This window comes from Pelodiscus sinensis, chromosome 3 (genome assembly GCF_049634645.1).
Source record: "Pelodiscus sinensis isolate JC-2024 chromosome 3, ASM4963464v1, whole genome shotgun sequence".
Lineage (NCBI taxonomy): Eukaryota > Metazoa > Chordata > Testudines > Trionychidae > Pelodiscus > Pelodiscus sinensis.
Window position 1 is genome coordinate 193,536,754 of NC_134713.1, and position 119,451 is coordinate 193,656,204.

The following is a 119,451-nucleotide window of genomic DNA, read 5'->3' on the forward strand; positions in this document are numbered from 1 at the left end:
AGCTCCAATTCTACCCCCAACCTGCCCCCTCCTGCCCGCTTTCCCCTCCCCCCAGCTCCAACTCTACCCCCAACCTGCCCCCTCCTGCCTGCTTTCCCCTCCCCCCAGCTCCAATTCTACCCCCAACCTGCCCCCTCCTGCCTGCTTTCCCCTCCCCCCAGCTCCAATTCTACCCCCAACCTGCCCCCTCCTGCCCGCTTTCCCCTCCCCCCAGCTCCAACTCTACCCCCAACCTGCCCCCCTCCTGCCCGCTTTCCCCTCCCCCACCAGCTCCAACTCTACCCCCAACCTGCCCCCCTCCTGCCCGCTTTCCCCTCCCCCACCAGCTCCAACTCTACCCCCAACCTGCCCCCCTCCTGCCCGCTTTCCCCTCCCCCACCAGCTCCAACTCTACCCCCAACCTGCCCCCCTCCTGCCCGCTTTCCCCTCCCCCACCAGCTCCAACTCTACCCCCCTCCCGCCTGCTTTCCCCTCCCCCACCAGCTCCACCTCTACCCCCCTCCCGCCTGCTTTCCCCTCCCCCACCAGCTCCACCTCTACCCCCCTCCCGCCTGCTTTCCCCTCCCCCACCAGCTCCACCTCTACCCCCCTCCGCCTGCTTTCCCCTCCCCCCAGCTCCACCTCTACCCCCAACCTGCCTCCCCATCTGCTTACTCCGCCCCCCCCCGCTCCACGTCACGCCCCTTCAGCCACCACCCATCGCCTTGCTGCCTCCGCCTCACCTGGGGCACGTAGCCCCCTCTCAGGGCCCTGCCATTGGCTGGCGGGCACGTGAGCCCACTGGGCAGCGCCCTGTGTGATTGGGCAGTCGCGCGGCCCCGCCCCCCCGGGAGGCGGAAGTCAGTGCGCGGCGCTGAGCCTCCAGCGCTTCTCCCCGCCCACTCCTAGCAACCGCTTCCTACAGGCCCGGCGGCATGACGTAGGCAGCGCTTCCGCACAGCTCGCGCCTCGCTAGCTCCTTCCTGTTCCCGCGCCTCGCCCAGGAGCAGCAGCAGCGAGTGAGACAGCCGCTCCCAGCCCCGGACACCGAGCCCCGCCGAGACCATGGTGAGGATCCGAGCGCCGCCCGGCGGGGGTCCCGGGCTGTGCTGCTCCCCCCCCATCAGCGACGGCACCGCCCGCCGCATCCCGGCCCCTCTATCGCTTCCGCGCCCCCCCCCCCCCATGAGCCGATGGTATCGCCCGATAGACGCTACTGTGCTTGGCCCGGCGACCCCTTCCTCAGGCGATGGTCCCGCCCTCTCCCCGTTTATACGCGCTGGCGCCGGTGCGTCCATCGCGGCTGGGGGGGGGGGGAAGCGTCTTCTCACTGCCGCCCCGCGTGGCTCGTCAGGCTTCCTCCCCTCCCCGCCGCGCAGGGCGAGGCGCCGCGGGTGAGCCGCGCCCCTCCCCCAGCTGGGGGGGGGGGAGAAGCCTGGGGGGCGCTTAGGTGTGTGCGCCCCCCCCCCCGCAGCCGCCTCTCCCGGGCCCGCGCGATGCCTCCCCGGGCGGGGGGGTGAGGTGGGGGGCGGCCTGGCCTAGCCCGGTGACCCCCCCATGGCGGGGTGATGGGGGGGCGCTTAGGTGTGTGCGCCCCCCCCCCGTAGCCGCCTCTCCGGGGCGGGGCCTGCCCACGCAGCACGTGGGGAGGCGGGAGAGGCTGTGACTGGGGGGGGGGCGGCGCTCTGCATCCCAGAGCAGGCTGGGGGGGGGGGGGGGGGCGGTGCTCTGCATCCCAGAGCAGGCTGGGGGGGAGGGGGCGGTGCTCTGCATCCCAGAGCAGGCTGGGGGGGGGGGGGGGCGGCGCTCTGCATCCCAGAGCAGGCTGGGGGGGGGGGCGGCGCTCTGCATCCCAGAGCAGGCTGGGGGGGGGGCGGCGCTCTGCATCCCAGAGCAGGCTGGGGGGGGGGGGCGGCGCTCTGCATCCCAGAGCAGGCTGGGGGGGGGGCGGGGGCGGCGCTCTGCATCCCAGAGCAGGCTGGGGGGGGGGGGGCGGCGCTCTGCATCCCAGAGCAGGCTGGGGGGGGGGGGGCGGCGCTCTGCATCCCAGAGCAGGCTGGGGGGGGGGCGGTGCTCTGCATCCCAGAGCAGGCTGGGGGGGGCTCGCTAGTGCACAGGTTCCCCACAGGTCCCCTCCCTGCATGGCGGTGCCTTGGCAGACCCGGGCCGGCTGCTGGCGAGGGGTGTCAGGGCGTTACCTGGTAGCAGTCGGCTTATCTGCCTGTTCACAAGGGAACTAGTTGCCCCGTCGGCTGGGCGGCGATGGGCCCAGGTGGAGCAGCTCCCCACCCCAGCGGTTAACCGGTTAACTATTTTAGTGCATTTGTACATCCCCAGCGTTGCTCTGGGGGTGTTTGTACATCGAAAGCTGGAACTTCTCCAGTCCCTTTCAAACAGTGGCTGAGGGGGGAAGAATCCAGTGGCTTACTTGCTTTTAGCTATCTACTCTGGTCAAGCTTTCACAACATAAGTTCTTCATTTTTTGGTTTTCCCACGAGGGCAACGTTCATTGCACAATGTTAGCTTGTACAACTTGATCTTGAAATTCTTAAGCTCTGTAGGCCGTCTAATCGTGTAATGGGGTGGGTTAACTAATACCCTACTTGTCAATTAAAAACAAATATTTGCTCCCCTTGTAATTAGCTAAGAGGTTTACAAGGCTATTCTGAAGACCTTTAAAAAGTTCTAGGCTGTGACTTGCCCAACACTAGTAGGCTCATACTGAAAAGGCTAGTGGGAGACATTTGTTAGGATGGTAATTTGAATGGAGAACTCAATTTGCTGTGTCAGCTAAATATAGTTAGTTTACAACTCACTATGAAACTTGATCTCATTGGTCTGATGAAATCTTTTTGTAGTTAGATGCTAGTTTTCTTTTTAAAAATGATTTCTTTGGGGGATGTCTAAATGAATGCTTGCCCACATTTAACCAAGCAGTTTCTAGTCTGTAACTTATTACATCTGTTTAAACAGCATTCATTTTCAAAGCTTGGCTTCTCTTCTCATTTGATATTACAGTGAAGATAGAAATCTGTGTGCATGTTGTGTTGTCATAGAAATGACTGTCTCAAAACCAGAACTATGACTCACCAGAGAATGTTTTCTCATGTCTGTAGCTGACTACTTCTAATACTTAACTCTGTTTTTATGACAATTACTATGTATTCCAGTGTAGTAGGTGAGGATGGTGTGGTCAAGCCTCATTTGTTCTAACGAATCAGTCTTCTTGTGTGAAACAAACTTTTAACTGGTCTAAACTCTCAAACATAAGGTCTTTGAAACTTCACTGGTATGGCAGCCTTAAAGCTGTTAACAGATGTACTTTCTAGACCCTGGTGCCCAACCAGTTGCCACATGTGGCTAGCAAGTTCAACACCATGGTTCTAGGCAAAGATTGTGTTGCCTTACTTTATTGGCCTGTGTTGTGCAACTTTACGATATAGTGCTGAAAATAAAAACTGAAGTAAATATAGGAATGTGCTGAATAAATATTCACTTGCTTCTTTCAGTATGTCTCATCTGTTCTGGGAATAACTTGTAAATCAGGAAGGTTTTTCTGAGTGTGGAACTGGATAGAGTTGGAATTATCATTTGGGCTTAGTTCAGTTTGTTGGCTTCTCTGAGGTTGGCAATTAACTTAACTGCAGTGTTGATAAATACTATCCTAGGCTGAGCCTAGGATAAACCACAAACACTTGTCCTGGAACAAATACTTGAACTGTCTAGAACAGTATTTACAAGTGTTAACTAGTTTGCCAAAAAACAGCTACAAAACCTATAATAGTAGCTTCCCAGACACTTCTGTCTATATAGCAAATAAAATACTCCACTTCTGCACAGAGCAGAAGTGTACTACAGGCAGTCCCCCAGTTATGTACAAGATAGGGACTGTAGGTTTGTTCTTAAGTTGAATTTGTATGTAAGTTGGAACTGGTACATATTGTAGGGGAAACTCTAGCCAAACATTTCTCCAGAGCTCAGTTTTATTCTCCCACACCTCACTTCCCTCAGTCCTTTATTCTCAAGCTGAGGTGTCTGCTGAGAAAAGCCCCTCCGCATCTCCCTGGTCTGCTGGAGGAGGCGGGGGGCGCTAACTTCGCGTCTCCCTGGTCTGCTGGGGGGAAGCAGCTAGTGCGGGGTTGCCTCACCCCGTTTGTAAGTAGGGATCCGATGTAAGTCGGATCCATGTAACCCAGGGACTGCCTGTACTGTTATTTCACTGCCTCTTGTAAGAACTAGTTATGGAATAAATCTTTCTCTAGCAATATCCTGTGTTGTAGAGACTCTTCTAGTGGGAATACTGTAGGAAGGAACTACAATTGGCAGAGTTGCTTTCAGAAACTAAAAAATTTAAACTCTTCAGTCCATTTTAAGAATATGCAGTCATCTCTTCATACAGTCTCATTTGTCTAAACTTGATGTTAAACATTGAGGTTTCCTTAAGGAACTTAAAGTGCAAATCTGTTGGTTCTTGTCCTCTTGTGGAAAATGCTGGAAAGGAACTTGTTCAATCAAGTCTTTATCTGTACTTCATTGTGGGGATGTAAAATCCCATTTCATTGGTTGACTGGCTAAACGTAATGTTTAACCAGTTAACTGATTAAAGGGCATTGGGGCTTCCCCTGCCCCCATCCACTGCAGCTGGGCTGGAGTGTATCCAACCCCTCCATTTCCCCCGAGCTGTCAGCTAGGGCTACTCCAGCCTGGGCCTGCTAAGGACAGGAGCTGCTTCAGGCAGCCAGAGAATCTCCTGCCTGAGAAATTCCTGTGCCTGCCACAGACAACAGCTGCTCCAGCCCTTCGCCAGTTAACCAGAACTGGAACACATCACCCATTAAGAGTGATGCTTACCAGTTAACCTTTCATATCCTACTTCAGCATGGAAATGCCAGTCTAAGATTACTGGATGAAGATCTTGAAATGTATTTTAGTCTCCGTTCAAGCTTCATCTTTGCTTCTAACCTAGCAATGTGTGATTGAGAGTTGTGACAAGGTCCCACTAATTTTCATAATGGGGGCAGCCTCCATGTTGGAGCAAGGTACAGTTTTAAAAATGCCTCTAAGCCCTGCTGTATTCTAGGGCTTTAGTTCAAAATATGCCTCCCCCCCCCTTAGGTCAAATTAATAAGCGGAGCGTCCACATTACCAAACCCATTATTTCAAAATAACAGGCTGCTTATTATGTAATCTCCTTTTGCTTTCCACAAGGAATATTGCTAATTCTGAAATAGTTATTTCAAAATAACTACTTCCCAGAGTAATTCAAACTAATCACTCCCCAGTGCTTCCTGAGACTTTTAAGTCAAGGTAGCGCGTCCACATCAAAGGAGCCTGCCTCGGACTAATTTTGAGGCTTTCCCGTAGTGAGGACACACTACTTCGACTTTGTTATTTTGGGATTTATCAAATTTATTTTAGTTATTTTGAAATAGATTCTAGTGTAGAGATGCCCTAGCAAGACAAACCTGCTTTAAAGGTAGTGGTCATCTTGTATAGCAGTGGTTTCCAACCTTTTTTATACTGGTATTCCTTTATTTGCCTATTCATTATGCAAATAAGAGAATAAAATGTTGTTGGTCTGCCAAAAGCCCAGGCCTCCAGAACCACTACAAACAGCTGGCTTCAGCTCCAGCAGTCACCACGTGATGGGTGGCACCCCAGCCTCCTGAACCCCAAATGCCAGCCCTAATCCACAGAGTGCCCCCCCACTACTCCACCCCCTGGCACCAGCCACTGACCCCAGAGTCCCTGCACCCAACCTCCCCAGTGCCAGCCTTTTAGTCCCCCCCCAGTGCCTGCCCTACCACCCTCACCTAGCCCTGCACTACCTCCCAGCCACCAGCTGAACACTGGTGGAGGTGTCTCAAGGATTCAGAGAGAAGGGGTTTTATTCCTGCTATTCTCTAAACTTCCTCTGCCTGTGTCTAACTAGTAAGGTCTCTTATTGGTAGACAAAAGACTGGATGGAGTTTGGCTCTGGTTTAAAAAAAAAAAAAACTAGGTTAATGCAAAGTGACTTACTCAATAGGCAAATCATGCTAGCTAAGCTAGGATGTGATATGTAGAAAAACTTTGTCCTTCCTACTGGTTTATGGTTTGTAAATAAGGATCTTACACAATTGCAGTAAAGGGCAATTATTTGCATATCACATTTAAGATAAGAATCGATCTTAGGCATTGGTTTGCAGACATTTAGCTTTCAGATGACTGTGCCTACAGTGTAGGAGATACTGGTACCTATTTAAGGTCTTGCCTGTGAAACCAGTTCTGAGAGTTTATAACCAGTTAGTGAAAGAAGTGTGCACACAATATGGTAAGCATTTTCTAATTTTTCAACCTTGTGTCACATCAGACCATTTTATTCCCCAAATCAGCTGATCACATCCAAATTAAGACCTCTCCATCAGCTTGTTTGGTCATAGCTCCTGCCTGCTAGCTTTCAGTGCAAAGGACATCCTCTAGATCAGGATGTTGCACAGAAGCATACTCGAAATAAGTAAATCCAGGACAGCTGCATGGTTCTTCTAACAAGAATGTTCATTTCTGCCACATGGTAACTAAGGAGAATTTGACATTTCTCAGAAAGATGTACTGTGACAAATCAATTACTGGGTCTGAGGTAGGTGCCACACAGCTACAAAAAGACATCTGTTTTTACTGGGGGTGGGTCCCCAGTTTTGTGCAGAAGTAGAGGATGCCAGGTTGAAGCTGAACATTGTTGCTCAAACTGAAAATTAAGTGCATTGTGGTAATCTGACTGGCAATCCTTCTATTAGACTGAAAGAGCACAAAATTCTAGAGTCCCTACTCCTCCCTTCTATATTTGGCTAGGCATGCTTGTGGAATGTAGCTTTCAAGCACTGCATACTGAATTTATGTAAGAGCTGAATCTTTTTTTTTTTTTTCCCCCAAACAGCATATGTTTTTTCTCAGTTAAGTGGATATGGATAGTCCACATTGCTTAGAACACATGCATAGAATTGATGTAGCTCCCAAACACAGCAGAACATTACATCAAGACCCAGTTGTCAAGAATAACCAATTGAATTGATTCCCATATGGAAACTAAACACTGGTATTATGGTTTTTGGTTCCGGACTGTGCTGACCCTGGAGGAAGAGAACCTATATATTACCATGCTTGTTGGGATTACCATCCTTGTTGGGATTCAACCTTCCCCTCCCAAAGCTGTCTTGGAGTTTGTGCATGGAGTAGCTTAAAGGTTTTTTGTTGGCTACTCTGCAGTTGAGGATGGTGAGAGAGAACTTTAGCTTTTTTTAACAGTATAAAAATGAAATACTAAAAAAACCTCTTCAGTTTGGAGCTCAGGGCTTTGTTGGGAAGTGCTAACTTCATTGTTTCCAAAGTTGCAGTGGAATGCAGAACTATGTCCTATAAATCCTGTCTACCAGATGTCGCATGTGCATCCTATCTTGAACTTGCTTTTCAAATGCAAACTTTCTTCCCCAAATGTGATACCTTGCAGAAATTTGTAGATTTTAGTGGCCATTTGCAGAGCCTCTCTCCCTTCAAAACTCTGTACGAAAGGACTAACTCTAGGTTTTGTGTAAGGTTTTAGTGCACTTGTTGAACAGAATTACAGCAGAATGTGGGAAGCTGCCATAGCTCATATACAACCTCTATCTGCAGCCAGAAACATGGGATGTGGGGGATGGAGGGAGACTTTTTAATAGGAAAGGTCTCTTGCTTTCAGTCTAGGGGTATTTAGCTAAAGCATTCCTCTAGAGTCTAGCACAAGGCATCAGAGTGCAAAGTGTGGGAAAAGAGCTGAGAAATTGGCTGTCAATGTCAAGCATTCTTATTGCTATCTTAGCATAATTTGTGCCTGCAGAAGTTTAGACACATGTACAGGCTGGTGTTGCAAGAGTGCAAACTTTCATGTCACACAACTCGCTCTGGGCTCGCTTCTGGAACTCTGTACTAGGGTTGGTTTTGCACAACCGAACACTCAGTTTTAACTGTCTACTTTGAAAACTGTGTAGGGGTAGCCAAGCCTGGATTAACCAGCGTGAGCTTAGCGCACTCGCACAAGGCTCACGTCTGTGGTGGGGCTCTAGACCAAAAAAGGGATGGGCCGCTCCTGGCTTTAGAGCCACATTCGGTTTGTCAATTTCTTAATTTGGTCTGCTCCCCTGGGTGCCGGAAGGGAAGTATTGTCTGTCTCCACCCCCTCCATTTCAGCATGTTGCGCCTGCACCTCCGCTTGTGTGATCTGCTGCTGGCCGTCAAAGGCATGCTTCTGGGAGAGCACTTCTCTTGGGCTGGCAGCAGTTGCTGCCTCCCTGGCCAGCTGTGAGTGCTTTGTTGAGCCAGTAGTAACTGGCTGCAGTGAGAGCTCTTTGCTCTGATGCTTGCTTGCTTTTTCTTCCTCCTCTCATGACCCCCCCCCCCCCCCCCCCGCACTCCAACTTGCAGGCTTAACAGCAGTCCATGAAACATGCATCCCTTCACACGTTCCATTATGTAACATCCCTAGAGTTGCATGGGAAATAGTTTTGGGGATCCATTCTGAACTAATGTAGAACTTTAGCCTTTTTTAATAAACTCTGCTCTTGCTGCATTTTTACCACCTGGCCCCTTCTCTCCTATGTTCTTCTGCCCTCAAAATGGGAGACGGTTTCTTTCCTTTCCTCCTCCTGGTAGTAAGATGGGGAGGGGGAGTTTTAACAGGTGTGTGGGCAATGGGAGGCATGTGCAATAGGCAGGGGAAGGCTGTGCTTCCTAGACAGCCTGGCATGGGTCCACGCACATTCCTCCTCCTCTTGGTCACAGGCAGGCAGCTCCCCAGGGAAGAGGTCTGGGGCTACCCAACATGGCAGGACAGCCACAGGGGCCACACTGCCCAGTGCTCACGGTTGGGATGTTAACTCCAGAGGCAGCCGGCTGTGCTGGGCAGTGGGCCCCTGGGGCAGCAGAGGCAGGTGGCAGGTCTTTAAGTTAAAAGGAGAGGGCTTGGGGGCCACTGGAAGCAGGGGGAGCTGGTGGCTGTGGGAAGGCAAAGCACCAGCAAGGAAAGGGAAGTGGGCTCTTGGGGAAGGGGATAGCCGGGTGTTAGCCTTCCACAGCTGGGAATTCACCAGCCACCCAAGGTGTGGGCTGTTGCAGCGGGCATCTGTAGAAGCAGATCAGGCTGGTCACATGCTTCTTTGTTCTGGGAATCAGTCAGTGTTTGCCTCACTGTATATGCTAAATCGGAACACTTTCCAGCTGTGGCTTGGCTTGCCCCCATAAAGTCAGCACTTTAAATAAGCAGCCATACTTCTAAAGTTTGGCTAACAATGTCGACGCTCAGGATGTAATAAAACGGAATATGCTTCTGTTCTAGTCCTGCAGTGTTAACAGTGGTATTGCTGCATCTTGCTTGCCATGTCAAGCCAGCATGAATAGCAAGGTGAGTATGTGCTCCTCTCCAGTGTTCCACGTGCTGGGCGGGGTTAAGTACCAGTAACTTCATACGAGGAGGTGAAAGTCTTCTCCGAGAAATCCAGTGTCTGGCAACAGTCGGATCTTTGCACATCTTTTAATTACTGAAAAGATGTAACTGAGTTTTCCCAGTCTCTCAAAGCAGTAGTAAAGCCCTACTGAAGCGACCTGTGAAAGCACATGCAGGTTGAACTGTAGTTTCATACTGCAGCTAAAACTGGCCGTTGTCTTGAAAGAGCACTTGCTGGTACAAAGTTTACATCCTCTAGCAGAGATCCTTTCAAGATCCACTGTTAAACAATCAACCTGCGTTCCCAAATTGAACACGCTTGCCCTTTTTTGAATCTTAAATAATATGCCTGCAATGTCAGATTTGTTTGTAAGAAAACAAGCAGTTTCTTGCCTCAAGGTGAATTCCAGCTCTGTGTATAAATGAGAACCTTCTGCTCTTGGCTGTTTTGTTGATAGGCTAATAGCTCTACTATAGCTTTTCTCTGGTCTTCTAAATTTGTGTGCTTTAATCCAGAGTAGTGCAGTAATATCACTAGTAGGTCTGGATTTAGGAAAGTAGATCCATATAGGAGATGGAGCAAAGGTTGAGAGTCCATAAAGCCATATGGCTTTTGCCACTTGCATATGTAATGTAGAAGGTAGAGTACAGTCTGTCTAGTTCAAATTTCATAGGCTGTAAGTTCAAAATATTGTATCGGGTAAAGTTGAAAGATGCAAGTGTCAACTGTAATGTTAACATGGTAGATTCCTGAAACAGATTCTATTGCCCACTTCTTCTAGGTGGCTTATAAATGGTGCTTTCAGAATGGCACTTAGGAGGTATTTCACCTAAGAAATCCTGAAATCCAGCTCTAGACACACTGGCAGGTGTCTCTGGACAAGGGAGTTAACATGCATTGTGAGTAGTCGACTAGATGATTAACTGATAGACCTAGGCCTATCTAGTCGACCACTTGCATTTCTGTATGAGGCAGCAGTGAGGGAAGGGGGGAGGCTGCTGTGAAGGCTTGCCATGGGCAGAGGCTGCTTCATGGCTGCATCCCCTGCTCGCGAGCGGTCCAAGCTCCCCATGGACAGGGGTTAATCACTAAGAAACCTTGTGGTTAGCCAACTATTCTGTTACCCGCTATCTAATGCCCATTGTGTGACTACAGTTTGTAACTGAGTAGCTTGAGTTGTCTTTTTTTTGTGTGTGCCTCTGTCAGGGAGGAGGAGGGGAGAGTAAAGTTATGCCCTTAATAGGGATATAACCAGTTAACCAGGCTTCTCCAGACTGGCTGGGCCCACAGCCCCATGACACAAGACGCAAAATCCTGTTTAATCAGTTAAATATTACGTTTAACTGGTTAATCATTTGAATGGGGTCCTGTGGGTCCCACTGGGCCACTGGTTAGTGTCACCCGATAAGGGTGATGTAAACCACTGATATCCCTAGTCGTGGCACAGGTGGGGGGGGCTGCTCCCTGCCTGCAGTGGGCCTGGCCCAGCCTGAGCAGCCCCTGCCTATGCTTTAATGGGGATCCCGCAGGTGGGAGGCTGCTCCAACCCAGTCTGGCCCACCACACCACAGGTGGAGGGCTGCCCCCCCTCCCCCAGCCTCCCCTTCCCAAAGGATCCCGGTTAACTGATTAAACAGAATTTTACATCCCTAATCCTTAAAGGCCGCTCTGCTCACGGAAGCAGGGCTTTTTTCCATCTCTGTCTTGTGTTTCTCACTGTTAGCTTCTACCTGCATCTGAAAGGCAAACATTCTCATACTTCAGTGCAGCAATAAAAGTTCTGCAGACTTCATCACCAATAGTGCACTTGGTGTCAACTACGCAACTCCACTTCATCAGTAGGCCTGCAGAGGAGCACGCTAACAGATTAGAAGTGCGAACAAATCTTCTTGCACAGGAAGGAGAAGAGCCACGCTGTCTGTGGCTTTGCACGGACGCCTCATGAAATGACTTGACGCACACACCCGACACTGACATGAGTAAGAACGTTCCACTTCAGTCACATCAGACTTTTAAACGGGTACCAAACTGAAATCAGTCTAAGCTGGCAACAGTGGCTTTAAACAACACACCTGGATTGGCCTTGTGACTTCCATAGTGCCACAATCGAACTCTTCTGTCCCTTAAATATTTTCTCTTCCGTGTCTGTGAAAGCCCTGCAGACAATTGACAGTACTGTACAGGGCACTCCCGTGCACACAGACGCCTCTAACATCAGCCTTCAATGTTAATCCCCTGCTATGTAACACTAGCTGCACCTGAGTGGTAACCTCTTAGTCAGGGGTGGGCAGCATGCAGTGCATGGGCCGCATGTGGGGCATTGAGGTTTTACAGGACACGTTTTGCTTATCGGCCGCGGCGTGTCCAGACTGCCCCGCTGTGCCACCAAACAGCTGATCAGCGCAGCATGGCGACCATTTTGATATAAATGAAGCGGCGATTATTTAAATCGCTGCTTCATTTTCCTGTGTCTAGTAAACTCATCTACATGGCTCCATCAATGGAGCCATGTAGTCTAGACATACCCCAGGTGCCCCAGAGGGAATGAACAGAACAGGTAATCATTAACAGGAACACCATCCCTACCCTTTTTGGCTAATAGCCATCGATGGGCCTATCCTCCATAAATTTATCTAGTTCTTTTATGATCTTGGACTTCACAACATCCTCTGTCAAGGAGTTCCACAGGTTGAGTCTGTTGTGTGAAGAAACGCATCCTTTGTTTGTTTTAAATCTCTATCGATTTCATTTGGTGACCCCTAGTTCGGAATGTGTCACTAGTTTAGGCTGCCCATTGCTACCTTATGTTCAAAAATATACAAAGCCAGTAACAGTGTAGCAGATCAAAATTCTATTGGTTAAATGTTTTATCAGGGATGTAGCAGTAAGGAGGGAAGGGTGCTGGAGGGGCTCCCCCATCCCTGGGTTCTCATGTGCTGCCCATCTTTCGGACTCACAGTAACCAGTTCCATCCCTCGCCTGGCAGCCAAGTTTAACAGTTAACAGAAGTATGAGCTTATCCGTTAAACTCTTACATCCCTATTCACAAACCACATGGGGCGCTATTGCAATCTAACTGTGTTTTTGCTCCAGCAGACTGCTTCTGAACCCGAACCCCACACACATGTGTCTATCTCTATAGAGTTTGATAGTGCAGTTTAATTTTCCTGTGTGCTAGATGTGCTTAGTCGAACTAGTGGCAAGTTAAGACTTGTCAGGTAGCTAAAGAATGCTGTCTCAAAATGAGTGACTTGTGGTGTTTCCAAAAGATCAGACTTAGTCATCCACTTCAAGACTGTCAAACAGAGGTCTGGAGCTCCAAGTTCCTGTCCTTGGTGTAAAGCCTTCAGCGCAAGTAGGACCTTCCCATCAGTTGCTTTTAAAAAAATTTAACTTATGTACATTAGGAACTATTACCTTAAAAGATAACTTAAGCCAGAATGGGAGAGACTTTCCTATACAGGCTTTCTGTCACACCAGGAATTTAAAGTAGTTATCTGCCACTCAAACCTCTGATACTCAAGCCAGTATTGCTTGTCCTCCACTCTTGTCAACCGCATGCACTATGGCGAAATTATACAGGAGTTACGTAAAGTACATAGTCCAGGCCTGAAATTAACTTAGAGCTCTTTTTTTTGTCATAGGCATCAGGAGTACAAGTGGCTGATGAAGTATGCCGTATCTTCTATGACATGAAAGTTCGGAGATGTTCCACGCCTGAGGAAATCAAAAAAAGAAAGAAGGCGGTTCTCTTCTGTCTCAGTGACGACAAAAAGTGCATTGTTGTGGAAGAAGGCAAAGAAATCCTAGTGGGAGATATTGGTGTAACAATTTCTGATCCTTTCAAGCACTTTGTGCAGATGCTTCCTGAAAAGGATTGTCGTTATGCCTTGTACGATGCAAGCTTTGAAACAAAGGAATCGAAAAAAGAGGAGTTGATGTTCTTCATGTGGTAAGCTAGAAATGTGGCGCTTGTGTGTGAGACTTGGTCTCTTGGCTTACACCAGTACATGGCTTACACCAGTACATACCTATCTGCCATCCCTGGCCTTTTCTCAGGGACTCCGTTAATGTATAAGAGGTAAAATAACACATACCAGTTAGCTGGCTGAGTAAACCTGCCACTGAAGTGTACAAAATGGTGACACACTCTTCCCAGACCAATACACTGCATGCGTTTGGGAACATTTGACATCTCTTCTAAACAAGCAGGGCTATTGCTTCAGTCACCCAAGTCTGTAGATCTTGTCATTCTGATACATGTTGGATGTTAAACGTCATTGTCTCAACTGTTTTCCTCTTGGTATGTCCAACCAGGGCACCAGACCAGGCACCTCTCAAAAGTAAGATGATCTATGCAAGCTCTAAGGATGCAATCAAAAAGAAGTTTCCAGGTATGTAATACAGGCAGCATGTCCCAACTTGGTCCAATTCAGTCAGTCGTACACCATCGAACTGCTGACACCGGACTTATGTGCTGCTAATTGACTGATGTTTATTAAGAAATGCTGGTAGACGTGGAGTATTTATTTAGCAAGTGAAACTTCATGAGACCCGATTAAAACACAATGGCAAAAAAGTGTTTGAATTGCTCGTGCATTGGAGCGTGAGGCAAGACCCCATTAGGCCATGTCAGAGCAGATCTTTCAAAATATGAAATCTAAGTATAACTACTGTTTTGACAAGTGTCAGTGGCCCAACATGGGAATGGGGGGGAAGGGGTTTTTACTACTAAATTGGATCTGATTGGCAGCTGTCCGTGTGGCTCAGGATATTTCAGTCCTGCACGTTGTGAGATACTGAACCTTCAATATCCTCCCTTAGTATGTTGCTCTTCAAGGGGTCTAAGGTAGCAAGTAAGCAACCAGGATGCATGCCTGGGTTGCTAAAGGAGAGTCAGCAGCTGTACTCGCCAGTGGACCAGGTCTGCATACCCCACTGCTTATTGCTGTCTTATGACCCCTCGACTTTAACCTTCACACTTCCTACATTTTTCAGCTGATGATTACTAAACTCCAATCCATCATAGTGAGTTTAGTATTAAACAGATATTGGCACCTTACGCCTAAACTTGCTCCTGACTGACATTAGTCTGCAGTGGCACAGCAGGGGACAAGGATGCAGCAGTGTAGAACAACCAGTTGCGGTTGGCAGGTGGCCTGCAGAGTAAGGATGTAATAGCTTATAGGTTAATGCTATTTCCCACCCCCGGCAGTAAATGTTTCAAAGCAGGCTGGCCAGCAGCCCGGCTCAGTGCTGGCTTGCACTGGGTCTGGGACCTACCCCACTGCAGCTCTGCATTTAGAGTGAATTAGGAGCCGGGCAGGCAGGCAGCCTGGCTCTGTTCCGGCTCGTGCTGGTTCCAGGAGCTCAGACCCTCCCCTAAACAGGGGCTGTTGCTGCCCCTTTATCAGAGGCAGAAGCACAGGGTGGCAGGCTCCCCAGATGGACCAGCTCCCTCCTGGCACTCCACACTGCTGCCCCATACAGAGACAGCAGCGCAGAGTGGCAGAGGGTCCTCGGGAGGGGGGCCAGAGCGCACTGGCTGCCAGCCCCACCCACGGGGACTATAGAATAGTCGACAACTGATAAGAATTCATGAGGTTGCTCGACTATTCAGTTAACTGATATTTACCATCCCTAGTACAGAGCCCCAAAAGTGAAATGCTCTCAGCCAGGGAGTGGTCCTGTGTGTGTGGTACATGCAGGAGTTCAGGCCTCCCTCCATCAGAAGGGGCAGGTATTGCCTTTTGCAGGCATCCCCTCCCCAAACTACCGGGCCTTGCTGATACGCTGAGGGGACTGACTCTTCTCTTCACTGTACTGGTCTGTGCCTCTCTCTTTTCAATTGGTGTTTTGTTTTAGCTATTTCTTAAGCTTGCTTTTGAGATCCCTGCCCCAGTCCCTCTCCGGGAGCATGGCTTCCCTGTTAACTAGTCCATGCCTCGTCCGCTGCCCACATCCAGAGTCCCCTGCCACTTCCATGGCTCTTTATAATTCTGAAACTCCCAGTTTTGCTCTGACAGAATCTGAAATTGTGAAGTCCAAGTACCCAGTTCCCCAATGTGTCCAGATACTTCAAATATCTCTGCTTGCCCATCACGAAGTACTCCACTCCTGCTGGAATTCAATGGCATCTGAGCACCCAAATCCCTTAGAATTCTAGGCAGGACTGCCATGTGCTCAAATTGCTGGATTATCCACCCGAACACACTTGGCTACATACGCAAGTTTCTAATGAGAATTTCTGATGTATGGAGGAAACTCTTGAATCGCTGAATTTTTTGCCTTTCTTCTAGGCATAAAGCACGAACATCAAGCAAATGGACAAGAGGACCTTAACCGCTCTTGTATTGCCGAGAAGCTAGGAGGCTCCCTAATCGTAGCTTTTGAAGGCTCTCCTGTGTAGATGCCATACAAGTGCCACAACTCGACAAGCATTCCTTGTTTAATATATCAATGAATTATGTAAAGCAAACATGCTAAACCAGGGGTTCATTAATGGTAGGGAAGCTGTCTGTCTTGTAGAATACAGTAGACTTTGGAGATGTAGTTGATATGTACAAATGATCCAAAATAAATCAAGTCGTAAGGATTTCTCTTGGCTGAGCAATCTTGTCACACACAAGTGTAATAGTAAAGGTTTCTAGAAGTCTGGCTTCAACACTGTATAGTGGGATGGGGGGAAGAGTGTGGTTCCCCTTCTTGTTGGTCTACATTGTAGGAAACATCACAATCTCAATTTTCTCTAACCATCAGCCAAGTCACCAAGCTTTATTCTTCCTGCTAGCGTCTTCAGACAAATTCGGGTCTCTGATCAGTGGCTTGGACCAATGGAATAGGGATGGAAACGGCCTCATGTTTCCCAAACTTGAGCCATTTTCTTTCTACTGACTTGAGAGGAGACAACTCTACCCTGCCTAAAAGTCCCTGTTTCCATAGAAATCTGTAGTCAGACATCAAAGCCTATGACTTGCAGCTGCTTTTCAATACATGCACAGACATTCCACCTGAATATGCCATCAGACTTCACCTATTACCACCAGCGAATCAGCTGTGTAAAGGAAGGGTTTTTAACTAGTCTTTCGGCCACTGTTACTTGTGTAGTTCGATGGATATCTGCCAGCTGTCTACACTGGCAGCTTGAATTTCTGCAAGAACGCTGGCGATCTCATGTAAGATTGTCAGTGCTTCTTGCGGAAATGCTATGCTGCTCCCGTTCGGGCAAAAGCCCTCTTGCGCAAATGCTTTTGCGCAAGAGCGCCAGCGTAGACAACGCAGTATTGTTTTGTGCAAAAAAGCCCCGATGGTGAAATTGGCGATCGGGGCTTTCTCGCACAAAACTGCGTCTAGATTGGCACGGACGCTTTCCCGCAAAAATCTAGACGCTCTTTTCCGCAAATGCTTTTAACAGAAAAGTTTTTCTGTTAAAAGCATTTGCAGAAAATTGTCAGTCTAGACGTAGCCTGGGTTATGGGCTGGCAATCCCAGTACTCCCCCACCAGGGAGTCTAGCTTAGTGGCAAGACTCCTCCCAGCATTAGATGTACCTTGTGAGCAGAGCAGTACAAGCCAAAACCCTGCATTACCCATAAGTGTAAACTGGTGGTATGTCCCTTACCCATGAAGTAGAGCATCATATGGATGTAGAATGGGCATTTGGTGGGGGAAGAGGGGTGATGATTAAGTACCCAGTGCTCCTCTCCATCTGTACCCATGGACTCCTCCCAACCAGGATTGAGCTGGGGAAAGAGCTTTGCGTGGAGCTTAGCCCTGAGTGTTGTGGTCTGTGACCTTGTATCAGTCGCCTCCATTTCTGTACAAATAAAAGGACTGCGGGTACCAAAACTTTGACAGGATTCTCATGATCCGTGGAGAGCAAAGTTTGCCACTGTGCCTACCCAGTCCTGCTGCCATACACAGCTCCCTATGGACGCCTGTGTCTGCCGCTTTGTGTTGAGCTCTAAAGCTTTCACTAGGACCTAGCCAGCGGCCCAGAATTGTCTTGGCTAGCACGTACTTTGCCTGCCCCTCAGTTGAACGTGCCAGGAATCTCATGGGTGAGTTTCTAATGAGCTGCAAGTGGGCTTGCTGCTTTCCAAGGTCACGGCAGCACTAAGAAGGAGAGGGATTGCTTTGTTTAGCCGGGGGAAAAAAAGTGAAGGTTGGCTGGTGCTTGGGTGGCCCCACATGCAACTGACTTAATTCCATTTAACTGGAAAAACAGGTCATGTCCCCCTTGCATTTTCTGACTAACGGCAGCTCTTCATGTGACCCTGGCACACCTGCCTTTGTGATTGAAATGGAGGAAGATGTCAGGGGCCAGGTCTCCACACGGCATTAGAAATGTTTCCTTACCTCAAGCAAAGGAAGGCCACTTAAATGTTGCTGAGGGTTTGCCCCAGCTCACTCAGCTAACTGATGTGACTAATGCCAGCTAGGCGGGTCCCCTTTCTTGGGTGCCCAAAGTAAATGTCTGAAGTCTGCTCTCTGATAAGTGCCACTCCTCATTCCTCACGTAGACGCGGCTATAAATCCAGTGGGCTGTGTCTACAGTTACGCTGCGAGACGGGAGAGGTTGCCGTGAGCCGGATGAAAATTTCTAGAGAACGTGCCTGCAAAATTCATGTCAAGGGGGGTTGGCTGGGCCTGGGATTTCACTCCCTGCTAACAGGATTCACTGCTAAAGTGAAATGCAGAGGAAACCAAGTGGAAGGACTTTGCCTGGCAGGTTGGCAGCTCTTGAAAACCTGTCTCTGGGCTGGGAAGGGTAATGCCCATTCTTCCCAGGTCTAGCTGCTAGGAGTGGCTGTAACTGCCTTCTCTGCCCAGATTGACTTCTGGGTGCTGGCAGTCTTCCCTGGCAAGAGAGACTGCAGCTACTCCCAGGCTGGCCAAGGGTCAAACTATGCCAGGCACTAACCGCACCCTCTAGTCCTGGGCTGAGTTCCCTAGCTTCAGCCTTCCCTGTGCAACATCTGCCTCTGCTTGTAGGGTCGTGGGGAGGGGAGCTTAGTGCCAATGGGCTTTCTTCAGGGGTGTGGTAGCTAATCCTCGCCCCCGCTTCCTGGCTTTTCTGGGGGTGCCTCACCCCTGGGCCCTAGACAAAGGAAGAATTTCCCGTGTCTTGCACCAATGTGCTGGTGTCCCGAGGGGAGTGGCTGGAGGTGGAAGAGGAATAATTCTCCATAAATGGCTCTTGCTTTGGCATGGATTGCGGTGGGTTTCTTCCGAAAGGAGGCCGGGTGGGTCATGGCCCAGGCCTCCAGGTGGCACTGCTGAGACATTTGAAAAGCCCAATGGTTCAAACGTCACTTCCAAAGCTGCTGAGGGGGTGCTGTTCCCATGAACTGCAGGGGGTGACGGGCTGCAGGCATCTGAAAACCGGACCCTAAACTAAGCTGCCCCAATTTGAAAAGCTTTGCCTAAGAAACCGAGCTGCTGTCCTAAGCCTGAGATCTTTCCGGGGATGGTGGGGGGAGAGGGGGGGAAGGAGCCGGGGGGGGGGGGGGATTCTCAGGACGGCATGATGCTTCCTGAACAGGCCATGTGGCTGGTGGAAATGCCCCCCCCCCCCTTCCTATCAGCCTGGATGTCCTCTGGTGGTTAAAACAAGCAGCTGCCAGCATTGGGGTCCAGGTCATAGGAACATTCATTCCCTGGCAGCCTGTGTAACCCTAAGCTCATACAGCTCCTGTGCAAGCTGCCCTCTGCTCCGGGCAGGGCGTGGAGAGGGGAAGCGGGTTGGGGACGTGCCTGCCCCTCCCAGGAACGCTGCAGAAAGAGGAGGGGCCAGTGGCTCTGTACAGTGCTGGCTGCAGCCCAGCGCCTGCTGCAGGCCTGGGCCTAGGGCCAGAGATTACCTAACCCTTCTCTGCAGCCCTGCTGTGCGGACAGCAGTGCAGTTGTTTGGTGGGGGGAGGGGGGTCATGGGCTCACACTGCCTGTGCTTGGCGGGGCGGGGGGGGGGGGGGGGGGAGCGAGCTGGCGGGAGGCAAAGCCCCAGCATGGGAAAGTCTGAGTCCCAGGCGCCAGCTGCTGCATTTCCCCCAATGCAGGCCTGCAGGGTAGCCCTGCAGAGCGCACCCGAGGTATGTTACATGGTGACCCTGGGAGCTGAGCTTTCGCCCGCCCCTGGAGGCCTTTGCCCTGCAAGAGCGGCTACACTGGCTGAAGTCCAGCCCATCCCCAAGGGGCCAGTGATGCCGGGAGGCCATAAAGCAGGGGAGCACGTGCTACTGGTGCAAGCAGGGGGGGTGCCTGAACCACACTCACAGCCACGCGAAGCGGGGGAATGGGCGGCCAAGGCCCCGGGAACGCGCGCTGCAGCGAAACGAGGGCTGTTGGGACAGAGGACACCCAGCCAAGGGGTGTGACTGCACCCTCGGGTGTTGCAAGGGGAGCACAGGCGGCACGCAGTTGGGGGGGGGGGGGGGTGGGTTGTGCCAGGCAAATGGGAAGAGCGCGACGTGGGATTGTGTTCCGTAGCACAGAAGGGGGGACTGAGCACAGGGCCATGATACTGGGGGGGGGGGGGGCAGTGAGCACAGGGGACAGGTACCCTGCAGAGTGACCATGGGGGTGGAGGCTGCACCAGGAAGAGAGAGGCCAGCGGGGGCCAGGCTCTCCCCATTGCCGGCCACAGGTACATGCCCCCTCCATCTCCTCCCCCCCCCGGCCCCAAGCCCCGGTGGGACGGGGCTGTGCCCTGCTGGCCAATGACCCCGCTACCACTGCCCCCCAGGGCTGGGCAGCGCGGTTCTCCCCCAGCCGGTGGCACCCCACCCTCCAGAGGCGACCAGGGCCAGGCCCAGGCCGTGCAACCCCCAACCCGCCTCTCCCGGCTGAGCCAGTGGCTGGGGCCTGACCCTGCAGCCCTGCCCCTCCTCCCCCAGGGAGGGCCTGCTGGCCAGGCAGCAAGGCCCTGGGCACCCAAGGGAGAGGCCCTCACCGGAGCAGCACCACCCTCACCACCACTGCCGGCCCCATGAGCAACCGCCTCAGCCCTCACCCCACTACCCTGCCTCCTGCACCCACCTGCCCCCTTCCCGCTGTCCTCCTGCCTCCCCAGCCCCTCCGCCCAAACGCCCTGCCCTAGACACTCAGCACCCACAGCCTGGGCCTTTTGTGTGCCAAAACCAGCCCACCATTACTGCAGTTAAGGCCCCCCCCCCCCCCCCGGGCGATACTGGGCACAGCTGCTCGGTGTTTTTATACTGCAGCAGCTGGGGGCAAATTCTGCTCCCCACGAGGGGGAGGGGAGGGGCGGGGCGCTGACCCCCCCGCATGCCAACAGCTGCTGGCCAACGGGTGTAATTACAAGTACACACCCCAGGGGTTCATCCTCCCAACACCGCCCCCCCCCCCACTGTGTCAGGCCACCCGCTGCTACGGGCTTGGGCACGCATACGCCAGAGGGCACCGGCCTGGCCCCCCCCATTGCCACGCCAGCCGCACCATGCGCTTGGCCCCCTCCCCCACCCGGCTGCCCCAGGTAGCGCCACCCCTGCACAGCAGCCCCTCGCTGTGCTGGTTTCTAGCGCCCCCCCCTCATCCCTCCATGAGCCATGCCCAGGGGACATGGGTTCAGCTAACAGGGCTCAAAAGGGGCTCAACCCCTTAGAGGCGAGTCCAGGCACAGCTGAACATTGGGGGGACTCAGCGGGCTGCCGTGCCGCTGTCTGGGACCCGCGGGGAGGCCGTGGGGTTCAGCCCCCAGGGCGCCTGCCTCTCTGCCCCCTCCCCTTGGGTCCCAAGGGGCAACATCTCCCCCCGGGTGGTTAGAGCCCAGCGGGAGCCAGTTACCCCCAGGGACGTAGCAGCCCCGGCTGTAAGCCCCCATCACACGTCCAGCGACTGGGCTGCACACCTCCCCCACACACTTCTGCTTGTGTCTGGGTAGGAGCGGACAGGGAGGAGGGGGAGAAGCTGTGTCACGTGATGGGGCTGCCCCACACCCCCTTCCCGCCCCCTGCCCCATGGTGAGCCCTCAGGGACGTGGCTGCTTCTGCCCGGAGGACGGGGGGTGAGTAAAGCCCCATCCCCAGGAACCAGGCAGCAGGGACGGTGTTGTGCCGGGGAGGGAGCGTCACAACACACTGCCCCTCAGTACGGGTCGGAGCCTCGCTCCCCCAGCAGGCCCAGAAGACCTGGGCTTCAACCAGGCCCGCAGGGCATGTCTACACTGCACTGTGAGCCCCGGGCTTCAAACCCTCACTCCCTCCTTCTGTCTACACACGCACACGGGGACCCAGGCCCCCACAGGCTGGAAGGGCCGAGCCGAGGTCTAACTGGGAGCCCTGCTCCCTTGCAGTGTAGACAGCCCCACGGACTCGGCCTTGGGGCGGCTGCCAGAAGCGATTCCGCCAGGCCAGGGGCCGATTTTCTTTGTCCTCTCACCAGTCCAGGTTGGGGGAGAAGTTTTCCCCACGTTGGACCCGGAACGAAGGGCGGGAGCAGTCGCATGGCGGGAGGGAAAACAGATCTGGATGGGTGGACGCAGAATAGGGGTGCCAGATGGTCCCCCCCAAAATACCAGACACGGGGTATTTTGGTCAAGCAAAAAAAAAAAAAAAGGAGCCCAGGATAACCCCTGCCCCAAACTTCATGGGCCAAAAAAGCTCCCCCCCAGACCAGATGGAAAACCTGCAGCCATCTCTCCGGAGCAGAGGGACAAGAGCCGACTGGAGCTTCTTCCATCGTCACTGGCTGGTGCTCCCTGTGAGCAGAAGCTGGGTTCTGCTGCCCACGCTCAGTGCAGCCCTTGTCAGCTGGCTAACGGGGACCCCAGGGCCAGGCCCACTGAGCACCGGGCATGGCTCCAGCTCAGCATTAGGTGGGATCAGGTCTCCCCCCCTCGGCACGGCTCTGGGGCAGCACAGCAAAGCGTGGCCCGAGCCGCTGCATGCTGCCGAGCAGTGACGCACCAAGCAGGCTGCTGTAGCACTAGTCCCTGCGTTGCTAGGACGGGAGTTAGGAGCCTGCCACCCACTGAATGGGCCACCCAACCCGCCCTCCGTAAGAGCAGATGCAGCCAGGTCATCAGCGAGTCGGCTGCCTGGGCAGCCTGGGCGGTGCAATGCTGCGTGGGGCCCGGCGGGACGAGCGGCCTGCCAGTGTCCTTTACAGAAGCCAACACGCTGAGCCAGGAGCCGCTGGAACAAACCTACAGGGCAGCGGTTCCCCAGCTTTCCGTCCTGGGCCCACCCCGCCCCGCCCAGGATGACAAATGAGTGGGTGGGGGTGTGAAGGCTGGGTGGGAGGTTGGGGGCAGGAGTTGGTTGAGGGTGGGGGGGACTGGGTGGGAGGGAGATGGGGTCAGGGGAGGAGGGGCACTTTCCTGACTCCGCCCCTCCCGCTGCTCCCATTGGCCTTGATTCCAGCCAATGGGAGCAGCAGGGAAAGCCCCAGGCAGGTAGTTTCCTGCACTGCTATTCCCCCCGAGCTGGGGAGAGAGGGCGCAGTGGCAGGGGGAGCCGCTTCTTTCCCCCGCAAGCCGGATCCAGCCCAAAAGGCTTCCTGCCCCCTCCCAGCCTGCAGTGGGAAGCTGGGGCTGGCGCTCCAGCCTGGGGGGTAGAGCTGGAGCGCCAGCCCAGGCTCCCTGTTGGGGGAGGAGCCCCAACCCCGCGGCCCACCTGCAAGATGACTGCAGACCATTGGTGGTCCACGGACCACACCTTGAGGCCCACTGCCCTAGGGAATGCCAAGGGAGGGAGTGGGGGGGGTACGTGTGACCTAGGCCCTTCCCTCCATTTGGGCTGCACAGCCCTGACCCCCCCCCGCTCCTGTAGTCAGGCCTCTCAGCCAGGCCAGGCCAGGCCAGGCCGACCCGAGAGGGCTCTGCAGGATGCTCCTTCCTTCACCCCGGGAGCAACCGAGGCACCTTCCCGGCAGGCTGCAAGCGCCCCCCATCCTAGCAGGCTGAGGCGGCACCGGCCCCAGCCCGGAAGGAGTGGGAGGGAGGCTGTGGAGGGGCCCGTTTCGGCAGGACGTGAGGCAGCCAGGACTGAATTGCTGCTGGGATTTCCTTGTGCCATGATGGGAGGGGCAGCCTGAGCCGGAGGCAGGAATCTGGTGTAAGCCCAGGAGAAGGGAGGGGACCACAGGAGGCAAATGTGAGAGCTGGGGGCTCTCTGTGCCCCAGTGTGTGAGGCTCCCCCAGGGCCCCTGGAAGCAAAGAGAAGAGTCTCTCTTCCCCCTGCTGACAGACCCAGAGCCTGCCCCTGACTAGCGCCACAGAGAGCCGGGCTCTCCCTCCAGGCCACGCTTTGCACACGAACGCCGGGACAGTGCCAGGCACAGCACTAGTGCTTAGCCAGCAGGGGGCGCTCAAGGACTCGTTTCGCACCAGCACGTCAAAGTAGGTCGAAAGAACCAGAACATGCACCAGTGAACACCGCCCTTCAGCAGAGCAGGCCGGCGCTGCCTTGGCTCCCTCCCCTCCAGCCGCCTACCCGTCCCCACCGCATCACGCTGGCCCCTGTGGTGTGTTTTCCCCTCCTCTCACATGGAATATGTAGGGGGGAGAAACTGGATCCCCCGAAAGCGGGACGCGTCGACCCAACCCAGGGCCTGCCCAACCCACGTCAACAGATGTTTCGCTGCCAGGTCGAACGCCAGCAGAGACGGGCTGGTAGCCAGTGCTTTGACACCCGGAGCGCGGGGCTGCATGCAGAAAAGCTGGCAGGAGACGGACGTCACAGCTTGGCCGGAGTCCTCCACTCGGCTCTTCCCTTCCTGCGGGTCTCCGGGTCCAAGGCTCATGGGGGATGCAGACTGAACGATGCAGCCTACCCACAGCGGGGAAACTTCCCGGGGCCCCGAGATGAGCCGGGCACAGCGGCCTTCCACGCAGCTGCCACGCCTGCTACAAACCCTTCGCGCCGGCTCTCCCATTTACAGCTCCTAGTACGGTCAGACAAGCAGTGATGGGCTTAAATTGCTGCAAGGGGGGTTCAGGTTGGACAGTCTGAAAAACTTCCTGTCAGGGCGCTTCAGCGCTGGAAAAAATTGCCTGAGGAGGTTGTGGAAACGCCCTCTTTGGAGATAGTTACCGGGAGAGTAGCTAGACCTCTGGCAGGGATGGTCCAGAGGGCGCTTGGTCCTGCCGTGAGGGAAGAGGAGGGCGGAGGGCGCGCAGTGTGGCCCTAGGGGAAGATGCACCGGGCTGCCCAGCCTCTCTAGCAGCAGGAGGGTGGGCGCGGGGGGGGGGCAGCAACGTTCCACTCCCAGAATGCCTAGAGCAGAATTCTGGGGGTGGATTGTGGGCGGGGCTATTCCTGGCGATTTGCATCGCCGACTCCCAGGCTCCGCCCACATCACTCCCGGCAGGAGGGGCGCTTTGCTGCAAGCCCCTCAAAATAAGACCGGCACACCCCGTCGTTAGCTACACCATTGGTTTAATTGCATTAACATCCAGAACTTCCCAAGGACACTTGCCAACAGCTGCCTGGCCCGACAAACGGGGGCGCCGGGCACCTTCCGTGCGTCATTCGCTCCAAAAACGATAAAAATTGCACCGATAGATGAACTCGCACAGAGTCTCTTCCCTTTTCACACATTCACAGATTCTGCTGCTACAGAAGGGAAAGGCTGGGGAGCAGCGGCTGACACGGTCAGGCTGTCCCCAAGGGAACACCGTCTTACAAAAACAACAGTATGAAAATTCCTTGACAGACGGACGCTTGCAGGGTGCACTTGTGTCCTTTTCAGTCTCAAACTAGGAGGTTTGGAGTCCCTAATGGCTTGTGTGACTGTATCTACAAAGAATTTGAGCATATATTTTAGGAAGGTGTAAGGCATTTTGGTAAGTGGAACAGTAAATTCTAGAGTCAAACAGAAGTTCCTTCCTTTGACCCATTGTCTTCCCCCTAGGAGAGAGAAAGAACAGAGCAGGTTACCGGACTGTATACAAAATGCGGTAGACGGGATTCAGCGTTGGACTCAAAGAACCCTGATCCAGCGATGACACACCTGCCCTATAGGCCAGATCAGATTAACTGTTGTTGGTGAAAGAGACGAGCTTTTGAGTTCCACAGAGCTCCTCCTCGCGGCTTGGAAAGGAACCGTGGCGCAGCTAAATAACAAGGTGGAATGGATTAAGCGTAAGGATTTAACACGTTGCAAGAAACTGGGAATGTAAAATCCTGTTTAATTAGTTAACCGGTTAAATGATGGGGGGTGGGGTGCTTCTCCTCCCACCCCCACGGGCCAGGGCCGTTCCAGCCAGCTGCTCCCAGCCTGTGCAGGGCCAGAAGTGGAAGCCAGCCACTTTCCCAGCTGGCCTGGACCGAGAGCCGGCAACCCTGCATGGGGGTCCGTTATCATCTATATAGTAGCCCAATGTCTGTGACTCTGACGCCGAAATGCTGGCTGTTCCCTCTGGGCGGCGCTGTTGCCTCAGTCACGTCCTTTGCCTCCCGCCGCTAACTTCTGTGCCGCTCAATCGGGCGGCTGTACGGGGAGCGAGAGGCGCAAGCAGCTGTTTGGACTCCGCGCTCCCCAGGCAGCACGGGGAGCACGGTGCCCAAAAGGCCGCTTGCGTGTGCGCGGAGCCCAACCAGCCATTTGGGCTCCATGGTCCCCCGAATGAGAGACAGGAGGGGGAGGAGAAGAGAAAGAGAAAGTGAGAGGCAGGAGAAGAGAAAGAGAGAGATGGAGAGAGAGGCAGGAGGTGGAGGAGAGCTGAGAGAGAGATGGGGAGGCAGTAGGAGGAAGAAAGAAAGAGAGAGAGAGAGACGGACGTGGAAGAGAGCCCCGAAAATCCCATCTTATGACGGGCTATTGGCTAGTAGTCAAGAATAAGGCTAGAGATAACGAGGTTAATTCAGTCAGGGAGGATGAGGCCCACTTCTAGCAGCTGGTGTGGAGGTGTGAACACCAAGAGAGGAGAAACTGCTTTTGTACTTGGCTAGCCAGCCAGTCACAGTCTTTCTTTAATCCTGAACTGACGGGGTCAAATTTGCAGATGAACGGTAGCTCAGTGGTTTCTCTGAGCCTTATTCTTTCGCCTGTATATTTATGCCTGCCTCTGGAATTTCCACTGCATGCATCTGACGAAGTGGGTCTTTGCCCACAAAAGCTTATGCTCCAATAAACCTGCTAATCTATAAAGTGCCACAGGACCCCTTGTCGCTTTTGCAGATCCAGACTAACACGGCTCCCCCTCTGATCCTTAGCCCTGGAGAGCCGCTCTGTGGAGCTCAGGGGCTCTTCTCGTTCACTCGCCGGAGTCGGTCCAATAAGAGAAGTTACCTCACCCGCGGTCTCTCATCTCCTAGAACCTGCATGGCTACTCCACCACAGCAGACACCACGGTCACCTTGGCCAGCATTGGGCGGACAAAGCTGGGAAGGGGATGTGGGACGTCTCTGCTCTAGGCTCTGCCACAGCTAAGATCAGCTCGGGCAGCGTCTGGGGAGCGCCTCTCGACAAGCTCCCAGTTTTGTACATCACGCGCATGCTTGCAAGACCTCTGCGAGCATCACGGAGGCAGGGCGGACCAATGGTTAAAGCACTGGGGTGGGACTGAGGAAATCTGGGTCACTGCATCTCAGCTCCCCACCTGTTGAGTTGACTATTCAAAGGGAAGGTGTCCGGGGCCAGGACTGTCCCTTCCTTCGTCTATGCAGCGCGTAGCCACTGAGGCAGGGTTTTGGTTACACTTTCTGGCTCTACCTGTGTCACCCACACACCTGCTGGGTGTGGTGTAGTGGCTCTTAGACCTCAGAGAGAGAAAGAGAGAGAGAGAGAGAGATTGCTCTACAACAGGGTTTCCCAACCTATGGGTCGGGACCCAAATATGGGTCACCATTACATTTCAAAAGGGTCGCCAGCTGTCCCCCCCAAGTAGCTCTGCCCCCTCTTCTCCCGTCTTTGAATTGCATAGGTCACCAAGTCTTCCTGAATTGTCAAAATGGATCCCCGTCTGGAAGAGGTTGGGAACTGCTGCTCTACAGCCTTAGCTGAGCTCTAGCTGCCTTTCTAGCTCAAGCTGTAGCAGCTCCTGTACCGAGGTGCCCGGTTCGGTTCTGCCAGGGGGCATTTCACCTCCCCCCTTTCCGTTCCACTGGAAGAGCGAGACGCGATACCGTTTCTTGAAGCTGTCCTTTCAATTTCTTCGCTGCCTCTCTTTCCTTGGCCAGTTGTCCCTGGGTGATCTTCAGTAGCTCTTGCAGTTTGGTAGCGGCCTGTCCCAAGTCCTTCGTTAGCTTCTTCTCCTTTTCGAGCCTTTCCTGCGCACAAGCGAAGTCGACTAGGATTTGCCATCGTTGGATCACAACCGTTTACGGGGCACGTGGGCCACAGCGTTCATAAGCCACTCCCACAGACCCCCCTTCCCACGCCGGTGAGGTGTTTGCAGTGGGATGGTGCCATAGCTTTGCTTTCTCCTCCTTCCTCCCCACCTCATCACAGGCCAGGTGCCCTTCATGACAGTCTCTATGTAGGGACATGGAATCAATCTTACGATCCCTTTGTCTCCCCACCAATTGCCTCGCCACCTTCTGTGATGGGGCGAAAGCATTGGCTGGCCCCGTCCAGCACAGTCAAAGGCCCCGTTCCTTCCCGTGTGAATCTGACTGGTGTGTGAGGAGGACACGCTGGTTGTCAGTCACTAGGATCCGAGGGCTGGAAGAGACCTCAGAAGATCAAGTCCAGCCTCCTGCCCAAAGCAGGACCAACCCCAACTCAATCAACCCAGCCAGGGCTTTGTCAAGCCGAGACTTCAAAACCTCTAGGGATGGAGATTCCACCAGCTCCCTAGGGAACCTCCAGCGCTTCCCACCCTCCTAGGGAAATAGTTTTTCCTAATATCCAACCTAGACCTCCCCCACAGCAACTGGAGCCCATTGCTCCTTGTTCTGCCCTCACTGAGAACAGCCTCTCTCCAGCCTCTCTGGAACCCCCCTTCAGGAAGTTGGAGGCTGCTATCAAATCCCCCCTCACTCTTCTCTTCTGCAGACTAAATAAGCTCAAATCCCTCAGCCTCTCCTCGCATGTCATGTGCTCCAGCCCCCGAATCATTTTGGTTGCCCTCCGCTGGACCCTCTCCAATGCGTCCACATCCTTTCTGTAGGGGGGGCCCAGAACTGGATGCAGTTCTCCAGATGTGGCCTCACCAGCACCGAATAAAGGGGAATAATCACTTCCCTAGAAGTGATTCATCACTAGCCACCAACGGCAAAGCTGCACCTTCCCTGCCGGTTTCCCTTCCCCACTCGTGCCATGGTCCGTTGGCAAGGGGCAAGACGGGGCTGGACTCACCCCCAAACCTGCCACGCCTGTTGCCAGGGTTGAGAGGAAAAGCCGGCCCGGAGTCTGATTCGCTCGCCCCTTCCAGGCCACAGGGCCTGATGCCCCAGCGACTACCCCATGCCTGGCTTCCCTCCCCTAGCGGGGCGAACGTGCCCCCTCCAGGCACAGCGAACGCTGCACGGCTTGGGCCGAGGGCTGGGACCGGCTCTGGGCTGTCTCAGAGGCTGGGGTTGCCATGGGGACCAAGACACCCACTTCGTGGATCCCAGCTGGCCCCGCAGCGGCCTCGTTCACAAGGCCAGGCCCCCAAAGGGCTGCTGGAGAACTCGCGCCCGCCTGCGCTGGCCCCACGCTGCCACCGGCGCCGCAGAGGGACCAGCCCCGAGTCTGGCTTCGAGCGCCCTTCGCCCTCCTGGCCACGGCGGGCGGGGCGGGGCGGGGACTCACCCTCAGCTGCTGAGCCTCCTCCGTGTCCGAGGACGCCGCGTGGCCCGCCGCTCTCAGCGACTCCAGTTCGGCCTGCAGGCTGCACACCGAGGCCTGGGCCTGCGGGTTGGGGAATTGCAGAGGTCAGGTCCCCCCCAGGCTCCGGAAGTTTTAAAGGCCCCTCGGCAGCCATGTTGGGGTGCCGCTCGGAAAGTGGCCGCCTTTCCAGAGAGCCCTCCTTTCACGCCAGCACGGACCGGCGAGCATCGGCTCCCGCCGCAGTCCTGCATCCTGCCCCTCACCCAGCCCACGCGCCGGCCATTGCAGCATCTTCCCCGGTAGCAACGGAGCATGAATCAGCCGGCCTGCCCCAGCTCTCAGCCCATTCACAGGCCCGGCTCCCAGTGGCTACATTCAAGCTGGTTCTGCACTTTTCTGTAGCACTGCTTTAAAATAAATACACACGCCTCTCCTAGGAGAGCCCACCCCCCAGCAGATTGGGGGAGTCCTGTAGGGAACCCCAACAAAAGCAGGCTAGAGGTTAACTGTTACCCAGTAAGTACCCGTTACCTGTGCACAGAGGGAGTCCCAAAGATTTTAGCGAGGAGAAAAAGACCCAACGCACGTGGCGAAACCGGCTAGCAAAACCCTGCGGACAGAGTTCAGTCCTGCGAGGCAGGCCAAGCCGGCTGAAATTTTCGGGAGTGACTTGCGACTCTGGGGCCTAACGTGAAACCGTCCAAAGGGACCCCCAAACTGTCAGAGCGCCAAGCACCCGCCCCTTTAAAATGTCCGGCTTGGGGACCCCAAGATGAAAGGCCTGTCGCTTGGAGAACACCGGCCAGCTCCCACCTGGAGGCAAAAAGGCATCTCCAGAACAAGCACTGGCCAGCACCCCAACATGCCTCAGCGTTTGCTACTGCAGCGCCAGGCCCTTCACGTGTGCCAACCAAGACCACGACTGGCCATTAGCAAGTGGCACCTGCGAGCTCTTTGGCATTGTCACTTTGCTGTCGGGGTGGCAAGAACAGGACACTTGGCAACAAGCGAAGGGAGACGTGTTTGGGAAACGTCGCCTTTTTGCTACAGTTCTAGTCCTGCAGGCGCAAGCCGCTGCGTTTAGGTTCAAAACCAGTGAGCCCTGCTACAGACGCAAAACCCAAAGCGGGCGGGGAGGGGAGAGGAGAGGAGAGGAGAGGAGACAGCACGTCATTATTTAAAGTAACTTTCATTGGGTTGCTCCCAGCATTTGACAACGAGGGTTGCCAGATAGTTTCACAAAAAATACTGATCCTGGTTGAGCCCCCCCACCCTCCAAAAAAAAAGAAAAAAAAAAACCACACTTCTTCCAAAGTTGAGGGAGGAAAAAAACCTGCACACGCACGTGCACACAAGGAAAAAGCACCTTTAAATCCCCCTGGCCCTACCAGGCGCGGCAGAGGAAGAATGTTCCAACTGGCCTTCCAAGAAAAACAGAAAATACCTCACATTTTACATGTCTGCTATTTTCTGGTTTTTTTAACCGGACAGAAGCCGCAAATACCAGACACCTGGCAACCCTATTGACAACAGGCAAAAGGTAATTAAAGGGCCAAGCTTGTGGCTTTCAGTTTTAGTCAATAATAGGGATAGACACAAGGCCAAAAGGGATTATGACCATCTACTTGGCCCTCCTGCAATCCCACCCCTATTCCCAGCTCGGAAGAGGCAGCGTCCTGAATGCCCCTCTGTAGTGATCGCGGCGATCGACGCGCCTTTCCTCCGCCAGGGGTGGAGACACCCAGGCCTCCCGTCTGCAGGGAAGCGAAGCCACCGAGGCCTTGCCGCAGACAGCAGGGCCCCTGCCCGCGCAGATCTGCACTCACTTCTTCGAATTCCAGCGCTAGCTTCTGCCGCCGGGCCTGCTCGCTCTCCAAGTTGGCTTCCGTCTGCTCCAGCTGCGCCTTCAGCTGCCAAAAGCAAAGTGAATCAGTCACGTCGGAAAGGCCAACTGGCCCGGACAAGGACGCTGAAGCCTGCTACACGGAGACAGACCCTAGAGCTTTCCCCAAAGGGAGCCGCCGGGCCCTGCTTCTAGCCTCGAACCCCTTCCAAGATCAAGCCCAAGGAAATCTCTAGCCAGCCGACTGACACTTCCTGTGTCTGCCGGTTGGGCGCTAGATCCCACCCCGGTTCCAGCCCCAGCTATCTGATCTGGAGCCAGAGGCAAAGGCCACGAGTGAAGTGACGCCCCCATCACCCGGCCCCTTGGGGAAAGCTCCACCCGAGAGGGTTAGGGCCCAAAGAGCAGAGAACGCAGCCCGCAGTAAGCGACTGAGCAGAGACACAGGAGGCTGAAAGACGCCTGGTTAATTCCTGGAACCCAACGCAGGTTAGTGATTTAGCAACTCGGTCCTGCCCAAAGTCCTTCCCCCTCCGGGCACACTGAGCCTGAGCCCAACAAGTTCGCTTCTCTCCATCCTCGAAGGCCTCCCGTGCGGACAGCCCTCCCCGCGAGTAGGCAAGGCAGCTCCCCGGGAAGCCGGCCGGGGACAGGCTATGGAAGGCAGCGGGATGGATTCCCTCTCTTCAAGGCCCCAACGCATCGACGCTGCAGGACGTCCTGCCCGTCCAGCTTCTGAGCCCGGATCCCTTCAGGCAGTGGCTCTCCAGCTGTGGGTCGGGCCCCCGAAGTGGGTCACGACCGCATTTTAATGGGGTCACTGGGGCTGGCTTTAGACTTGCAGGGCCTGAGGTCAGAGCCCAAGCCCTAGGCTGATACTGAGGGTTTCAACCCTGGGTAGCGGGGCTCAAGTTACAGGCCCCCAACTAGGCTGGGGCCTTAGGGCCCCACACCCCCAGCTCAGGCTGGCTCAGGCTTCGGCCCCCTCCTGGGGTCGTGCAGGAGTTTGTCATCGCTGGGAGGGGCTGGTGGTGCAGTGATGCCGGAGAACCCCTGGGTGCCAGAAGCAGACCGTGCTGCTGCTCAGCCAGGGGCCAGTCCACTCTCACCTAACAAGGGGGGTCAGGAGCAGACAGCACTAATCCAAGCCAGATCTCACCCCTCCTCGGACCTATCAGGGGATGGTCTCCCAGGGAAGGCACTGGGGGCTTGGACTCCAGAGACCAGGGCTGAACTGCCGGCCCTGCCACAGACTTCCCGTAGGACCTGGGCAAGTCACCTCACCACTCCCCCCGCATCTGCTCACCCTGTGTGGTGTCTCTTACTAGAGGAGTGCTTGGCGAGCCACCCAGGAGAGACTCCAGTGCCGCCCAGCGGATTAGCAGAGCACCCACTGCCGGCGGCACGAGTTTCTCCTGGTGGTACACGTCTGCACACGCATCGGTGCACATCACATTTATTCTGCACATGGATAAAAAAAACGAGGGCAAATGGCTTACTAGGTTTCTGTACAGCACCTAGCGTAACGGGGCCCACTAGAACTCCCAAAAGGAAGTGGGTGTTTTTTTAAGCCTCTCTAACAAATAGGCCATGGTGAAAATATTGGTTACGTGATGCTTGTTCTCCTCCCTCCTCTAGCTCAGGAAATTCCCCCCTGGAGAGAAGCCCGACAGCGACAGCAGAACACACACATCCACAGGCATCAGTGATGCTACAATTATCATGCAGGTGCCAACAGGTGTTAAATCGGTGCCTTAGCATGCAGGGGTCTCACCGCCCTAACCTCGAGGGGCTCGCGCTCGCTTGGGTCAGCCTGCGACCCAGCTGCTTCTCCATCGGGCACTTGGCTCTTCATTTCCCTCAACTGCTGCCTGACCTGAAACAAGGACCAGCAAGCCTGGCTCAGTCACAGGGCGGGAGAAGCATCGAGGCAGAGAGGGAGGCCAATGGAAAACGCTCCTCGCTGCAATCCGACTTGGTCTGCGGCCTGAGCAAGCCAACAGATGTCTCAGAGGGGGCTGAAAAAGCTTTTCACAGTTTTTAAAGTTACAGACTGACACGGCTAATAACCCTCTGAGATTTCTTTTTAACATGCAAGGCACAGCATTTAGCCGTATGAAGCGGGAATCCATCAGCTGGTCTCTTAGTTCCACGCCGATTCATCTGGTGAAGTGGGTTTTACCCACAAAAGCTCATGAGTCTATTTATTTTGATTAGTCTCTAAGCCCTGGTCTATTTTGAAATAAGAAGCAAAGCATCCACACTACTAAGATCGTTACTTTGAAATAACAGGCTGGCTATTTCAAAATAACTACTCCCGGCTTCGTCTACACTCTCCGGTTGTTTTGAAATAAGTGATTTCAAAATAATTCCTCCCAAAAGACCTATTTTGAAATAAGCTTATTCCTCTTTACAAGCAGGAGTGATTATTTTGAAATAAAGGGTTTGGTAGTGGGGACGCTCACCTTGTTATTTCAAAATAGCTCCCCAGTGTAGACATGTCCAACTTCCCTCCAGAGTCATTCGAAGTAATTACTCCCCGGTGTTTCCTGGAGCTCTAAGTCAAGGTAGCACGTCCACATTAACAGAGCCGGCCTCGGACTAATTCCGAGGCTCCCCCGTCGTGGAAACACGCTATTTCAATTTTGTTATTTCGGGAGTTATTATTTCAAGTTCGGTTGTTTCGAAATTGTTTCCTAGTGTAGCCACGCCCTCAGGTGCCACAGGATCACTCGTCGGTTTTTGAAGTCAACAGAAGGGCGACAGAGCGACTGGGGAGAGAGATTCACGGAGCTGCCTCAGGGTGTGAGACCCCAGGTCCACCGTGCTCCTTCGGAAACCCCAGAAGGGATCCACAAAGATCAAACCCAGAACGTCGTCCGGAAACGGCCCAAAAGTAACGGTTCCACGTTCATCTGAGCCGAGTCAGGGACCCAAGAACAGCTGCAGCCTCGCTGGTATGGATGAAGCCGCACCAGGAACCACCAGCAGGGATGTTCACTGCTGCTAACGCAGCCCGCTGGAAGAGTCACATGCACAGAGCCCGACCCTGCAGGGGAATCTCCACATTTCTGTTCCTTCCTGGAGTTCCTCCGACAACACAAGGATCGGAGCTGGGGGAGCCAGCTGGAGGGTTGGGACCCTGGCCCCGTCCATGCTTTTGGAGCACAGCAGGTAGTAAATGGACAGTTGGTAACATTACAGGGAGGGCGCGGGGCTGATAAATTCCATGTTGCCCTCCCAACAAGTCATCTGTGCAACGACCGATTCCCAAGCTCAGCTGATTTTGTAATGGATCGGGAAGACACTAGACTTGGCAGTCAGATCCCACGTAAGGTGTTTACTTCTCCGGGGAGCTGTGACGTTCACAGCACAATAGCAACGGAAGGGCAGAGAAACAGCATCAAACACACTATTAACCGCCTACAAAGCGGGGGATGGGGCACAGCTCCTTGGTTTTCAGTGATGGGAGGGGGGGAAGTGTCCTAAATGGGGTCTTTCTACAACTTTTTTCTAAGCCACGTTGGCCAAAACGTGGATCTGAGCAGGGACGCAGCCCCCTTGCCTGGCTTTGTTTAGCCACGTTCATTTTTTACGTGGTCTCCACTTCTGCGCCGCAGAACAAATTTCCGACGAGTGCTGTGGCTACTACCAGGAGAAGCGGCATGTTTTTCTGCTCACTCTGCGCACGAGTTCCACGGTGGCTCATTTGCAACGTTGCACGGAGGCCTTGTATGGAGACAGGGGTTTGAAGTTTTACAACCAGGCTTGTCCTGGGATAAGAGCCGCACGGTGAGTCGCCAAATACCTGCAACTGCTTCGCTGGTTAATTGGTGTCTGGCATTTTGAAGCCAAATTCATGATTTCTTAACACTTACGTGTGGTAAGACTCGTAAATTCTTAACATTTCCCCCTCTTAGAGGGGAGTCACATCACACTGATCAAATGGGTTCCAAGACAGGCAAGGCAGCCTCTGTAGACATTTAGGACTAATTCCTACCTACAGAAAAACCAGTTCCAAAAAGAACCCAAAGTAAGGTTTCTCCTACCAGTAGATGATCCAGAAGGACAGCTAAGTGACCCCAGATGCCTTCATGATCCCTCCCAGAAGCAAGCCCACTTCAAATCCAATTGGAACCACTAAAGCAGGGGTGGGGAACCCAGCGTGCCTTGATCCAGTCCCTAAGGTTGGGAGTCCGCACCAGGATTGGGAAGCTGGTGTTGGCACTCCAGCCTTGTGCCTCCCCCATGCCACCCAGACCCCCGCACCTCCCACTTTGCTCCTGCACCCACCCCTGAACTAAAGGAACGTGTGAACATAGGTATTCGACAGATGGACACGCTACTTTTAAATAACATTAAGGTTGCAGAATCAAGCACTATTAACCCAGGAAATGCCAGAATTCCGGTTGCAGAACCAAGCACTATTAACCCAGGAAATGCCAGAATTCCAATTGCAGAATCAAGCACTATTAACCCAGGAAAGGCCAGAATTCCGGTTGCAGAATCAAGCACTATTAACCCAGGAAAGGCCAGAATTCCGGTTGCAGAATCAAACACTATTAACCCAGAAAAGGCCAGAATTCCGGTTGCAGAATCAAGCACTATTAACCCAGGAAAGGCCAGAATTCCGGTTGCAGAACCAAGCACTATTAACCCAGGAAATGCCAGAATTCCAATTGCAGAATCAAGCACTCTTAACCCAGGAAATGCCAGAATTCCGGTTGTAGAATCAAACACTATTAACCCAGGAAATGCCAGAATTCCGGTTGTAGAATCAAACACTATTAACCCAGGAAATGCCAGAATTCCGGTTGTAGAATCAAACACTATTAACCCAGGAAATGCCAGAATTCCGGTTGTAGAATCAAGCACTATTAACCCAGGAAATGCCAGAATTCCAGTTGCAGAACCAAGCACTATTAACCCAGGAAATGCCAGAATTCCAGTTGCAGAACCAAGCACTATTAACCCAGGAAATGCCAGAATTCCGGTTGTAGAATCAAGCACCATTAACCCAGGAAATGCCAGAATTCCAGTTGTAGAATCAAGCACTATTAACCCAGGAAATGCCAGAATTCCGGTTGTAGAATCAAACACTATTAACCCAGGAAATGCCAGAATTCCGGTTGCAGAATCAAGCACTATTAACCCAGGAAATGCCAGAATTCCAGTTGCAGAACCAAGCACTATTAACCCAGGAAATGCCAGAATTCCGGTTGCAGAATCAAGCACTATTAACCCAGGAAATGCCAGAATTCCAATTGCAGAATCAAGCACTATTAACCCAGGAAAGGCCAGAATTCCAATTGCAGAATCAAGCACTATTAACCCAGGAAATGCCAGAATTCCGGTTGTAGAATCAAGCACTATTAACCCAGGAAATGCCAGAATTCCGGTTGTAGAATCAAGCACTATTAACCCAGGAAATGCCAGAATTCCAGTTGTAGAATCAAACACTATTAACCCAGGAAATGCCAGAATTCCAATTGCAGAATCAAACACTATTAACCCAGGAAATGCCAGAATTCCGGTTGTAGAATCAAACACTATTAACCCAGGAAATGCCAGAATTCCAATTGCAGAATCAAACACTATTAACCCAGGAAATGCCAGAATTCCGGTTGTAGAATCAAACACTATTAACCCAGGAAATGCCAGAATTCCAATTGCAGAATCAAACACTATTAACCCAGGAAATGCCAGAATTCCGGTTGTAGAATCAAGCACTCTTAACCCAGGAAATGCCAGAATTAAAGCTACCTTGATCAGTTTTACCCAGTAAGTCAATGGGAAGATTACAGCGGCATTTCCTAATTCAAGCACTAGACTTTGCAACCTGAACATTCTTCTAACATTCCTTTGGGTGTGCGCATAATTTTGAACCGTCTGCCCAGAGAATCACTTAGCTGGATGGTAACTCCTTGGCATTGGGATATCTTCACAATGTGTTTTAAGTCCTGTCTGGGCTGTATATATTTAAAGCCGCTTAGAGTCATGCTCCTGCCTGGGAATCATCTGGCACAGCTGGAACCCTGAAAAATCTAGCTAACCATGACAGCATGGTGGGAAACCCTTCGCTATCTTCTCCAGCATTTCCAAAATACAAATCCACCTGTAAGCTAGCTCCATGGACATTAGGGTTGGACATAGGTGAAGTCAGACTCCATGCTGAGTTTAATGGCGATCTGGGAAATTCACCAATGTCACAGAGTCCTATTTCTCCTCTGGCCAACCATAGCATCACAGCTTCCCAGTCTGCTGAACTCTACCTTAGAGCGTCTCTATATTAGGTCTCATCTACACTAGAAAGCTGTGAAGTTAAAGAGGTACTGGTGTATCTGAAGTGCTACCATTCCCTCTCATCCACACTAGAGTGCTTTACATCAGAATAGCGATTCCTGAACACAAAGGAGACCTTAATCCAGTTTATAAACTGAATTCAGATCAGTTTTGAATGTTCCCATGTAGACAACCTCTACAGAGACGTAGGTCCAAGCACCTTTATATTGGTAAAGCTGCATCTACCCTACAGATTGTAGTGGAATATCATTACAAATAACTACACCCCTAGCCAGAATAGTTCTACTGAGACAACTTTTAAGCCTAAACCTGACGTTAGATTAGAGGTTATCTAGCAATTCGCTCTTACCAGTGCAAGCTCCTGGCTTTGCTTCTCTGCTTCTGCTTTTGCTGCATCCAGCCGTTCTTGGGATTCAGAGAGGAGCTGCCTCAACTGGGAAAAAGAAGAGGGGAGTCAGCAGCCGTGTTTGGGTCTAGAGGCAGCTGAGGGTTTGGAGTGGCAGAGTGAAGATGACATGCATTGGTTACATAAGAATGGATGGACTGGGTCAGACTAAAGGCCCATCTAGCCCAGCGTCCTGTCGTCTGACTGCAAGAAGGCCCAGGTACTTCAGAGGGAAGGAATAGAACAGGGCAATTAGCGAGTGATTCTGCCCTACCCCCCACCCCACTTTCCTCGCCCCCAGAGGTTCACCTGGTGGCCACCGAGCAAAGAGGACGCCAGGCAACCCTCCCATTGATTCCTATGGGTTGACCTGCTGTCCCATGAGCAAACTGGCCACCATGTCAACTTCCCATTGGGTTGACCCTGACGTCCAGTCCCAGCTTCTGCTAATAAGAAGTTTAGGGACAACCGGAGCATGGAGCTGCATCACTGCCCACCTTGTCTAACAGCCATTAATGGGCCTGTCCTCCCTGAACTTACCTAATTCTGGCTTGAACCCCGTTCTCCCTTTCACCAACACAACCTCCTCCGGCGAGAGTCCCACAAGCGGCTCAGAGCGGTCGGAGGGCTCTTTTAAACCAGCTGCCTGTTCATTTAATTGGGCAACCGCATTCTTAAGAACACAAGAACGGCCCTACGGGGTCAGACCAAAGGTCCATCTAGCCCAGTATCCTGTCTGCCAACAGTGGTCAATACCAAGGGATCACAACAGGGAATCCTCACATGATCACTCCCCTGTCTCCCACTTCCAGAGAAACAGAGACTAGGGACATCATTCCTACCTATCCTGGCTAAAAGCCATGGATGGACCTAACCACCATGAATCTAGCTAGCTCGCTCTTGAACCCTGTTCAAGTTCTAGCCTTCACCGCATCCTCTGGCAAGGAGTTCCACAGGTTGAGAACTCGTGGCACATCATGGGATAAGTAACACTTCTTGACTCACTTTCTCAACCCCAGTCATGATTTTATAGACCTCTGCCATATCCTGTCCCCGTCGTCTCTTCTCAGTGGTCCCAGACTTTTCATTGTCTCCTCGTGTATAAACAGTCCCATCCCATTTTCACTGCTTCTCTGTGCCTTTCCCCATGCAAATAGGTCTTTTCTGAGATGCAGCAACCAAAACTGCATACCGTGCTCTGGGGGTGGGCCCACCGTGGATTTATGTGGTAGCGTTAGGGTATTTTCTGTTTTATTAACTAGCTTTTTCCTTAATGGTGCTTATCAATCTGTTGACATTTCTGACAGGTGCTGCCCAGAGGAGAGTTCGTCAGAGAATTATCTCGGGTGACTCCCAGATCTTGAGTGGTGACGGCTAATTTAGAGACCCCTAGTTTGTATGACTAACTGGGATTATGGTTTCCAATAAGCATTTGTTTGTATTTATCAACTGATTGCCCCAAGTGAACCCAGCTCCTAACTCAAGGCATCTGAAAGCGAGGCCCAGCACACAGCCCCGGAATAGGCCACATTACAATAATGCCAGAAGAAGTGGGCTGTGCCCACGAAAGCTCATGATCCCATCGACATGCTGTGTTAGTCTGTAAGGGTATGTCTACACTACCCCCCTAGTTCGAACTAGGGGGGGTAATGTAGCCATACGAAGTTGCAAATGAAGCCCGGGATTTGAATTTCCCGGGCTTCATTTGCATGATCCCAGCCGGCGCCATTTTTAAATGCCAGCTAGTTCGGACTGCGTGCCGCGCGGCTACACGTGGCACGAACTAGCTAGTTCGGATTAGGCTTCCTAATCCGACTAGCTATACGCCTCGTTCCACTAGCTGTACAGCTAGTTCGGATTAGGAAGCCTAATCCGAACTAGCTAGTCTGTGCCGCGTGTAGCCGTGCCGCACGCAGTCCGAACTAGCTGGCATTTAAAAATGGCGCCGGCTGGGATCATGCAAATGAAGCCCGGGAAATTCAAATCCCGGGCTTCATTTGCAACTCCGTATGACTACATTAACCCCCCTAGTTCGAACTAGGGGGGTAGTGTAGACATACCCTAAGGTGCTACTAGACTATTGGTTGTTGTTTATGTTTTTCCTGTTACAGACTCACTCGGCTGCCCCTCAAACTTTTGAACATGGATGGAAAAGATTAGCGGGAACATTCGTCTCCTCCCCCCCCCCCCCACACACACACAATCACCACTCACGGCTTCAACTTCTTTTGTGTAGTTCTGGCGTTCTGAACTGGCAGTTACCAAGTGATTTTCCAGCTGGGCTTCCAGGAGAGAGGTATATTCCTTCAGCTGATTAGAACGAGAAAAACACAGCGATTGGATGGGTCTCCGTTTGCATCAGAAGCATCCCTAGAACAGCAAGACCAATTCTCCCAACCTGCCCCGGGCGGGGTTTAGAAGAAATGATAACCGCATCTCTCTTCGCAACATGAAAAGGGGGTTCCAGCAGCGATGGGTCTCCTTTCCTTTTGGGGTACGTGAGGATGTCCATACCTGATCCGTGTTCTGGAGCTCTGCCTTCAGCTGGTCCAACGCCTCTGCAAGAGACTTCACTTGGACTTGTGCCTAAGCCAAGCGTCGACCCCAGAGAGAATGGACATAAAGGAAGTGTTAGCAAGCGCTATTTCCCAGCCGGATTCTCCTCATTACTAACAGCATCCAGAGGAGGATGCTGGGACAGTCCTCTTGCCAACTAAGCCGAGGATCTCAGACACAAGCTGGGTTCCTCCCGCTTAACAAGTCACCGCCGAAGTCAACAGAACGGTTTCTGATGGCCGCAGCGGAAGGAAGAAACGGCTTTCGGAGGACTTTGAAATGTTGGCTGAAGAATCAAAAACTTTGTTTGGTTTGAAAACAGAACGTTTTTGAGGTTCGGGTTTTTCAACGAGCTCCTCAAAGGAAAGTCAACCACAACGCCCTCCCCGTTTGCTTTCTGGCAGGAAAATCATTTCCTGAGCAACTCCAGTGACTAGCCACGACAAAGCTGCTGGCCACACTATGCTCAGCTACATTCACGCAACGCCACTTTCCACACCCAGGCAAGCCAGAGCACCACATGGCCAACAGACTCCCGACTTCCTGCCCAGCCGCCCACGGCCGGGAGCCAGCTTCTCTCTGTTGAGTGAGAAAGAGATGCACCTTGGGTAACCGTAGGGAGGTTACCGCTATCTACAGGACACCGACACGGAACGCCACAACGCTGCCGTCAGGCACCTGGGCCGAGTAAAAGTCACGTTCGAATTTTATAGGGATATTTTAAAGTCCATTATAAATTTAGAGTGTCCAGGCAGAGTCTCTTCGACCGGCTGGCCAGTGGTTTTCAAACGGCAGGTTGCGCCCCAGGACTGGGTGGTGGAATGTTTGGCACTGGGTGTCCTGGCTGCCAGGGGCGAGGGACTTGGTGGACAGTGCGGGGGGCTAAGGCAGACTGTGTTGTGCCTGAGAAGCAGCCAGTACCAGGCCTGGCTCCCAGGTGGCAGCGGTGGGGGCGGGGGAGGACGGGGATGGGGGGGAAACGCACAGGGCTCTGTGCACGGTTCCTGCCCCGGGCACTAGCTCTGCACTCTCATTGGCTGGGAGCCTGCCGCTGACTGCTTCATGTGGTGCCAGGAAGCTGCCTTAGCCCCCCCACTGCCCTACTGAGCGGGAGCCGCTCAAGGTAAACCCTTCCTGCCCCAGCCCTGACACCCCCAAAGCCGGAGCCCCCTCCTCCGCCCCAAAGCTCCTCTCCTCGGCCCCACCCCAGAGCCCACACCCTCATCACCTTATGTGGGGCCGTGGCATCGACAATTTTCCTCAACTGGGTCGGGAGAAAAACAAGTGAAACCTGCCACAGTTCTTCCGACCCACGCTCACTACGGGACATCCTCTCCAGAGGGCGGCCTCTCGCTCGGCCTTCGTGCCCCACCCCGCCCTGTACGGCTCTGGCCTGCAGCGAGGCAGACCGCCGGAGCGCTCTGCACACGTTGTGGCCTGGACGTGGTTACCCGCGCACGCTCCAACCCCGGCACCGAGCCCGACCGGTAGAGGCAGCCAACGTCCTCTAAAGCCGAGCGTCCCAGGAGTAGCCGGGCAAAGAGCGCCGGGTGCGCCCCGCTCCGCCAGCGCCCGCCCCACTCCGCCAGCGCCCGCCCTGCTCCGCCAGTGCCCGCTCCTGGAACGTGCACCAGAAGGCTTTCCAGGTTCCCTGGCCTGCAGTGGAGGGGCTGGGGTTCGGTTCAGAAGCAGGAGGGAGACCGTGCTCGGATGTGCCTGGGGCAAGGTAAGTAATGGAATTCTCTCCCCAGCGCCACGGCAAAACGGGCTTGTCTGGATCTCAGGGAGGCAAGAGGCTTATTCTGAAGATTTCTTCCACTGAATCTAGGACTGGGAGGGACCTCGAGAGGTCATCAGGGCCAGTCCCCTGCCCTCGCGGCAGGACCCAGCACCGTCTAGACCATCCCTGATGTCTGTCCATCTAACCTGCTCTTAAATATCTCCAGGGATGGAGTTTCCACAACCTCCCTGAACAATTTATTCCAGTGTTTAACCACCCTGACAAGTAGGACTTTTTTCCTAATGTCCAACCTAAACTACCCTTGCTGCAATTTAAGCCCATTGCTTCTTATCCTAGCATCAGAGGCCGAGGTGAACTATTTTTCTCCCTCCTCCTTGTAACATCCTTTTAGGTGCTTAAAGCTGCTATCATGTCCCCTCTCAGTCTTCTCTTTTCCCAACTCAACAAGCCCAGTTCTTTCAGCCTTCCCTCAGAGCTCATGTTTTCTAGGCCTTTCAGCATTCTTGTTGCTCTTCTCTGGACCTTCTCCAATTTCTCCACATCTTTCCTGAAATGCGGTGCCCAGAAATGGACACAATCCTCCAACTGAGGCCTAACCAGCTCAGGGTATAGCGTAAGAATGCCTTCTCGTGTCTGGCTCACGACACTCCTGCCAACCCAGAAGCATGTTGGCTTGTTTTGCAACAGCGTCACCCTGTGGACTCGCATTTAGCGTGTGACCTCTGGATCCCTTTCCCTCTCACTGCCCTGTGTGTACACAGGCTCCCCTCACTCCTGCAGAGGGCCAGGGAAGTGGCACCGACCTTAGGCTCATTTCGGAAGATGGGTTTTTACACCACGTTCAACCCTAGAGCCTTTGCAAGATGGGCCCCTCCCTGGCGAGGGACCCCCAGGGCCTTGCGAGTCACAGATCGAGGGCAAAGGGGATCGTTGGGATCCCCTGGGTATTTCAGACGTGGCTTCGGCCCCCGCAGACACCGGTGCCCCAGGGACTCCCGCTCACACACCCCTGAGAATATTTAGGACGCACCTTTTGCAGCTCCTCTTCCGACGTCGTTAGCTTGGCTTTCCACACCAGCTCCTCCTCCTCCACGCTCTTCTGCAGGTCCTTGAGCATCCTTTCCTGCCAAGGGAGAAGGGAAGGGAGGGTGAGGCTGGTGGCAGGAGAAGAGGGGACGGCTCCTGGGGGTGGAGCAAGTCTCCCCCGGCGACCGAGCGCCCAGGCATTCAAGCTGCGTTCAAGGCAGGCTGTTCCAGGCGTGGTGCATCCGCTAGCGAAGCCGCCTCCTGCCCCATTCAGCACTGACCTGTCTCTGCAAAGCTGGGGGAGGACGGGCCCCACCAGCGTGGAGGGACGGCTGGGCGTGTTCTCACGCCGCCTGGCGATGGGGGTGTGAGGAACAGAGGCACAAAAGTGGGGAGAGACTTGCCAAGGTCACAGTAGGTCAGGAACAGAACCCTGCTCCCCCGCCGCTCAGGGCTGGTCTTCCCTACCTGCGTGTGTGACGACCCTACGAGGCCAATGGGAGAGCGTCTCCGGTCGGCGCAGTGAAGCCACGCCCCCAAGAAGCGGTAGCTCCGTCGGACAGAGACGCTCTCCTGTCGACACAGCGCTGGCTACAGGGCCGGTGGGTGGAGCCGCCCTGCTCAGGGGATGAGGTGTTTTCCTGCCCCTGAGGGGCATACTAATACCCATAAACGTGGGTAGACCTGGTTGGGGCGAGCTCCTTACCCACTACACCACACTGCCTCTCCTGGGCTCCGCCCCATTCAGAGCCTGTCCTCGGACAAGTGGGAACAGAGCAGAACTCCAAAGGCAGTTCTACCGGAAATACTAAGCAACAGGAACGCTAGCGGTAACCCGGAGAGGGATATTTCTAACCAAGCTCTGCCACAGCCTCCCAATCTGGGCTGCAAGATACCCTGGCAGCCCGCCTGGGCAATGTCTTCAGAGACGCTAGGCTGGGTGTGGCTGTGACCAAGCCAGCTAGCTCCGTACATGGCGAGAGATTCGGTGAGGAGGAGAAAGGGCCCGAAGGGCTTAACCTACCGTCTCGGCTAGAATAGTTCGGTACTGCTCACACTCGGCTTGTAAAGTGCTCTGCGCCTCTTCCGCGTCTTTTAATTTCAGTGCTGAATCCTGAAGGGAAAAAAGGAGCTGTAGAGCAGGGGTGGAGAACCTATGGTCTGGAGCTGGCCCTGGCTTGCCTGGATCTGGCCCGAGGCTTAGCGTTCCTCCCCACCAGCACTGGGGAGCCAGGTTGGTGCTCCAGCTCAGACTGCGCACCTCCACCCTACGTCCTGCCCGGACCACCCATCCCTAGCCTGCTCCTGAACCCCACCTTCCTCCCAAACCCACCAGCTCCCAACCCGCCTTCCCTCCCACCCAGACCCCACCCCCCAAACCTGCTTCCTGGCAGTCCCCCGCCCCTACACTGAACGCCTCACTTCTGGCACCCCCCCAGAACGTCGGGGGGCCCACGCACTCCACTAGCCTGGGCCGCGGCAGGCTCTGGTGTGCAAGGGGAAAGTGGGGAGTGTCTTTTTCCTTCTCACTCGGGGGTTTTCTTTGTTTTGCTCCTCACTTTTGTGCAGCCCCCGACTGACGTGTCTGTGGGTCAGCGGCTCCCGACCCAAAAACAGGTCTGATGCTCGTTGCTACGAAGCCTTATTTCCCCCGACGCCCACAGCGAGCGAGAGGTTCGGGGGGTGGCTGTCCAGCACTCGAGAGCACTCACAAGACTTTCGGTTTGAGCCGTCTGCTGCGTTAGCGTCGCCAGACTTTTCTCCTTAAACTCGTGCAGCCACTCCTCATACGCCTGACAGTTAAAACACACACACAAAGGGGTGGGGGATCAGTTGATCTATCCCATTCCTTCCCTCAGCCGCGGCGCTAGCGACCACGTGCCAAGCATCCGAGACGCTTAGTGCCTACCTCTCGTGATGCTACCGTGACCTGGGGGAAGAGAGAAAGCAGCACCTGCTTCGTTTGCGTCTGAACCACACTGAGCTGCTGCTCCAAATCTTCCTGAAAGAGGAACGGACGTTTAGTTCGTGAAACCCTTTTCGCCAGGCCCCTTGAGGTAAACAGGATGCAGTTTAATAAGGACAAATGCAAAGGACTCCACTTAGGAAGGAACAATCAGTTTCACACATACAGAATGGGAAGTGACTGTCTAGGAAGGAGTACGGCAGAAAGGGATCTAGGGGTCATAGTGGACCACAAGCTAAATATGAGTCAATAGTGTGACACTGTTGCAAAACAAGCCAACTTCATTCTGGGATGCATTAATAGACGCGTTGTGAGCAAGACACGAGAAGTCATTCTTCCACTCTACTCTGCGCTGGTTAGGCCTCAGTTGGAGTGTTGTGTCCAGTTCTGGGCACCGCGTTTCAAGAAAGATGTGGAGAAATTGGAGAGGGTCCAGAGAAGAGCAACAAAAATGATTAAAGGTCAAGAGAGCATGAGCTATGAGGCAAGGCTGAAGGAATTGGGTTTGTTTAGTTTGGAAAGGAGAAGACCGAGGGGGACATAATAGCGGTTTTCAGGTATCTAAAAGGGTGTTATGGGGGGGGGGGGAGAAATTGTTCATGTTGGCCTCTGATATAGGACAAGAAGCAAAGGGCTTAAACTGCAGCAAGGGAGGTTTAGGTTGAACATTAGGAAAAACTAGGGTGGTCAAACCCTGGAATAAGTTGCCTAGGGAGGCTGTGGAATCTCCATCCCTGGAGATATTTAAAAGCAGGATGTATAGACATCAGGGATGATCTAAACAGTATTTGGTCCTGCCATGAGGGCAGGGGACTAGACTCGATCACCTCTCGAGGTCCCTTCCAGTTCTAGTGCTCTATGATTCTATGACTTGGGGACAGAGCCCAACTATCGCCCGCAGAGGTCGGGGCATTAGGCAGAGTTATACAACATTGCGGGTCTGGTCTTTATTTTGCAGTCGATGCTGCACTATAATGGGGGTGGGCAGAATCAAAACGCGCACCGATCTCCATGTGGCTAATTAAAGCCCGAACGGAGTCAAGCTCCCATTCTGAGATGCCTGTACGTACATCAGCTCAGCCCAGCATCACTTGCAGTGAGACGTGTGGCAATACTGACAGGCCGTTTGCGTCACCTTCCCTTCATCGTAACACTCACAGCGCGTTACGACACGGCTGCCTGGCCACGCCATCGCCATGGAGACGCCAACAGTCACCACCCACAAAAATACACGGAGAGGAGAAACCAACCCCTCTGTACAAAGTTTGTTTTCAAAGACGTTCGGGCGGCTAAGAGGTGGGAGACGCCTAGGGTGTCACTGCAGAACTGGATAGTTTCTCTGCACTGGTCCTTCGTCATGCGTGGAAACTGCAGGGCCACGCCCTACGAGTAAACCACTGTGGCAACGTTTTCTCGGAGGAGTCCTACGGGGTCAACGCGCAGCGTCATCATCAGCTTTAACACGGAACCAGGGCCACTGGGAAGGTTTAGCTGAGCCGCGAACAGACCTCTCGCTCCCCAGCCGCTCCAAAGCACAGGCCCCTTTTGGCGCCGAGGGAAGCGCGACTCACCTTTGCTTTCATGGAAGAAAGCAGCTTTTCGTCGCGCGCTCTCTCGGCCGACGCCAGCGCTTCCATGGCTTCCCAGTTCTTCTCACGGAGGTCCTGCTGGGACAGACACAAGCAGGGGTGAGCCATGGAGACCACCACCGAGGTGGGAAGGGATCAGACCACCCCACTTAGGCAACCCGATTTTGCTTCGGCTCCTAAATCTTGAGCTACACAGGTGGGCCACCTATTAAGTTACAGCAGTGGCCTTAGGAGGATCAAGGATTAACCTCAAGTCTCTGGCAAGGTGGGAAGGAAGAGGTCCATCAGCCAGCTCATCAGAACAGTATTCCCATTGCCAGAGGCTAGGAGCATCCCTGAAAGATCTACCTTGTGAACTCCAGCCCTTGTTCTTAGACTCCCTTCACGGGACGGAGACGATACCAAATCCCACAACGGCAGCTCAGCTAGCTGGAATCCCTTCCCCACGGCCACCCAGCCAGCCCAGGCTGCGGCTTTGTTTTTTCCTCGGTCAAACGTCCCCACACCCTCCCCTGAAGTCTTTGCTTTCTGCCCTTGGGAGTCAACCAGCTCCTCTCCTCGCCAGGGTACAAGAGAGCAAATGCCACCAAGAGCAGCCGAGATGCTCAGGCTAGCAACAAGCGTCCCTCGGGGCACAGAGAAATTAGATCTTTGACTTGCCCGATGCTACTTTACTGGGTGACTTTTAAAACCCAATTGTCAGTCAAATGCTAATCAGTGTTTTGTTCCAGTTGGGGCTGGCGGAAGGAGAGCTCGGTTCGGCCAGTCACTCACGTTGTTTTTCGTTTTCTGCTGCTCGATTATCTCTCTCAGCTCCACACCTTCCTTTTCGAGCAAGGAGACTTGGTCGGCCTTCTCTTGAAGTCTGCAAGGGAACAAGCGGAAGGGTTTGGAGCTTCCCTCTTTGGGTGGCCACGCTGAGACTTCTTAAAAACCAAAACAAAGATCTTTGCTCAAAGAGCAGGCAGATTTGGGGGGGAGGAGGAGACAGAACGCCATTGCCTAACTTAGAACTAGTTTGCTGAGTAGTTACCGGTCTTGTTTCCGGTGTGCAGTCAGCTAACCAGACAGCAGAAACGGTCTCAGTGGGTCTTCAAAATGGCACCCGGAAAGGAAAACCATTCCAAACTAGAGTGAGGTGCTTCGAGCCAGGAACTCTAAGGTGAGCTGTGGGACTTGAAACCGCTCTTAGCTCACCTCTGTCTCAAACGGAACTAGGCCAAGAGTTTTCAAAAATGGCTACCGAGCGTTAAGGGCCCAAATCTTCAGAAATGTGGCCGCCTTGGTTTCTGTCCATCCGCTCGGTACCTTGAAGAGGCCTGGTTTTCCCAGTCGCATCCGACACCCACCATTAGGTTCCTTTTAAGGGGTGTCTCATGACCACCCAAAAACGGAAGCACTCAAATCACGAGTCACTGCTGAGTCACATCTCTGGGCCCAGGAACCTACGGCTGTCTGGAGACACGCAGGTGAGCGGCGGAGGTACGGGCAGCTCCCACTGCCGTCAGTTTGTGACAGGGCTGATTTGACTTCGCGCCCCTCGGCCTACGCGCCAAATAGACTCTTCCCCTTCACGCAATCTCTGCCAACCAATCAGATGTCAAGACGGGGGCTTGGAAAGACCCATTTCAGCTCACGTGAATGCCATAAACCCTCCAGTTGCAACGGCTTCCGCTGCAGGTCAGGTGGGGAAGGGAGAGGGGACAAGAAAGTTGCTGGGGTCCTGGGCAAGGTGGGGGAGAGGCCCAGCTCTGTGCTTCTGAAAGGCTTGGGACCTCAGGTGGAAGGGCCGGGGCTGGGGCCTTCCCGGAGTGCCCCCTCCCAGCCCTTAGAGCCGCCCAGACCATGCCACGTGCCCCCACCAGCTGTCTCCTGAGCAGCCCTCAGAGCTGCCCAGAGCGCGCCGCTCTGCACTCCGGTGGAGATTTAAAGGGCCCAGAGCTGCCGTTCCTGCAGTAGCAGCGGTGGCCTCTAGGAACCCCGGGCCCTTTGAATCACCAGGCTCTGGGGCCCTCCCCTCATCAGCAGGCCTGAGGGCAAGCGCACCGGGAGTTCTACCGTGTCGGTTACCAGACGGCTGCGCCCAAGGACGTTCTGCCAAGGCCTTCACGTGAAGCGAATCTTAAAAATGCGTTAAGGGCTCAGCGGGGGGCCGGAAGCGTCACTTCAAAAGCAGGGAGGTAAAAGGTTCACCGAGAGGGGCGGTGGATTTTCAGCGGTTACACGCTGACATTTTTAGCCGCGTGGTTACACCCCTATTCGACACGGACGCGCCGTTGTTCGGGGCCAGCGCTGGAATCGCCATGTACACCGTCTCTGCCCGCCGGAGACCACCTACAGCCCGGCTCCACGGTGGCACTTCGCCTTCTAGTGAGGGTGGCCCGCATGCCCGGGCCCAGGTGGCATCAGCACAGGAAAGCGGAGGGGAAGGGAATTCCCACCCTAACTCCATTGCTGCAGCCTTTTAGCACCGACGGAGAGAGGGGCGCGATCGCCGGGTCTTACCGTAACTGCAGCTGGCTCACTTCTGCTCGAGTTGCTGCCTGAAAGTTAGACAGAGGCTGCCTTAGAAACACCGCACAGGACAGTCACCCCCGCCCCCGCAGCCAGGACGCGCCCGGTGTACGCGACGCGGTAAGCCGCCCGTCAGGCCTGCCCCCCCTTTCCGAGGTAGGGACCCCCACCCCGGAGCGAGGACGCCCGAACAGCCACTGACCTGCAAGTCTGTGTCTTTCTCCGCGTCCCTCGCGCGACCCGCCTCCAAGAGAGCTTCGATGGATTGGATCCGCTCCGCGAGCTGCTCGTTCTCAGCGCTGGCTGCCAGCAGCTTCCCTTGCAGGGAGCTCAGCTCCTCCGATTTCCTTTTAGCCTCGGCGTCGCAGGACAGCAGCTTGGCTTCGAACTCTGCCCCAGGCCGGTGGGTAGAAGAGAAAGAGACAGGTGAGATGCGCACCACCGCCAAGAGGGAGGGAGGACCCGGGCGGCTTGAGCGGCTGTGAGCCGCACGGACACCTGGGCTTCGAACCGCACGTTTCAGAGGGCCAGGTGCCGGGCAGACAGGTGAAGATCACGTGCAGAGAGGACAGGCGCTACGGACGGTTATTTACTGGCTCACCGGTCACAATGCTCGTGTGACACCGTCACTCTCACTTCAACGAGAGGTTGACGGATTTTTCACAACAGAGCTGGCAAAAAAAAACCCCCACCCCAAGCTTTATCCTGCAAGCCCGTGTGTGTAATACAGCAGGGAGCACACGCTTGTTGTCCTCTCCTGCAAGGGAGCTGGGGCTCTATCACCCCCACAGCTGGGCTTGCGGAAGGCCCAGGCTGTGGGTGGAGGAGAGGCCCGGCTGAGATGCGGGTTTACAGGCAGGCCGCGGAGTCACTCGCCCGCCTCTCCGACTCGCCTGCCGTCCTGAAGCAGGAGAAGTGGCAAGTGCGCTGCAGGACCCCGCGTGAAGCTTTGAGCTCACCAGTGCTTCAGCTTTGGGAGTTGGACCCTTCGCACGACCCTCCCGCGCCAAGCAGAGCGGAGCCCTTAGGGAGGCGAAATTTGGGAACCTCCTGACTTCTCGTGGATTCCCGATGCCTAGAGCAGCTGCCCCTCTCCCGACCACGCTCCCAGGGCTCCTAATCCCCTTTCCCCACGTGCGCCCCACTCCTGCTCCCCACTTCACCCGCAGGCCACCAACCAATCCCCATCTGCTCCTCCCAGCTCCCGCCGGGCCCCTGAGGAAGGGCCGGACTCAGATACAGAGGCCTGGCCTCCACCACAGGAAGGCCCGTGGCGGCCTCTGAGATGCTCAGGCGGCGAGAGGGCCCGAGGGGAGCTCTGGGCCTCAGGGCGCGCACTCCCGGGCGTCTCCGCCGCTTCCCTCACCCGCAATGCTCTGCTGCTGGCCCTTCGCCTTCTCCGCGTCCACCAGCAGGGTCGCGTAGCTGGCCTGGGACTTGCGGAGCTCGTCGCTGACTTCGTCCAGCCTCTTCTGCAGCGTCGCCTCCGTTTCTTTCTGAGACGTCTGCCCCAAGGGGGGGAAACAAAGCGCTGGATGTTAAGGCCGGTCTGGAGAGAGCAGTCCTGTCGCGTGCCAGCTCCAGCCCGGTCTACGCTGGGATTCAAAACCCAGTCTCCCCTCGGCATTCTCCACCGGCACAGCGCCTGGAGCTCCACAACCATCTCCTGCTCTCAACTGGCAGCAAAGACGGTCTGTGCATCACCCCTCCCTCCCACATGCGGCCTCCCTGGTTTGGGGCCGTGACGCTTGCTGTATATTCCTAAGGCGAGGTTTTGCATTGCCCACACCGCACAAGCCCAGGAGCTAGGAAGGCACGTGCATCTCGCCATGCGGGCACAGTAATTCCACGGCCAAGTTCGCTGTGCCCAGTTTGCACGCCTGCTACTTCGGGCTGGTCCAGAAAAATTAAAATGGGATCAAAGGTTCCACTCCTGCCCCTTCAGGAGTCGGTTTCCCAGGGAAGGCCATTTGCACCCCGCAGCGGGGCAGTCCTGCTGATTTTGCTTACCAAAGGCACATGCGAATTGAGTCGCTGAAGCACCCAGTTGGCATAGAACTCAGTCAGTTAGGAGCTGGGTTGCTTGGAATAGGATTCTGGTTAAGTGTGTGAGGCGCAGTGGAATTTTCCGTGTGGTTTGGATGGAGTACGATCCTTCTGCGACCAAACGTAGCAGGGAAAGAGCACGTGGTGGCCAGCCCTTCACGGAGAGGCCAGGGCCCAGAATGGGAGGATCACGCTAAAAGATCCATTTCGGCTCCCCCACTCCCTCACACTAGAGCCCCCAGAGAGCATAAAGTTATCTCCCTTTCATCGGTCCTGTTCTTACAGCCGCTGGCAGGGAGGCAGATTGTAAAGTACCTTTCACAAACTCTGCATGTTTTTAGAGGGATGACAATATTGTACAGCACTCAAACTTCACTTGGTTATTGGGCAACACTTTCAGACGTTCCTAAGTCACTTGCGCATCTAAGTCACTTGCGCATCTAAGTCTCCAAGAGAAGAGCAACACACCCACCCCATCAGGGATGTGAAAATCTAAAAATATTAACTGTGTAACCGATAAAAATTTAAATCGGTTACACCGTTAAAAGAGCTCGGTGGGACTGCAACTCTGCAAGTTGACAGCCCCGCCGGCTCCTGGCCATGCTGGCCTTCAGCCACCATGGTCCCAGTTCAACCATTCACCATTACCGATAAGCACTAGCCTATCAGTTAACCGGTTACATTTTACATCCCTACACACTGTCCATACACGCAGCCCTGTTCACAACCAGTGCTCTTTCCCTATAGAGACCCTCATTGAAGGCTACCTGGTGATGCAGGTTGATGGCCATGGAAATATTTCAGATATTTCAGCCAGGTGCCCATTAGTTCATTAACGGGCGCAGGAGGAGGTAGAGTCGTAGCAACGCTCTGTCTCGACCATGCTACAGGCCAAGAGGCCTGCGTTTCTCTGGCAACCGCTTGGCCCTCAGCCTGGCACGCCTGCGGCCTGACCCTCTCCCTGTCTCCATCCATCAGGCCACAGCCCCGGGAACGCCCAGTTCAACGTACGCGCACGTGCTTTTTACGTGTCCTAGGAGGAGCCTTTTCGGGAGACAGAACGACCCCGCCCGGCCTCCTCTCGACTGAGCATCAGAGGGCGCTGTGAACCCGGGGACGCGACACGGCTCTCCGCTGCCACGGAGCTGGGTTTGCCTGCTCTCGCTGAACGCCTGCCACCATCACTGCAGGAGACAGCAGCAGCCTCGTCAGGATGCTCAGCCTCGCTCCCTCTCAGGCCATCGAGACATTTGAGGACGCAGAGGTACCGCAAGTCTCCCACTTAATCCAACTCCACCAGGCTTGCGTCCTCGGTCGCCCACCAGGTCCACAGCTGTGGGCCACGGACCATAGCTCCTACGTGGACACCCAGCACCGCAGTGGTAACCTCTCAAGGGATAAGCACCTCTCAAGGGGTAACACATACAAACATAAGCCACTAGTACCTCTGAGAGGTTGGGATGCGGGGGGCCACGCAGAGAAACAGGGAAGGAGTATGACGGAGCACCTCAATTAGCAACCCACAGCTGGGCTGGGGCACAGAGAGACAGTGGGTGCTACCACAAGGTGCCTATGAAAACAAACCACCTGAAAATTTAAAAAAAAAAAAAATCCAACCAACAGAACCAAAAAAATCCCGTTGCCCCTCCATCTTGGAAAAGCACCTTTTGCTGATCTGCAGGTAAACACGCAATAACAGAGCAGAGGGAGGGGGCAAGGTCCCTGTTGTGGGAGCATCTGGGGCATTTCCTATCATGAACCTCCTCACACCAGACTCCCGTTGCCAGTAAGTTTCAGGGCTGAACTATTTTTATGATGCGCCTGTTATCAAGCCGGGGGCAAGCCTAGAGCGCCCGAGCCGTGTGTCACTTTCACCTGCTCTGTGCTGAAGCCGCAGTTGGCAGCCGCACAGCTGGGTTAGACATTTATGCGGCTGAGAAGACGCAGCGTTATTTTAAAAACCAAGCAAGAGATTAGGCAGGGTTATAAACCCTCATGCTTCAGGGTGTGAGCCAGCCTCTGGGGCAATGAGATCAGGAAGGAATTTTCCATGGAGGCCAACTTCCTGCTTTGTAAAGCCTTTTGAGCATCTGTTGAGGAGGCAATATATCCTGTATGTTGTAAGCATATGCCGCGTGGGCTAACATTGGGACAGCCAGGGATGCGAAGAGGTTGTTTTTTCAGCAAGCAATGGGCTCAGCATGACACTCCCTAGTATTAAGACGCCTTTAATTAATACATAGTCTGAACATTCCATGTTATTAGCGAGGTGTTCGGCAGTGACAGCTGGGCAGGAAACGGTTCCCCGTCCCGCACAAACCTGCAGTCAGCGAAAAGGTTTCTGTCCCGAACTACGACAAAGAAATAAAAAATCAGCCCCACATTTTCAGGAGCTGAAAATCCAAAATATTCATGTCCATTGACGTGTTTTGTTTTGCTTTTGGGTTGGTTTCTTTGTTTTTTAAGGTCCATTAGCTTACATTTCAAACCAGCCATTTGGACCTCGAAATGTTTCATCTCTAAAACGTAACAAAGTTTGGACCGTGTCCCCACCCCCCACCTCAGTGGAAAAAAACTCAACATCCTTTTCCCCAAATTTCCATTTGGCTAATCGATATTTCGACTGACAGACATTCCATCAACACACTTCCAACGAGCTCCACATGGAATAGCTCCCACGGCTGCACAACCTCATTGGGACCCTGTGGTGCCATGTGCTGCCCAACCAGACTGGGTTCTGAACAGATGCCATCTTTTGCCTAAGTTTTATCCCTGCTTTACAGAGGGGAAACTGAGGCACAGAGCTTTACACGACTTGCTCAAGGTCAAACAGCTAGCTCTCCGGACACCCAATCTGATGCCTGACGACCAGATCACCTGAGCAAGCAGTGGCTACAATAAAGCCAGATGCGTCAACGAAGAAAGCGACATGATTAGCAGCCAAACGAAAGGGCAGCTTGTCGGCACAGTGCTGACCTGTAGCTGGTTGATTTGTTTTTCGTACGCGGCAGCCTTTAGTTCCAGGTTCTTTTTCTGTTGCTCCTCCTGCTGCAGCGTCTCAGATTTTTCAGACAGCTCTTTGGTGAGTTTACTGCATTCTTGCCGCAGCTTGGCTAGCTCCGCATTTTGCCTAGACAGACAGACCGACCAATGACATTTGTGTACCGACTCTCATACAATTCCAGCTTAGCAGGACCCGAGTTATTTCATACGCCTTAGCCCTACATTTGCTTAGGTGCTGGAAACTAGGAGTTGAAGTGGGTTCCATTATAGACAGGGATTATAGTTTAGTTTAAGTGGCTCTCAGCACTCCCACTATAAAAATGGTTCCAGTCCCCCATATACTCAAAACATATTTTTACTGCATTACATAAGAGGCAAATATTTAGAGAGGTGTCATTTTCCTGCTTCCCCAAATAAGCAATTTCCTACACAGGACAGCAGTTCTTTAGCAGCAGCACTTTTGCACTGGAGACTCAGTAAAATTAAAAATCAACTGGTCAAAAGATGGGGTTTCAACATAAGAACATAAGAATTACTGGGTCAGACCAAAGGTCCATCTAGCCCAGTAGCCTGTCTCTCCAGCCTCTGACAAACAGATGCCAAAGACACCATTTTATCTCCTGGCTAATAGCCTTTTATAGACCTAACCTCCATGAAATTATCTAGCTTCTCTTTAAACTCTGTTATAGTCCTAACCTTCACAGCCTCCTCTGGCAAGGAGTTCCACAGGTTGACTACACGCTGTGTGAAGTAGAACTTTCTTTTATTAGTTTTAAACCTGCTACCCATTAATTTCATTTGGTGTCCTCTAGTTCTTATATTTAGGGAACTAATAAATAACTTTTCTTTATCCGCCCTCTTCACACCACTCATGATTTTATAGACCTCTATCATATCCCCCCTCAGTCTCCTCTTTTCTAAACTGAAAAGTCCCAGTCGCTTTAACCTCTCCTCATATGGGACCCGTTCCAAACCCCTAATCATTTTAGTTGCCCTTTTCTGAACCCTTTCCAAGGCCAAAATATCTTTCATTTTTAGACTGTAAAAATCTGAGGATTTATGCGTCCAGACAGAAAAAGGAAGTTCTCTGAACATTTGGAGTTCTGTCTCCAATGACTTTAAAGCTTTTTTATATAAAACAAAATATTCAATAATCTCTTTAAATAGATATTTGTTTCCTACACACTGGCTAGTTCTTGTTTCTCTATACTGGCTCTTTGTTTTCTCTTATTCCACAGCCAAACAAAATGTGGAAGTTTTTTAAACTAAATGCGGAAGGACAAGATTTTCCATCAATCATGTATGCAATGTTATTTTAAATTAGGGTAGATCATTAACTAGAGTAGGTTTGCTCTAGGTTAGATAGATACTGCAGAGCAAAGAGTGAAACTGAACGGTGTAATTTAGTATATAGGCACTAAACAAAACATGTAGTTTGCCAAACCAGTATCCCTTCCGGACTTGAAGTTCTTCTTCACACAGCGTGTAGTCAACCTGTGGAACTCCTTGCCATAGGAGGCTGTGAAGGCTAGGACTATAATAGAGTTTAAAGAGAAGCTAGATAATTTCATGGAGGTTAGGTCCATAAAAGGCTACTAGCCAAGGGATAGAAATGGTGTCCCTGGCCTCTGTTTGTCAGAGGCTGGAGAGGGATGGCAGGAGACAAATCGCTTGATCATTGTCTTTGATCCACCCTCTCTGGGGCACCTGGTGCTGGCCACTGTCGGCAGACAGGATACTGGGCTAGATGGACCTTTGGTCTGACCCAGTATGGCTGTTCTTATGTTCTTCTGTGAAACTATAAAGCTTGACTCTGGATAATTTTTCTATCCCCAGCTATTCTTAGCCCCGCAAACACAAAGCCCCGTCACAATTCTTGAGTGCTATATAGATAGGCTCAAATAAAGACCTGGATAGATCAGGCAAAGGAGTTCTACCATTTACATCACCATTGAACTGCCCCATAATTCAGAATTAGCAATCTGTTCCAGAACTAGAACGGGGTTCATGCAGGCATGGATTTTGCAACATGACAGTAATAAAGCTGGGTGCAAAATGGGTTCCCACCTACAGAAGGCTGAAGGGGGTTAATTAAAAAAAAATGTTTAGATTCTGAAATGCTGCTCTGGTGCCTCATGGAAGTTGTAGTTTAGATACTCCACGTTCACGTTTTCCAGCCTCGGCCATGCTCCCTTCATTGTCTGCGGTGTCAATTTCACTTCCCAGCAAGAGGAGGTTGTGCGTGAGCAGGGTTGCCTGAACTACAATTCTCATGAAGTTCCACAGTGATCACATGTTGAAAACACTGACTGAACACCCCCAAACCACACCGCTCGGCACACCCCCAAACCACACCGCTCGGCACACCCCCCAAACTAACACTTTTCTCAGGAAAACGGAGTCATCTAAAAAAAAACCTGGATTGTCCCAGACAGATGATGATTCAACAGGAAGCTTGCAGCCAGGTCCAATTGGCAGAGGGAATCATAGAATCATAGAATCATAGAATGATAGGACTGGAAGGGACCTCGAGAGGTCATCGAGTCCAGCCCCCCGCCCTCAAGGCAGGACCAAGCTCCACCTACACCATCCCTGACAGATGTCTATCTAACCTGTTCTTAAATATCTCCAGAGAGGGAGATTCCACCACCTCCCTTGGCAATTTATTCCAATATTTGACCACCCTGACAGTTAGGAATTTTTTCCTAATGTCCAATCTAAACCTCCCCTGCTGCACTTTAAGCCCATTACTCCTTGTCCTGTCCTCAGTAACCAAGAGGAACAAATTTTCTCCTTCCTCCTTGTGACACCCTTTTAGATATTTGAAAACCGCTATCATGTCCCCCCTTAATCTTCTTTTTTCCAAACTAAACAAGCCCAGTTCATGAAGCCTGGCTTCATAGGTCATGTTCTCTAGACCTTTAATCATTCTTGTCGCTCTTCTCTGTACCCTTTCCAATTTCTCCACATCTTTCTTGAAATGTGGCGCCCAGAACTGGACACAGTACTCCAGCTGAGGCCTAACTAGTGCAGAGTAGAGCGGCAGAATGACTTCACGAGTTTTGCTTACAACACATCTGTTGATACAACCTAGAATCATATTTGCTTTTTTTGCAACAGCATCACACTGTTGACTCATATTCAACTTGTGGTCCACTATGACCCCTAGATCCCTTTCCGCCATGCTCCTTCCTAGACAGTCGCTTCCCATCTTGTATGTATGGAACTGATTGTTCCTTCCTAAGTGGAGCACTTTGCATTTCTCTTTATTAAACCTCATCCTGTTTACCTCTGACCATTTCTCTAACTTGCTAAGGTCATTTTGAATTATGTCCCTATCCTCCAAAGAAGTCGCAACCCCACCCAGTTTGGTATCATCTGCAAAGGGGGAAGGGGGAGCTTGGAGCGTGCCTTACTTTCCTGGGAACTGGCTGTGCCGTGGGGTGGTGGAGGGGTGGGTTTTTGGGAGCGAGGAGGAAGACGGTGTAGAAAAGCTACCTGGAACGACCCGTGGAGTCACCAACACACATGCTCTTACTTGCTCTCCGTCTGGCTGGTGGCTTGGTTCAGAGCGTCCCGTAGGATGGAGTTCTCCTGCTGCAAGCGAGCGAGCTGGGTGCTGGGGCCGTTCTCGAGCTGCTCCTGAAGAGTCCGTATCTGGAAGAGCGAGAGAGTCAGTCTACGGCAGGGGTGGGCAAGATACGGCTCACGGGCTGGATCCGGCCCGCCACACCGTTTGATCCGGCCCACGGCTGCCCTGCCACGCCCCCGTCCCCAGGCCAATGGAGCCCTGAGGGCGGGGGAGCTCACCAAGTCATTCGTTGTTCAAAACAGCTGGCGGCTCCCTCTAGGTGTCACATGCCAACTGGTCTGGGGGTGGGGGAGCACGCCAAGTCTCCTTCCCCCACCAAGGGCACACAGTGCCTAGAGGGAACCCCCTCTTCTGCCAAGGTCCCGCCCCTCCTGCCCAAGGCTCCGCCCTTTCTGGGGGCGGAGCTGGCCATCGACCACTCCACAATTTATGAAGTGGCCCCCCTGCAAAAATTAATGCCCACCCCTGGTCTGCAGGGCAGGCAGGCTCCAGCAAGGCTCCAGCAACAACTGTCCTTTATTTAAAGTCACACACATGATTTTTTCCCCCTTGCACACTATGGCAAAAGCCTGGCTTCATGCAGACGTGCCCTCTCCCCACCGCTACACCCGGCCCTCTTAAAGAGACTTCCCTTTGTATTGCACCTTGCACCAGACGGCTTAGAACCCAACGCAGAGCCCAAAAGGCAGCATCTGAGAAAGCGGGGGACATGCCCCGACACCACGGGGGAGGGGGAAATGTGGTGACCAGATCCCCCTCTTAGACAGTCCCTGCGAGTCACCTCTCCGCCCCCATTCATTGACGGGGAAGGCTATTTTTGGAGGTGGCAGGAGGGACAACGGGACGCCACTTTCTCCAGCTTCAGAGCTTTATAAAGTTACGTTGGTCCCTTCCGGCCTCCAAATCGGTTCATCCCGAAATCCACGAGGGAGCGGCAGGGCACTCCCCTCGAAGCACATTCCCGACAACGCTCAGCTGGTCGCTCCCTCTAAGCCTGGCGCACAACGCGGTCACGGCTTCAGCCACACCGAAGGAGGTGGAGTTGGGCATGGCTGGCGGGGGAAGGCAAGCCCCAGCCCCGCCCCTTCCAGCTGAGGCTCCGCCCCTGGAGCCAAACCCCGCCCACTTCCAGCCCGATCCTTCCTGGCCACCTAGAGGGCTGGGGCTGCCATTTTGTGACCCCACCTCCAGCACTCCCCAGCAGCCAGGGAGCAGGGCTGCCGCACCACTGCCCCGTCCCCCCCGGTGGCCGGGGCATGCAGGCAGTTTTGGGAAGGCTATGCCTTCCCTTGCCTACACTGCCCACCGCCCAGGGAGTTGGGTCCCTCTGGGGTTTGGAATTAAGTTTACTTTACGCCGCCAAGGAAACAGCCCTGCAAGCCCAGCTCTGCTCCCGGTGCTGCCAGACTACGTCCACTAGGCATCTGCGTTCAGAAGCATAAACGGCAGTCTCCTACCTTCCCTTGCAACTGCTGGGTTTCATTCACATGGTCCTGGTAACTCGTCTGCATGCGGGCTTGCACGGCGATCATCTCTTGGTCACGCACCAGCAGCTGCTCTTTCCACTTGGTTTCAACAGCCACGGTCTTCGCCTTCTCCGCCGCAAGCTCCTTCAGGAAGAGGAGACGCTTTTCATGATCGGCAACTTTTTGTTTGTTTCAAAGACCCGTCCCAACCCTTGTCTATTCTGACCCCTGCCATCGCAGCGGAAGTCACGTAGACTCGAGCGACGGCGGGGGCTAGCAGACTTCCTGCAGCGTCTTGAGTGCGGTCAGGGCTGTGGGGGGTGCTCTCCCGTCGATGCCGGCTACCCTTCTCGTCAGGGTGGAGCATCAGTGTCGACGGGAGAGCGCTCAGAAGTCGATTTATCGCGTCTAAGCAGATATAATCAATCGACGGCTGGTGGATTGATCGCTGCGGTATCGATCCCCCATGTAGTGTCGACAAGTCCCACGTTCCACAATTATATTGTGAAAGGACAGAGCATTTCCGTGCTAACACAGCCCTCGCCAGCATGGCCGATCTGAATTATTCAGCTCCAACAAAAACTTAACATTTGATTCTGATTTTTGTTTTGAGTGCTGTGGCTGCTGGATAACACTATTGTTCAGCATTTGATCAGCTAAGAGAGAGGAGTAAGACACCCTAGAATTTTTCCAGATCAACACACACACACACACACACACACACACACACACACACACACACACACACACACACAGAGAGAGAGAGAGAGCAGGAAAGCCACGCCAGAAGACAGCACAAGTGTTCTTTTGTTATTTCAATACACCATTGTCATAGAATCATAGAACACTAGAACAGGAAGGGACCTCGAGAGGTCATCGAGTCCAGTCCCCTGCCCTCATGGCAGGACCAAGCACCATCTATATCATCCCTGATAGATGCCTGTCCAACCTGCTCTTAAATATCTCCAGGGATGGAGATTCCACAACCTCCCTGGGAAATTTATTCCAGTGTTTAACCACCCTGGCAGTTAGGAAGTTTTTCCTAATGTCCAACCTAAACCTCCCTTTCTGCAAAAGCCCTTTGCTTCTTGTCCTATCCTCAGAGGCCAAGGAGAACAAATGTTTCTCTCTCTTCCTTGGAACACCCTTTTAGATACTTGAAAACTGCTCATGTTCCCTCTCAGTCTTCTCTTTTGTAAACTAAACAAGCCCACTGCTTTCAGCCTTGCCTCACAACTCATGTTTCGTAGATCATTTTTGTTGCTCTTCTCTGGACCGTCTCCAATTTCTCCACATCTTTCTTGCAAAGTGGTGCTCAGAACCGGACACAACACTCCAACTGAGGCCTAACATTGTGCTCCATTAATTCACACAGGTGACAGTCAGATGAATGACCTCATCTAGGATGGGATAAGAGAGTCTTTGCATGGTGAGCAGCTAATGAAGGACAACCAAAGAGGAGAATTGTCGCTCATGTGATTTCTGGAGTTCCCCACACTTAAGCCAGCTCCAGATCACGTTTTAGCCTGCAGACGGGGTGTAAAGGGTCACTCAACGGCTGTCAGCATGAATTGGGGCAGGAGGAGTTGGTGTTTAGTCCCAGTGAGGGTAGCGTGACATCAGAGGGACACTTCCCCCTTCCCCCCAGCACATGACAATGAAGACACTCACTGAAATTCTCATGTGCACCTTTTGCCAAAAAAGAGATTAAGATGGACACAGACGTGTTCCATTCCCCCCAACCCCCCCCCCCCCACCCTTTTCCCCTTCTGGCCAATAACCTGCCTTGCTATTACATAGTGCAACTTTTAGAGCCTAGGAGAGGTGACCGGATTGGACAGGTTCTGGTCCCCATCAACTGCACAGCCTCGGAAAATATCTGCATCAAAAGCCACCGCTAGAATTTTCGATCACGGCTGATTGCGGAGGGAGGCTTCCATGCAACTCAGCTTAACCAAATGACTTCAACTCACTTGGATTTAAAAAGCAGCCTCCCTCCAGGGAAAAAGGCCAAGGGTGCACTCAGTAGTTTTACACTGATCATTCACAAAGCGGCCTTGGATCCACGGAAGAATTTCCCCACAACATCGATGGGAATTTTGCAGACGGCCTTTTTCTGGCTCCCCAGAGCTCCGTTACACAGACTTCCACGGTGAACGTGTTTTTGTTCGGCTTGTACAGCACCGAGCACAATGGGATCCCACTCCCTTTCCCTTGGCACTACCACAGTGCAGCTCAGAAACGTGCCTCGCACAGGAGCAGCATCCACCCCAGCCACGTGCCTCGCACAGAAGCAGCATCCACCCCAGCCACGTACCTCACACAGAACCAGCATCCAAACCAGCCACGTGCCTCGCACAGAACCAGAATCCACACCAGCCACGTGCCTCGCACAGAACCAGCATCCACCCCAGCCACGTGCCTCGCACAGAACCAGCATCCACCCCAGCCACGTGCCTCGCACAGAACCAGCATCCACCCCAGCCACGTGCCTCGCACAGAAGCAGCATCCACCCCAGCCACATGCCTCACACAGAAGCAGCGTCCACCCCAGCCACGTGCCTCGCACAGAAGCAGCGTCCACCCCAGCCACGTGCCTCGCACAGAAGCAGCATCCACCCCAGCCACGTGCCTCGCACAGAAGCAGCATCCACCCCAGCCACGTGCCTCGCACAGAAGCAGCATCCACCCCAGCCACGTGCCTCGCACAGAAGCAGCATCCACCCCAGCCACATGCCTCACACAGAAGCAGCGTCCACCCCAGCCACGTGCCTCGCACAGAAGCAGCGTCCACACCAGCCACGTGCCTCGCACAGAAGCAGCGTCCACACCAGCCACGTGCCTCGCACAGAAGCAGCGTCCACACCAGCCACGTGCCTCGCACAGAAGCAGCGTCCACACCAGCCACGTGCCTCGCACAGAAGCAGCGTCCACCCCAGCCACGTGCCTCGCACAGAAGCAGCGTCCACACCAGCCATGTGCCTCGCACAGAAGCAGCATCCACACCAGCCACGTGCCTCGCACAGAACCAGCATCCACCCCAGCCACGTGCCTCGCACAGAAGCAGCGTCCACCCCAGCCACGTGCCTCGCACAGAAGCAGCGTCCACACCAGCCACGTGCCTCGCACAGAAGCAGCGTCCACACCAGCCATGTGCCTCGCACAGAAGCAGCGTCCACCCCAGCCACGTGCCTCGCACAGAAGCAGCGTCCACCCCAGCCACGTGCCTCGCACAGAAGCAGCATCCACCCCAGCCACGTGCCTCGCACAGAAGCAGCATCCACCCCAGCCACGTGCCTCGCACAGAAGCAGCATCCACCCCAGCCACGTGCCTCGCACAGAAGCAGCATCCACCCCAGCCACATGCCTCACACAGAAGCAGCGTCCACCCCAGCCACGTGCCTCGCACAGAAGCAGCGTCCACACCAGCCACGTGCCTCGCACAGAAGCAGCGTCCACACCAGCCACGTGCCTCGCACAGAAGCAGCGTCCACACCAGCCACGTGCCTCGCACAGAAGCAGCGTCCACACCAGCCACGTGCCTCGCACAGAAGCAGCGTCCACCCCAGCCACGTGCCTCGCACAGAAGCAGCGTCCACCCCAGCCACGTGCCTCGCACAGAAGCAGCGTCCACACCAGCCATGTGCCTCGCACAGAAGCAGCATCCACCCCAGCCACGTGCCTCGCACAGAACCAGCTTCCACCCCAGCCACGTGCCTCGCACAGAAGCAGCGTCCACCCCAGCCACGTGCCTCGCACAGAAGCAGCGTCCACACCAGCCACGTGCCTCGCACAGAAGCAGCGTCCACACCAGCCACGTGCCTCGCACAGAAGCAGCATCCACCCCAGCCACGTGCCTCGCACAGAAGCAGCGTCCACACCAGCCATGTGCCTCGCACAGAAGCAGCATCCACACCAGCCACGTGCCTCGCACAGAACCAGCATCCACCCCAGCCACGTGCCTCGCACAGAAGCAGCGTCCACCCCAGCCACGTGCCTCGCACAGAAGCAGCGTCCACACCAGCCATGTGCCTCGCACAGAAGCAGCGTCCACACCAGCCATGTGCCTCGCACAGAAGCAGCGTCCACACCAGCCATGTGCCTCGCACAGAAGCAGCGTCCACACCAGCCACGTGCCTCGCACAGAAGCAGCATCCACCCCAGCCACGTGCCTCGCACAGAAGCCGCGTCGACACCAGAAACAAGCTCTGAAGAATCTGCGATCCTGCCGTGGAACTCAGGCAGCAGGGGAGCCCTACAGAGGAAGCTGGAGAAAGCCAGCAGTCCAGGCCCAGGGAGGGTAGGAGACTGACCTGTCCTCACCTTACTTAGCTCCCTCAGTTTGTTTTTGGCAGCAGATGCATCCTCTTGTTCCGCAGCAAGTTGCTTCTCTCTCTCTTCCAACTGACGCTTCAAAGCAGTAACTGGGTCCCCTTTCTGAGTGGCCTGTGAAGAAGAGACCACGTGTCAGCGATACGAGCCACCTCGTAAGCCTATCTCATGTCAAATCATGTCAAACCAATCTGATCGCTTTCTTTGATAGGATAATGAGTCTTGTGGATAAGGGAGAAGCGGTAAGTGGTGGATGTGGTATACCTAGACTTTAGTAAGGCGTTTGATACGGTCTCGCATGATATTCTTATCAATAAACTAGGCAAATACAACTTAGCTGGGGCTACTATAAGGTGAGTGCATAACTGTCTGGAAAACCATACTCAGAGAGTAATTATTAATGGTTCACAATCCTGCTGGAAAGGTATAACAAGTGGGGTTCCACAGGGGTCTGTATTGGGACCGGCTCTGTTCAATATCTTCATCAATGATTTAGATATTGGTATAAAAAGTACACTTATTAAGTTTGAGGATGATATTAAGCTGGGCGGGGTTGGAGGATAGGGTCATAATTCAAAATGATCTGGACAAATTGGAGAAATGGTTTGAGGTAAACAGGATGAAGTTTAATAAGGACAAATGCAAAGGACTCCACTTAGGAAGGAACAATCAGTTTCACACATACAGAATGGGAAGCGACGGTCTAGGAAGGAGTACTGCAGAAAGGGACCTAGGGGTTATAGTGGACCACAAGCTGAATATGAGTCAGCAGTGTGATGCTGTTGCAAAAAAAGCAAACATGATTCTGGGAGGCATTAACAGGAGTGTCGTGAGCAAGACACGAGAAGTCATTATTCCGCTCTACTCTGCGCTGGTTAGGCCTCAGTTGGAGGATTGTGTCCAGTTCTGGATGCCGCATTTCAAGAAGGATGTGGAGAAATTGGAGAGGGTCCAGAGAAGAGCAACGAGAATGATGAAAGGTCTAGAGAACATGACCTATGAGGAAGGCTGAAAGAATTGGGTTTGTTTAGTTTGGAAAAGAGAAGATTGAGGGGGGACATGATGGCAGTTTTCAGGTATCGAAAAGGGTGTCATAAGGAGGAGGGAGAAAACTTGTTCATCTTGGCCTCTGAGGATAGAACAAGAAGCAATGGGCTTAAACTGCAGCAAGGGAGGTTTAGGTTGGACGATAGGAAAAAGTTCCTGTCAGGGTGGTCAAACACTGGAATGAATTGCCCAGGGAGGTTGTGGAATCCCCATCTGTGGAGATATTTAAGAGTAGGTTAGATAAATGTCTATCAGGGATGGTCTAGACAGTATTTAGTCCTGCCATGAGGGCAGGGGACTGGACTCAATGACCTCTCGAGGTCCCTTCCAGTCCTAGTACTCTATGATTCTATGATCTTCCCTCAGCACAGGAAAGATTAGCAGGAATTTGGGCCCAAACTGCCAAGTGCAACCGTGGAGAAGCAGACGCAGTAAGAACGCACAGCGGCAGTCAAAAAAGCAAACAGTGTTAGGAATCATTAAAAAAGGGATAGAGAATGAGACAGAGACTATCTTAGGGTACGTCTACACTAGCTCGTTAGTTTGAGCTAGGTAGGGTAATTAGGGCAAGCGGAGTTGCAAATGAAACCCGGGATTTAAATATCCCGGGCTTCATTTGCATGTTCCCGGGTGCCGTCATTTTAAAATCCCCCTTAGTCCAAACTCTGTGCCCGCGGCTACACGTGGCACAAAGTAGGTAGTTCAAATTAAAGATCCTAATTCGAACTACTGTTACTCCTCATTCCACAAGGTGTAACAGTTAACTCGAACTAAGGACTTAGTTTGAGTTAACGTTTGATTGCCGCGTGTAGCCACGGGCAGTTAGTCTGGACTAGTGGCATTTAAAAATGGCGACCAGACGGGAACATGCAAATAAATCCCAGGATATTTAAATCCCGGGCTTCATTTGCAACTTCAAATGCCAACATTAGCCTCCCTAGTTCAACCTAGGGGGCTAGTGTAGACATACCCTAAGTTATTTACTTGTTCCCATAAGAACTAGGGGTCACCAAATGAAATTAACAGGTAACACAAACAAAAGGAAGTTTTTCTTCATGCAGCACATTAGTCAACCTGTGGAACTCCTTGCCAGAGGATGTTGCAAAGACCAGGACTTGGACAGGGTTTAAAACAGAGCTAGATAAATGCATGGAGGTTAAGTCCCTCAATGGCTATTAGCCAGGATGGGTAGGAATGGTCCCTAGCCTCTGTCAGAGGATGGGCATGGGTGACAGGGGAGGGATCACTTGATTCTCTGTTCTGTTCACTCCTTCTGAGGCACCTGGTGCTGGCCACTGTCGGCAGACAGGATACTGGGCTGGATGGACCTTTAGTCTGACCCAGTCTGGCCGTTCTTATGTTCTTAATGCAAACACTTGGGTGGGCAGAGCATGCAGAAAGTGGTTTATAGAGGACCCTCGCTTCATCTTCTCACCCTTCCAGAAGGCTGGTCATTTGGACAGCCACACCGCACAGCCGAAAACCAAGAGCCAGGTCCTCGGCTGGCGAGACTCCGCTGAAGTCACCCGCAGGGTGCTAAAGAGCCCGCCCTACACGCTGGATTTTCCGGCAGGACTTTAGAACTGCAGGCACCAAGGCAAGCGGGAATCAAACCCGGCGCTGCCGGCGCACTTTTCGCCAGAAGATCTCCAGGCACGTGGGCAGGGCTGAGGGACATGAGTTCTTCCAGTGCGGTTCCTCTGGAACCCAGGAGCCTGTTGCCTCGGCCCAGGGAGGGGTCTGTGCTAATGCAGGAGTCTTCACGAGACCGAGGCTTTAACGCTACGTCACCCTGGAGATCAGGGACCCCCCCCCCAGCCAGTGTCTGGAACAGATGGGTGCTCCGAGCAGCCAGCGCCAGCCAATGCTGAGAAACGCGCTCTGCTCTGCCTGCGAGTGGCACCCGACTGATTCACAGCCGGAGGCCCGCTCCTCTGCCAGCGTCAGCCACCGCAGCTCCGTTCCTCGCGCCCGCTGTGAGCCGCCGGCCACCCCCACGAGAGTGTAACGCGTCCGGGGAACGGAGGTCGAGACGCGCAGAGCCAGGCTGCGCCCGCTGGGTCTCCCTTCACGCGCCAGCAGCCCGCCTTAGCGGTACGGTACCGTGTGCCAGGTGTCCTGAGTGCCTGATTTGTCCGTCAGGATCTCGAGGAGCTGCTGCGCCTCCCCCTCGCTGAAAACCATGCTGCTGATGGTGGATACCAGGCTCTTGTAGGGCAAGTACAGGGGGCCATCGGCATCTGTAGGAACTAGAGAGGGAGAAGGGCGTCATTATCCATGGCTGGGCACTAGGGGGATCTCACATGCAAACTTGCACTGATTTAGCTAAACGAGTGTGAGTCCCTGAGCCGACTAGGGATGTGACTGGTTAACCGGTTATGCTTACCGATTATAGTTAATCCATGGGGGTTGGAGCAGACGCGCCTGCTCTGTTTAATCGGTTAACTAGTTAAACACGTGTAACCGGTTAACCAATTAAACCAGATCTTACATCACGTATTTTGATTCAAGAGTCTCCTATTTCACTAGCTGAAACCTCTTCTTCAGCTCCACCAAAGTAAGTCTGTCTTCATCTCCATGCACCAGCTTTTTGCATGGGTTTAACTACGTTTTTTCTAATTAAAAACAAAATCGCTTCACGTTACAGTGAAAATTAGCAACCAAGAAGACCGACGGCACATGCATTTCTCAACATACTGTTAAACTGGTTCATCAGAGTGCCCATGCACCATATAGAATATTACCTGATAGCACAAAGCGTAACAGTCGTCTTTGGTGCATGGTCTTCTTTCTTGAGGACACATTTTTCTAGTCCAAACCTCACCGACCACAATTTTATAAAGGGAAGGTTCATCGATTAGAATTGAATGCATTTTGGACACACCCAATCTAAGTTAGTTTTACTGCAGGTCTGGGATTCGAGTGCGACTTAATCATTTAGAAACCATCTGGAAATCAGCACTTTCAACTCGTCTGCACATAACGCATGGCAAAGTCACCAAGAGTGGGCTATTTCCAGGGACAGTCTTGTGTGCCAGAGCGCTGGAATTTCAGACACACGGTTTTCTCCAGGAATGATGCTGGCGCACGATTTTTCAGACATAGCAGAGATGGAAAAACTACATTGTGAAAAAAAAAACCCCCACCAGTTCTCAAGCTCCATCTGGAGCAGCCTCACTTCCGGAGTCAGCTGTTTCAGCATCATTCCAGTGGTGTAGCAACCAGTTGTATAACCCTGTTGTGACAGAGGTCTGCAGGGCGTGGAGGAAATCACGGTTTACAAGTCTGTTAGGGGGTTGGATTCTAGTTTAGACAGATTAAGATCACCAGCTATTGCCGCCCTGTCTTGTATCCTGCAGAAACCTCGCTCTGAAGAGCCGGGGCAGTCTTATGTAAGTTTCAAGAACAAAGGTTTTCAGAGGATTAACTAGTGTAAGGAATAATAGACAGAGCAGGACCTATACGGTTAGAGAGCATATTTTAATGTTGCCTCCATGGTTTCAATGGGCACCTCACGGATTTGTCTACACGTGGGAAGTTACTCCAGAATAAGGCAGGGTGCAAATGTAAAGCACAACAGCTTGTCCGGAATAACTCCCCGGCTAGACGTTCTGGAATAGCTGCTCCATTCAATTCTCCAGTGTGAACGAACCTCTGCCCATCCACTTTATGTTTCAGAACCGTGAAGAGCTGGGGCAGTTCATCTCTTGCATCGCTGCATGGGTTTACACACCAGTCCCGTTTTCCAAGTTCAGTGCTGCCACAAGGACTAGATTCTGGGGTGTATGTAAGTGCCGCCAAGAGAAATACGGCTCTGTTCATCCCCACAGCGGCTGATTCCCGCTGCAAGGGGTGAGGGTCTCAGACTGCTTCCATTGGCCTTCAGTTTTAGGTCCTGGGGGGCTCAGGACTCCAGCAGGGTTAGCACCCTAGCAAGCACCAGGGACTGTATGAGGCCATGTTTATTGCTTGAACTGGCTGGCATTGCACCCCCACCACACCCCCAGCTAAAGTGCCGACTTGTTGTACTTTGCCTGCATTCACTTGTTCTGAAAACGTACGTGTAACCCACACACCTTCCGGTGTGGTTCTGTCCCATGCAGTGGCACGGAGACCCCTCACAGAGAGAGAGGAGGAGTTTGCGCTACAACTTCTGCGGGCAGCTTGCTGGCTTTTAGCTCAAGCTGTAACGGCTCCTGCATGAAGATCCTGAGATCCCCGGTTCGGTTCCGCCTCTTGGCATCACACAAGCATCTAACCAATGGGGCAAGCGAAACTGATTCTGGCCTGACGGGTTAGCAGACAAACAAAGGGGTTTTTTGGCTTGATATTTTGTTGATGCAGTTGGATCAAAGGAAGGGCCTTCACCAAGCGTTGGAGCCACAAAGGAAGGGCCTTCACCAAGCGTTGGAGCCACACCACTAGTTCTGCTGGGAAAGCACTGGAGACTTTTTTTAGACAGGAGTGTGGCAGCAAACAGCTTGGGATCCAAGTGTTTAATTGCAGCAGAATGACCACAGCCCCGAAGCCTTTCATAAGGAGAGGGATCGCAGAGCTAGTCACTCCCTGCCAGTTCCTTAGGGGTTTCAAAAAGCAATTTGGGGGAGCCCAAAGGGGGAGTCCTGTGTCAGGCACAATCCCCACTCGAGCCTACAGTGGAGGTGAACGGTGGCTCCGATGTCTTGTCGAGATGGTGCCTGGTCATCTCAAGCAACCGGGCACCGGAAACGGAACACGAATGTTAGCGTCAGCAACTTGCTTCCGGGGCCAGGCGAGAGTACAGAAAGTTACAATGCTGCTTCCGTGAGCAGTTAGGAAGGTGACAGAATTGCCTTGCCACGCCAGCAGGAACGCTAGTTGGTACGATGGGACAGGATTTGCCACAAACCTGGTTCTCAGATACAGAAGAAGTGATTTTTCCCCTCCCCGTAGTTTCGCAGCCGTCTTACACGTCAGACTAGCAGATGCACCCAAATATAGCATCAATCTTCGGTTTCAGAGGAAGTCGGGAAGCATCAACGTTAAGATTCCAACAGCCAAACTGTTACGCTGGGCGTGTGCACGAGCCTTTAGTCTGTTTTGGGTGCAATTTCTTACTGGCTAAACCAGAAAAAGGGAAACAAAACTATCTGTGTGCATGCAACACGAGCGCACTTTGCTCCTAGTCTCTGGTGTATTTCTTCTTCGGTCCTTCCTCAAGACAAGCATTCCTGAACGCTTACTGCAGTCACCATCCTCGGGAGACAGAATTCTCCAAGCTATCCTTCCCGGAGCAGGCTCAGGAGACGCCAAAATAATCTGAAGGCAAAGCAGTAATCCAATAAGGATTTCTAGAAGTTCTAACGTCCTGCCTCTCCAAAGCACCCGCACGTTTTCTTCCCTCTCATTACAGCTTATTTAGAGGAGATCTGCAGAGCACCGGACCAGCGGAATGGTAACCAAATGCAAGGCACTGGTCCTCTATGACAACTAGCTTGCTTTCGGGAGGCAGAAGGATACGGTGCTCCTCCTTTAGCTACATCTAGCAGGCTGCGAGCGGCACTCCGCTGTCATGGCGGCAGGTCCACTTTAGTAGGGTCGCTTTCATTGAAGAGGCTGACAACCAACTACTCCTGGTCACTTTCAGGCTAAAAAATTCCACTGCCATCTTTCCCCGACGAGGACCAGTCAGAAGCAATCCATGCGCGTGCTCTACCTTTATGCGTGATTCCGCCAAGATGGCTCAGTGTTTAGACAGCGGTCTCCCCCTTTCCTGGGATAGGCAGAAGAGAAACTACAAGTCTACCCTTCAAGCACTGCCTTAACCACTGCTCAGAGACCTGTGATAAGCAGGTTACAAATAACGAGGTGACTTAAGCCAGTGGTGGGCAACCTGCGGTCCATCAGGGCTCTATGTGCGGGCCCGCAAGACGTTTCGTTGCCTGCTGCCCACATGCAGGGTGGCCAGATTCTGCTGGTTTTTACCCATGTCGGTTTTTTTCTTACCGGTATCACTAAGGGACACGCACATCCAGCGAGGGCACGGACAGGAGATGCACGTTGATAGGGCACAACATTGGATGCAGAGGGAACGTATGGCTCGCACAATCACAGCGCTGCTACAGTTTAGTCGGCACAGTCTGCACATTCTAGGTGCGCAAGCATAGTGAGCAAAACTACCCTGTCCCAGAAGACTGTGTCGGTTGCAGTCCATGGAGATGAAGGACGCCCACTCATGCAGCCCACTCACTAGCCTGGGTTGCCCATCGCTGTCTTAAGGTGAAAGATTCAGATATTCAGAACCAAGGAAATCTACCTAGATATTAGAGAGTTTGTGCATCTGAGTCCATTTGCCCAAGAACTCCTCCTACCAGTAAGAGTTAGGTCGCCCAAATTTAACGTAAAGCACAACCAAACCCTGGACAATAGCACATCCCATTGTCCAGGGTTTGGTTGTGCCAGGACAATGGGACGTGCCTAGAATGTAATTGGTTTCCATAACATGGACAGGGAGGGGGCTGATAGGAGGGACAGTTATGTTCTGCAATGACCACAGGGGGCAGCGTGCTGTCACACCCCAATGGCCCCTCCCTGAAGGTGTCCCCCTGGGGAGGCAGGTCAGCATTGTATATTGCTAACGCTGTTGCATGCATCGCAGGGCATTTTGGGAAGGGTCAAAGGTGTGAGTGTGGAACGAATGAAGGATTCCCTTACAGGTCGTGAGAGGCCAAAAGCGGGGAGGAGGGATGAAGAGAGCAGAGAACGGGTTAACTCCACACTTCTGCTAGACCCAAAGATAAGACGTTGGCTCCCGCCAGCTCAAGGCCACAGCACACATCTGACTCTCGGCTGCCGGCCAAGAAAGAGGGGGGCCCGGAATCCACCAACCAGCCATCAGAGAGACATTCAGCTGAACCGATCTGCACAGCCAGCCCATAACAAGCAAGACAAGCAAACCAGCACGGAGGAAAGCAAAGAGAATAACAGAGTCTCGCCGGTGTGTTTTGGGAAAAATCAAGGAGACCACAGAAAGCCGGTTTGGACTGGCACAAAGAGCGCCAGGAACAGAGGTCGCAGATGGGACACCCCCAAAGGAGCCCAGGACGTAAAACCCTCCTGAGAGCTGGAGCAATTGAGAGATCACAGCGGACCCTGGATGACCTGTGCGCATAGGACCGAACTCCCTTCCCCCTCTTCTTACGTTACACCCAGGCCTGGCCAGCCTCGGGCAGTGAGCGTGTGAGTATGAAAGCGGGTTAGGGCTCGGGGCACGAACGCTTTCTTCCTTCCTCTGAGTGACGTGGGAAGCACCCATCACTCTCCGCTGTTGTTTTATTATTTTATCAATAAAGCGTTAAAACTTAGACACTTGGTGTGTTCCGTCATCTCCTCCCTTAATGGTCCTGTGGAAGAGAGTGGCCCAGGAAGAGAGTGGCCAGCTGGGGTTGGAGCTCTCCATATTGCTGGACACCGGCCCAGGTTCATTGGCCTCCATACCTCCAAGCCCCACCCCCGACCCGCCAGACAGCAGCTCCTGCCCCCCCTGCAAGGAGCTAGGCAGCCCCCCTTGTGAGGAGCTGCTGGGACAGCATAGCCACAGTCCCCCCCTTCAGGAGAAGCCACCATTGCAGCAACACCACATTTGCCACCATGCGTGGCCCCAGTAAGTCCCTGCCTAACCCCCCAGCCTCCTTCCCTGAACCTCCTGGCCTGAGCACCCGCCCAAACAAACAGGAAAAACCCAATCCGGGTGAGAAGCCAGCACTAGGCTCCCAGACGCACCCGGCACACGAGGCAACATATCAAAGAGGGGGCTGAATCCAAGAGGGGGGCTGCGGTCGAGTCTCACAGAAAGGACCCCACGCCTCTGAAGCTCTCCCAGTCCAACAAGAGCCACACCCATGTAATCAGCCCTTGAAAAGACCCCCTCCTGGGGCATTTCTAGGCAAGTCCACAGCACAGAAGGGGGGTTCCCCCCTCTGCTCCTCATGCCACACACCAATGCTCAAACATAACCCAGTTGGTGGCCCCGGGGACGTGCCACAAGGACACACGCCGGAGAGAAAGACTTACTTAGCTCACTCTTCTTCTTGGACACGGCCTTCTTCTTGGCAGCCCCGTCGTGCTTGGGCTCCTCTAGGCCAACCGGCGCCTCTGCTTTTTTGACAGCAGCGGCATTAACGACTGGGGCGCTCTGTAGCGTGCCGACCGGCGGGACGGCCACAACAGGCACTTCCTTGGCAGCGACCTCCAAGACGGGAGAAGATTTCGACACCACGACCGACGGGGCAGCCGCAAGCGGGGGAGCTGGCTCCACCTTGGCCACTTTCTTTTCCTTCTTCTTCTTGTCTTTAGGGGAGGGGGCAGGTTTCTCCTTCTCCTGAGGGAGAGCGGAAACCGCCGGAATGGAAGACTCGATAATCACTGGCTCAGACAATGCAACAGGTTCAAGGTCGACGTCCTCTAGAACCAGCTCCTGCTCTGGAATTTTCCCATTCGGCTTCTCCTCCTTTTTCTTGGCCTTTCCTTTCTTCTCAACGGGTTTCTCTTTCTTCTTCTTCTCCGCTTTGTGCTGCTGGGTTCTCTCGAGCTCCTTGCGTTGCTTCGCCAGGGCTTCCTCGTAAGAGGTCTCCTTCATGGAGAAGGTAGACACCAGGAAGATCCCAATTGCTGAAATCACCATGAAGCCTCCAAAGACCATAACCCCCAGCGTCTGCGGGTCGTACAAATCCATGCTGGCTCACTTTTCGCTACCTGCAAGACACCGGAACAAGAGTTAGTGCCAAGATACAGTCTTGCAGCACCGCATCTCTTGCAGTGGGAGGGCTAGATGCGCACAATTAACACTTGCTTTTATTGCAGAAGGGCTCCATTATTCGGGTACGTCTAGACTACATGCCTCTGTCGATGGAGGCATGTAGATTAGCCAGATCGGCAGAGGGAAATGAAGCCGCGATTAAAATAATCGCGGCTTCGTTTAAATTTAAATGGCTGCCCCGCTCTGCCGATCAGCTGTTTGTCGGCAGATCGGGGCAGTCTGGACGCGCCGCGCCGACAAAGAAGCCTTTCTTGATCGGCACAGGTAAACCTGGTTTCACGAGGCATACCTGTGCCGATCAAAAAAGGCTTCTTTGTCGGCGCGGCGCGTCCAGACTGCCCCGATCTGCCGACAAACAGCTGATCGGCAGAGCGGGGCAGCCATTTAAATTTAAATGAAGTCGCGATTATTTTAATCGCGGCTTCATTTCCCTCTGCCGATCTGGCTAATCTACATGCCTCCGTCGACGGAGGCATGTAGTCTAGACACATCCTTCTAGGCACGGTACAAAAGAAAACCCATATCCAAGCAAGCCACAAACTAGCCACCACAAGGTGCGTACCGGACTGGAAAGGATGTGGTGAGGAACAGCAGAAAGGAGTTGATTTCTTAGGCTAAAGCCAGTCACTGGAGCTAGAAGTTTTAGAGAAGCTCATTCATTCTCCAGAATCCCAGAGGGTGTATAACAAGATAAAACCAGGACATGAGTCACCTTGAGTCTTGGATTCTTTCCCTTCCAGCTCTGGCGAGCCCAGAAACATGTTCATCATTTCAGATGCTCAAGGGAAATACCCATTTGCAACCAGGTAATTTTTTTTTTCACGTCATACTTTAGCAATGGAATGGGACCGTATGAACATACGTACTCATAGACACGTGGGGTGGGACGAGACCTCTGGATGTCATTTCTAGTCCATTCCACCACCACCCCTTCCTTCCCTCCCTTCACACAGACACATCTCTCTTCTGAGGCAGTGCTAAGTTGATTAGGTCATTCCCGAGAACCGTTTGTCCAGCCTAAAGATGTAAGCGACCAGTCAACTATCTGATAAGCAAAAGCAAAAGCTTTTACATCTATCAGAGGCAATGGGTGGGTGAGGGGGGGAACAGAAGCTGGTGCTGCGGGGGGGGGGGGGGAGCTGGCTTAAAAGCTGGTTCCCCCCAGCCCCGTCTCTGCAGGGTACAGGGATGGCGGGGGTAGAAAGACCGAGCGCGAGCTAGGAATCAGCTGATTCCCAGCTCAGACCCAGTCTCAGACATGGCACCTCTGCTTTTTAAAAGGCTGGTGCACAGCAGGAGGGGACCTTGTGCAAGCCAGGAGTCAGCTGTCTCTGCTCTCGTTGGATCCCTCCTGTTGCAATTCAGTCTTTTAAGTGTATTAAAAGCGGACAGGGCCAGGAGCTAACCCCGCTGCGGCTTCCCCGCTTATCGACTAGTCGATGGAAAATCCATCGACTAGTCGATTAGTTGATTAAACTAAATTTAACATCCCTAGTCCAGCCTGTTCTTAAACGCCTCCAATGATAAAAAGCAATGAGTAGTCCAGTGACACCTTAAAAGACTAAGAAAAAATATACAGAATCAAGCTTTTGTGGGCAAAACCGACTCATCAGATGAATTGGAGTGGGTTTCACAACCCCGCTTTGGAACCTGTTCCAGGGCTTAACTAGCCTTATAGTGAGGGAAGCTTTCTATTATCTAACATAAACCTCCCTCGCTTCAGATTAAGCCATTTTCTTCCTGTCCTACCTCCTGTAGACGTGGAGAACAATTGATCGCTGTCCCCCTTCTTACAGCCCTTAACGCATGTGAAGACACTGACATTACTTGATAACACACCAATATGAAGACTTCTTCATGCTCCCTGTTACAGCCAAGTGGGTAGTCACAGCATACAGCAAAAATTATTCCTTGCACACTATGCACATCAGAGCTTGTCCTTTCATGACAATCTGATGCTTGACACTTGTATTAGACAAAAAAAAAATACAGTGCAAGTCCGAGTTATTCGAGACCATGTTTTCTCTGTGGATAGAGCCAGTCTACAGGCATGAAACCGCACGCGTATAAAATAGACATCTGACTCCAAACTTACCAAGTCTATCAGTGCAAAGCGGAGACACCAGCCCATATTCTTGCTTATTACTCTACCTCTCTCCAACCCAATCTTTTTTTTAAAATAAGGGACATATCAACACCCCTCTGCCATAATATGTTAGTTTATTCAATTTCTCGAGCACCACTGTGGACAATAACCACCCATGAGCTGAACACAGTTCACTAGGATTAGCCTTTTCTTCATGCAGTACACTGTCAACCTGTGGAACTCCTTGCCAAAGGATGTTATGAAGACCAGGATTTTAACAGGGTTCAAAAAACAACTAGATAAATTCATGGAGGTTAGGTCCATCGATGGCTACTAGCCAGGCTGGGTAGCAATGGTGTCCCTGGCCTCTGTTTGTCTGGAAATGGGTGACAGGAGAGGGATCATATGAGGATTACTTGTTGTGTTCCCTCCCTCTGAGGCATCTGGCATTGGGCTCTGTCAGCAGACAGGATACTGGGCTAGATGGACTTTTGCTTTGACTCAGTATGGTCGTTCTTATGTTCTCAGTACCCTTTCTAAAGCACCGACCCCAGCATTCCAGTCACTGAATCATTCTCCATTTGAGTCACTACAGAGCATTACGAAGGAGCACAGAGACCACCCTGATTAGAATGGCCACGCCCGCACCCCCAGAATAACGGACATTGCAGAACTCCTGGGCCCTGCATAGAGGCGGCCATTTTTCAGAGCCCGCAGCTCCACCTCCGCCAGCATGACCGTGTTCACATGGTGCATGCAAAGTCATACCGGTGGGGACTAAACCACACCCCCTAAAAAGGGTGTCCCCAATGCCCCACAGGGCAGTGATACCGACATGACAGTGACACTGGACATCCTGTACCCATCTGTCCAGTTTAAAGTCCCGGTTTGGGATAGGCTTAAAAAAAAAAACATTTTAAATCATTTTGCTACATTTTTTTTAAATGAATTCCAACTTCCATTCCAGTGCAGCCTGACCCAAACCAAGCAATCTAGTCAAACAAGTGTGCCATTCACCAGTCTTTAACCAAAGAAACCAGAAGTGGGCGTGACACTATTTCCACACACATTTAAGCAGTTGTACAGTGTAACCACACTGCTAGCAAGCAGAAGTAACACACTTTGTATAAAGGATATATCCGGTTGTGATTAGACCAAATTATATTTGTCAAACCAATGAGAATGGGACTCCTTTTAGGAAAATAACTAGAACATACAAGCGCAGTATCTCAGTCAAGGTTTCTTCCTTGATGGTTTAAAAAAAAATATCAGTCCACTGTATTGTTTAGTACCGTGTTGCATAGATACCCTGGTTACTAGATATTCATGTTATGATTTTTAAAATACTTACTTTTTATTTATTTAAATAAAACCTGGCAGTCTTTCCCTATCCAGCAGGTTGGTTAGGTGGGTAACTCAGAGTTCATCAAATGCATTTTCCTAGAATCCTAGGGCTGGTCAAGACCTCAGAGGTCACGGAGTCCAGCCCGCTGCCCAAGGCAGGACCAATCCCAACTCAATCATCCCAGCCAGGACTTTGTCCAGCCGAGACTTCAAAACCTCTAGGGATGGAGACTCCACCACCTCCCTAGGGAACCCATCCCAGTGCTTCCCCATCCTCCTAGGGAAATAGTTTGTCCTAATATCCAATCGAGACCCTTGAAACCTTCTGTGCCTTCAAGATATAACACGCCAGATTTGGTTCCGGACAGAACAAGCTAGGATACCCATGAGGGACAGATGTGTATAAACACCGCACAGCCATTGTGCTTTACATCTTTGGGAGCGGGGGGGAGTTATTTTCCATCCTGCTTGGACTGGGTCAAAGTTCATGACAGTTCTCGTGGGGAAGCGGATGGGCAACTGTTTGGTTAGAATCTCTTCATTTCACAGCTTCTGCTAGCAACCGGCTAGTTAGGGTTGCCAGGCGTCTGGTATTAACCCAGACAGTCCGGTATTTTCACCTCCTGTCTGGTAAAAAAAAAAATTCAGAAAATACCAGACACCTAAGATGTCCAGTATTTTCTGATTTTTTTCCCCGGCCAGGAGGTGAAAATGCCAGGCACCTGGCAACCCTACAAACACTCAGTGCCCAGCCTCCCTCGAGTCCCCCTCTGGCCCCCAACACACCCAGCCCCCCGACCCCATGCTTACCTGGTTCCACAAGGCTGTCAGCAAAACCAAATGGCTGCTGGCTAAAAGATCAAGGGGAAGCAATGACTCCCCTGGGTCTTAGTGCTCAACCGCTCCCCTGTTCCTATCCCTGCACTCACTCTTAAAGGGGACATGCTGTTTTAATGCTGTTTTATTTTAATTTTTTGTTGTTTTTTTGTTTGCTTAATAAGTCTTTTGGGGTTTTTTGCGCAACAACTTTGGTCTCCCCCCCCCTTTTTTTTCCTTCAACAGAATTTTTTCCCGTTTTTTTTTTTTTTTTTTTGAGGGGGCGGGGTGTTCGGTATTTTTGTTTCAACCATCTGGCAACCCTACGGCTAGGTGACCCAGCACGAATCACTTCCCACCTCCCCGGGCCTCAGTTTCCCTCACAGCCCTGTGCCTTGTCTATTTAGGTCATAAACTCTCGAGGGCAAGAACCTCTTGCTACACAGCAAAGTCTTCATTACCAAAACGGGTTTGCAGGGCTTGTAGGAGAAGCCAAGCCCTCCCTGGGTTGCAGGCGTGTTGCTGCCTTCCCAGGACCACGGTCTTCCTTATCCTTTCTTGGGCCTTTGCTCCAGCTTCTTCCGGGACTTCCAGCAAATCAGCCCCACTGGCAGCCTCTTCCCCAGGCTTCCTACGGTGCCATCTGCCACCCAGCTGGCTCTGTGGCGGTAGCATTTCTTCCCTTTCCCCTCAGAGCAGTCCCTGACTCAGCAGGAGTCTCCCTGCAGGCCCCGTCCAGCAGGGGGCAGGCTCACTTCCTGCCACTTTGCTTCCCGACTGTCAGGATACGTTTCTCCACCCCGGCTCTCGCCCACTTCAGCTCCCTGACCCAAGCCACGCTTCTCCCTCACCCCCCAACAGAACGAGACCGGGCTGGTCGGGGCCTCACAGAGCCAAGTTCTGCTCTTTGAACTCCTACCCAGCCTGACACCTACAAGGACATGGCTGACTGCCCCCATGGGCTGTCGTTACCCCCCCAGGCCTAGTGTGGGGTGGGCAGACCTGACTCTAAATAGGCACTAGTTATCTTGCTATTTAAAAACCACATCTGCTAACCACCCATAAGAACATAGCCCACGCGTACAGTGCCTAGCACAACAGAGCGCTGTCCTGATGTCACTGCAATATAATAGTCCCACTCTGTCTCCCGTGAGATCAAACGGTTAAAAAAGCCCAGAAGAGTCATCTCCTCTAATTCTACAAACAGTTTAACTGGGATTTTGCAGTGACTTTGACGCACAGACATTTGCAAGATAAGTTTGGGAGGAGGGAACCTTTTCATTGGAAAGACAGGCCCAAGGGGGTAGAAAGGAAAACTTTTGTCACAAGCGTTACCAAGATAAACCAGCCCGTAGAGTTGAACACACACATTTTACTCCTGCTTTAAGCTAGTCAGAGGCAACCTTAATTAGGAAGCTGCTGCTGCCTTGCTGCAGAACATGTAAGATACTTACACACAGCCAGCTGAGTTACACGGATACCCCCACGGAGGCCAGACCGGCTCCTTGAGAAGACAGATATATGGCTGTTGACTAGGGAGTATTACAAATGCCAGCCTTACGGTTTGTTCTCTCCAGCACACAAAGGCAATGGACCAAGTCCAGCAGAGACTTCGAAGGACTTTTTCAAAGTAGCAGTACTTTTACTCAAGTAACTTTTTGGGGTCCTTTTTCCACCACTGCCCAGGGAGCCCGGGCTCCGACTCTTGTGGCCACAGGAGTTTTATTGCAGGGTGTAGACATAATCTCACGAGTAACTTTGGAGAAGGCTTTGCAAAACCTGGCCCTGAGCCAGTACAGATGTGCTGTGCTATTATGACTGTTAAAATCGATGCTACGGATTCATCTGAGCAAAACTGCACGGTACCCTAGCGTGAGCAGGTAGGCTGAAACGGCATAATTAAGATTATTGCAAGGGGGCTGGGATAAAACCGTGGATACTCTGAAGGTTGCATGACTAAGAACAAGTCAAGCAATAACAAAGGTTCTCTCAACAGTATAAACTTCAAGCTTTTATTTCACATGGCAATTTGAGCCATAAAAGTGACTTCCATGCTCCTCAAGAGCCATGTTTATTTTAATATTAAACAACATAACGTGTGTTCTTGTGGAAGAGAGAGAACACATGGGCATCAAGATGGATAGGACTGATACTAGATTTGTGAGAGACTAGTTTCACATCTACCACACCAGAGTAGGGATATTAGTGTGTAGTCAATTACACGATTAACCAATAAGCCTGGGCTTATTGGTTAATCCTAATGACTACATGTACCGCCCCCACCCTTGCTGCCTCTGTATCAGAGGTAGCAAGAAAGGGGGGGGGGAAGGTGAGAACCGATATGCACAGGAGATGCCTGTCTCCCCCGCCCCTGCGAAGAAGTGGGGGGGCAGAAGGGAGTGGTGCTAGGGAAGAACCATCTTAAAAGCCAACTCCACCCCCCCCCCCCCCATGTGAACGTGTAACCACAAATATTTCTAGCGGTTACACATTTACACAAATTCACAACCGTCCATATCCCTACACACGAGCACAGCTACATCACTTTTCTCCCCAAAACGCGTACAACTCCGGCCCAAGATCACAGCCACACATCGAGTGCTAGAATTTCACCTATCTATTTTCTTCTTGGGAAGGATTTTTTTGGTACGTATTGTTGAGTGTACCTACAAAAATTATTTTAGTGCACAGAGAAGATTTGCCTGAGTAAGAACTAGCCTAGCAGGTATGATTTCTAGTTACAAAAAAGGAGATGGTTTTAATATTAAGACGTTAGCATACAACATGTGCATTAAACCCTTAATAAACATTTCCGAGGACTTCATGTAATTCAGTGCAGGAAATCTACCATCCCCACTGAACCATCAAGTCTCTAGGACCTATGGTTTTAGGAAAGGCACCAGGATTCTACCTACCTGATGACGGTGACCTCAGGACCACTGGGCTTATCCCAATACCAGCTCTTTCAAAGACCGGTGTGAATTTAGAAGCATTGTCTTTGCCTTTCTGAAGATCCCTCGGTCACGGTGAAAAGCTCCATGGCTTTTTAATACAGAACAAGGTAAGTTTCCAGGAGTAACCGACTTTCATAACTATCACACAAATACACAAATTCTGGGTGACGTGATTCATGGCTCCCCGAGAGCCGTAGTTGTGAGACGGCCGCTATTCCCTGGAGTGGGAGTGGGAGCCGATACAGTCTCCAGTATCGCAGCATGGGAGGCGGGGGCTGATGCACGAACACCCATGATGAAGGAGCTGCTTTGTAATAGCACAGATGGAGCCAGAATTCACAGAGTTCTAGTGACACCAGAAAGTAAGACACAAAAATTCCAGATGGAGCCTTCCGAGCGACAGGTCGGACCTCCCTGGTCCGGCACCCTCAGGGCCTGACTGGTCCCAGATGTGGGGTTTTGCCAAACCAGGGGAGGTAGTTTCTAGCCCCACGGCTGCCAGCCCCACCCCTTGCTCGGTCACCCCACTTCCAAGCTTCCTAGTTCCTGCCCCTTCTCCCCCATCCCGCAGCCCAGCTGGGCCATGTGCCGGGCTCCTGCCATCCCACCCCGCATCACGCCAGGCTCTGCGCCCCTACGCCAGCAATGCACCAGGACTCTCTGATCTCGGAACATCCATAATCCTGCTGGACCACGGATATTGCCAGACCAAAGAGTCCCGATTTATGGAAGTGCAGATCTGTGCTCCCAGCGCTGCGGCCTGGGTCACCTGGTGCTTTCACAACGCTGTAACTTGCTGTGCTCAGGGGGAGGTATTTGCTTACCCCCGCACCAGAAAGTTACAGCGCTGTCAAGTGCCAGTGTTGACTTAGCCTAGGACCTGGCCCTGCAGAACTGTGCTCACACTGGTAGCCGGGGCTGACGAGAGTCGGTCCATTAAAGCCTGCGGAGAATGCACACAAGAGGTAAACCCCTTTGTGCGAGTGAGTTTGCAGTAGCAGGACAACAGCGATTCGTGAAAAAACCGACAACTCCAGAACAAGAATCAAACAGCTACACCAACTTCCACAACAAGAAGCGCGACTGAACACCAACGAGGGATGCGGAGAACTAGTCGACTATCCAATAAGCGAATGCTTATTGGATAGTCAACAGGCTAGTCGACTGTCAGAAAGAGGCAGCAAGGGGTGGGTGGAAAGTAGGGGGTACTTCAAAGGGGCAGTGCTTCTTGGAGCCCTGGGCTGCTTGGAGCCAGACCCCAGGCTCCACACAACACTGCTGCTCTGAAACACCACGTGCAGCCCAGGGCCAGCTGGGGTGTCCCCAGGCTACATGTGGCATTTCAAAGTGGCAGCGCCACATGGAGTCCGGATCAGCTGGGGAGTCCCAGTGTCAGGCTCCTCATGGCATTTCAAAGCAGTAGCAACACATGGAGCCCAGGGTCAGCAGGGGAGTCCACAGGTGACCCTGGGCTCCACACCGTGCTTTCACCTTTGAAGTGTAGCAACAGCCCTAGGGCTGCCTACACTTCAAAGGCGGAGGCACCCATCCACTAATCAAATAGTCAATATTTACCATCCTTAACTCCAACCCTGTTCTATTAGTTTTTGAAATAGAAGCTGCCTAGCCTGGTCAATTTAAAACAACCCACATTTTGAAAAAACAATGAGGAGTCCTGCAGTCCTTTAGAGACTAACAGATGAATTAGGGCAAATGCTTTCGTGAGCAAAATCCACTTAATCAGCACAAGGGGTGAGGAGGGATCTTCACTGCAGAGAAAGTCACATCTCCTAGAGCACACCCTCCATGCTTCGCTTTATTCCCCCCCCTCCGTTGGGCGAGGATGCAGCCTCCTCCCGCAAAAGCTTTTGAAGTTAAAGTACGCAAGGGAAAAAAAAAGAGAAGTTACACTTGAGCTACCAGAGTAACTCTGTCCCGCTCCACAGCCACGCATGACTGCAGGCAACAGAGGCTCCTGTAAGTTGGCTCCGTCAGCCACACGGCTTAGAAAACGCATTTCACGCAGATCCCTGGAAGCGGATGCCGAGCGAACACCCAAGTCCACACAGCAATTTCTACCCCATTGCGGACTCCCACAGGACACCAAACAAAGGAGGCAGGGATATGGTTCAAAAAGCCCAAGCCTCCAGCATTCAAAAGGGCCGTCGCTCTAGCCCTCGTCTTTTACCATTGTCCCATTAACATCACGGAGCCTCTGCAAAGAAGAGAAGTGGGCGCGACGGAATTACGACGTTAGGGGCTGATCCTGCAGGCAGGTACTTCCGGGGGATTCTGACTGCACCATACGCCAGAAAACGAGGCCGCAGTGATTTTGTAAGGCCCAGATGTTGCCTCTGACAGCGCCTTACCCCGCTGCACAGCCTTCCGGAAGGGAGTCGTGCCAGGGTTTGAGAAGAGCGGGCACTTCTCTCCCGTCTCCTCCATTGTTCAGCGCTAACATTCCACAGAGGTACTTAATATTGTTCAGTATTGACAATGAGACAATTGTCTTTGAGGCAAGACACCCCACCCCCGTACCATGGTTATAAGTTATTTAAGCTTGCGTAGGCACTTGTAATGAGCCATCACAAGGCTGGGCAGCTGTACAGTAGGATCTTTACACTGTATTTTCCCTGGATAGATTTTTGGAACTTTTACTAAAAGGAGTTTAAGAGGCCACTGTTAGGGGCTTAAAATGTTGCCTATTTTTGTCACGTTTACAGAGTCCTTGATATCCGCCCCCCCCCCCCCCAAAAAAGATAGTGTTTCAATGGTGGCTCCCACAGGCAGCCCCTCCACTGTCTTAAGCAAATGATTTTTGGCAAGAAAACAGTCTGCAATCCAGTTGCAAAAATATCCCTTTGCTGTGTTTGTTTCAGCAAGCTGTACTCGCGTTCATCTCTGGGTGTTACAAGGACAGGAGGTTTGCCTAAGCATTCACTGGAAGGAGTTCCAAAGACTGTAGTGTACTTAGCAACAGGATTTGTACAAGTAAAAGTTTAGATTTCAAATAGCCGTGGAAGTTGAGGGTTACAAAGCGACTTAGATCTAGACTCCTCTCTGTCAAGGCCGGACACTTCCCCCCTTACATACCTGGGAGAGTTTTGCTGAGTCTGGCACAGTGGTTTTCAACCTTTTCTCATTTGCAGATTCCTAAAAACAATTCAGATGGGGATACAGAGGCCTCTGGAAATGTTAGACACAGTCTGCAGGCTTCCAGAGGCCCACATACCACAGGTTGAAAACCACTGGTCCACAGTTAAGGACACCAAGCAATGGAATTTTCCATGTCTCCCTGGGTAGGACTCTCCCAGTAGATACTGTTAAAAAGTTTGCTCTAGTCGCCTAAAGTCCTCTAATACACAGCCTGGGACTAGCCTACATTATCCATCTCCCTCCTTCTAGGCTAGGCCCTTCATGCATTGGTAGCTTCAGGTGACTTGCAGGGTGTTCCAGATAAGGGTTATGAAGGTTTTATGCTCCACTTCTACCTGCCTTTTTTTTTTATCTTGTTCTGATTTGAAGAGATCAGTTCTGGTCACCTTATTTCAGAAGAGACCCATACGCCAGGAGTTACACCAGAGCTGCCTGGTGCGAGTCTTATTTTGCTTCTACGTTATGTATACCCTGGGCCGGCCCCAGGCGCCCCCCCTCTGCTTCAGGAGCCCTCCCCTGCTTCCCATTGCCATAGGGAAGTGGAGCGATCCAGCTGGCAGATGATCGTGGGGGGAAGCAGGCTGCTGCGTGCCTCTGTTTGCTGCAGCTCCTGTCACTACGAGTGCTGGAGAAGGAGGGAGAACTCTGCTGCTGCCCCGTGCCAGGCCCTTAGGTCAGTGTTTCCCAATTTTATTTAGCCATGGAACCCTTTAAAAAAAAAAAGCCGGGAAAAAATGGGCGACCCAAAGAAAAGAAAAAAAAAGCAGGGGGGCTGTCAAGAAAAAAAAAAAAAAAAAAAAAAAAAGCAGCAAGCAAGCTGGCTTGCCCCTAAGACCAGATCGCGGGGGTGGGGGAGCGATCAGGTTCTCGCAGAACCCTTACTTTCACTTCGCAGAACCCAGGGGTTCCGTGGAGCACTATTTGGGAAACACTGCCCAGGTAATCCCCAGGCTGCCGTGGGCCCCACTGGCTAATATCAAATATGGGGGTCTGTCTCCTCCATAGGACAGTTGGGGTGGTTGCCATGGGCCCTGAACCGTCCTATGGGTATGAGAGTTCTGTGTATACCTACTCCAAAGGGACCTTTCACTCTAAGCTCAGAGATACCGCCCCCTCTCTCCGGCCTGTCACTAGAACTTTGCTCCTTCCTGTAGACTTGGTTCTTCCTCGCCACCACCCAGATGCATTGGGTGCACCTAACACCCAACTCCTCTTCAGCACTTTCCTTTCCACGTACGTTACAAGGGGTATCATCGTTATTTTATGGCACGTGGAAACTGAGGCAGAAAAGTGACCCCGCTTACCCCCGGTCACCCGAGCAGGCTACTAGGAGAGGTAGGAAGAAAACACAGATCTGTGCTTCAGTCCAGTTTCCTGCCCTGTCCAATCACACAACTGACAGCGTGCAAGGCAAACCTCGGTCTGCTCATGCCGTCGGTAACCGACTCAGAGACATAGTGGTTATTTCACTGTGTATAATTTCCCCAGCTTTCACATCTCTAGCACTATCTGTCTGGCTGTGAGCCTTCAATTCTGCACCAGTCAATGACTCAGTGTATGGGTTAACACAGCTGTAAGGAAGGCTTTGAAAAGAAAAAGAAGAAATCCTGTCATGGTTGTGACCCCTTATAACTGTATTTAATCAGATTACAGAATTCCACCAGACCAGCTCCAACTATGGTCAAAGGAATTTGTTCCAAATATTTGCAACAGATGGGCCCGTGAAAAGTTTGCCGTTACTGTGGCGGTGGGGGGAGGTGGGTAGGTCTGAGGACAAACTATTTCAGAGCCAGCCTGGCAGGGAGGACAGCCGGATGTCCAGTGGTAACTCCTTGTTGGGTGTGACAGAGAAAGAGAACACTCCCCATCCACCACCCCCTGCCCGGATTTCATAAAACCAGCTGCAGGAGAGGCAACCCAGAACTGACACACATCCTAGCTAACCCCTAGCTGATAAGCAAAGATTGGTTTTGGTGGGACTGCTCCCTGGGAATAACCCTGATCCCCCCCCCCCCCCCGTTAAGCTTCCGTCTGCGCGAAATGCAGGCGTGCCTCAGTTTCCCCGAAGATACACTTAGGTCTTTGCTTGCTGCAGCCTTGAGTGCATTAAGAGCGAGCTGCGGCCAGGGCTCGGCAGCCGTAGGGCCCGCACATGCCCCCCCTTCCCCTTTCCCAGCTGGGTCAAACACTAATCCATCCGGAAGCTGCAGCCAAAGCCAGCGGCGATTGCTACTCAGCGCTCCCCCGGATCTGGGCAGCAGCCTCCAGCGGGATCCCCAACGAGGGACACGAGTGGGAGCCCAAGGCGTGGCGGGAGCAGCTCCCCAGCAGCCCAGAGGCGGGGGAGCGAGCAGGAGGCTGCCCCCGGGCAGGCAGAGGATGGAGGAGGCTCCGTCCGCCGTGCCCTGGGTCCGGACCACTGCGCCTCTCCCCGGCCCGACTGCACACGTCGCCATTCCGCACCGCCCGGGGCGCAGCACGGTCCCAGGGACTCCCCCCCACCCCGCGATCTCATCTCAGACCCAACCGCGTAGGAAAGCGGCGGCTCCGCAGCCCGGGCACGGATCGCCCCGGGGAGGGAGGCGAAAACTCCGCCTTCAATTGCTCTGCAAACTCCCCCGCCACGTTTTAATGCCCGGCCGGCCGCCTCCCCCCGGGAGCCCACGACAGGGGGAGGCGTGCACGCTGGGCCGGGGCACGTCCTCTCCCCGCCTGACAGCCAGCAGCCGCACCAGTGCCCACCGTCCAGCGCCCTCCTCCAGGGGGCCGCCTCCCCGCGGCTCCCCCCCAACCCGCTCCATGCAACGATCCAGCCCTGGCGTAAGGCTTCCGCGAGGCATTTCAGCCCCTGGAGCCCTCCAGCCGAGCAACGTCAGCTGGGCTGCCGCGTAACCTTTTCCTGCTCCAGCTGGGAACGTGGCCGGAGTCGCCCGGCGCATCCCCGGGGAAACGGAGCGCTCGCGACCGAGAGGGGCAGAGGGATGCTGCAGGCACGGAGGGCAGCGCGCTTTCCACAGCCGAGAGGGAGATTCCCTGAGATCCGCAGGCGGGACGGTACCGCTCCCCTCCGTCCCCGCCACCCCCCTGGGGTGTCCCCGCCCGGCGTTCTTTGGAACGCTGGAGGAACTTTTCGGAACGCTGCGGGACCCTTTGGAACGCTGGCCCGGGCGCGGTGGAACGCGGGGCGCCCCAACGTTCGGAAGGCTGCCGCTGGCGCTGGAAGGCGGAGGTTCCCTGCGATCGGCCCCGCTGCAAGCCGGAGCTGGGGGGGGGGGGAGGGAGCTGGCTTTGGGGGCTCCAGTTCCTCACCTGCCTGGATCCTCAGACTTCGCTCTCGCGCCCAGTCCAAGCTCTACAGCGGCCAATGCAACGTCCACGAGCCCCGGCTGGAGGAGACAGCGCCGCTGGCTGGCGGATGCGTCCTGCTGCCCTTGCCCCGACCGATGCCCGCAGCCCCCCAGCACCCCTCCGCCGCTCGCCGCCTCTGTGGAGTCGTGGCACTTTTTCCTCTACGCTGGCACGGAGCCTTTCCCAAGGCTTCCCTCCACTCCGCCCCCGCGGCGCAGCATGAGCCTGCTGCGGTTGGTGCCAGGCCCGCCAGTCAAGCCTGAGGCAGCCCAGTGAGAGAGGAGACAGCTGGGGGGAGGGCTCCAGGACTCCTGCGAGTGGATGAGCGGGGAGACCAATAGAGCAGCTGGAGGCGAGTGGAATTGTGGGAGTTGTAGTTTGCCAGCTGCAGGCTTTGGCTGGGAGATTAGCTATTTCGAATTTGGTGTTACTCCTCCTAGAATGAGGTTTACCAAATTGGAAATAAGTGCTCCACTATTTCGAATTTATTTCAAAATAGCGGTTTGGCTGTGTAGATGCTATTAAAGTTAATTCCAAATAACTGCTGTTATTTCAAATTAACATTGTAGTGTAGACATACCCTAAGTGCTTGATCAAGATAAGCATGTGCTTAAATGGTGGCATAGCTAGGATCTAAAAAAGGGCTGAAAGTTTGGGATCATAGGCGTTATTTTGTATGGAATGTTCAATTTGGTCAAACACTGGAACACTACTTCAGAAGTGCCATTAGGTCCTGTTTGGGGATCAAGGCACGTCACTATTAAGCTCTGTGCACACGTATCATAAATCATCCTGAGTATTTAAAGTCTGTACTTGTATACAGCAAGACAGCAGGTGGATAAAACAAACAACTGGAGGTAGAGCAAGGTAAATAGTGAAACATTCCTCATTACGGTAATAAGTAGACTTGTCAGACTTGCCCACAAGTCATATCTATTCACAAGGAGAGGCTACTTCTCTGAGAAAGTTAAGGGCTTTCTGTTCAGACCCGGCTGCTCTGAAAGATCAAGACCTGGTTTCTCAAGTCGGTCACCCAAAATTATTGGACACTTTAAAATTTGACTTTGACCTGTCTGCTTTAATTTCCCTAATGCTTCCCAAACCCCCAAAACTCAACTATGCATTGTCACAGTTCATTAAAATGTTTGCAAAATACTGTGTATAGGTTCAAATCCTCCCACAGCCCTCCAGCTGTTGTGACTGATTCAGAATACAGTGAGACCTTCCAGTATGAACCCTCTAAAGCCCTGAGCTTGCAGTGAATTCTGCCCTGCCATGGACTCTGGAAGTGTGTGCCTGGTTTAGCAAGCACATGAGTCTACTGGAGCCAATGGGACTCCTCAAGTGTTGAAAGTGATGCATCTGCTTAAGAACCTTGCTGAATCAGGACCAAAGAGAGGGAGGGGCCGACCTACCTTTTGAGCTGACAATTTGGCCATAACATTTAATGTCTAGGGGGAGCAGGAGATACCCTGAGGAAGGGCCCATTGAAGTCAATGGGAAGATGACCATTGATTTCAGTGGGTGCTTAGTCAGGAGTCTCAAAGACTGCTTACATTCCCAGTGGGGCCTAGTGGGGAAGAGCTGGCTAGCAGTGGCACTGAGTGGTTAGCACCGTAGGGCCAGCCTGTGCAATGGGAGAACCGTGGTGGGCAAATAGCAGGTTCCCTGCCCTAGAGGCCCAGCATTTTAAGAACTCAAGTACCAAAGAAACAGAACACTACAGTGAAGGAATGGAAGGACACGGGGCACTCTAGCTGGATGACATCACTACCCTGGCAGCCTGTTCACACTGGGGGCAGAGACAGAGGAAGAAGAGAAGCCAACTGGAAAAAAATTGAATTTCCCCAGCCTGGTGCAGGAAACTGCTCTTCTCCTGCAGCTCCACCCTCTGCTCTCCAGCAGACATGCTCAGCAGGACACAAAACCTCCTGCAGGGAGAGAGATCTCCCACTCTCAACTCAGCACTGCCCTTCCATTCCCTGGGCTGTGTATGTCCCAACAAGTTGATACAAGTGCACAGCAGGAAAGTTAGCACCTCCTGCAGCAGCTGGTGGCTGCGGTGGGATACCTCAGCATATTCCTTTGCAACAGCCATTCTCCAATTTGGCCAGGAGGTGGGGAGCACGGCATAAAAGACTCTGCCTCCTTTCCTGCCCACAAATCTTGGTACAAATGGCGTCGTGGACCACTTGTGGTCAGTGGCCCTTCTCTAGGAAGCATGGCTGTTGTTTGATTCCCAGCAGCACGCTGTCCTTTTCATCACTCGATTGCAAGCAATGTAAAACAACCGAGCTCAAGGCAGAAGGCAAAGCATCTCCTGGATGAAACGGGCAGACACAGGCAGCCGCTCTCCTGGACATACCCGTTGACGCAAATGATGTGGTTGTGTGCGCCTGGTGATGCGCTGGAAGGCTTGAAAAGGCATTTTCCCCTGAAAGGCCAGTAGAAAACAATCCCATGCAGCGCCCAAAAAGAGCACGAGGCTTTGGGACCCAGCTGACGTGCCGGTTTGTGGGCTGAAGCCCTCGGGTGGACCTTCATAATGTTCCATCTCTCAGCCCTTCAGCATGGGAGAATGAATGACAAGCCCTGAAATGCTTGTTTTCAGCATTCCGCCTCCCTTTCTCCCTGCAATGTTCCCCCTTTCCCACTCCCTGCCCCCCTCCAAATACCCATGTCCTTCCTTCTCCTTCCATTGTCTGGTAATTGTCTCTTAGGAAACATCGACACTCCCTCATGCAGGCCAGCTTTGATCAATGTAGCTGCTATAAATAGTAGTGCAGGCACAGCTGTGAAGGCAGCAGGATGGGCTAGCCCCCTTGAATACAAGCCCACCAAGGAACCCGAGATACTGAGTGGTTCCCAAAGCCCCCCTGATTACACAGCTGTTGCTGGGGCACTAACTTAGTAAGCTGCAATTCACACCTCCATATGCAGGGTAGGCGTACCCTTAGCATTTCTGACAGGTAAGCATTTATCTCTACGCATGGCCAGAATTTGATTGATTTTTTGTACCACGTTGAGAGATGAGCTCTATGTTTATTCTAAAGCTCTTTTCCCCAGTTTTTATCACTTTAAATTTCCACAGTTGCACAAACTTATGCTGGGCTAGACCTTGGGAGGTGGGTGTTGGGCAATAATTATTTAATGACAGTAGATGCTGATGTTCCCAAAGATAAAACGTTGGAACCATGCCATGTTCCAAGATGGTTATTTTGACATATGATGCCGACAAAGCAAATAGCCTTAAATAAACTTCAAAAAGTTCGCAAAGCAACAGTTTTCTTGTTTTATCTGTCTACATTTTGATGACTATAGATGGAAATATTGTTTCACTGGCTTACATGTGTATAGTTAAATTGACATTTATCAACATTTACCAATAAAAATCTAATTTTTCAAAGCCAATTTGTACCTCTTCCAAAATATCTCCCCCCCCCCCCCACACACACTTTTTCCTGTGATAATTCTCCATATTGTTACCCATGTCTAGACCTTTTGTGAATCCTGCTCTTGGCCTGTGTGATATCATGGGGCAATGAGTTCCACAGACTAATTGTGCATTGTGTGAAGAGTGCTGCCTTTGATCTGTTTCACAATGCGCATGATTTCCCATTTCTTCAAGTGTCCTTTTGTGCTTGCATTTCGTCCTGTGAAACAGCTTACTAGACTTTTTTATTTAGGAGTTTCCAACTGCTGTCCAGGTTTTTTGGTTGAAAACTCACCTTGCAACACGACTCTTCTCTCTCTTCCAACCCCCTGCTCTTCCTCAGAAATTCACTCTTGATTTCATCATCTGGCCCGCTGCATAACCCGGGCCAGAGAGCTTCCCCAAAATAATCCCTAGAGCCAATCACCCGGACTGTCTCCTCTGGATTTAGAAGTGGTCGGTGATGGAGACTCCACCACAACCCTGGCCGAACTGTTCCAAAAGCCAGTTGCCCTCGCTGGTAAAACCTTCTGCCTTCTTTCCTGTCATAACCTGTCAGCGTCCAGCCCGCTGTGTTAGATCTTTCTTTGCTAGCCCGAAGAGCCCATTCCCACGGATCTGTTCCTCTTTACCGGCTGTGATCCAGTCGCCCCGGACCTTCTCTTTGTCAAGCTCCATAGATTTAGCTCCCTGAGCCCACCAGTATAAGGCAGGTTTCCTAAATTTGAACCCTTCACGTGGCTCTTCTCTGAACTCTCTCCAAGTTATCAACACCCTTCTTGAATTGTGGACCCAATGCCCAGCTGCGGTCACGTCCTGTCACAGGGCTGGAAAAATACGCTTCTAACTAAATGCTTGGTTAAACCTTCAGGCATAAGAACATAACATAAGAACAGCCGTACAGGGGCAGACCAAAGGTCCATCGAGTCCAGTGTCCTGTCTGCCCACAGTGGCCAATGCCAGAGGCCCCAGAGGGAGGGAACACAACAGGGAATCATCACGTGATCCCTCCCCTGTCATCCATTTCCAGCCCCTGACAAACAGAGGCAAGGGACCATTCCTACCCATCCTGGCTAATTGCCATTGATGGACCTAACCTCCATGAACCAGAATGGCCTAAGGAGCATGACACACCTCTCCAATCAGCGCTGTAGCATCTCACCCAGGTAAAGCCTGAGACGCAACGGTTTGCTCACAGTCTCGTAACTGGGTTAGCTCCTGGCAGCATTTACCGTCTGAGATCAAAGAGAAAAAGCAGTTTTGATAGTGAGTCGCTGACGGCTACGTCCACACATGTTCCAGTACGACCGTTTGTTTCACAGGAGCAGTTAGCAACGAGGCTCCGTGGCCGTCGGTGCTCTGTAAACTCATCATGAGAGACGGTCCCTCCCGGTGAAATTACAGCAGGACCGAGCAAGAGGCAGCCCGGGGGCCACGTCCGGCCTGCTTAACACTTTGCTCCGGCCTGCAGGCTGCATCTGGCCACTTTCTATTAATATCCTGCTGCCTGTGCCACCAAATTTCCAGGTGGTGGCTCAGGCAGCAGGATCCGATTAAATTGGCAGCTGGCTCATGGTCATGGTGCTACCGGCAGGGGCCAGAGACATGACCAAGCGTTTCAATAGCTGTGGCAACCCAGGGCAGTTGTCATGCAATATAGTAGTGGCAGGGCCAAGAGCTGCCTGCCCTTTTCTGTGTTTTTAAGTCAAAACCTCCAGCCCCAGGCAACTCTGGGGGAAGACTAGGCCCTAGCCCTGCCCCTTCTGTCCAGGCTCCGCCCCTTCTGGGCATGGTGCCAGCCTGTGACCATGTAGCAAAATGTATTAAGTGGCCTCCCGTGAAAATTATTGCCCAATCCTGGATTACAGTTTAAACAGATGGGACAGAAAGAAGGTGCTATCCGCCAAATGGGGCCCACAATGGTTACCTGCCTTGTGCATAGAAGGTCTATGCAGAGGTAAGAACTGAAGAATTGTGTCCTAACCCCAAAACCCTGCTTTCTCTTGCTTTTCTGCCAAAAACCTCTTCACCGGTTGCTGTTCCTAGCCACCTCACAAATCTCTTCACCGGTTGCTGTTCATAGCCACCTCACAAATCTCTTCACCAGTTGCTGTTCATAGCCACCTCACAAACCTCTTCACCGGCTGCTGTTCATAGCCACCTCACAAACCTCTTCACCGGCTGCTGTTCATAGCCACCTCACAAACCTCTTCACCGGCTGCTGTTCATAGCCACCTCACAAACCTCTTCACCGGCTGCTGTTCATAGCCACCTCACAAACCTCTTCACCGGCTGCTGTTCATAGCCACCTCACAAACCTCTTCACCGGTTGCTGTTCATAGCCACCTCACAAACCTCTTCACCGGCTGCTGTTCATAGCCACCTCACAAACCTCTTCACCGGTTGCTGTTCATAGCCACCTCACAAACCTCTTCACCGGCTGCTGTTCATAGCCACCTCACAAACCTCTTCACCGGTTGCTGTTCATAGCCACCTCACAAACCTCTTCACCGGTTGCTGTTCATAGCCACCTCACAAACCTCTTCACCGGCTGCTGTTCATAGCCACCTCACAAACCTCTTCACCGGCTGCTGTTCATAGCCACCTCACAAACCTCTTCACCAGTTGCTGTTCATAGCCACCTCACAAACCTCTTCACCAGTTGCTGTTCCTAGCCACCTCACAAACCTCTTCACCAGTTGCTGTTCATAGCCACCTCACAAACCTCTTCACCGGCTGCTGTTCATAGCCACCTCACAAACCTCTTCACCAGTTGCTGTTCCTAGCCACCTCACAAACCTCTTCACCAGTTGCTGTTCCTAGCCACCTCACAAACCTCTTCACCGGCTGCTGTTCATAGCCACCTCACAAACCTCTTCACCGGTTGCTGTTCCTAGCCACCTCACAAACCTCTTCACCAGTTGCTGTTCCTAGCCACCTCACAAACCTCTTCACCGGTTGCTGTTCATAGCCACCTCACAAAGCAACCAGCCAGCTGGACGTTGAACGGGGAGAAAATGCTCCTTCCTTATCAAACCGCCGGGGAGGAAATGAGATTGAGAAACAGATGGGGAACGGCAGGACCTGTCCCTTCCCGAGTTTTCAGTCATGCTGCTTTTGGTTGAGCTTCGATTGGCAAGGCGGCAAATTCAATATTTTTGCAGAACCGATGTCAAGATTTCAGGGCAGCTCTTGGGGAAGAAAAATAATTTGTAAACGTCGTGGCCATTTGGGAGGGCAAATCCTCAGCAGATGTAAATCCGCAGTGATGTCAGTGGCATTACACTGGTTTACACCAGTTGAGGATCTGGCCAGACCTCTTTGCCTTAGGGCTGAGCCAACAAGCCCTGCTATTGAAGTGGTGCTGACAAAGGTCAGGGGGTCTCTGTGATTGCCTGGCCCATCTCACTGCCGGGGAGAGGGGAATGAGCGGCTGTTTTGCACCAACAGATGCGATGAAAGAAGTGAAAAAAATATGCTAATGGAGAACACTTTCTGCTAATTATGGTAATGCTGCCTCTGCCTGGTGTCCCAAAATAGTCCCTCTATTCTCAGTGCCTGCAAAAGACTCCAGGGCTTTCATGTTTTCCCTGGATACCCCAGCCAGCCTGGACACCAGGGCCTTATGAGACTGGGGCTGCTCTCCCCTGGGGCTGTCCTTACTGATAAGCAAAACACACAGCAGAGTTGGGCACTGCAAAATCTGGGGCATCAAATTGCCCCATATTTCACGGTGTCTTATGCAGCCACGTGCTGCCTATGGACTCTGGCCGCCCCATTCCCACTCAGTACCAGTCTATGCAGCCCCCCATCCTACCCCGACCACCCCTTCCCACCACTCAGGACCCAGCCCCCGCTCACCAGGTGGAGGCGAGCGGCCCTTGTGCGCTGGAGGACTGAGCAGGGGGCAGCTGCTTTCTCTGGCTGGCTATGCGGCCGATTGCTGCTCTTCCGGCCCGCGCCTCCCCCCCAGCCCTGTTCCAGGTTGCCGACTCTCCCAGACTGGACGTCACGTTCCTAGAATCCTGGGGCTGGAAGAGACCTTAGGGGTCATCGAGTCCAGCCCCCTGCCCAAGGCAGGACCAACCCAACTCAATCATCCCAGCCAGGGCTTTGTCAGCTGGGACTTGAAAACCTCCAGGGATGGAGACTCCACCACCTCCTTAGGGAGCCCATCCCAGCGCTTCCCCACCCGCCTAGTGAAATAGTTTGTCCTAGTATCCAACCTAGACCTTCCCCACTGCAACTTGAGCCCATTGCTCCTCGTTCTGCCACCTGCCACCACTGAGAACCGCCTCTCTCCATTGGAACCCCCCTTCAGATAGTTGCAGGCTGCTATCAAATCCCTCCTCCCTCTTCTCTTCTGCAGACTAAACAAACCCAAATCCCTCAGCCTCTCCTACATCATTACATCTCCCTCATCATTTTGGTTGCCTGATCACTACAGTAAATGTTAATTCCCCATCCAGTCCAGGGGAGTTGGAAATCTGCTTCCCCCAGAGCTTTAGCGGGTACGAATGCTGGGCCATGTAGAGAACCACACCGGACCTGTTCTTCCCCCACTCCCCCACCATACACTCCCCCAGGCTGTAATGTCCAGGCACAATCATAAAGAAAAAGTGGAGAGAAAACCAGGTCTTACATGTAGCCCATCTCCTTGGGATGAAGGTGAGCTGGGTTCCATGGCTGCCTCTGCAATAAGTTTCCTGTGTGACCTTGAGCAAGTCCCTTAACTTGTGTGTGCCTCAGTTTCCCCTCTGTGAGATGGGACCGGTCAGTGGGCTCAGACTGGAAGCAAGTTGGGAGCATGGGCTGCCTGTGATTTCGTACGGTGCCTACTACCCCTAGATGCTACAATCATGCAAGTATTAACAAATCTCACGTCCAGGACAGTGGCAGGTGATCTAGCTGCAGCTCACCCATTAATAGTAGTGGATTGTAAACGGTTCAATCCTTTTGCCCTGCCCTGAATATTCTCCCAGCTTTGCAAAGTAATAATAATGGCTGGTAACCCATTTAGCTGGGAGACCTGCAGCTAAATCACCCTTTGCCCTCCAAATAAAAAATCTTGGACACCAAGGCTTGTCAAATGGCATGTGGACGTATAAGCCAAAACCCGGACTGTCGGGGTGAAAACTGGACAGGTGGCCACCCTAGCTTAGTGCCTTTCACCTACAGAAATTGCTTTACCCCGGGTCACAGTGTTCCCTGTGCCCTGAGCGCTTGGGCACAGAGAAGTAAGGGTGCCACCCAGCTGATTAGCCAAGCGCCCACAGCCGGCAGCATGTGTTTCTACTGGTGGTGCACATCTGCACAGGCCTTGGTGCACGCAACAAAATTTATTCCACATAACTGGGAAAAAAATTAGAGGGAACATTGGGCATGTTCTATGTTAGGCTATGCCTAGGCAGCATACTGATATCACAGAAGTAAGGGACCCCTAAGGCATAAAACATCTCTTCACTCAACACTGCAGCGCAGTTTCCCCGGAAGCAGCGGGCAGCAACACCATACAACTGTGCCCAGCAGGCAGAACACTGCGTTCCCTGACCCCAGCGGAGAACCTGCAGATATGTAGCATTAACTCTCTTTGCATGCTGCCAGGCCACCTCCTGATTTTGCATAACAAAAATGTCCTGAGATCTATATTAGCCACAAGTTGTCCAGGCCTCTGATTTACACCTCATCTATAAACCAACGCTCGTAGCATGGCAGGGCCAGAGTTCTCAGGCAGAAGCCTTCCCCTTGCCACACGGTGTTTGATCTCTGGCGGGCCGGAGGAAGAGGGCCCCTACCCCAGTTCCACTACAGAAAGCTCCCACTGTGGGGTTATTTTCACACTGTTACATTAACATCCCTCTGCTTTTCTCTACACCTCTGTTGCTTCTCATCTCTGTTTCCTTTCTCTTCCGGGTCTCTCGCTGCAAATACAACATGCACAGACTTAAAGGCCAACAATTTTATTTTGGCATCAGCTTTCGGGAGTTGCAACTTATGCCCTACTCACGTTGTGTGTGTCTAAGGTGCTACCGGACTCCTTGTTGTTTTTGCTGACTAACCCGGCTCCCTCTGGAAGGTATCTCCTGGGGCGCTCTGGACCATCACATCCTCCGCCAGCTCCTCTTCGGTTCCATTTCCCTGCTGGCAGAGCACCACGCTCCGGCTTGATTGCGCTAATTACCTTTGGCACGCTCGTCCCTATCAGCTGGCCCGTTGTTCAAATAGGAGCCAGACCCAACATGAGCTGCTCTGGGACCATGGCCAGCAAAGTGAATCGCTGCCGTCACTCAGCCACGGCAGCAGGGCTGTTCCAAGCTGGATGCAAGGACACCCCCGGTGTAAATCAGGTTCGCTCCGGCGGAGCATCGAGGAAACTAGCTGGTTAACACTCACGGGGGTAGATCAGGCTATCGCCTTCAGGACACTGCATGAAAGCTGCATCTTGTGGCAGACTCCCAGCACTTCATGCTGTCCCTTTAAAAAACACCTTGATGGGGGGGAGGGTCAAAAGGGGAGATTGATTTTCTCCCGTTGTTCACCCCATGTAAGATCCTGATTTAATTTAATGCCCAGGTCCCTGGCCATAGGTTTAACTGAGCCCCTCCCCTCCCCTCCCCCACCCACCCACCCACACCCTCACTGCCACTCCTGCCCTGCAGGAACCTTTTCCCTGTCCTCTTGGCACATGTGACCTGTACATCCCACCTGCTGCCCCAGGACAGCAACATGCACAGACTGAATTTTCATTTGATGTTTCACTTTCTTTAAGGGTCTGGACAAATAAATCCCTACCAAGAGTTTCTTGATGCTCTCCATTATCAGACAAGTCCCCCGTGATAGTGATAATAGTCTCCAATCGGTTGTCCCAAACATGGATCAGTGCCAAGAGAGAAATACTTCTTTCACATAATGCATAACTAGCCTGGGGAACTCACTGCCACAAGATATTGTTGAAACCAAGAAAGGGACGAAAAAGGGATTGGAAAGGCAGTGTTGACTAGTGCATAGAGCACTGGACTGGAACACAGAAGAACTGGACAATGTTTCTAGCTTTAACACTGGCCTGCTAGGTGACTTTGGGCAAGTCACTGCCTTTGCAAGTGCCTCAGTTTCCCCATCTGTAAAATGGTAATAATGTTACTGACCTCTTATGTGACACACTTTGAGATCTGTGAATGAAAAACATTTGATAAGTGTTGTTATTATTATTATTATTATTATTATTATAGGATTAAAAAGAATAGGGTTATAACAATTCATAACCAAAAACTCAAGAATTTTGGCTGACTATAAACCCTCTTGCTTCAGGGCTTACCCAACCTCTAGCTAATGGGAGTCAGGAGGAAACTTTCTCTGGGGGCAAATTATCCCATTACTATCTCCTGCAGGATTTCTTGGACCTTCCCTGGAAGCAGTTTGTATTAGATGGCCCTCTAGTCTGAAACTGCGTGACATTCATTAATGATTATATTATTGTTATTCATCTGCACTGTGGTAGCATCTAGGAGCCCCCGCCATGGCTCCATTGTGCAAGGTGCTGTACAAACACAGAACAAGCAGCTTACACATACAACCTTTCGAGGGTGTAGGATGAAATATGTTTATATCGCTGTATTTTGCGAGTGACACTCTCATTAAGCTACCCCAGAATTATCCCCGAAGAAGATTTAACTGGCAGCAAGCTAGAGAGGTGGAGTGCCCAAATGGCTTAAGGCTGACGCTGCTGCCAGCCGACAATGTTTGTTCCTGTACCTAGGACAACAACGTCAAGGGAAAAGAATTCAGCCTCAGGCCTGTGAAAACAGACCTAGCAGACCAGAGAAGGGCCCTGATCTGTGAAGTCATGCAGCTCCGCAGCTCAACCAAAGAAGAAGAGTGAAAGGGAGGAGATATTTCTCCATGGGAAAAGTGGCACTGAACGCTCCCAGCCAGACCCCTGAAAGAGTGGGCAGAAAACCAACCCTGGTGTGTAACCAAGCGGCGGCGATGGCACGCCCCCGCGCTGGGCGCCTGACGCGATGGCACGAGGGGGAGGTTTGCGGCATCGGAGGAGGAAATGAAAGGTGTCAGAGCTGGGTGCACCTGGGTAGTTAGGAAATGTGGAGAGTAGAAATCAATGTCCTTGCAGAGATGTCAGATCCAGTCATTAGAGCCAAGGCACCTGAGCCGACAGCATCAGACGCCGCATGAGAAGGCAGCAAAAGGTTAGGTCCCATTAATACAAGCAGATCCATGCCTCTGGGGGAACCCCTGGGGGCTGTGGGATCGTGGTCAGATGGTGGCCTTAGCAAATGACCAGCAGTTCATCTATGCCTCCCTCAGGCATAGCTCTGGCAATAGGGACACTGACCAGAAGGCTACCTCTACACTGAGAGTTTTCTCGGCAAAAAATATGCTAATGAGGGACTTATTTGCATGAGTTACAATCTCATTTGCATATTTTCTGCTGATCCGCTTTTGCGCTGGGTTTTTTTGTGCAAAAACAAGCAGCGTGGATGTTTTCTTTTTGCTCAAAACCCCCTTTTTCCACACAATCGGTATACCTGAGGCATAGGGATCTTGCCTAGGGGGTTTTGCGCAAAAAGAAAATGTCTGCACTGCTTGTTTTTGTGCAAAAACCCCTAGCGCAAAAATGGATCGGCAGAAAATATGCAAATGAGATCGCAACTCATGCAAATGAGCCCCTCATTAGCATATTTTTGGCCAAGAAAATTTGTAGGCTGTGTCTACATTGGCAAGATTTTGCACAAAAGCAGCTGCTTTTGCGCAAAATCTTGCTGCCTGTCTACACTGGCCATGAGAATTTGCACAAGAACACCGACTTTGTAATGTACAAAATCAGTGGTTCTTGCGTAAATACTCCAACACACCCGCCTAGTATTCCTGCACAAGAGGGCCAGTGTAGACAGCCACGTTAATTTCCTGCGCAAGAAAGCCCGATGGCTAAAATGGCCATTGGAGCTGTCTTGCGCAAGAGAGCGTCTACACTGGCAAGATATATTTTGCGCAAAAGCGTCCATGCCAGTGTAGACGCAGCCGTAGTGTAGACCTAGCCGAAGAGTCCAGCTTTCTTTCCATCTCAGTACTCTGGGCCTCTGAAGAGTCAAGGATCCCTGCAGGATGGGGCAGTAACTCCCACCCGGACCCAGATCCTGGGGCAGGGAGGAACCATAGAGCACTAGAACTGGAAGGGACCACGAGAGGTCAAGTCCAGTCCCCTGCCCTCATGGGGGATGGATGCTCCCTTGAAAGCTGCAATGGGATTTCAAGCAAAGAGCTAAAATCGGGTCGCAGATACCCCAGGGAGTGAACTCACCCTCCGACATACCCCGGAGATTATTTCGTCCGCCTCGCACAGGCATCAACCACACAACTGCACGTCTATGTTCAAAGCAGCCCCTGTTGAGTGGTCAACAGCTGCCTTGGAGGCGGCGGCTGTTCTGCATTTCCCCACGCAGCTGGGGAGGGAAGGAAGGAGGAATAGGCTCAGGTGAGTAAATAAATACAGCTTTGCACAATGAGGAAGTTAAAGCAGGATACATTATTTTATAGTCTCAAGATGCTAGGAAGGAAGCCTTTGGCAAGCCCTTTTAGTGCTGGTGCATTTCCAGCTCTCTCCACTGGATTGATTCTTTTACTTCCAACCATGCAGGTCTCAAAGGAGGTACTTTTAGGCCTCCTCTTGCAATGAGGGAGGCTCTATGGAGATTTGGGGGGGTTGCCCCGGTGGGTTTTGTTGTGGGATAGGGGCTGCGGACCCCACATGAGTTACACACGAAGCAGCATCCTGCCCAGTCCAGCCCCTTGGTGTTTCTTTTCTCACATGGGAGCCTGTCTTACAAACCTTGTGTTTTAATATGGCAAAGATCTGGAGCAATCCTGGAACACAGGGGCTGTGTCTAGACTGCACCCCTTTTGCGGAAAAGGGATGCAGATTAGACACAGCGCGATTGCAAATGAAGCGGGGATTTAAATCTCCCTCGCTTCATTTGCATGAACATGGCGGCCGCTTTTTTCCGGCTCGGGGCTTTGCTGGCAAAAAGTGCCAGTCTAGACGGGGATCTTTCAGAAAATAAAGCCTTTTCCGGAAGATCCCTTATTCCTCTTAAAATCAGGAATAAGGGATCTTTCGGAAACGGCTTTATTTTCCGAAAGATCCCCGTCTAGACTGGTGCTTTTTGCCGGCAAAGCCCCGAGCCGGAAGAAAGCGGCAGCCATGTTCATGCAAATGAAGCGAGGGAGATTTAAATCCCCGCTTCATTTGCAATCGCGCTGTGTCTAATCTGCATCCCTTTTCCGCAAAAGGGATGCAGTCTAGACACAGCCAGGGTGTAAAATGAGACCTGCCTGGGGCAAGGGCCTAGCTCTATTAATCTCTCTGGCCACGGTTTGGCCACTATAGAAATACATTCATAAAACAAATAATTGCTAATAAAACTTAGCATAAACTTTAACACAAGCAACGTTGGTAGGATGCGAATGCCTGTTTTAGTCAGACAGGCAGATCCATTACCTACAAGGCTATAATCCTACAGGCACAATGCACAGGAGTTGAAAGGATACATCCTATTGCACTTAACTTCCCTGGTTTGTCCTTTGACGCTCCTGTAGCCAGTCAGTGCTTAGGGTTGCCATGTGAAATGTCCGGTATTTCCTGTTTCCCTCAGACTGAGAGACTGAAGCCTGGCAGGGACAATTTCCCCCTGCCACATCTGGAAGGGGCAGGGGAGTAAGAAGTGAGGGATCATTTAAAGGTGCAGCGCCCCCCCCCCCCTTTTTTTTTTTTTTTTTCCTCAGTAACTTTGGTCTCCGCCCCCCCTTTTTTTTGCTCAAGAGAATTTTTTCACGGTGTTTTTTTTCGGGGGGGGGGGGGGGGGGAGGGGATGTTCAGTATTTTGTGTGACTCCATCCGGCAACCCTATCAGTGCTCCCTGCCCCTTATGGATTAGTGCCATTTCCATGCTTGCTGGTTGGCTGCTCCATCTGCTCTCTGGCTCCTGGGCTATGTCTAGACTGCAGGCTTCTTTCGAAAGCATCTTTCGAAAGAGCCTCTTTCAAAAGATCGCGTCTAGACTGCAGGCGGATCTTTCGAAAGAGAAATCCGCTTTTTCGAAAGAGAGCACCCAGCGAGTCTGGATGTTCTCTTTCGAAGACGGCCTCTTTACATTGAAGAACGCCTTCTTTCGAAAGAGGAACTTTCGAAGGAAGGCGTTCTTCCTCGTGAAACGAGGTTTACCGCCATCGAAAGAAAAGCCGCGTTCTTTCGAAATAATTTCGAAAGAACGCGGCTTGAGTCTGGACGCTGGGGAAGTTTTTTCGGGAAAAGGCTACTTTTCCCGAAAAAACCCCTGAGTCTGGACACGGCCCTGGTGTGTTTTGCAAGGGGTTGATGGGTTTTGGTTTAAGAAGTGGCTGTTCCACAAGGGCAGTAGAAACTCCTACCAGCTGCTGTTAAGGGTGGCCTAGCTCTCCAACCTGGCTCTTGCTCCTCTGTTCCAGGCCTGCATTTGTTCCCTTGGACACATGGGAATTTGGGCCTGGCCTTGCACGTGAGGTCGACGCGAGTGAGTGGGGGTAAGACAGAGCCCTGGATTGGCACAGTCGGAGCCCAACTTTCCACGTTGCTCAGGCCCCCACCATGCTGGAAGGGAGGGGGCGTGGCTACTGCACTGCAAGGGAGGGGGGCGTGGCCACTGCACTGTAACTGACCGAGGAGCCTAACTGGCAATCCCTCAAGAACCCGCCCCGCCTGCAGCTGCCACAGCTGGCTGGAAACTGTGCCTGATGTTCTGAAGTGCCGAGCACACACTGCAGTCCAGCCCTGGAGGGCGAATGACAATAGGGATGGGCTACTTTGTTCCCTGAAAACAGCCCCTTTCTGTGGGTAGGCACCAGCACGGCTCCTGCACTAACTGCCTGGATGGGTTTGATTTCTATTGCGCGCACTGCACAACGTTTATACTACAGAAGCGTTCCTAGCGGCTGCGCTTCCACCTGGAAACCCGCAGCCACTTTTCCTGCCAGACCCCGCGGGGGACTCTCTCGGTGGGGAAGTATCTCCGGGGGGAGCCGTGTCGTTCTGTATCTGTAAAAACACAGAGTCCTGTGGCACTTAAAGACCAACAGCTTTATTAGGGCATCAGCTGTCGTGGGCAAAGACCCCCCTTCGCCCGATGCATTCTCAGTGGAGAAACTTCCAGGCTCGAGTGCCTAACCCGGCAGCTGACGCACCAGCCTCCCACGGGGCCGCTTCCCACGGCGAGCGGCGGTGATGTCACAGGGAAAGGGGTTCCAGAAGCTGGCAGCAGTTGAAGTCCTCCAGAGCATTTCCAGCCCAGACCATGGTGGGGAAGGAGGCGTAGGCACCAGCCTGACGTTTGGGTGTGATCCCGCCAGGCAGGCCTGGGAACCGCCCACTGTTGCTGCTTCCCCCTAGAGGCCTCCAAAGCCCCAGGTCTGTGAGAAGATACAGAAGTGGCCCCAGTCTCCTTGGCTTGCTTTCTCCACCATCCCCTTTCTGCAGGTGGCTTATCTCCCTCCTACCAGCTGGGCAGGGGGAGGGGACTGATGGGCTGGGAAAAACAACTGCCGTGGGTGTGTTGGTTCTGCCGTGGGACATGGGCGAGGCTAGGACTCTGCCATCTTCTCTGCCGCTCCTTCGATGTTGCACTTGCCTGCACGAGGCAGGAATCGGTACCAGTTTATCAGCCGCCGTGTGCAGCTCCGCTGATGTTACCCGCCTCTCAGCCTCTTCTCAGGAGGGGGTGGTGTAAATGCATAAGCCCTGTCTACACCGCTGGTGGCGGCAATGCTACTGCATCGTGGCTGGGAAAGAGGTGCGTGTTTCCCTAGGGTAGATACATTAGGCTGTGTCTTGATGGAAGCCAAAAGTCTCAAACGTGGCCCTGCGTGGGCTGCCTTGATCTCAGAGAGCTGCCGCGCCGGACGCGTGGGCAATAAGCTATTACCACTTGGCTCTCACGCGAGGTGTAAACGAGAGTCTTTTTTTAATGGGCTCGATTCTAGAACATGACGTTTATGCAAGACAAAGATGGCACGGGAACCAGGGAGTCTTATCCCAGAGGGGTATGATGCGTTCTTCATGCTCCGCTGGTACCCAAACGAGGAGCACGCAGGTGTCTCTGCGCGATGCAGCGTTAGCATCCAACTCTCTAACCTAGGTTCCTGATTTAAATGTAGCCGTGTTAGTCTGGTGTAGCTGAAACAAAATACAGGACTATGTAGCCCTTTAAAGACTAACAAGATGGTTTATTAGGTGATGAGCTTTCGTGGGCCAGACCCACTTCCTCAGATCAAACAGTGGAAGAAAATAGTCACAATCATATTTACCAAAGGATACAATTAAAAAAAAAAAGTGAACACACATGAAAAGGACAAATCACATTTCAGAATCCCCTCCCCCTGCCTCTCCCTTCTGTTGTGAAATGTGATTTGTCCTTTTCATATGTGTTCACTTTTTTTTTTAATTGTATCCTTTGGTATATATGGTTGTGACTATTTTTTTCCACTATTTGATCTGAAGAAGTGGGTCTGGCCCATGAAAGCTCATCAGCTAATAAACCATCTTGTTAGTCTTTAAAGTGCTACATAGTCCTGTATTTTGTTCCTAATTTAGTTATTGCTGATGTTACTAACCCTCAGCAGCCAAAGCTGGAGGCAGGGGGAGGGAGCTGAGTTGTGTGGCACGGCGGGGGGGAGAGATCTTTGGGATGAAGAGGAGGGAGGGACGGTTAGGTGAAAGACACTCTCCCAAGGGCGATTTCCGCATTGGCCTTTGTTCTTTGCCTCCCGTTCATCACCCCGACTGCTGCTGCTGTGACAGATCATGGAGACCAGAACCCCAAAGTTCGAAGTGTTTGTGTCTGAGCCGATGGGCGATAAGGACGTCACCGCTGTGGATGGCGTGAACGACGAGCTTGGACTAAAATTAGCTGCAAAGGGTTTTGACAAGGTAACCATCTTTTCCTCCCACCCTCTTCCCAACCACGGAGCAGATCTGCCAGGAGACTTCCTTTTAAGAACCTCATCTTCTGATGACTTTGCTCTGGGAACAGTTTTTCTTCTCCTAAAGTCACCCTACATTGATCGAATGTGTTCAAAGGGGCAAGGCCAAATCTCTTCCCTCTTCAAACGAACGCACCTTGACAATTCTTTACGGTTCAACCAGAAACATTCAGACCAGGCCTCAGGTTTTTAAATCCCTTTCTCGCCCCACCCCCCCCTCCGCCCCTCCCCCGTCTCTCTTCCCCCAGTTGTGGCTTTTTTTCCACAAAGTCTGCAAGGACTGGTTGGAAGGTGAGACTATGGAATTAAATATAGAAATATATCATGCATTCATTGTAATAAAACTGGCGGCAGCAAAGCTAAAGAAAGCGGAGCTGTTAAGTTTCTAGTGGAGGCTTGGAAAATTCCGTTAATGCCTCTGCTTTCTTGCTACCTTCCTTACCTGCCAATGAACCATCCACCCCGAAGGGAAAAAATGATACCGCTGCTAGGCCGGGTAACCTTTCGTACGGGGCGGTTGAAAGGAAGCGAACAGAAGGGACGTGGGAAGAGATTGGTGTAGATTTCAAGGAGAGCAAACTCTGTTCCACCTGCCTGCGCTGGGGAGGAGTTTCGTGTCACAAATCACCAGTCGCATTTCTACAAAGCAAGTGAAGTAGTGAGCAGAGAACAGACTCTATGGTCACTGCACACATGGGCGTCGCTCCTCCTTGAACCCGGGCATTGCCGTGGTAACCGTGGCACGGAACAGGAAGCAAGTCAGACAGCAACAGGGTCCCCCACCTTATTTTGTTAAACGGTCGGCACCAGGGGTGTGAGCTCTGCGGCTGATCTAGGGTCTTGGGCACCTCCTCCTGCCCGCTCCGTTTCCTATGGGAGTATTAATAGGACAACTAGGGTGTGTCTAAACTACATGGCTCCATCGATGGAGCCGTGTAGATTAGGCTGATCGGCAAAGGGAAATGAAGCCGCGATTTAAATAATCGCCGCTTCATTTAAATTTACATGGCTGCCGCGTTGAGCCGACAAACAGCTGATCAGCTGTTTGTCGGCTCAGCGCGCTAGTCTGGACACTCCCGCGCCGACCTGAAAGCCCTTTATCGACCTCCCCGTTATGCCTCGTAGGATGAGGTTTACCGGGGAGGTCAATAAAGGGCTTTCATGTCGGCAGGGGAGCGTCCAGACTAGCGCGCTGAGCCGACAAACAGCTGATCAGCTGTTTGTCGGCTCAACGCGGCAGCCATGTAAATTTAAATGAAGTCGCGATTATTTAAATCACGACTTCATTTCCCTTTGCCAAAAAAACAAATCTACATGGCTCCGTCGACGGAGCCATGTAGTTTAGACGTACCCTTAGAGAAGTTGTGAGCAAACGCCACTGCTGACTCTTTCAGCAGGCCGTGACTGGCAAGGCAGGTCACCCGTTAGGCCCAACCCCCCTGAGCCTGACCTGGCTCTGTACAGTCGCTAAAAATCCAAGTTGCAACCCAAAACTGACAGCGTGAATTGAAGCGGGGGCCGACTGGTTCACACCCTGCGAAAAGTTGGGACAGCCTGGTGATAGGGTGGTGTTAACCTGCACCCACCTCCTGTCATAAAAGCAGCCATGCGAGGAGGCCTGTTGCACACAGCTGCACGGCCCGCAGGAGGCGGGCGGACACGCCCACGGCGCAGGGAAACGAAAAGGCAGGTGTGAAAAGCGGATCCTGCCCCCCCCCCCTTGTGCCAGAGTAAACCCAACCTCTGGGCCAGTCTCCCTGTCCTCTCGCAGCTACTCCTTCTGGGGGGCTGTGCCATGCTAAAAACCGGGCGGAGCGCCTCCCCCTGGCAGAGCACAGCCAGCGACGCGCTCGCAGGACGCTAATCGGTGATTGTCCGGCAAAGCTTAGATAGAAAGTGGCCCCGAGTTTCAGCTACTCCATGGTATGGAGCAGGGGTGGGGAACCGAAGGCGCGGGGGCAGGATGTGTGCCTGGATCCAGCTCCCAAGCTTTGGGATCTGCCCCCCAGCACTGGGGAGCCCACGCTGGAGCTCCAGCCCCATGCCCCCCCCCCCCAGTGTTCCCTATGGGGCTGGAGCACCAGCTCCCGGCTGTGGGGGGAGGAACCCCAAACCTCGCGGGCTGGAGTCAGGCTGGTGCCGTAAAGTGCCGCCTGGAGGCTTTTCCCCCACAAAATCGACTAGCCCCCCCCAGGCGCTGCATGTGAGGGGAATGTGGGGGAGGGTCTTTCTGCTTCTCAGTCGGGGGCAGAGAGGGGGGTTGTTGTGGTTTGCGTCTCACTGTTGTGCCGCCCCCGACTGAGTTTCCTGTGGGTCAGCGACCCCTGACCCATAACAGGTTCCCGGCTGGAGTCCAAGGGGCAGGCGGGTGGGGGAGGGCAGCGCTAACTGGTCCTGTTCCTTTCCCCCGCCTAGGCCTACGTCCTTCTGGGCCAGTTCCTCCTGCTGAAGAAGGACTACGCCGTTTTCCAGAGGTGGCTGAAAGGGGCGTACGGAGCCAGCCCGGGCCAGGCTCAGCAGTGCGCCGCCTGCCTGAGGGAGTGGTGCTACGCCTTCCTCTAGGCCGCCGGCCGCGGGCCAGGTCTCTTCCGAGGGCTGCAATAAAGTCACTCCTGCCTCGAAGGGCCCAGCCTCCGTGCCTTATTAATGGCCTCGATTGCCCCGGAGACAGTCGGACGTTCGCTGGGGGGCGACTGAGCACCCCCTCCGGCGTCACGCAGAGTCGGCCCCCCCCCCTCCACAGGCAAACCTGGCGCTTCTCACTCGCAGGCGAGCTGCGGACCCAGCCCAGCCGCAGCGAGGGAGAAGCGCCAGTGTTCTCCCTTGAACCCCGCGGCGTCAGGGGGGCCACCCATAGACTGGACGGTTAGCCGGGGGGTTGCTGAATCAGAGCCCAAGGGAGGAAAGCCGGTTTTGTAGCTAAGGCACCCGGCTGGGACCCAGTAGACGTGAGTTCTATTCCCAACTCTGACAGGCTCTCTCGGGCCACTCGCTCAAATCTGCCTCCTGCAGGGTGCACAGAGCGTGAATTTTTTCCCCCAGGTGATGCTGAGAATTCGCTGCTCCCCCGGCTTCAGTGGGAGCAGCGGCTCCTCTGTAAATACGGCCCAGGACCTCCCTGTGGCTGCACTGGCTCCGCGGGCCCTGACGTCTTGCTCTGTGCACGCAGGGCAGCCAGTGCCCGACCTCTGCTGAGGCTGCGTTCGTGCCGATACTCGGACCGCGAGATGGGATCTTCCCAGAGACACGGTAGCCCCCTGGCCCCGAGTCGCAGCCGCCCTGCTGCTGCTGCGACATACAGTCCCTCAGCACAGCACTGCCCCGGGCCTGCGCTAGGCCTGTCCCGGCCCTGGGCACATCTGACTTGAACAGGCTGCTCCAGCTCGCTCTGGTGCTGGGAAGCTGCTCTAATCTAGAACAGCCTTGGCTGACGCTGGCTGTGCCCAGAATTTGGGAGGGCCAGAGGTGTCCGAAAGCTCCGCTGAGTCTGGGAGAGGGAAGAAAAGTCCCCGTCCCCTCCACTCCGCTAAGATTCTTGGGTTCTCTTCCCCCTTTTTGCCTGTCAGGGGCTTACCCCCACTTCTGTCATCTCAGGGGCTCAGTCTCTCTCCAGTGACCTAGCCTGCCGACCTGCCGGGGCAGGATCCTTCAGATGCTTCGCTTCCGGGTGCAAAGTCTCTCTTGCCTTGGAGTCACTCCCCTGGCTGTGTCTATGAAGTTCCCTGTTTGTGCTGCCCGGGAGCGCAGTCCAGAGGTTCTTCCTTGACCTGTAAAAGGGCGGGCTCAGCTTTTCTCTTATCGGCCGGCCCTGCAAACTCAGCCAGAGCTGGGAGCTGAGCAGGACGACTTCCTGCGGGTGGTGAGGTGTGAGAACCGAGTCCGTGACACCTGGGCTGCCCACTGCAGCCCGGGAGGCTGGCACAGGGGTTCTAGACGAGAAACCAAACAGTTCTGTCCCGTTAGGAATATGCCCCATCCCGAGGCAGTGTGGCCCAATAGCCACAGTCTGTAACACAGCCCTAGGGTTCAGAACAGCACAGCCTAGTGGCTAGAATCAGTACAAGTCAATAACATAGCCCTGGGGTGCAGGACAGCACAGTCTAGTGGCTAGAATCACAGAATTTGGGGCAGTAGCCCTGATGGGGGGCAGGGCGGGCACACACTACTCCACTGGACCCCAACCCAGGGCCTTATCAGTGGGACAGTGATCCACCACTTGCTCAGTGGGGAATCTGACTGCAAAACACTGGGCTCGCGCAGGTTGGAGATGCCACTCTTGCACCCTGCTTGGGTGCACTTCCTACCAGCTCTGGCGTGAGGGTGATCCCCGTAGTTTCTGGGTCATCGGGCTCCACAGCGCCAGTCTCCTCCTGCAGTTCTGCCAGGTGTGGAGGCTCAACGCAGACTCCTGGGTCTCTGGCTCCTGTCGTCTGCGCTTCTAGCCAGCCTAGCTCTGGAGCTCCTCCAGTAGGTCCTTCCCCTCCAGCACCTTGTCCAGATTGAGCTGAGCTGCTCCCTTTTATACTGCCCCAGCCCTTGGAGCATGCCCAGTGCGGTTGGGGGGGCGGGACTTCCCCACCCACATGGCATTAATTCCTCCTGGCCCAGCGCAGGGTAAGCACATCCTGTCACAAGTTCAGATGGTGATGCCCAAGAAACACCAGACCCCGGCTCATTCCTGGGAAGATGAAGGCGCTTGGACTTGCTCACAGGAGTAAAAAGCCTGGAAAATATTATTTTTGTCACTGAAGCCAGCAGCTGGGGCTCTGACTAGCTGCAAGGAGCAGATCGGCTGAGACTGAAGGTGCTATTTATGTCGGTGCCCGACTTTCAGGGTCACGTTCCACTTAAAGTGTCGGGGCGAATTCCACGTCTCTCTTCCCTTCCTCTGAGGACCCTCTGCCCCAACACAGAGGCCAGCACCTTCTACTGCATATCTCCCGAGGCTGCTGAAGAGATACACACGTGGCTTAACGGCAGACGTCAACTTGTTCCAACCTCGAGGATAAGAAACTGATAAAGTAATAGCCAAAGTGGATTTGTCAAGACCAGATCATGTCACGCCAGCCTTATTTTCCTCTTTTGACAGGAGAACTGGTCTAGAGGATGCAGGGGTTGTGTGGGGGGGGAGAGCGGTAGATGCGATCCAGCTGCACATTCATAAGGCTTTTGGCAGAGTCCCATGTGACGTTTTCATGCGCACACAAAGCAAATGTGGCCTTGAGGAGATTACTGTAAGGTGGACGCCGAACTGGCTGTAAGACCAGTGTCAAACAATCGTGATCAGTGGGTTTGCCGGGGGGATGCATTTGCGGGGGTCCTGCAGAGGCCTGTTTTGAGTCTAGTATTTTACTCGTGGCTTGGGTCGCGGAGTGGAGTGTATGCTCCTAAAATCTGCAGCTGAGCTGAGTGTAGAACAGAGCAGGCTGGGGGGGAGGAGATCTGGATAACAGTCTTCAAATATATTCAGGGCTGTTATAAAAGTGATCAACTGCTCTCTATGTCTACCAGGGGGAAGACAAGCAGCCGGGTTTCAGGCCCTTTGGGGGACAGGATTCAAATTCAAATGTTGGAAACATGGGAGAGCTGGCCTGAACTCAGCCAGCTGAACTGCAGCAGCAGACAAGTGCAAAGGACTGATGCAAACGCAAATACACAAATGCGCAGCTACAAAAGGGGGAATAACCGGCTCGGGAGGATTTGGGGGAGCTAGTAGAGCACAAACTGATCAGGTGTCAGCAGTAGGATGCTAGGGCTAGTCAGGCGTGACGGGGTGGATCAACCCCGCATTGGGGATGCGAGGGTTAACCTGGCTCACAGGGCCAAGGAGGCCCCACCCCCACAGCACTACTGGGCATGCTCCAGCTGGAGGCCAGCTATAAAGGCCTGTGGAGCTTACTCAGTCTGGGCTGACAGCTGCCACGGAAGGAGGCGCAGCTGCCGGCAGGGCCGGCTTTAGACCGATTCGTCCGATTCCCCTGAATCGGGCCTTGCACCTAAAAGGGCCCTAAACCTGGAAGTGTACTGGGCACGCTAGTGTGCCAGGCGCACTGCAGGAGTAGGTGTTGGCCCCGGAGGAGGAGTGCGGCGGCTCCTGTGCACTGCGGGAGGCGGAGTTGGTCCCCAGGTTATATGCGTTTTTACAAACCCCACACTCCCTCCACGGGGTATGCTCGGGTGCAGGATATACAATATTTTTTAAACTCATCTGGTGAGTTCCTGCGCAGCCTCCAGCCTCTGGGCGGGAAGTGCTCATCCCTCAATTCCTGTGGGGGATGAGCGCTCCTCCACCCGGAGACTGGAGACTGGCGGCTGCGCAGGAACTGGGGTGGTGAGTGCCCGCAGGAACCAGGGGGAATTAGGCTGGCTAATTCCCCCCCCCCCCTCCCTTCCTTCTCAGCACTGTAAATTAGTGAATATACCCCACAGCACAGTTTGAAAGAAAAGTCTTGTATACCCTGTGGGTTATACTTGTGTGCGGGGTATACAAGATTTTTTTTACTCAATTCGGAAAAACCGCGGGGTATAGTCGCTAAAATATGGTACTTCGAATGACTCTGAAGAGTCGTTATTTGAAAATAGCAGCAGCGGAGTGTCCACACTCCCGCTATTTTAAAATAACAATTTTGAAACCTGCGTTATTCCCGAGGATAGCAGGAGCACAGATTTCAAAATAAGAGGTTATTTTGAAATAACTCCCCAGCATAGACCAGGGCTAAGAGCCCAGGAAGCAGTGGAAGTGTGGGTGATGCTGCTAGACAATACTGACCTCCCATGGCCAGGCAAATTCTTTGGTTTGGCACCGGTCAGGTCCCGAGGGTGCTGGGCTAGCACGGTTCAACCTGTACTTCGGCCTTTGGTCCTGGCCAAAACATGCAAATGCGGAAGTGGCCAGAAATGAAAAACAATGACAGAAAAATGGTACTTTAACCTCAGGACATTTAGGCTTCCGTTGGGTGAACCGTGGGGGGTGATTTTTAAAGGACGGAGAGGAAGTGGTTTCACTGTATTTGAACTGGTGTTCTCCACTTCCCCATTCGTCTGTTGTGTTTCTCTTTATGGGTGTGTCTAGACTACATGGCTCCGCCAACGGAGCCATGTAAAGTAGTTTACCCGACATAATCAATGAAGCGGGGATTTAAATAATCCCCGCTTCATTAAAATAAAAATGGCTGCCGCGCTGTGCCAAAGATCAGCTGATCCAGCACAGTGCAGCAGTCTAGACGTGGATCGGCTGTAAGGCCGAAGAGCCAAAAGATTTGGAACGCCCGTCACTGTAATGCCGACCCACGGTGACTTTGGGTGTATGATCGCCCTGGCAAAAGGGAACATTTTTTGGCAACTGACAAATTCCTTTAAAACCACAGCAGAATGAATAAGGGAAGGGAGGGGAGAGAAGAAAAAAGAAATGAGGTCATCTTGACATCTCTCAGGGAACCCCAGGACACGCCACGACTGAGGCTGAATAGCTCGTGGGCAGTGGCCTTTTACGCTTACATACTCCCTGGAAACAAAAAGCCAATAATCTAATGAAGGCAAACAATGCGGCCAATAGATCTAGCTGTGTGCAGGCAGGGCTGAGGGCCTGGTGGGAGGGCTAATAAATCCTCATGCCCAAGGAAAAGCATTTCTCAGTGAAACGCAGGTTGCAGTCTGTTATTGTTCCCTGCACAATGACTCGCGGAAACAATCGCTGCGTGACAGGTACACAGGCCTGCAACTTATTTTGCAAGCTATCACCCACCAGGGTGCTACAGCCCCTCTTTTCAAGCTCTGAACTGACAACAACTGGATTACAGTAGCACACACGTGTGTATTCCAGTGTCTGCTCCTCCCATTCTCTGCCCCTCCCAATATTCTGCAGCCCCCAAAATGTAAATAAATAAAAATGGGGGGAAAACACTTGCAAATCATCTATATTCTGCATCAAATATTTATTAAAAACGGAAATCTATTTCTACAGCTTAGAAGTAACCTGTGACTCTTGTAAAGAATACTATAGGAGGCAGAATTGTTAATGAGAGTCTGCTGGGAATTCTTCAACACGCAGTTTTCTTGGGACCAGGCTAAAACGGCTGGCCAAAACCAGGGCACTTCCCGAATCGGGGGGATATGGGTTCAAGTCCATGCTTTGTAGTAGGCACTTAAAGCGAGGCCTTCATAGAATCGTAGAGCACTAGAACTGGAAGGGACCTTGAGAAATCATTGAGTCCAGTCCCCTGCCCTCATGGCAGGACCAAGCACCATCTAGGATGTCTGTTTAACCTGCTCTTGAATATCTCCAGAGATGGAGATTCCACAACACCCCTAGGCAACTTATTCCAGTGTTTAACATCCCAGGGGAGTGCACTAACCACACGGCAATAAAGCGAAGCCCTCCTAGGCTATACAAACCATTAGGTATCCACCAGGCCAGAGAAAAAGACAGACTGGTTCTACAGCCTGCTTCTGAAGGCACTTTTAAGACCCAGGGCCCAGTCTCTCCCTCAGAGAATTCATTTGAACTTGCATCTCCCTCATCCCAGTGAGTGCCGGAAATGCTGGGATACTGGTTATTTTTCCCCCCTGAAAATATAATGAATTTAGAAATTTTTTCAGACACCGGAAATGCTGATTTCCAGCCGGCCCTCCTGTCAGCTCCAGTCAGGGCCTCAAAATCACAAGACTGGCTTTAAAAGCATGAAAATAATCCATGTTGGCATCTTTTTAAAGCCACTTTCCCAAGATTTCCTCTGCAGCCAGGAAGGCTAGAAACTAGCTGTTTTAATGGAAAGCAGGAAAGCTCGCACATTCACAGGACTCCAGAAGCTGAGGCCTTAAGTAAAATTGCACATATCGGCCTCATGACATAATTGAAATAAGCTGGCCATCGAGGGACGATCTTGTGGTTAAGGGACAGTGCTCGTACTCAGAAGGACCAGGTTCAAGTCTCGTGTCTCCTGAGCCTGGAGTTAAGGAGGTTAAAATGCGGTTGTCAGGCTAATTGTATCGTCGATTTGTATCCACGATACGATTAGTCAATAGAACCGCTCTGCAGAGCCGCAGGGGGGATTGCTCCAGAAGCCGGCTGGAGCTGGGATTGAACAGTCCTGGCTCATGCCAGCTCCAGGAGCCACCCATGCTCTGCATGTTAAGTGTAGTAAGAGCCGCTGGGCGCAGAGGTGCAGCGATCAGTGCGAGCCGGGACTGCTGGGTGCCAGCTCACACTGAGTCTAGCAGCCCCTGTTCGCGGCGAACAGCCCTGTCTGTGGCAGCAGCAGCCCCTGTCTGGGACGGGGGCAGCGATACCCCCCTGTTGCCTCTGTTAGAGGCAGCAGGGGGGAGCAGGAGGCACCCTGGAGACGGTGCTGGGGGGAACCGGCTTTTACTTTTACCACATAAATTTGCTCCCCTCACCACTTGTACCAATTGGCAAACACCACGTGCATTTTGATTTTATGTGCCCGAGTGAAATATTTATCTGGATAGAGCCAGGCCTGCCTGCACAGCCACCTGTATGCCTAATTGTAGACTCACCCATGGAACCCTCAACTGGTTTAAAAATAGACTCCCGTGGAGGAGATAAAGGCACTCAATGGGCAGACAATCCCCCCGCACAACTACTAACTCAGATGTCTGCTGAGCACTGGCTCCGAATATTCCTGGTGTGCCCAACAAATATTCCTGGCTCCAAATATTCCTGGTGCGCCTACCACAGCTCCAGCCAGACAAGATCTTAAAGAACCAGTGTCCGAAAGAGCTGCAAGTGCTCTCCTCCATCACCCACCCACTATGCATGTGCGGAAAAAAATTGCGTGCACAAATCATATGTTTCCACACACAAAATGGATCAGCAGCTTTGTATCCACAGTGACTATACAGCTTTATACAGGCACCTGTGCCCCTTATATGTGCACCGATGTTCCCTGTAAGCTGAGCGCTTGCTCAGCCACTCAGGAGAGATTGCAAAGCCGCCCAGCTGATTAACATAAAAACATAAGAACGGCCATATTGGGTCAGACCAAAGGTCCATCTAGCTCAGTACCCTGTCTGCCAACAGTGGTCAATGCCAGGGGTCCCAGAGGGAGTGAACAGAACAGATACTGATCAAGCGATCTCTCGCCTGCCATCCATCTCCACCCTCCGACAAACAGAGGCTAGGGACACCATTCCTTATCCATACTGGCTAATAGCCATTAATGGACCTAACCTCCATGAATTTATCGAGTTCTCTTTTAAACCCTGTTATAGTCCTAGCCTTCACAACCTCCTAAGGCAAGGAGTTCCACAGATTGACTATGCGCTGTGTGAAGAAGACCTTCCTTTTATTTGTTTTAAACCTGCTGCCCATTAGTTTCATCTGGTGGCCCCTAGTTCTTATATTGTGGGAACAAGTAAATAACTTTTCCTTATTCACTTTCTCCACACCACTCATGATTTTATAGACCTCTATCATATCCCACTTTAGTCTCCTCTTTTCCAAGCTGAAAAGTCCCAGTCTCTTTAATCTCTCCTCATAGGGGACCCGTTCCAAATGCCTCATCACTTTAGTTGCCTCGGGCAGCTGGCATGCAGGGGCAGAGCTGGGGTGGTTTGGACGCAGCCGAGTCTGTGTCCCAGGGGGAGCAACACAAGGATCCCCCAGCTCTGTGCGGCCAGTGGCCTGTGCTCTCCAGTGTCTTGCTGGAGCCACCATATTTATTTGACAAATAAAATTTGCAATTTTTTATTTTTGGGGGACACGTGATTTGTAATGGCTGGGCTCAGAATGCTCTACGGAGCAGTGCAGGAAATGGGATTTCCCATGGGGAAGCAGAGGCCTGGACCTCGGGGTTAAGCAAACCGTTCTAAACACAACAGGACAATCTCTCCAGCTGATCTGGGGAGCCCGAATGTGAGTCTAGAAACTAAATTCTCTGTTCCCACAGGGCAGTGACTTTTGTCCTCCCTAAACGGTAGTAGCTCTCCAATATGGGAATAGAGAGCCTCCAACCATAGCATAAGCTGACCCAGACAGACTGGAGAAGCAAACAATTTGTTTAACAAATTTCTAGATCTCAATTAAGAGATTCATTGTAAATGACAGACTAAGGATTTGGGGGGAATCCTTCTGTCTAAAGCTAGTTTGCAGAGGATTCAGGCAGGGTTTATAAAGCTGTGTCCATTGATCAACACCTGCATTCCAGACCAAGGAAAATCAAAGGATTTGATACAAATAGGCTGCTTCAGGGCAAGGACAATTAAGTATTGTACAAAACATCTCACAACAGCTGGCAGTCACATGGGGTAGGTCTACAGTAGCCTCCTAGTTCGAACTAAGGGGCTAGTGTAGACATAACCACGTAGAGTAGTTGCCAAGGAAGAACGGACAGAGATACGGCTATTTCCTAGGACTCGTGTTACTTAGCAGGCACCAGCTGGTCACACCAGCTGGTTTTCTACAGAGACTCATGATTGTGGACGAGATTTGGGGACGCCCAACTTGGGAGGCCTTAGAAGACCCCGATGTTCAGAAAACTTGCCTCAGAGATTCCCTTGGAAATGACTCAGATTCAGTCCACCCAAAACCTGGGGCACCAAAGTCCCTAGTCACTTTTGAAACCCTTCTTTGGAAGCCCGACGACAAAGTCTAAGTTGGGAAAAAATGGAAAGATCGTAGGCTATAAAAAGCGGCCCATGTCAGGAGAGCGATTGTGCAGGATATCACATGGCTATCGTGCCACCCCTAAACGTCATTTCTAACAATTGACTTGGCTAAATATGCCTTTTTGCAACACGCCTACATGTTGTAGCTCTCCATCCCCACGGAGAAGATCTGACCTATGCTTTCAGGAAACCTAGACATCCAGATTCCCAGAAAGAGCGGTTGTTTGCAGCCTGACAATCAAAGCTGCTGGAAAACCAGAATGTTATCGCAGATGCCAACTAAACTGATGAGTTTCCCAAACTGCAATTGCTAGACTTGCTGCACTTGCCAAACGGGTATTTCCGTGTCAACGATCTCTCTGCACCCAACTCCTCCGTTCACTGGCTGCTTTGTTAAAGTCCTCGCACCACGCTGTGTGTTCGCTCACTCTCAGGAGAAGGCGAGTTGGTCTCTCAGGCCACATCTACACTTTGAAATTACTAAATTCGACTGAACAACTCCCCATTTAACAAATTCGAACGTGCGTGTCCTCACTATGGGGAAGCATCAATTGTAGTCCAAGGCAGGCTCTGTTAATGTGGGCGTGCTACCTCGGACTCAGACCCCCAGGAAGCACGCTGGGGAGACGCGAGAAACCTCCCAGAGGCCAATTAGTTTGAATTAGTGGCACCGGAGCGTGCACACGAGCGTTATTTTGAACCTACACATTCGGAATTAGTGATATTGCTCATGAAAAGCAGGAGGACAGAGTTGGAATTCCATGGCCCATTATTTCGGAATAACAAGCTTGGTAGTATGGCTGCACCACTTACTAATTTAAACTTGGGGGAGGTTATTTTGGACTAAGGTCCTAGGGTAGACCAGGGCACAAGGAGAAACTTTGAAACTGTTTCTCTGTAGGGCAAGGCCTATATTTTCCACAGTGGGTTGTGATTTTTGCATGCCTCATTGTTAGGTTCCCAACTCCGGTCAGATTCACAGGGCCAGATTTTCGGCAAGTGCTCAGTACACGCTCTCTGAAATCCATGTCCTTTTATGGTGTCTCACACATTGGCAGCAAAACTATCACTAATTATTAAGTATTATTAATTATATGTATTATGCTCACAGATTTACCTGGCGTTGCTCGAGTCCTTAACTTAATTCATTTTTTTAAATAAAAGGAAAATGTACATGCTTCACTGAAATGATTGCATTTTTCACAAATCCAGTGTTATTTTTATAAAGTTAATTTTAGTAAATTGTTTTGAATGGGAATTCCGCCAAGTGGATTTTTTCCCTTCATCCTTATACATTCTTATCCCTTGCTGTGTTTTAACAAAAAAGGGCTGTAGTCAAGTTGGTTTCCAATAACATTGTCTTCTAGTTTTCAAACCTTAACGCATTGATTGAGCTGCACCAAAACAGAGCACATCTCCAAATTTCTCTGTTTCATCTCTTTTCTGTAAGGTTTCTTGAGAAGCGATCCTATTGCAGGTTCATCCTATTTTTCTGGCTCACCTTGGCTCAATCTCTTTCAACATTCACTCAGTTATGTTAGTTTTAAAGGACTGTTCTTCATCTGGTGATTCTGTCTTTTTCTGTTTGGTTTTCTGAGAGAAGCAATCTCATTCCAGACACATCCCATTTTCCTGGCACAACCAAAACCTGACCTTGCTTTAAGTTATGATAAGAGGAAGCTCTCTACCAAATTGGGTGGTTCTAGCTCTTACCACCATTTAGAAAGTCCTTGATCAAACAAACAGATAAACTCTCTGGGGCCATGTCTACACTAGGAAACTATTTCAAAATTAGTACATTCGACTTAACTCCTGATTTAACAAAATCAACCTAGTATGTCCACACTACAGGGAAGCCTTAAAATTAGTCCAAGGCAGGCTCCGTTAACGTAGACGCGCTACCTTGGATTTAGAGCCCCAGGAAGCACTGGCGAGTAATTAGTTTCAATTACTCCGGGGAGTAGTCATTCTGAAATAGCAGCATCGGAGTGTCCACACTAACAGTATTTCGGAATTAGCGTTTCTCCTGATGAAGAGCAGGAGTCCTGATTTTGAATTCTGCAGCCTGGTAGTTCGAAATAACAGGCCTGGTAGTGTGGATGCTCCGCTTATCAAACCGATCTGAGGGGAAGGGTTATTTTGAAATAAAGTCCTAGTGTGGACCAGGACTAAAATATAGCGTAGATTAGTGCGAAGAGGAACTGGGTTCATGCTCTGCTATGCAATGCGCAAACATACAATACGTCACAGCCCTTCTGCCAAGGAGTTTACACAAAACTAAATACACAAAGGATGAGCTGCCGTCCATTCCCATGCCACGGACAGAAAACAGAGGCACCGAGGCGCACACAAACCCACACAGGGACAGCGTTGAGAATAACGGACCCAAGATCTTCTGAGTCCTAGGTCACAAGCTTAACCCACCACATCAATAGCTAATGTGTCTTCTCTGGTCACTTTTGTAAATTTTGGCCCAAAAGATTTATGTTCTTGGTGCTTAAACAGCACAACTTTTATTTCCCAGCAAGACAACTGGCATGGTGCTTTTTACAACCAGGTGAATACTGCAAAATGATTCCCTCGGTACTTGCACAGATTTATTTTCACTTCCTGCAACACTCTGAGCTGCTCCTCCCCAGTTTCATTAAGGTTTGCAGCAACCCCCTATTTGTGCGTTAATTAAATTCAGTTTATTCATTCAATTCAGTGTCCTATTAATGTAAATTCTAGTTGCGCTGATGCTTGTGCAGAATGTGATTTGGACTCATGCCTTTGTAGGATTCTGCAGGAAATGCAATGGGACAATGGTTGACACAGGTACAGAGCCAGTTAGATAAGCCAGGCTTGGCCCAGCCAGCTGTCTTTGCAGCTAGGACAGTGTGCATGCGTAACGCCCACAGGCAAAGCTGAACCTGGGACTGCTGGAGCTTTGTGCAGGAACCTCTCTACTGCATGAGCTAAAAGCCAGCTGGCTGTCAGCTAATGCTAGAGCGCAAACTCATTCTCCCTCTCTGTAAGGGGTTGAAGGCTTGGCGATCAAAGTGCTGTCGACGTGCAAAAGTCGCCAAAAAATGAAAACCGGTCAAGCTGTTTTTTTCTGCTTCCCATTGTCGACATTTCATGGCCACGTCACGAGCACCCTGTCGACAGATAGAGCAAAGCAAGGTGGGTGAGCATCCCGCAGGCCAATGTTGTGGGAAGGCAAAGCTGATTCCTGCGCTTCTTGGATTCCCTCCTAGCTCTGTGAGCTCTCCGTGCTGAGAAATGTCAAAGCAGCACAGCCGTCTCTCCAGCCCTAACTCTGCA

The 119,451-nt window shown here is 52.4% G+C and overlaps 3 protein-coding genes across 9 annotated transcripts; 2 read left to right on the plus strand and 1 right to left on the minus strand.

Moving 5' to 3' along the window:
• The first annotated feature begins 888 nt into the window (after positions 1-888).
• DSTN (destrin, actin depolymerizing factor) lies at positions 889-16,029 on the plus strand. The gene is made up of 4 exons (XM_075925742.1): positions 889-1,047; positions 13,079-13,386; positions 13,752-13,828; positions 15,734-16,029. Exons 1-4 carry the CDS (start codon positions 1,045-1,047, stop codon positions 15,841-15,843), a joined length of 498 nt encoding a protein of 165 aa, XP_075781857.1. The 5' UTR covers positions 889-1,044; the 3' UTR covers positions 15,844-16,029.
• An 8,785-nt stretch (positions 16,030-24,814) lies between these two features.
• On the minus strand, positions 24,815-87,352 carry RRBP1 (ribosome binding protein 1). Of its 6 annotated transcripts, XM_075925745.1 has the most exons (26): positions 87,024-87,351; positions 85,185-85,297; positions 72,614-73,294; positions 66,665-66,810; positions 63,506-63,628; positions 59,174-59,326; positions 57,663-57,781; positions 54,098-54,251; positions 50,442-50,580; positions 49,278-49,465; positions 49,067-49,104; positions 47,336-47,426; positions 46,544-46,639; positions 44,916-45,008; positions 44,719-44,799; positions 44,031-44,120; positions 43,011-43,103; positions 40,198-40,269; positions 39,898-39,993; positions 37,648-37,731; positions 32,779-32,871; positions 30,979-31,062; positions 29,135-29,233; positions 27,523-27,666; positions 25,406-25,508; positions 24,815-25,302 (listed from the first exon to the last, which is right to left on the minus strand). In XM_075925745.1, exons 3-25 carry the CDS (start codon positions 73,272-73,274, stop codon positions 25,428-25,430), a joined length of 3,018 nt encoding a protein of 1,005 aa, XP_075781860.1. In that variant the 5' UTR covers positions 73,275-73,294; positions 85,185-85,297; positions 87,024-87,351; the 3' UTR covers positions 24,815-25,302; positions 25,406-25,427. The 6 variants fall into 6 exon arrangements, with proteins under 6 accessions (XP_075781860.1, XP_075781859.1, XP_075781861.1 ...); XM_075925744.1 differs by lacking the exon at positions 85,185-85,297 and having other exon boundaries at positions 87,024-87,350; XM_075925746.1 differs by lacking the exon at positions 85,185-85,297 and having other exon boundaries at positions 46,544-46,636; positions 87,024-87,348.
• Positions 87,353-102,811: 15,459 nt separating this feature from the next.
• On the plus strand, positions 102,812-107,142 carry BANF2 (BANF family member 2). 2 transcript variants are annotated; one of them, XM_075925750.1, is made up of 3 exons: positions 102,812-102,949; positions 104,339-104,467; positions 106,936-107,142. In XM_075925750.1, exons 2-3 carry the CDS (start codon positions 104,342-104,344, stop codon positions 107,080-107,082), a joined length of 273 nt encoding a protein of 90 aa, XP_075781865.1. In that variant the 5' UTR covers positions 102,812-102,949; positions 104,339-104,341; the 3' UTR covers positions 107,083-107,142. The 2 variants fall into 2 exon arrangements, with proteins under 2 accessions (XP_075781865.1, XP_075781866.1); XM_075925751.1 differs by having other exon boundaries at positions 102,879-103,018.
• Positions 107,143-119,451: the final 12,309 nt, after the last annotated feature.

Bases quoted from the DNA above. Each gene is read 5' to 3' on its own strand.
- DSTN (XM_075925742.1), top strand. The intron at 13,387-13,751 runs GTAAGCTAGAAA...ATGTCCAACCAG, and splicing joins GAGTTGATGTTCTTCATGTG to GGCACCAGACCAGGCACCTC. The intron at 13,829-15,733 runs GTATGTAATACA...CCTTTCTTCTAG, and splicing joins AATCAAAAAGAAGTTTCCAG to GCATAAAGCACGAACATCAA.
- RRBP1 (XM_075925745.1), bottom strand. From the start codon at position 73,274: ATGGATTTGTACGACCCGCAGACGCTGGGGGTTATGGTCTTTGGAGGC. The intron at 59,327-63,505 runs GTGAGGACAGGT...CTCTTCCTGAAG, and splicing joins AACTGAGGGAGCTAAGTAAG to GAGCTTGCGGCGGAGAAGGC. The intron at 49,105-49,277 runs GTCAGTGGCTGT...TCTAACTTTCAG, and splicing joins AGAAAGACACAGACTTGCAG to GCAGCAACTCGAGCAGAAGT.
- BANF2 (XM_075925750.1), top strand. From the start codon at position 104,342: ATGGAGACCAGAACCCCAAAGTTCGAAGTGTTTGTGTCTGAGCCGATG. The intron at 104,468-106,935 runs GTAACCATCTTT...TCCCCCGCCTAG, and splicing joins CTGCAAAGGGTTTTGACAAG to GCCTACGTCCTTCTGGGCCA.